Raw genomic sequence first — 120,763 nt, 5'->3', positions numbered from 1 at the left:
ACATCGACAGGAGGGTGTGTTCTAGTTGTGACTGTAGGATGTGTGTGAAGGATGTGAAGCATCTCTGGCGGCTACCGCTCCTGCTGAAGTGCCCTTGAGCAAGACACTCAACCCCAAAATGCACTAAGGGGCACTGATCCTGCTCTCTGATGTCTCTGAAGAAATGCATCAGTGTAGGGGGGCTGTGTGTGTGTGTGTGTGTGTGTGTGTGTGTGTGTGTGGAGAGTGCATGTGCGTGTATCTATGAGAGATATACGATAAGTACACATTGGTTAATAAAGTAATTTTAACCTCCAGACGATGAATAACAGTGTGGTAACGAACCACCATATTGTCATTGTTAGGTGAAAACCTAGTAACTCCAATTTAGGTGATTTTCAAGTTTTATCTTAAATTGAAAGATGACATGGTTCCTCTGTGGGTTTGAGGGTTAGGGTAGGCTGATAGGCTCTCTGTAGGGGATGCAATGCTGATATTATAAAAAAGACAAAACTAGAATGTAGCTTTAACATAATTATTCTATCAGGTGTCTTTGGTATCTTGACACAGGCTCCAAGCAAGGCTGGCTCCAAAGACAAATCCAAAGACAAAAAGAAGAAGTGTGTGACAGACCTGGTGCAGGACGCCCCCGTCAGGAGAACCCTCGGCTCCGTCCACGTCCCGCTGCACAGCCTCCTCACAGGGAGTCAGAGGGGTCGACGTCCTGTGCGACCTGGGTGTCCTGCTCACAGAGCCTGGCATGGCGGCCGTGGGAACACTCGAAAAGGTGAGTTTACATGTCAAACGGGAGTTTAATTTACACTGCAATGAACTCTTTTCTACAAAATGGTATATGGTTATGAATTCAAAGGTTGTACCCCTTGGTATTTGCATGTGGTATTCTGTTAAAATACCACATGCAGCCAGAGAACATACTGTATGTGGATGAAATAACACCTGTGAATCTTGATTTGGAGACTGAATTCACATTGTATATACGCTTTTTACTTCTCTTTAGGATCCAGCGAAGAAAATTAAAGAGGACAAGAAGAAGGAGGAGAAGAAACTGAAGTCAAGGGGAGACAGTGCAGCTGGACAGAGGAACACAGCAGCTTCAAAAGGTGAGCAGAAACCCCCAAGGAGGTCTGGCCTCCATGCAGACATTTACTGTTACCATCAGCAGGTGGCGGCTGCTGCTGAGACGCACCGTCACGCAACACTGAAACACTGAAACACTGAAACACTGAAACACTGACTGCTGTTACAGACCCTGAAAGGTCAGCCATCTGTCCTTGGAAAATTTTATATTCATAAATGTAAATGGTCTAGAGAAATCCCCAGATTTTTAGCATTCAAAGTATAATTACATTATTATGTAATTCTATTATTATTATGTAATTATTATGTTATATTTTACGTTACTGCAAAATATCAGAAATGGAAAAGCAGGAAAAACTCTAAATGTTTGTGAAGCATTGTTTGTTTTTTGGTTTTTCTTTTATTTTTTATTATTCATTGATTATACTGTAAATATATATAATGTTTGAGTTCCATAAAAAAAGAAAAAAGCATGATGCTGAACCCCTGCTCACTTAGGCTATACTTGCTCTGGATTAAGTGTGTCAACTAAATTACTACAACTGACTAAAGAGAAATATAAAAATGGGTTTCACATCAATAGACATTGCAAAATGTCCAGACACCACATCATCAGAAATGCTTGTGGAAAGGGCCGGGAAGATAGAATGATGTCATTCCAAGAGACTGCCATCGTTAAGCATCTGGTTTATGTTTAGTATTGATAAATAACGGTGGGATGATAAAAGGGAGAAGCAATAACTAAACCCCAAAACCCAAATCTGTGTAAAGCCTGTCATCTAATGGTAAAACGCATGCTACTGAAATTTGCCATCTGCTACTGGCTGATCTTTGGTGCCAGATGATGTCACCTGCTATAGGGTACAACAGGTGGTGACATCACCTCTGTGACCACCCTGCGCTCTGTCTGTCAGTGCTTGTGTGCTGTCTGTCATTATTTACTTTTTACCATTAGATGCCAGGCTTTACACAGATTTGGGTTTGGGGGTTTAGTTGCTCTTTAAAGGAATGTTGTCATCCCAAAGCAAAGGAAGAGTAAAAGGAGATACACCTGTACCTGGATTTATCATTCATCACACCCTGTGTTCTGCTCAGTCTGCTTAACCCGCTGAAATCTGCTGTCTCACGCCGTCCTGCACAGGCAAAGGAAAAGGACGGAAGGAAAGCGAGGTGGACGCCCACACAGACGACACCGCCTCCATCCAGCTGGAACCCATGACTGTAGAGTTCAGCGTGCAGCTGGAGAAATGGCAGTCTGCATCTGAAGCCCGCCCGCTTCTGCTCCCTCATTAATGAAGCCTCCCGAAGTATAAGTATCTATGACTGTGTTCAATAAAGACTGGTGGTTAAATTACATGTTTTCAAAAGGATGGCTGGGTGAAAGGATTAAAGAGTGGATGAATATTCTGGGTTCACAGTATTCAGTAACTTGTTAATGACTTGTGTGATAATGGCAAAAAATGACAGCTGGAACAGTAACATCTATTTTTATGTAAAAAGAAAATGAGGTAAGAAAGTGAGGAGACTTCAATTCTTCAACTCTGTATTCCAATCCCAAACTATCTATCCTACTTCCTAAGACTCCCAAGCTGAACTCCAAAATGTGTTCGCTCCTGCTCCTTTGCTCTCCACCTCCACTCCTCCTTTCTTTTATGTGGAAGGAAACTGAAGGAGAAAAGAGGAGGAGGAAGGGAAGAGAGGAGACAACTGCAGCAGCATTTCAGCATCATAGGCAGAAGTCAAGTCTGTTCCAAGTCTTCACACTTCTAGTCTAACACTTCCAAGTGCATTGAAATTTTACATAAAAACACGTGAGATTTTCAATTTATACATAAACTTGATTTATTTTATACAGATATTCAAAACATTAGGTAAAGAAATGCCTAAGTATATCATTTATTTTAATTTTTTCTTCTTACAGAAATGATCATTTCATTGCAAAGTAACTTTTGTGGTAAAGGCCATTTAACTGGAACTGAGGACTTGGGTGTGAAGTGCTTTAGGTTTAACTGCTTTCTTCTTTCCAATCATCCAATTAGTCCCATCATGAAGCCTAAAAAAAAGCTCCTATTAAAGCCAAATAGTTCTGGGTTTTGCCGCTCCACTCCCATCAAGAGCTAGCAAAACTCTGTCTCATGTCTCATGTCTTCCCCCTTCACAAAATCATCACACATACTGACAAACCTTTAAAGAGTACATAGTATTTCCAGGCGTAAAAAAATAAACTATAGCTCACCAATTTTTGCGCAAAAACCAACTTCTTTCGATCAAGTAATTTACAGTTTCAAATAAACACCTTTTATTAGCTTTGTAACCCCCTGACAAGGTGTGCAAACAATGTCAGGGTATTGATAAGTTAATCGATCGGAGGGAGAGCGTTCTCTCTCTCTCCCGGGACCGTTCTCTCTCTCTCCCGGGACCGTAGGTTCACCTACAGTATATTCTCTCTCTCACACAAACCCAGCAAAGCAAACAATTTTCCCCCATAAGTCATTTACAATTTCAAACACAAACCTTTAATTACTGTGTATGCGCTTTAATTCTCTGATGCATGATGTCATAAATTTTTGGGTAGTGATTTTGAGGAGACCGTTCCCCCCCGTATAAGAACGCTTAAGGGCTGGCGTGGACAACGAAGACGCTTGGCCAAAACAAGCACACAAGACGCACACGTATAAACCGAAACCCCATAAGCACCGCATAACCTAACATAATGTGCAAATATATTGATTGTGCGAACAACGGTGGAGGAAAGGCTTTCAGAAGGTCTGGTCGTCGTTACAGGAATCGGTCCAGTGGCCGAAGACCTCACAGATGTCGCAGTAGGGCCGCTCGTCGTCCTTGCTGCCGTGGTAGGCGGTGTGCGGCGGGGAGTCCGGCATCTGCATCTGCGTGGGACAGTCCTCGGTGTCGTGGAGGTCGAAGCAGTCGCAGATGTCGCAGAACAGCCTCGGCGGGGGCTTCTTCTTCACGGGTTCCTTGTTAAAACTGGGAAAAACAAAAAAGGTTTTGGGTGTAAAGTGCTGTGAATTTAAATGATTTTCTACCCACTTTGACTCTGTACTGATACATCTTTGAGGTTATTTTAGGATGCCTCGTTTAGTCCGTTTGAATGGAACCCCGGAGCGTTTACCCCCTTGGTTTGGATCGTTTGGGGTGGTGCGAACACCCTGATCAAAGCCTGGTGCGGACCAATCAACCGCTCTCCGGTCCGCCTCGAAGAGCTTCCAAGTGAACTCTGGAGCGGTTAATTTCGGAAGAGAACACCATTCAAACCAATCGCAGGAAGCGTACCATTTACGCTGCATTTTTACTGGTTAAAAACAACATCTTCACATCCTGTTTTGGTGACCGGCGTATTATTCAATTATTTAGTACGTGTATTTCAATTCATAGAGTGAATCTGTGGAATGGTTTAGATGTAGAAACCAAACAAAGTACAAATATAAGAAGAAGTACAATTTCTTTTTTGAGATGTACAAAATAGTATGTGTTAATATGGGTATATTGATGATGTGATTAATTAGAGAAAGAGGGTAGGACAAAATAAGTTTTTACTTCTTCCTACTCCTTTTCGAACATGTAATATTGACTACTTTTTTTTTGTCAAGAATTTACTGTATGTTTTCAGTTTTGTTTTCGTTTCATTTTTGCGTATTTGATGGATTTTTTTTTCTTGTTACATATTTGAAATAAATACTCATACTCATTTAAAACCCGCATTCTTGACATACTTTCATATGCGCGGTCCTGTAGAGTCTGCTGATATGCGCTCCAAATCAAGACCAACACGAACCTGACGGCGCTCCATGATGTAAGATATAGTACAGGCAGAAATTGCAAGTTTTTTTTTTGTATTTTTACCCGCCAACTGTCTGACCAATAATCACATGACATTTCCAGCCACATGGCTTTGTTTACAAGTTCTGGACCATTTGATTTTTGCCTTTGTGAAAGCAAACCGGACCAGTTAAAACAACGTATCATTCTCACATTAGGTCTGAACCAAGGAAGCAGACTATCAGGTGTGAAACCACCTTCAGAGAAAGTGTGAGATAGTCTGCTCTCTGTGGGACTCTAAACTCACCCGTCATAGTTATCCAGCTCGCTCGCATTGTTCCCATTGAGAGCAGCCTCTGCCATTTTCTCTAATTTTCCCTTGAGTTCCTCGTTCTTCTTCTGGAGATCGACGATGACCGAATTCAGGAACTCAATCTGCAAACCAGACGTAGTACATTTAGTATCCCTGCTGTTGCTGGACAATGATCCTCTGTTATGCATCAGCAAATTTACTTTTACAAAATGTACTTTTAAAAATTTAGATACAGGCTGTCCAATAGTTTATGTGCCATGATTTTACATGGAAAATTACTCTTAACCCTATGACAAGGAGAACAGAAAACCACAACCATGCCATTTCATAAAATATTAAATTAACCTGAACTTCAAAGGCGAAATTGAACGTCACCAGCGCGAGTCATCAACCAAAGAGAAATCATAGCTAGGAATGAGTCACTAAACTGCCCACTTACGATGAGCACCTTTGTCTATGAGTAAAGTCTATCCTAACAGTAAAATCAATCAATGATAAACATCATGTCTCTAAAATAATTTTCAATTTTGAAAAGGTTATCGAGTTCTATAAGGTCTGCAGCGATCAAGCTTGATTCATCTTTGGAAGACAGCTAGTAGTTTTGACACCAGATGTAATGAGTTGTGTGCAGGACAGCATGTAACGAGAGCCACAGTGATATATACGAATCAACATGCACAAGTGAAGCTGATGAAAAAACATTAACAAACCGCTGCCTGATTGTGGAGTAGCATTGCCAACATCAGAGACAGCGAAGAGGAGAGGAATAGGGATTTGAGGAAAAGGAGGAGGAGAGGGAGAAGACAAAATTGAGATTCAAATTAGAAGGACCCGCCTACTGCCAGACAACATACTCAAGCCATCACTGACACAGTATATACAGTTTAACATTTTAGAACAAGCCAAAGAGAAGCTAGAGGCGTTACAGGGCTTCCAGACCAGAAGCACAAATGCGCATTGCATTTTTTTTTTTATGAATTGGGCTTCTTCTGTATAATTTCTTCTTCGTGCATTTGCGCTTCTGTTCTGAAAGCCCCATCAGAGAAGTCACTGAAGAACCTGAGACATGCTAGTATCCCACTGTGGGAGAAATGCTTGAAGACATCAGAGTCAAAATCAATGTAGACTCATTTTACCTCTGTAAAACAATATACTGTAACAGCTACACAATTTTTTACAGTTCAACAGTGAATTCAAATGTCATTTGGCAGTACTTGGCAGCAAACAGTTTTTGTTAATAAATGTCTAGTGCATAAATAGCACTGTCATTTCACAAACAGTATGACATTCAGTAAAAGACTGTTTCCATACCGCTGACAGAAATATGATTAGAATATTAATATTATTGATATTGCGTTAATATCAAACAGAAAACTCAATGAGCCAGGGATGGGAAGCATCTTTTGTCTGAATGTCCACATGGCAAAAAAAACCAAAAACAAAACACTCCAAGACTTCATCAACTGTGGCCTTTGTTTTTACTATTGGGATAATTCTGGTTTAAAGAGCAAAGACATGTATACCTGACTCTCTGCAGTCTCCTTATCCTCTCTCAATTGGTCCACAACCGCATCACCTGGGAAAAAACATAGAATACATTAAAGCCTCAATTAATATTTGTTCTATTAGCACAGCGAGACAGTAGACACCCTTGCTTTCTTTATTAGGCCACCCACAACTATTAATTGTAGGCATGAAGCCAGGCGTCACCTGAGGTTTTGTTGACGGTGTCGGGTCCTGCAGCCAGGCCCTTCTCCAGGCTCTGTACACACTCCTGGAGACGAGTCTTGTCCTTCTCCAAGACCTGGATCGTACCCTGCAGCGTCTTAACCGTGACACTTTCCCCATGCAACACAGCCAGCTGTGGAGGGAAGAAAAGCCACACCGTTCAATGCTGGAAAATGTTTCGATTTTCATTTTAAAAACGTAATTCTAGGACTTATTAAGGCAGCAAAAAGACATATACTGAAGTCTTATGGTGAATAAGAGTGTCAACATGCATTCGCTTCTCACCTCACTCTTCAGGTTCTGCAGCTCCTTGTCCTTCTCTGAGATTAAGGCACTGTTTTTATGGACAGACTGTTGGAGGGTGGCCTTCTCCTTGTCCAACTCCTTCTTCAAGGTGCTCTCACTATCAAATACAAAGCACCTGACTAAATGGCAGAAGTATACGATCACCTAAAACATGAGCTTCCAGGCTGATAAAAATTGGCCCTAATTTACTAAAATGTTTCTCAGTGGATTTCCAGATTTTGTCCCAAATGTATGGAGACATTCACTAAATAAAACACCAGTTCTCAGCCTGACATCTGCCTCCAAAACACTGACATATTTGCTGAAAGGGTAAGATAGCAAAAGAAAAAAATGAGTCAGAGCACAATGAAATAAAAAAACAACAACGTATAACCGTATCAGTGGTGAAAGCAGGTGTTAAAATGTTGAGCAGGTTGGGTGGGACAGTTGGTGAAATTGCTTTTTGTATAATGACTTGCATTTTGCCTTAGTTTTCATAATCAACTGCAACCTTTCATTTATAATGTCACAATCTACCCACTTGAAATAAGTACATCTGACACGATCTTTGATATGAGACTAAAGAACAATGGTGTTGACATGATTAATAAATCAGTAGTATTGAATGTTAACATCCATTACAATGAATGACATGATATAACATTTAAGGCGTGGAATACCTGAAGGCATTGTTTGGCAGGCTTTGAAGGAAAAAACAGCATTAACATGCCATACACTTATAACTGCATATTAGCAAGAGTCACACAGGTGAAAGCATTCATGGTTTACAGGATTCTATGAGCTCTTTATTTGGACAACAGACTTACAACACTGATGGATCTGCAGAGTGAGAAACTGCCAAGACCTGCATCACAAAACGAACACACATCCCCTTACCTTTGCTTCAACTCTTCCAACTGTTTTTTGAGCTTTGAGTGCTCATCCTTGATCTAGGGGGGGAAAAAAGGTAAAAAGTCAAACATGTTTACCTACAGTAATTCAATAGTTAAATACAAAACTCTCTGATGCTTATATAGTAATTTCATGTTAGTATTTTTTCTGAATGTTCTGGAAGGAAACAGCCAGATAAAGCGCTGTACCTTCACCAGGCCGCTCTTGTCCTTGCGGTTGCCGTCGAGCTCCTGACTCAGCCTGCTGTTCTCCTCCTGCAGGACTTGCAGGGATTGCGACTTCACAGACATTGCTTCTTTGAGCTCCTCACTGAACACACACAAATATTAACATCATCTGAAGAACAAAGGCAACTCACGGAAAAGACGCTTGTTGATGGCTTGGCGGTAGAAGTAACGCATGTGAAACAAAACTAAGAGCAATAAAACATGTCTCAACAGTTAACCCACTCAACACGATACACAATGCAAATTGTGTCTGACAGCTTTCAGTTTTACTTAAAGCCAAAATGAAGGATACACTCACGTTTCCTGGCACAGACTCTTGATCCTCTTAGCTTCTGAGCCAAGCTGCTTTTTGGATACATTCAGATCTTCTTGGTACTTTGTATTCTCTTTCTTCAGCGATTCCAGCTAAACCAGTGACAGCAGAAACATATTTTCAACTACAAGACACACATCCCGAAGATGTGGCTCCACCCCATTTCTCTTACATACAGTATATTGCACAACGTGAAGAGCCAATTAACCATTGATCGCTTACAATAGCTGTTTCTTAGTCAAACCACTCCACAGAATCACTTCAAAACCTTTCTTTCTCTTCAAAAACCTTCACTTGCTTACAATTCAGCCTTGCTCTTACCTGAGTCTCCATCTCCTGCTTGGAGCTCTGGAGCTCCTCCAGCAAAGCCTGGACTTCGTTCTTCTGCTGCAGCAGACCGACTTTCTCTTTTGTCAGTTGCTCTAGGGCCTCGGCGGTCTTGCCAGAAGCCTCTGCAGCCTGGACAGTACATGAGGAAGTATGTTTGATATGAGAAATCATTTCAATTTAGGTTGTCTGAAGAATAGGGATTGGTTGAGGTCAACACTTACTGTATCCAGATTAAGAGATTTAAAGCTCATTTGATGAAGCCAATTATAATGCCTCTTTTAACCTCAACCAATTGAAGGTGCATCTCATGTTTTCATACTGTGAAAAAAATTTAATTGCATGCTTTGCATGTTAGCCATACTAGTCACTGCAGTAGACTGCACCACTATAGGATTAGTTATCCCAATGTCAGTTCATTGCAATTCTCAGTGCTCGTTCCAATTCAGAATTAACAGCCTAAATATTAAACCATAAAAGGAAAATAATCAATACTGAAAAATAATTGAAAACCTGTGGCCTCAGAACGGATATTGATTATGACTATGCATTCATTTAAGTAACAACTCAGATGAGAGGAAAACTGGTTTTTAGGGATAATGTTCTGTCAATCTGTGTAGAATTTTCTCAAATCATATCACTGCTGAATCGATAGTGATTAAAAAAAAACCCCATCTGTGCTCCCTTCTATAGCCCCTGTGAGCTGCTTTGTATTGACATATTTCATTAATCCCACTATGTTTGATGTATAAATTATCAGTCTACTCAGAAGGATTTTGCCGGGATTCAAGCCCAACTTTGGGCTAAATGACACCGTAAAGCAGTTTATTGGAACTATAGTTTCTAACACCAAGTGATGTTTTTTTCTTTCCTAGCATTAGAATGCGTAATCAAAACTAATTTTACAGAAATATGTTGAGAAACTAGATCTAGCACTTTTTGGTAAGGCTGTGAAAATCAATTAAGGAATCAAATGAAATATGAAACATTAAAACACTCAGACCTACGTAATCATGTAACCCTGAAGAATGGATCCTACTGTTAGATCACGTTATAAGCCCACAGGAAAGAACATATTAAGGCTGGGAGCTAGAGGTAATAAACAGCAGTTAGTAAAATGGAAGATGAAAGTTACACATGAAAAAAGAAAGTGGGAATAAAAGACAAACCAGCAGGCATGCAGTGAGGATGCAACATAGCCCCAGCCATTCTAATGTGTGTGTGAGTGTTACTAGGTGCGATTGTTACTACGGGAATACCTCAAGCTGCTTAGAAAGAGCATTTTTGAGCTGGGACTCGAGCTGTGTGACTTGCTGGGTGGCTTCATCCCTCTCCACTTGCAGGGCATCCCTCTGAGCTTTTACGCTTGTAATGTTGGAGGAAATTTCTTCCTTCACCTTGGCAGAAGCCGACGCCTCCTCAATGGCAGTCTTGTACCGTTTTTCTATAAGTTCTTTATCAGATTGTAGGGCCTTGGCATCAACCTCAAGTTGTTTCTGGGTAGCTTGCAACTTCTCCAACTCTCCGAGGAGCTTTGAACGTTCCCCAAGACTATTCTCTTGGCTACTGCGGAGAGAGGAAATGTCTTGCTCCAGCCTACTCTGTACAGCTAAAAGGTCCTCCTTCTCTGTGGTCAGGAGGGTAATCTGTTTGCCCGTCTCCTCAAGTTTAGATGACAGCTGTTCTTTATCTTCTGCCAACTGTCTTTTTTCTCCCTCTCTCTGCTTCAATTGTGTGCTCAAGTCCTCCACATCCACTGTAAAAGACTTCTTTTCCTCGTCAGCATTCTTAAGGCTAGTAGAAATCTCTGCATTTTCCTGTGTCAGTGTGAACAACTTTTTCTGTAGCTCTTCAATCTCTTTGGAGAGACCATCCTTGATAGAAGTCACTTTGTTCCGCTCAACAGTTTCAGCCTGAAGCTGGGTCTCAAGAAGCCTTTTGGCCTCTGACACTGATTCTGTCTGACACTTTAACTCCTGGATCTGCTGAAGCAGACCCTGGGCCTCTTTCTGCAAGGACAGTTTATTTTTGTCAGCCTCAGTCTGCTGCGATTGCAGGAGGTGATGATCTTTGGTAAGGTTATCAAGTTCTAAACGAACTTGCTCAAAATCCATTTTTAGTTTATTATGCTCTTGAGAAAGTTCAGTTTTGCCCTTTTCAAGACTTTTAATGTCAGCGTAATGTTTCTGCAGTTGCTTTTGTAAGTCTGCCTTGTCTCGTTTCAAAGAGGTCCTCTCGACTTCAACCTCATCTTTTTTCTGTTTGAACTCCTCCAGCATTGCTGTTAAGTTGGACTTCTCCTGAATAATGTCAGCATTAGCTTTGGAGGAATTATCTAACTGGTCCTTCATTGTACGGATATCACTAGCTAGCTTATCTCGCTCATGAGAAAGAAGAGTTTTCTCAGATATTGCTTTTGTGTGCTTCTCTTCTATTTCTCCCTTCTCCTGTACCAAACACTCATAATCCATCTTTTGCTGCTCTAATGCCAATTCTACGGTCATCTTCTCTTTCCGTACAGCATGTAGAGCCATCTCATTTTCAGCATTCTGGAGGCGAAATGCCTGCTTCTCTTGCTCAAATGATGACAATACTTCTTGAACTTTCTCCTTGGATTGAGATAATTGTTCTGTTGAGACCTGAAGTTTCTCCTTAAATTCTTCACTTTCCTTCAGGAGCTCCTCCTTCTCAGCACAGACCTTTCTTTGGAAAGCAAGCAAGTCCTCCTTTTCCTGCATAAGGTGAAGCCTTTCAGAATCAGTAACCTGACTGCTTGTCTTGAACTCTTCCAGCATCTTGGCCAAGCTCGCTTTTGAGGCTTTAAGCTCTTCACAATCCCGGACAGAACTCTCAAGATCCTTCTTGGTGACATTAAACTGATTCTGGAGCTCTACATTGACCACCTCAAGGCTCTTTTTGTCCAAAATGGCAGCATTGATTTGAGTGGACATCTCAACCTTCTCTTTTGTAAGTGTTTCTGTGAGGGATTGCAGCTGGGTATTCTTCATTGTGAGATCTTCTTTTTCCAAGTTCAAGGACTTAAGTTTTGCCTGCAACTCAGTATTCTTGGCATCAAGAGATTTTGTTGCATTTCTGGCAGCATCTCTCTCCAAAACTAGATCGTCCCTCTCAGATGTCAATTTCAACCTGCTTTCACTGAGCTCCTCCTCAAGTCTGTTCCTCTCTTTGCAGGCATTTTCGTAATCCTCAACAAGCTGCTTCTTCTTAACCTCAAGCTGCTGAATGTCTTGCTGATGCTTCAAGAGCGCGTGATTCTTTTCTACGTTTTCTCTTTGAAGCTCCTCAATTTGGGCTTGGTGTTCACCTTCAGCATGCGTCAGATTTTTGTTTTCATTCTGCACTTCCTGAAGAAAATCTTTGAGCTTCTCCAATTCCTTGTTTAATGAAATTCTTTCTCCATCTAAATGCTTGTTGTTTGTGAGTAGTTCCTCCTGACTTTTTGAAAGCTTGTCTCTTGTCATCAGCAGTTCTTCGTTCTTGAGTGAAAGCTCCTGGTGACTAACCTCAAGGGCAGAGAGCTTGGTCTGTACATCTGAAAGTTGCTTCTCCAGTTTGCCTTTCTCAGCCTTAACATCCTCACTTTCTTTACACGCGTGCTCCAGATCTAGTATCTGCTTTTCCATATTTTTGGACAAACGTTCAACATCATGCTTGTAGGAGTCAAGCTCAGCAGAAAGACACTGGGAAAATAAAGTTGAAAGAAAAAAAGGGAGGGGAATATATATATAGGAAAAAAAGTAAGATGAATCCAAAAATAAACCAAGGAGATATGGACAAAAGTAATATGCAAATGGAGAGGTTAAGCTGCAGAAGCATTAAAAATGGCAAAAGATGACACCACAGCTTACACCACCTTGATGTTCAAAATGTAAGGCTGAACATTTTCACTTCAACACTCAAGTACTTTCTTAACAAATATATGAACTACAGCAATGCCAACAAATTCAGATTGTCATATCAAGGTATGGGAATGACATGTAAACAAACTGACAACTGGCTACAACAGCTGGAATTATGTTACGACCAGTTATAGCCCCTTACACAGGGTTATTTCAATTATTGTTGGGATCCATATCACAAACGTTTTTTCTGTGTGTTGATGTATAGTTTTTGGATTTTGTTTTCAAAATGAGTGAAAGTGAATGGAAAAATCACAATCACTGAATGCCAATGTTAACTATGGATCCCTGGGACGGCTGATGTCAGCGGTTGGCTGTTAAGGGAACATTTATGGGGAAATGTGTGCTCCAAAGTGAAAATGTTCTACCGAAATGAAATATCACTCTGAAAAAACAATGCTTACAGGAGTACACAGCTAAAGCCCTTATCACTCAATGCAATTTGAAAGTGAATTTAAATGAATGGCTGATAAACACAATGTTTGTTGAGTGGTCACTGAACTGTTACTATGCTGACCTGATCCAAATTTCTTTATTAATTTTTTTAATTGTCTGTTTATCAGCCAGAACATAACTTGTTAAGGTGAATATAACAAAACTGGTTATTAGCCTTAATGTTAAGTGATGTGAGGAACTCAGAGACAATCTGCAAGATAGCAATTAAGATTGAGAAAACAAAACTTGATAACGTGGAGTAACTACTGATTGTTATTTGTTACGTGGAGACAAAAAACAATAATCTTAAGTTTCTGTATTGTGCCTTGTCCCAATTCCAGTCTCACCATGCTATTACTTGTCCCGAACGGCAAAACAACACAATTTAATATAAAAAATCACAGCTACAGGAAATTGAATGTCCATTTGTTTTTGTTTTTTTGAGTCATTACTTGTTCATCAAGAACCAACATTGGTAAAATTAGTAACATACTAACACTAGTAACCACACACTTATTATGTCCATAAGATAATATTTTCACATCAAAACAGTCAATTCCAGAAATTTTAAAACACAGTGATTCAAATGACCAGTCTCCAACTCTGTGGGTTGGTGCTCACCTGGACCTGTTCCTTGTATGGCTGCAGCTCAGACACCAGCTTCTCCAGCTCCTGGGTTTTATCCCTGGAGGAGCCGAGCTCCTGCTTCAACTTGTCAGCCCGACCCTGCAGCTCCTCGAGCTCCTTCACATGGAGCTCAGAAGCCTGAGAGAGGGCCTTCTCCTGTGAAGCCTTCAGCTCCTTCACCAAGGTCTCACCTTGTTGCACATTCTTCTCCTAGACAACAGGAAATTAACAAGACAATAACACACACAGCAATCATCTACTTGTTTAGAGGTAGGCAGCGACTGAAGAATACATTTAATGCTTGAAATATATTGAAATGAAACGCATGGAAAATATTCCAATGCATGGTAGACCATTAGTTTTATAGTTTTACAGATTATAAAACTATTCATCAGTCTTGACACTTATCTGACTAATCCTTTAGACAAATGATTCTCATACACACATTTATTTGTGATTGCCCTACATTATGTCAGAGAGACCTATCACAAGTAAAATACATCAGCAATGTTTCCCAGCTGCATGCAAACAGTCCTTTTCACTGCTCCACTGTGTATCCTGCCCACCTTGGCTTGTCACCATCACAAATAACCTAACAACATGTGGGAAAGACCAATACACACCTCACCTAGTTGCCAACTTACCATGTTAACAATCTTCTCCTGAAGGCCGCTTGTTTGAGACTGATGTGCATCTCTCGTCTCTTTCAGCTCCTGGTCTTTGCGGGACAGTTCCTGTTGAAGCTGTTCATTTAAGTGTGCTCCCCTTTCCTTCTCTTCTGCCAGTTGATTCTGTAACTCTTCAAGCCTCCTGAACGATAGGACAGACAAGATGGGTTTTTTTAAACAAACGTGCCACTGCAGAGAATAAGCAAAAACTAAAGGTAGAATATGAGAATTTAAACGAGATCTGTGTATTGACTATTATAGTTCAGAGAGAAATTAGAATGCATTCCTGACATCTCTGACATGCATAATTTGAAGTGAGCGACAGAAATTCACTTGCACGGAACAGATAAACTTCCAACCTTTACATGACCACAAATACAATCTTAGAGAGTAGACAGTAAAAAAAAAAATCATGTTACCTTTCTTTCTGTGTGAGGTCTTCATTCATTTTGGTCAGCTGTACTGAACTATCACCAGATGACTTCATCATGTCTGAAATATTGCTTTCCAGCTTGCTCTTGTCCTTTGTAAGCTGCTCAAGCTTTTCATCTCCAGCCTTCAGCTTCCTCTCTAGTCCTGAGTAAAGATGAGACAATTTTGTTATGATCATCAAGTTTTTATCAAGTCATAAAGAAAAAAACATGCCAAAATGTTAAATTATCTTTTGCTTTGTGATTGTAGTTATCACAACACTTACTTTTACATACATATTTAAGATACTACAGCACTTAACCTTATGACAAACATAAACATTTAACATACAAATGATTGCAGTGCTAATGTTCTCACCTGCAAGTTGACTTCTAAGAGACTCTGTTTCGGTAGTAAGGGATGTGCACTGCTCTTCCTTCTTACCGAGCTTCTCCAGCATTTCTGCCAAAAGAAAATTGTTGTCAATTTTGAGATCTCCGAAACCTCCATCAACAGAAAACGGCCAAAAGCATCACTGTGGACTAGGAGGGAATAATAACATCATCATAAGACTTAACAGTTGGCTGGCAGAACAAGTGCAGATTCCATTTACCTTGCATAGTTTGCGCTGATTTAGTCTGCCCCTCTGTGCTTTCAGACAACTTTTGTTTCTGTGAAAAAAAAAAACTGTAGCATCACCTTTATGTACGTTAGGTTCTTCTGCACCAGATACAATTTACAAGAGTGCACATCAAAAGAAATACAGGGCTCAATTTTAGGCCCCATCCTCCTCTCTCTATGCAGTACATGCTTTCACGTGTCATTACATCTACCCATAAAGCCCAGCGGTCCGAACAGCCTAACCACCCTTACATATATCAAACGCTGATATCGCAAAACCTTTTACTCCAGTTCAATTTACAATAGTCAGGATTGTCTGTCTGCTAATGGAAAGCCAAAGGCCACTAAGTGAGAAGATATTTTGATGACAATCTTTATTCTGATGAGCATGTCAAGAGGGTTGTTCAGCATTTCTTTTTAAAGGTTTGTTCAGCATTTCAACAGTTGCGTTTAGAATTCATTTGGTTATGTTTTTCACCAGACACCAGTCTCTTTAAGCAAAAACAGGTGTGATACTATAAGAGACAGCGCTCTGCATTTACTGTAATTCACCTATAGGCTTACAGCCAAAGCAAAGCTTGAAAAAGACCAGTGACTGCATTCCTAAACCAAAGGAGGCACCCACTTCAAAAAATTAAGCCATAAGCCTCACCAGGCCTCCGAGCTCCTGCTCCAAGGAGTCCTTCTCCTGCTGTATGGTGGACAGACTCTGCTGTAAGGAGAGGAGTTCCTGCTGTCGGCCCTCCAACAGTGAGCTCAACTCACTGACCTACAGCACGCATCACATGAAAATACCGTGAACAGGGAGGGAATAGCAAAAAATTAAAAACAAACAGCATAGAGATATAGGTAAGCAAAACCACCCTGATTGTCTGAGATAAGCCATACTACATTCACTTTGTAAGAAACAGAAGGAATAGGGACCTTTGCTAAAACAGGAAAAAACACTAAAATTAAGTATTACAATGGACAGGAAGGGAATAAGGACCCACCTTGCCGTCCTGTGAGTTCATCTGGCTCTGGACCTCCTCTAGATGAGTCTTCAGGGTCTCCAGCTCTTGGTCACCTTCAGCTTCCTTGGAGCGCAGAGCCTGCACTGCTGCCATCTGCTCTTTGGTTTCTCTGTCCTTGTCCTGGGCCTGTTGAACTAACGTTGCCTCTTTCTCCTCAAGCTCCTTCACCCTTAGTTCAGCAGCATGCAGCTTTCCCAGCACGTCCTCCATCTCCACGAGGTGCTGCTCCTCGGCTCTTTCAACGCTGGTCCGTAGGGACTCCTCCAGTCGCTCCTTCTCTTCAGTCAGAGACAACAGCTGTGCCTTCAGTGCCCCTGTCTCCTTAGTCCAAGCTGTGGTGTTGGCATCATGTCTGGCTCCAGCCTCCTCCAGAGCCAACTTGTGCTCCACCTTCAGCCTCTCCAGGGTGCTCTTGGTCTCCACTAGCTCTGTCGTCTGGGCACCGGCGCCTTTGCTGAAGGACAGCTTCAGCTCCTCCATGGCTTGCTGGTGAGAGGCAATGGCAGATTCTAGCTTGGAACGCCACAGTTCAATAACGTCTGCGTTCTCCTTCTCGGCCTGGCTCAGGCGTATCTGCAACTGCTCATTGTCACCAGAGAGCCTAATGGATGTAGCCTGAAGCTGGGCAGCAGCCTCACTGTGGGTCTTTTCTTGAGCTTCCAGCTTCTCCTTGTACTTCACCAGCTCCTCCTGCTGCTTTGCTTCCTGAGAGGCCAGCTGATCCCTCAGAGAGTTTATCTCTTCCAGAAGGGGAGAGAGAGTGGAGTCTGGGCCCTCAGAGCCTTGCTGGGACTCGAGACGCAGCCGCAGGTCAGCCACCTCTCTGGTTCGCAGAGAGAGGTCCCTCTCCAGGTCCATAATGCGGGATCTTTCTGAGACAGTAGCAACCTTAAAAAGCAGAAATCTTATGTTCAAACATGTCTCAATCCGACACACTGATTCAGTGCGTGCTTCCAAACCAGCGTAATAAGAGCCTTTAATAAAGGTTGACCATAAATGAACAATTTGAGATTTGATAGGTAAATTTAATGATGGAATAATGATGGAACTAATGGCCAAACTCCATTAATGCCTCCAGTATGAAAATAAATTCTGATGTTTTTGCATGTTTTAGCCCATTTACTACACTGCACACATACCTTACATTACTCCCGACTATTTTTCAAAGCATACCATACTTTTTTCCAATTTTTGAATATTTACTTAATTTTTCTTTTTTTTTTTTTTATTTGTTCAGGTGATAAAGCTACCTTAAAACTCGCTGCTGCTCCAGCTAACATTTGTGCCCGGGTTTAGAAGTCACGGACGTTTGAATTTACAATCTTTTCTTCAGGGACTATTTTCAATATTCTGTTTGGCTGCCGACTTTGAAGTCCAAGATGTCGGAGCTACCCACTAGCATGTGAACACACCAGAAGATGTGTAGACTTTTCAAATCATCATCAAATTATCATGCAATGATAAAGCAACTTTGACAAAAATAAAACCAGGTGGGATGTTCACTGTGATGAATTACCTATCTCAAGCAAATTTCAAGTCTCTGCAACTTGATTACCATTCTGAAATGAATGGAAACAAATGGCTGCCTGGAAGGTAGGAAAAACGCATTCAGACATCTGAAAAAGTATGGTATGCTTTGGAAAATGGTCGGTAGTAATGTAAAGTATACGTGAATTGTAGTAAATGGGCTAAAACATGCAAAAACACCGGTATGGTCATTTAAAATTTATGGAGGAGGGCAGGCATACTGTTGATCCCAATACAAAGTATTATACTGACCTCTTGTGGATATATAGGGTATGGTCAAAATAATGGAAATGCACAGTGAAAGCATCTATGGGCGTTTTTGGAACGGTGTGCGGGACCAAAACTGTCATTACAATTGTAACTCAATCATTGCATTTAGGAGAGGTGTGGACTAAGAAGACTGCATGAATAGAATCCCACGGAACCGTCATCACTGAGGGAAGCATTTACACTGGTGCTTCCATTATTTTCATCATACTCTAGCTATATACCTATCTGACTGTTAACTCTAATGTACTGAACTTAAGTTCCCAAGGGCTGGAGAATCTTTTGCTTTTCTTTCCTTGCCTAATATTTATTGGCTTGGTTTAGACATGGGAAACAACTGTCAAAACAAAACCTGTAGAAACTATGGACCTGAACCTCATAAAATTATAGAATTAGAGTTGTATTTCTATTGATACCCCTTTATGGCTGTGATACCCTGGGGGAACACAATGAAGCACAGTCCGGGAGGTGGAGCAGGATTAAGACTAGCAAGAGGCAGGGATCCCATATAAGCAGGACAATTGGAAGCTGGGAAGGCTGAGGGAAGTAGAACAAAGGATAACCAAGAAAATGATTAGCTGGGGACAAGGGAGAAGTTTGTCTGTCTGGTTAGGCAGAGATACCAGCACAGCCAGAGTGAGTTCAGGGCGGGCAACTTGTGGGAACAGGTGGGGTGTGAGAACTGTCACTCAGACAGCCGAAAGATATACGTGGTTTATTTTGTCTTCTTGACATTTAGCACGGAAATCAATATTTCATGATGTAAAAGGACTTTGAGTGGCATCTACCACACTGAATGTGAGGGGAGTTAATATTGCTAAAGGAGTAATATGGTTAGAGAATCAATCTGTGGATGATACTGCAAATTATGAAGCTAAGCTGCAAACCAAATTTTTTGCATGATTTGCACATTCAAATGCAACTAGTATTTGTTATTCGTTTCATTTTAATTTGTCTGTTTACTACAAGAGCAAGAACATTATTTTTTCGCCTATGAAGCGTACAAATGCATTTGTGTGTGTTCCCCACAAGCCTGTAGAAAGCAAAGCTCCAGTTACTCCTTGCCACCTCTGTGAACCCCTGGCCAAATTTACATCTGCCACTATCCCCCGTCCCCACCCCTCTTTTCCAAACGCAGCACATCGCAGAGCGGAATCCATTACCCTAGTGTCTTCTAACTCTCTTTGGAGTTTCTCAGCTTTGGTCTTTTCAAAGAGCAGGCTCTGTTCAAGCTCCTTAATGTGGGCATGCTCCAGTCTGGTCTGCGTCTGTTAGTAAACAAGGGGGAGAGGAAGAGACACACCGGTGCCACCATCACATGCCAGCCCAATGCAGACAGAGAGGGAGGGAGAGAGGACAGAGGGGTTGTGGTGATGATGAAGATGATGATGATGATGATGGTGTGTGTGTGTGTGTGTGTGTGTGCGTGTGTTTGTGGGGTGGGGAGGAGTGAGGGTGAGGGGAAGTAAGTGATGTGGGGGTGGGAAGATACCCCCAATGCAGAACGTTCAGGCTGTGCCATGAACAGCTGTACATAGGGAATACTGTGAAAGAGTGGTGGGAAACACAAGACAAGCAGCAAAAGAAAATGGCATGTGTTATGGATATGCAAGATGCTTATGGATGCAGTTTAGAAGTAACCATGCAAAATTGACACCTGGTGAACAAAGCACAGAATAGATTGTTATGGACACAGAGAAAATTTGAAAATGTGTGTCAAGCCAGCAAGTAAACAAAATAAAACTGACTTCACCGCATACATTAAGAGAAAGCAGTGCTGGTTATTTCCCCTCCCCCCTTTTTCCCTTCTGTCTGTTACATGAGGTCACTACATTACACAGAAGATGACTGATGTACTGACATACTAGCATTGCCATAATTTATTAGTCAATAGGAATTCAATATGAGGATGTCTCTTCAATCTTCCTCATTTTTATTTTCATTTAAACCCCATTGACCCAATTTGCCCTCTGTGGTCAGTAAAGCTCAGTATTCAAATCAATTTAAAATGCTTATCAGGTTATCATAACCAATCTTGCTTTCTCTCTTTATGTGATAAGGCCAATTTCCATACTGTGTAATGTAAGTATAAGTGACTGATTATCAGACCACCGTGTGCAGCACTTGTGAACGACTTAACAGAAATAAATCAGTAACACAGAAGAATATGGGGCTCATAATAATAGAATAAGGGGTCCCAGTTGACGTCCTGACACTGCGTACTGTGAATAAGCATTTATGGATGCAATTTAAGGATGCAATTCCCTGCACAATTTAGCGCCCCTAGTCTTACATGTTACTAAGTGCAGTATGTTTACTTTTAGTTCCACTGAACAAAAAAAGGGGAATACCACAGAGTTTCAAATTTTAAATTTGTTAATCTTATGGCCTAAACATTCACTATTATCTTCCATAACCACAAACCGACACCAGAACTGTTACGTCACACTGATATACAACATCAAAATGAACGAATTAGACAAGATTGAGGTAATTAAGACAGTATGAAAGGATCAATTTCTAGGAATCAGTGTATATTTTCTGGTTCGGGTGCTAGTATTTGGATGTTAAAGTTTAGACACTGTATGCACCCGCAAAAATCTGTCTCCTATTCACTGTCTAAGGAGCAGCAGACTGTAGTGCAGCCTGACATCACAAATTAGAGTGTTAGCTCTTCATTTGCTGAATGGACTATCCTTGGCTATAAAAATACCATCTCAATTCTTAAATTGAGTGCTATTCCCCTTTAACTGCGATGGGGAGCTTGAACTCTGGGCTGTGACTCGACAGTGGGATGGCAGGGGAGCATCTCCAGTGGTTCCATGCTAAGCACTGGACCGACATGAAAGACAAGGGGAGGAGAAGGAAGGAGAAGCAATAACATCACATCACTGAGTAGGGAGGCACTGAGGGTTATAGCACAACATTAGTACACCTTCAACAGCTTGAAATCAACAGAAAGCATTTACTGGGTTGGCCTGTGTCAAGTTGTTTTTTGTTGGTGTATTTCAAGCTGCATGCATGTTTTTAATATACCCATAGCTGTGAGTAAGTAATAAACTGTTAGTATACAATTAAAAAGGAAGATAAAGGGGTATTCTAACCCTGTAGCACTCATTTTAAAGATCTATTTTACGCTTGGATTTCCTCAGGGTAATTGAGACGGTCCCCTGACTGGTGTAGCACTGTGGAATAAATAACAAATCCTTTGATCAGACATGAACACGGATACAAGACCACTTGGTTCCAATACCGTCAAACTTGGGATGAGAACATGACTCATCTGAGACAAAGACCTAATGAATAATTACAGCCTACTGTGAGTATTTATCATAGAATATTTTGTGAAATGTTTCACTGTGCTAACAATAGTCCAATAACCTCTCAAGTGCAATAGTATTAATATGCCTCATAACATGAGAGGTTTTGTGACCGCATGGATATCAGGATATCAGGTGTGGCTTTTTATTTATAGTTTTGGCACAGACTTGCCTTGTCATCAATACCAGAGCCTTTCAGTACCATGGAGTGCAGATGGATAGTCTCAATTTATGCAGAACAAAGATAGAATCAATCCATCCATACAAATCCGTCTAATGAGACTGCGGATAGGGCAGTAGGATCTATTGCTCACAAACTGCAGATAATGCAAAAATACTCGTCCTCAGTGCATACTGAACTGTGGCTCAATGACTAGGACATCAATCTATCTAATGCAGGCTTAAATCACAATGAAACGGCGCCAAAGAAGCCAAACTAATGTATACAAAGCAGCTAAATCACTTTTATGTCAAGGATGAAGAGCAAGGATGTCGTGACTTTGCATTCCTGAAATGCAATCTGATTGGAGCATTTGCTGCTCCCTATGTAAGAATAGCATTTAAAATTTAAATCGGTGGCACAAATGTTGAGCCAAAACTTGCCAAGAAAACGATACATCCTTGCCAAATGTTTGTTTTAAAAACTAAGTACCGTCTGATTTGCAGGCGAAATTATTTTATGGTAGATATTAAAAACATATATTCTTGCCAAATGTTTGTTTTAAAAACTAAGTATTGTCTGATTTGCAGGCAAAATTATTTTATTGTAGATATTAAAAATATATATTTTCTTGCCAAATGTTTGTTTTAAAAACGAAGTACTTTCTGATTTGCAGGCGAGATGATTTTATTAAAATTATTAAAAACATATATTTTCGCGGACCAGGCTTGAGATCCACCATCTTGTTTTTCAAATGAAATGAAATAAAAAAGCACTGGTGTATCTGTGTTGTGCATTTACCTCCAGGTCTCCTTTGGTAATGCAAGCTTCTTCTACACGGAACTGAAGGTCCTCCACTTTCCTATTAAAACAGAAATACTTGAACACAACTGGAAACTGGGAAATCTCTAAACTGCAATGATCAAGGACAGGGTTAATTTTTCCTCCATGACTTTATAATACTGTACCAACACACCACCATTTGTCCTTAACTTAGCTACCATGTTCTGTCTCAACAGTTTGACCCCATGGGATTAAATCAATACATCCTGATAAATCGTCAAGGCCGAGCAACTGTCATTTCCCCTGTTCCTGGTTTGCCATACCTCTGGGAAACCTTACTCTTTTCTTCCTCCAGCTGATTCAGCAGCTCTACTTTGTCTTTGTCTGCAGCCTCCACCAAGGCACGTAACTGATCCATCTTGGCCTCCATCTGCAACAAAAAGATAAGAAAATGGAAAAAAAAATATATATAAATAGTTAATATAGATGCAGAGACAATAAAGACAGAATTTTTAACAAGCTTTTTAACAGGCTTTTAACAATTGTGCTGTAATTACAAATGTAATTGTTTTTTGGTCTGCGTAATAAGGCCAGATGTGGCTAGCTGAATGGAAACACGGCATTGTCGTTCTAATTAACAGTAGGTTAATATGAACAGCAGAGGGAGGGGGTTCATGCAGAGAGTGATAATCAACCAGATGGTATGCCGCTGGGTGAGCTGACCTGCTCCTGATCGTCCCTCAGCAGGGCTAAGTTCTTGCTCCACTTCTCCTACATGGCTGGTGGCCTTAGCAACCTCTGCTCTCTCCATGTCCCTCTCAGCCAGCAGCTGCTCAATATGCTGCTGCTTCTCCTTCAGCGCCTCCTGCAGAGCGGTGGTGCCCGAAATCTTACGATTATACCGCGATGAGGTCTCCGTTAGCTGTGGAGAGACAGAGGAGAGGTATGTTCAGACTGGTGAGTAGGTACAGCATAAAAACACATATTAGAGCAACTTTCCGCTGCTGAACTTAATGTGACATTTGAGTTCATTTCCATAGTTGTGTTGTTGCTGTGTGTGTGTGTGTGCCCGTGCCTCACCAGGCCTGTGCGGCTGGGCTTGGCGCTGACAGATGATGCACGGAGCTCATGGTGCTGATGGAGGAGGCACTGGGGCTGCGCTTCAGGCCTGACGGTGTGGTCACTACTTTTCGAGCCGCTGCCTTTGCTTTGGCTGGCGTGGTGGAAGGGAAGCCAATGCGTGTGACCTTGTGGACTGGAGCAAACAAGCCGTACTTGGGTTGGCACTGAAAATATCTGGGGAGACATGATTGAATACAGTTATACTGACGGAATCCATAATATTCATGCAGTTGACAATCAGCATTTCGCTTCGTTCCTTACAGTCACAGCAGCTTGTGTACCTTGTGCCTGCCACTGCCCCGTCATTCTTTCCTAAGGGCTCATCCAATTCCACACCGCACCACTCGCCTTTGGCAAAATCTGTTTCTCCAAGGAAACGTACCACTCCTGCCTTTGTACCACCAACCTAGGAAGAAAACAAAAAACATTAGCCGGCATTTAATCCCCACAAGAGATCAGAGAGGCCTAGAGAGTAATCAGCTTTGCGTGGTAATAAACCCTGAGTGAGATAATGCCATCAAAGCAACAGACCCATATAACAACGCCAAACTGTCAGCATGTGAAATCGAAGATGTTTTTTCTTTCAGTTATTGAAACACACCGATGTAGGTCTGCCTGATACTAAATTTGGTCTTAGTGAGAATATTTCCTGTGCAACCCATTGAGTATGAGTGACACACTTCCTCTTTGCATAAGAAGCTACCCAGCCTCCTGCTGAGGAAGGGAGAAAAAAAGAGGAATCTGTCAGGAGGAAGGAAGGACTCATCATCAGTTTGAATGAAGGACTTTACACAGACAATGACTGCACTGAATGGTGTAAGTATAGGTATTTCCATTAGCTAGGAAAGTGGATGTGGGTGAAATGAAATGGAAGAGGTCATGTTTCATGTGTACATTCCTGAGAGATTAGTGAGTCGTGTGACTCTGACCAGGCACTAGCCTATATTTATGGTGATATTGCCACCTAAGAGGCAAAGGGTGGATTTATAGCTTTCCATCTCTTCCCTGGAATAGTATGGGGGGGTCTTTAAGAGCAATCTTTGGCCTTATACCAAGAAATTGTCTTTTTTGCAGACCCTTCCAAGGCAAAAACATATATACCTCCACAGACATATATATAATGTACTGTATATATATATATATATTTCATGAGAGGTAACAGAATGCAAGGACAGCCACAGTGGAGTGGCCTTTGCACAGCTAGGGAGTTAATCAGTGCCTTGCTCAAGGGGACCCGTAAATGAACATAAGCACCATATTGGCCAACAGTGATGTAACACCTGTCATTCCCCAGCTCAAATACAGAATACACTTTCACTTCTGTGCCAGAAACCAAAGTGTATAAAGCTTTACAAAAAAAGCGAGAGATAGAGAGATAGATATAATATAAACTTTACCAATACACGGTCACCCATCTTCAGTTCCCTTTCCCCTTTTTTGACTGATCCAGTCTCCGAGAGGTTGGAGATTGATTCACTGTTTGTGCGTGCCAGGTGGAAGCTGGTGTAGCAGGTGTAGCGGCTGTAGCTGGTGTAGCGGGTGTAGCGGGTGTAGCGGGTGTAGTGGGCGAGGCCTTCTTGGCTGCCAAGGTGGCTGCTGTTTTTGTAGAGGGTGTATGTGAGGCAACGCTGCCAACTGATGGAGTGGGCGAAGCGGCGCGGGATGGCGGTGCCGTCTGAGTTCCGTTAGCCTCGCCCTCTGTGCGAGACAACTTGGACGGACGGGTAAATATCCCTCGCAAGGCATCACACTGGAAGTAGCGCACCCCAGCCACCGAACCGTCATTCTTCCCAATGGGCTCATCCAGAACAATCCCTGCCCACTGTCCCGGGGCGAACTGTGTCTCCCCTAAGAACTGATGAAGCCTGGCTTATTCCCGTTAACCCAAACTCGCTCCCCAATCTCGAAGCTCTCCCCGGCATCCTGGGGTTCTCCTCCACTGGCACTTGCTGCAGATTTGTCGGCCGCAGTTACTTTAGATCCAGCTGAAAATGAAAGTACAAGAAAAGGTATGCGGTTTGTTAAACATTCTTGAGGTAACAAGTTTTCTGTTGTAACTGTTCAAATGTTTATCAATATTAAAATTGTTGTTGTAAGGATAATATTGCATGGCAAAAGTTAAATTACTAAGTGGTCATGGACGTTCTCCATGACCTCTATTTGTCAGTGATTTGAAACAAAACTGTGACAATACCACTGCCATGACATGAGAAAACTAGGCTAAATGTTCCCAAAGCTGGCTTAGGCAGCATATATTCCTATACAAATCATCAATTTTGGCAAGATACTGGTGTAAATGCTGTGATGCCTAAATACCATCGCACTTATCAGCATTATGCCTGCACTGCACAAAATACTCAGTCGTCTCAGCAAATCCAGACGAATGAGGCCTGAGCGCCTTACTGGAAACCTAAGCAAACTGCTAAAATCAAAGCCAGAGGTTTTCTCCTACAGTGCAGTGTTTCCCACACTTTCTGCCAGCAACAGCAGCTACCACGGGTCTAAATTGAAAATTCATCATCTGGTTTTATCAAGATGAAGATCAAGATGTAAGTATGATGTAAGTCTACAAAAAAGCAGCATTTTTAAACTGTGACAGGTATTGGAAGAGGAATACTATGAATATGTATACATAGGGACAATCAGGCCCTATGTATACATTTTTCCACTGGCCATTTGGACAGTGGTTTTCAAAGTTAGTGCCAGTGTGTTTTGATGATGTCACTGTAAGATTTCAGATTTTTTTTGAGAAAGCATTTTCCAACAAGATAATCATTCTCTCATATAATTTCATAATCAAACCAACCAAATATTGCATGCACCCCTGGCTCCAGCCAGCGCAGGAGCGAGTGCAACCTACTTTTCTACAATTTAGTACTAGCGTGGTATCTGCCCCGATACCGGTATTGGTACACGCCTTACTATGAATAAAACAAGAATCCATCCTGGGTCCCAGAACCATAATTTCCATCCCCACAACCCACTGCTACAAAAGGGCAAACACTGTAGTACCTCATGGGAATCAGAGGTTGAGGGAGCTGTGGAGGATTCTTACCAGCGCTCGGCACAGTCTTGGGGCTGCTGTCCCTGGTGGCCTGGCTATCTTGCTGGGCATTTGATCCCACTGGTTTGGCTGTGCTCATGTTTCTTCCTGTGATCTGTTAAATCCACAAGGCTCGTGTCCAGCAGTGGGTGCAGACTGACCCCAGACCATCAACACGACTGGGTGCAGCTCTGTGATGGCAAAGTTGTTTCCTCCGCACCAAAATCAATTAAAACAAAAAACTGAAAAAAACAAAAACAAAAAAACAAAAACCAGGAAAAGGGAGGAGGGAGAAAAAAAAATGGTGCTTGAGAAAAAGACCCTGTACAGAGAAAATAAAGAAAATTAGGCTATTTGACTGTGTGCAGGAGAGTTGAACTTGATTTAGGTTTCATGAAAATCTCTTTTACAGTGCACTCAAGTATTACTGATGACATCACAGGATACATATTCGGGCCCGACTAATAAATTGGTGTGATGATATTATCAGTCAATATTACCCTTTCATAAATGCAGTATATATTTATTTCAGCACAATGACTTATGGTTATTTTAAAGGTTTTCACATTTACTGTACACTAGAAATTGAAGAAAGAACAATTCTCAACAAAATCCCAGAATGTGCGTTTGTGTTTAAGAATTTTTGATCTCGAGGGGGTAATAATGTTGAATTAAGTAACAGCAACACCACAAAATAAACCATGATTGGCAGATGTATCACACATTTTTAATTTTCTTTCCCAATTATTGGTACAGGACTCTAGTTATCCATCTAAATAATCTGGTAAAAAATCAAGTTAGGCTAGTCTAGGCAAATGTACCATTTGCTCACTTATTTCTGGCTCAAATTCCAATGTGGGTGGCACTGGCAGCAATACACTAATATTCATTTAGAGTCAACTAATAAATGGCAAGTACAGATATGCCTTTAAGGCATGCTGTCATCACAGAATGACTTTGTTTTTGGTGCTCGGTCAATGGAGGCATTTTGTTTCTGTTATGACAACAAGCCTCTCAGCACTGACCACGTTGCAGTCAGACCTAAAAATACCCTGTCAAAGGCCAGTTGATACGCAGTCTCCATATTTATGTTACTGCCATCATAAACTTCTGAATAGCTCTCATCAATCCTATAAGCTTGATCACAATACAAATATTACCACAGCCATAATCGTATCGTAATCTTAATCTATTCCTCTAGGCTATAAAATCAAGTAGCCAGTTCTGGACAGCTGCCTCTTCTAAAATGAGATTACTGCAGGAGCGCGACCACCACCACCAGATTATCCTGTTTGCCAGATTAACAGAGACTGATTAGCCGAATGCACTGTTTACATGTGGTCTCCCTGTTGTTAGTAGGCTGACAATATGACTGAGTGACCGTGGCGTAATGCTGCAATGTCTTTGTCTTAGGTCAGTGTCCAAAAATGCTCAAAGTTTATGACACTCAATGAGCCTACTGCCTTCAATCAAATTCTATAAGAGCAAAAATGATAAATGTTATGACGAGCCAATCTACAGACAGATCTATAGCATCTGTAGCCAATTTCAGTGGAGGGTTGCAACACAGCAGCAGGAACTCTGTAGAACAGGTGCATAGAAAGGCTAGGACACCACGTCCGATACTAGATCGAGTTTCCACCTTACCACTGGAGGTTGACCACACACAATCTACAGCATGTAGCCTAGTTACTATGAGGGGGCTGGAAAGTCTATATATACAAACATGCTACAAACATGAAAACCGTGTTATAACCTCAAAGCACAGATTAATAAATGGTTAATGTAAGGTTAAAAACAATGGTGTGAATCCTTCTTGGATAACCTAAGAGGGGGCTTCATAAGCAATCAAGAGGACAAGCTTTTGAAAATCTTTAAAATTTTTCTTTAAGGTGAGGTAATGTCAGCAATAACAGGCTATGCAGGCCTATATATTAGCATATCATCCAAACTACCACGTTACGACTTCAGAGTGCTTTTTCTTGAGGTAGCGTTTAATTAGCTCTCTGACCAAGACAGTCAAGAAGCTTGACTCAACACGGGACAGAAATATAACATGGAACTCGTTCAACAGCATCACAGAAACATACTTTCCATTCCTAAGAGGACCTGAGAGCCAGGTTAACCAAAACAACCAAGAACGCAGCCTCTCATGTCTCACACACCCTCGAAGATATTTCTCAGCAGAGAATGAAGGGTGGTCATCGGCAGGCACTGACCTAGTTTGCATCCAGTACTCCAGTTTTCTCCCCGCTGTGCCTTTGAATGATACTGATTGGTGCCCTCGGGTCAAGAGGACCCTACAAGCTCAAGCCCTCTAAAGAAAGCATTCAAATCATTGATGCCTTCATGGTAGAAAATAAAGCCATAATAGAAAGAGAGGTTATGTGTGACCTTCTAAATCTTTAAAATTAAAACTTTTTCTATCAAAAAAAAACAACTGAAGCCTCAAAAATTAAACGTCTTTCTTCAAATTCTTGTCCGACTGACCCCATATGGCTATCTTAAATCCCAGCAAATATTTCTACAAATCATACGCATTATTTGGGCCATTGTTTTTTTACGCCTACTCTAAGAATAACTTTAAGCACCGGAAAGAGGTATTTTCAAAACCACCAAGTCTTACTACAAATGTCTCAAGGGAATGCACAAGAGAACATTTCAGCTCCGATTGGTGAGCTGGTGTAGTCAGTTGAAAATGATCCACTTATGCTGGAGACATTTCCCACAGCAGTCACAGTAATCTTTTGCCGCTGACTCTCACTCTAATCTGTAACTAGGAAGAAGGCCAAATACCAATGTCCTGTCAATGTTTTGCACAGGTTTGGGGAAATTAATTCACTGTTGTATTACAAACCCAAACACTCACACTGTGCTTAACTAGGCTAAACTTATTCAGTACTAGGCTATACCAAATCCCTTATAGTCTGGCTTTATTTTTTTTTCGGATCTAAAAAACCAAATGGACTTTCACCAAAACAGGAAGAGGGCATGTCCTGTAAAACAGGATTGAGATTTAGCCTACTTCTCAAATCACACAGAAATAATCAACTTCCATGTGCAGTGACTAATGACAGAAGTTTATGCGCCCAGTATCTGTCTAAGCCATGCACAAGCAAAGTATGGACACTCTTTGTAAAGATTTTCAGTGCCCTCCATCAGAGGCATAAAAGCATGCTGGACAAATTCACCATACAGAATCAAAGAAAATCAATCTGCACATGAATGCCTAGAGAAACACATGTTTGAGTCAGCTGATTGTCCAGAAGACAGTGCTTAGACCCGCCATATTTTAGTACAAGGCACATCTTGCTGACAAACGTAGTGCAAAACCACTTATGATACAGACGTAAGCTAAATTTACTTGTAACAGCCTAACACTAGAAACCCTCTACAACCTTAATTCACCATCCATTTCATAACTCCAAGTATTTGTTACCTGATGGGGATTGCATCACTGTTCACACAAGCCAGTAGGCTTCAGTTTGTCTTTTCTGACTCAACTCACACACACACAGTCTTGCTTTTGCCATCAGTAGTTAGCACAAGGCCAAAGCATGCTGTGGTCTTCCTTTTAGAGGAAACATCTGCTGGGTGATTTTGTAGCCCACTGCTAGCAGAGGAAGATGTATAAAAGCACTAAAATGGCATTAGCAAGGCAGAAAGACAGAGGCAGGATCCTGCATCCTCTGTGTCTGTGAATACAGATTCACCTGTCTTTAAGTTAACAACCCTCCAGTTCTACACGTGGACATTTTATCTAGATTAAAGCCATCAGTACAGTTCCACATTGCATGGCCCTAACCAGACTCTTTGACTCTTTACAGCTACAGCAGGGGGGAGGTCTGGCTTGCTAGGCCAAGTTCCACAGTCCAGCCACAAATGAGACCCGAAATTGTAAAATATACACCAGGATAATGAAAACCACGCTTAGGCCTAGGTCAAAGGACGTTTCTGCTTTATAAAGTCACACAAACCACCTTAAAAGGTTATGTCATGCCATATCAGGCCAAACAAGCTCAACTGCTTTCTCTTTAGAACAGACAAGATATGAGTAGATGTAATTTAAGACCAATCATAAAAATGATCCCAGGTCACACCTTTAAACCGCAAAACGGTTTGATGTAGAGACGTACGTTAGAGATGGTGTAGAGATGTTTGATGTAGGTTTGATGTATGTAATGTAGCACTGGCTGCTTCACTGACATATTCTGTGCAATTGGTATTTTTTCTGGACACGGACTAGTAAATTGTCTTGGGGTCTGGTCCTCTGGTCCAGTTAACCAGCCCATCCCGTCGTGCGGACGGCACTGAGTCCCGTTAACGGAGTAAGAGCAGTCGATGAGGTGGCACATCTGGTTGCAGCAGAGTGCAGCCAGAGAGAGGAAAACTCCAGCTTCAAGCAATGTTAACTACCTTACTGATTTACATTTCTGGTTAGGCAGCGTCATGTTTTATATAATCCACAAGTTTAGACACCACCGGCCTGACTAGAGACTGACTAGGTAGCAAATTCCACAAGTCCAAAAGTCTCCGCAATGTCACCTAGGCTCCGGTAGGGCACACTGCCGCTACAAGTTGAGAATCGGCATAACAAATTGTACAGATATATCACCTGTAAAGATAACGTGCCATACGGTGTGGTTTCAATAGACAATCCAGTATCAATAATGTCATCTGTCGTGCTTAAATGAATCCCTGTCTATGTCATCACGATAAGAATAGACGTGATTAGTAGCTAACTAACGTTAGCAGCGAGGCCCAGGCAATACGGCGAACCGGTGGTTAGGACCAGGAGAAGGGCTGGCTAGCTAGCTAGCTTAACTAACATTAACCCCCAAGTAACGTCTACGTTATCTTAACAACTTCCACCTAACGTCTAGTCTCTCCTCCGTTATTGACGGCAAAAGACCAAGCAAGTGCAGTGGAAATAGATGAGCTCTGCGTGAGCTAATACTGACCTGATATGTTTCTGTACACCCCACGTCTTCTGGAGAAAAATTATACTGCTAGCAAGCTAAGTCTGTGTATCACCACGACTACTGGGCTCAGACTGAGGGAGGCACAGCCCTGCCGCTGATGAGCTGTCTGTCCAACCGACAGGGACGTCGACGCGAGGTGCGGACCAAAGATGATTTGTTCAGTAAGATGGAACAGTCCTGCCTTCGTAACGAAAGCAAAACAACTTCCATAACAAAGTTTGCTGTCACTGCAGGGATCAACTAGTTACTACATTTCAGTGGACTAAAAAGGAGCATAGCCTACTCTGTGACCAAACGTGAGTCACAGCAATTTAACAGACACTAACGCGCAAAGAATCAGTTATTTGACTGACAAACTTCTTGCTTGTACTGGGGAACATTTTGCATGTTGTGAAACTATACATGATTTATATGCTGGCAACTTTAAATCTAGTTAAAATCATAAATCATTTATCAATCAAGTTTTGTCCAAAGTACTGGTAAAGTATAAACTAAAATATGTTTTGTATATTATGAGGGAAGTCAAACTTGATAAGTGAGTAGTCATAAAACCTTACACACATTTTAAACCCTAAACTAATGTTTGCCAAGTACGTAGAGCAGGCTGCACTGACTGGTCAACAGCTGGGTCAAAACAGAGGGTTTCTCAAAAAAGTAGATGGGCGTAGTTAATGACTGTGATATGCTCTAAAAGCTTTTATTCATTGTGGATTATGTTAGATTTGGTCACACATTTTCAAGGTCAGTTGAATCTTGATGGTTAATGCTTTCAATTACTATTCTAAAGGTTGTACGTTTCTTCTCATTGATGGTGTAATTTGAAAAGCATGGCTCTCTGCATGCCAAATTAAGGAGGTCTCGATGGGAGGAGAGAGGAGAGGAAAACAAAACTGTCCCGGAATGACACCACTGCTCCCTCTCCTCCACCAGGCCGGGAAAAATTAGGGCAGATCCTGTGATCCACTTCAGTGTCATAGGCAAGAAGTTAGTTGGTCTACTGAAGCGATGATGGGCAACAACGGCTGATGAGCAGCATCCAGCCCCTACGGAAGAGGATTAGGGCCACGAGAAAATTAATTTGAGCTCTGAGATCAGAAGGAGCCAAGTAAAAATTCCGAGTTTCTTACTTTATTCTCAGAATTCTGATTTTCGGACTATGACTTTATTCTCTGAAGTCTGAGATTACTCTCAGGACGTTTTCACATGGCCCTAACTCCAATTTACACATGTATGATATCGGTGGAAATATTAAGTTTTATCTTCAATTTGAGTTTAGTTACATCAACATAACGGCTACTGCTGGGGCATCACCTTGTTACTTTATCTACTTCCATTATTTTGTCCTGAACTAAATGGTGTATTTGGGTCTACAGTGACCTGTGGGAATACCACAAAGATCTCTTGCGAAGATTTCTAAAAGCAGGTACCGCAGCTGTGGACACAAGGAGCCAAACACTAGTTAAATAGTTCCACATCAAATAAAAACGGAACATTTCATCATTCATGCTCACTGATCTAGCACAACCAAATTTAATCCACAAAAAAATTAAAAGACCTGCTTCACTTTATTGCTTCTCTGTTATTTCAAAATCCATACTAAATTAGATTTCATTGTTTATGTCTATACACTTTAGACGGTTCAGTCAATATTTGAGAACATAAACAACTCTGTCCCAAAGCTAGAAACCAGAGCCCATATATATAATTAACATTAATTTCAATTAATAATGAACTGAGTGCAGGGTTTTTAGACTCAAAGTACTTACTAGGGGTTTTACATCAAAATGAGCTTTGTCAGTGATTTCCCAACAGTTGTAAACCTGGTACTGTGCCAGTGCAAACTTACCCTGGGTCTACTGTGTCCGAACGTCTATATCTCTATTTATCAATGTGTATGGAGCAGATTCAGCATTATCTTGCCGATCTTTAAGAGGGTCTTGGCCCCATTGTTTCCAGCTTTCAGAGACTTGTTCATTTTCACAAATCTAGACTGAGCTATCCAAGATGATAGGAATACAATGCAACTTCTGTTTTAGAACAGATTTTCCTTTAAGCCCATTTACAAAACTGTCTACTTCCAAAATCAGTATATGAAATGCGATATGTAATATGAATCCCTATCAGCAACAGAGCTGACTGCAGATATGTACAGAAAGGCCAACATGCTCTCTGAAGAACATGCTGCCAGGCTACCCGGCATGTATTTTAAGGTCTGCTGAATAAATCTAAAAATCTACTTTGTATCTCTGTCAGGTTGTCATGCTGTCAACTCTGACATATTTTGCTGCATGTGCTGTCAACATACAGTAAAATGGCAAGACATTATACCTCTGTAATACAAACACTCATAAAGAGACTGGTAGCAACAAAAACCAGTTGGGTGTACCCTGCAAGATGGGTCATGTGCATCCATTACCAGCAACCCGTTTCTACCCCTCAGGTCACCAAACAGCAGTACCGTTCGCCATGGCTGCCAGATTAAATCAAGCATATTGAACAAAATACAAACAGGTTTACTTGTAATGTTTTTAAGAGGAAGCCCAGCTGGGACAAAAATAGAAAATGCCATATAAACACTAGGATCTGATGATTAAAACAGGCGAAGACCATTTTACAAGATCTTTACAATAAAAAAAAAAAATCCCCATGAGTAATAACTAGTGCTACAAAAATCTGTGACTGGTCAAAACCTACAAGTTTTAGCTGTTGAGGAATCCTTGAATGCCCACTGCCTCCTCGTTTCTTTACAGATTACATCAAATTCATACACAGCATAGACATTCAGCTCGGTACAAAAAAAAAAAAAAAGTTAAAAAAACATGTGAGATGGACTGCTCATGAAAATGAAATTCAACTGCCGTATTTATACAGGAATCCCTGGGTTTCAATTCAAGACGTTAAATTTCTTATTTTTTGTTTTTGGCTAGGTTTCGAGGTGAACTTTTTAATAAGTCTCTGATCTTAAGATATGTCCCTGTGGCCTCGGCAACTTCAGTAAATTCTGGTGTATCTTCGAAAGGAACAATGCCGGCTGCAAACTTGCTCCGATGGGGAACTGCTGCTATCTTCTCGACAGACTGTGGTGAGTTGCCACCGCCAGCTGCTTGAGTAGAGGGTTCTGGATCAGGACTCTCAGGGCTGTCCTCTGGTACTTTGATTGGACGAGGGCTTTGAGGACTGTCCTCTGGTACTTTCATTGGACCAGGACTCTGAGGACTGTCCTCTGGGGCTTTGATTGGACCAGGGCTTTGAGGACTGTCCTCTGGTACTTTCATTGGACCAGGACTCTGAGGACTGTCCTCTTGGACTTTGATTGGGCCAGGACTCTGAGGACTATCCTCTTCAACTTCAGGTCTCCCCTGCTTTTCACTATTCTGACAGATGGTTTCTGCAGATCCCTTTGTGTCCATCACTTCCTCAGCCTCACGGTCTTCCATTTCCGTTTCCGTGTCGACATGGGCGGGCGTGGACACACTTGATGAGCTGGGTGCAGGCGTTCCCAAGGCAGGTGTCTCGCAGTCGCTGTTGGTGGCCGTGTCAGCATTTTCAAGAGCTGCCCAGATCAGCCTCTGCTGCTCCTCTAGTTCCTCCAGAGTCAGGACGTCCTCCATCCCCTCCCCGGTCTCCTCGACCGCTCCCCAGGTACGCCCCCGCAGGGCTGGAGAGCCATTAGTAGGTGTGGGAGGAGGTGTACCTTTAGGGAGAGGTGGCGGAGTGGGAGTAGCAGGTGGTGTGCCGTGGGGTAAGGGAGGAGGTGAGCTAAAGGAGGGAGAGCCAGGGGGCAGCGGAGGCTGGAACTGGAAGCCACCTGAGCCATGATAATGACTGGGAGTTCCTTGGTCTGGGGGAAGACACAAATAAAGTCACCTAAAGCTTAAAAAGTGATAGTTTCAGAACAGAAGAGGCAAGTGATTGGAGTATTATTGTGTATCCATCTATATTCAGCTACTTTATATATTGAGACATACAATTAGAAGATCAGTGGACATCAAGCTAAAGATAAAGATTATTATTGATCACTGGAAGTCAACGGTTTAATGCTTCCTAGGGTTCACCATCACCAACACCCTTAACTGGGATGAAAAAATATCTCTTGCTTAACCAGGAGAGCCCAACAAAGGAGGTTCTTCCTGCAGGAAATGAGGAAGGTCAATTTTCAGAACCAGGCCTGGTCCAATTTTAGTGGTCAGTAATATGCATAAAATACACAAAACCACAGCCTTGTTCTCCTCTGCCGCCCACTCCAAGAACAAGCTGCAACGTGTTGTACATGAAGCTGAGTGGGTGAATAACTGTCTGCTGCCCTCCAATGAAGGAGCTGCATGACAGCAGGGTGAAGAAAAGGGAGGGAGGGATTGCCTGCTACCCTGCATTTACAGGAAGCCATTTGTTCAAAAAACGCTTTTATGGAAGACAATATCGGTCCACTGAGACCAAGACCACCTATCATCTCAACAACTTATAACCAGGAGCTGTCGTCTGTGTACCTGGACTATCTCCAGACTCCTCCTCACCTCCATGTGACCATAATCCTATTACTGCACTGTTCAGCCCATCCTATTTAGCACCCAGTGTTGTCTGCACAATCTCACTCCACTCATAACATATGCACACTGCCATTGAAAGCGCAGGGATTATGTTGATGCTTAGAACTTCCTTTTCAAACACCTAAGTGCAACTATCCAGTTGCTGGTCACTCAAAATCCCTGTTTACAGCTGGAACCATACTATGTGTCTTGCTGTCCGAATGCACATGGTGATAGACTGTTGAATGTATAGGTTACAGTCAATGTAGGAAAATGGTAAATGTACAAACTGACTGATCCATGTGTTCTTTTACCAACTCCATGGTGAAGGTGTACATCTACTTGTCAGTGTGGGTGTGAGGCCCACACTGACAGTCTTCATGCTATGTGCCACCTGCACATGCACAGCAGCTGACCATCCTGTTTGCCCACAAAAGCACTTTTATTGTGCAGGTGAAGGTCTTCCGATGAATAACACAGTCAGATAAGGATACCAGCTGTTCAATGTTTGCTGATACAGTAGAGCCTCATTAACAGGTTATTGACTCTATGGTCTTATGCTCGATTCTTTAAAATGATAGGCCCAACTGTGAGAAGAAAGGATTTTTTTTATACATCTTTACACGCATGGATTGCAAGAAGGTGTATGCCTACATGCACCGAAACATGCTTTTTAAATTTGAATTTTAAAAGAACCTATTGCAACTCCAGCAGAGTGGCAATCGCTGCACTCTGACCCCCCTGTGGAGGGAGGCAAGTGAAGAGATTTTCCATTGTGTGAACCTTTTTCCATCCACCTACTGGTTAATGTGCACATTCATCATGTAGTAGGTTAATGTACGTATTGCCCAGTCAGTGTGCATAGTGACCATTTTCCCCACAGACCGTGTTCCTATGGTGTGATAACGTCTTTTGTAATCTATTTGCTACTGTATCCCTTGCACTGACCCCTTTCAGTGAAAGTGGTGTCCTGTTATCCCTGTACCATAGGTGCCTCTATGTCCTTATGTCACTGTGTTAGTTGATATGTCAAGACAAATTCCTGAACTGTTATTGTACTCTGTGAATAAAGTGATTCTGATGAACAGCTACCTGAGTCAATATCCATATCTGAGCTCTTCTCAGGACTTGACCTTCTCCTCTTCTTTTGCTGCGGAGTCGAGTCAGATTCATGTCGTCTCTTGTTGCAGGTGGCACCAGGCTGTGGGCAGGGTATAATAAATAAAATTAGACACATACTAAGTGGACAAACAATACCCTAAATGCTCAAAGACGGTGGTCTCCTGGTTTGAAGTCATTGCCCGACTCACAGAGCAAAGAATTCAGAAGTCAGAATTGCCGAGTATAGGCTGCGTTGGGGGCTGGAGAGGATGACATCTAACTAGGAGTGTGCCACATTTAAGGGCTTTTCCCCTCAACAAAAACAAGTACAATAGGAGTATAACTGCTGAACAGGTATGTTCCACCTGTCCACCTGATTTTATAAAGGAGGAAAATTAGTACGTTGCAGGTATGATAGATTGTCGGATGGAAAGTTGTTGTGATAGAAAGATAGAAGGGAGTTGTGACCTTAGTGGTGGAGAGAAACGTGCATAGATAGTGTTTTGGGGGGAGAAACCCAACCACTGAGGGGTTTCTGATAATTACCACAGGAAAATTGTTGGACAAGTAGGCGGCAAAGTTGTCCTTCATGTGGTTGTACTGCATTGGAATGGAACCATATTGCATGTATTCCTAGAGGTCAGGAAAAATGAGAAAAAAAAAGAAAAAGAGTGAGACGCTTGGATTAACAGATAGATCTCAAGTTGGATGTTGGAAACGGCCCCATATTGTCTGCACTACAGAATGCAGCAGCCACTTTTCCCATTGTAAAGATGCCCTGCCACCGAAAGGCACTGAAATATTTCAGACTTGAAAAATAGTGTATAGTGCTATTATGATCCTGATTCCTGAGTCTCATGACACACAAAATGAGACGGGAAATAATTTTTTGCAAAGAACATGTTGCGACGCACACGTGGCTCAAGAAGACAGGAATCTCACTGGCTTGAAAAAAGTAGACCCTATGCCCACTTTAAGTAAATAGAGCTCCAATTCCGACACCATCATGTGTCCTGATCAGTGACAAATTTTCCATAAAAAAAAAAACAAAAAACGTAACAATAAATAAACAACTGGAATATTGTGTCAGGTTTTTTCCCCATTTTAGAACAAAAATACAAAAAATACATTTTCCCTTTTTAACACAATCCTAAAAAGTAGACCACTGAAGTGAACCGAACAAATCCAGAATATTATATGCCCATTTGTTTTGGGTACAAACGAGTATTGCATCCAGTTGTCCATTTTTGCATTTAAGAGAGAAATAGAAAATAAAGACAGTGAGCAAAACACTGGGACTCACAGGACTAGTGAGTCCAACATTTGAAAATATTATGCCCTCTGCTGTAGACTTACATCCTTCGCTTTGTTTGGTGCAGGTACATTGAAGCCTGGGAAATCTACCAGTTTGGAAACATCATAAGAGACTTTTTGTCCATTGGTATCCTCGGTTATATTTCCATCATTTGAAACTAGAAGAGAGCAAAAACAAAGATGCAGCTCAATCCCTATAAATTTCAAATTAATGACCGTTATGTTTGTCAGTAGTTTGTTCCGGGCAGAACTGTGGCACCACAAAGTTTTCGTCGCACTGAAAACAAACCTGTTCCGTCGTATAGCGTTAAGCCAGAGTTTTCCATCTCTGCATCTTTGAGCCAACCTGGTGGGTAGCCTAGCTGCCTCATGCGGTAAATCAGCGGAGGCAGGGTGTTGACACCAACTCCCAGTGCTGTCAACAGTTCCTCACTGTTCAAAACCACAACACAGTAAGAAACTTGGGAAAACAGTAACTTAACTTGTTACACAACATACTGCAAGTGATTCAACTGTTGTGTGAGCTATTACAAAATAACAATCCTGCCTCATGATTCCAGGTTTATATTTCGCGAACCGCTCCTCGACTTCATCAGCATGGTATCGCTGGCCGCTCTGGATGGTCTGGTTGTTGTTCTGAGAAAACTCCTTTCTTCTCTCATTAATTTGGGCCATGTCTTTTGGCTGGGAAAGCGATCATGTACAAATACAACTCAAGTTCTGACTTTTAAAAAAAAACACCATGCCATACTAATGATTCATTATTCTTACCTTAGGACAGTCTCGCAGCTGATGACCACTTGCGCCACAGTTGAAACACATAGACTTGGGTCTACAATGAACAGATCAGTGACAGACTGTCATTATTTAGAAATATGCCACACAGCTACTTGACAAAGAGAGTCATAGAAATAAGTTGCAAAGTAAATAAATCTTCATTCATACTCGTACCTTTTATCTTTCATTTCTATCTCTTGTCCATCTGTGCCAATGACCTGGCTGAAGACCTGCTGATAGCTTTGCGACAATTCAGGAAGTTATATCGTGTTTGTGTACAACACAGCATCACAATCATTACCTAGTCTACTTCTCCTCAATACAATCCCTGCTCAAGTGCTGCCTGTTATTTTAATAAATCTAAAAGAAAAACATGGAGACCTTTCCTAGAAGACATTATTCTTCTCCCTTGACAAAACCAGTCTGCACTGAGCAATTGACTGAAGGGACTACAGTTACCCATACAGACTAAAATGAGGGAATGTCCTGTTTAACCAGGTGTCAATTTGGCAATCTTAAAGATACGCTGGAACTTCCCATCCTTCTGTCAGCTGGGGGTTTTCATTCAGCAGAGGCTGTCCAAGTTTATCAACGCTGAAAGTAGTGAAATATAAGACACTTCCAACCACCTGCGACAGAAAAACAAGAAAAAGTTTTCATGGAATTACCCAGCAAGCAGGCTATATGAAAAAGTCCTTTTTACATGACCGAGGGTGTCACACACAGCAAGCTGAGAAAGTATAAAATTAAGGTAATTTTATAATGTTTGACAGCAAACCACACAGATATACCATAAAATACTCACAGTGAAAGCCTCCGTCTTTGTTTTTATGCCACTGGAAGACTTCACCTGCTGATCTTCCTCCATAACAACAGCTGAATTCTACAAAAAGCACAGAAAAGTATTCAGCTATATCATAATTTTACTGACATCTCATAATAAATAATATTCTGGATGAATACCTGAGGTTTCATTTGGAAGGAGGAATTGTTCTTTTGATTTCCCTGGTGCTTCTGAATCACACTGCAGATACAATCTTCAATTTCTTGACGACACTGCCTGGGGGGGGGGGGGGGGGGATATTTATTATTACAATATTTGCAATAGTAATCTCCTACGCAGATCACAATTGGACAAATAAGTCAGTGGTGAGAACAATTACTTACTTTGATATGATATTGTTTGTATAAAGGATCTGAAGAAGAGGCCCGTCGATGTTGACATCTTCAACATTGATATTGCTGTAAAGTTGGGTGAAAATTACTAGGTGATCATTTTTCAACAATATATAGTACGCATTGCTAAGTGGCATCGGTTAATTTACCTTGGCCTTGTCAAGATGTTCAATTTTCTTTTCAAGCCCTTATGTGGTCTGTAAGTTAAGGAAATAGACAGAAAGACTACCAAGATAACTATCATTATACAACAGTTAGTTCCAGTGGAGTCATTTGATTGAACAGGAGGCATTCCATAAGTGCTTATACAGTGTGACAGCACTGGGACGTTTTGGTATCACAGGTGTTCTAATGTAAACAGTTTCTGTGTTGCTTGGCAACACTTGGTAGTGGGATCCTGAGGAAACTGTTGTTGTTGGCGGAGACGAATAAGACAAAATACATTATCTGTTGTCTCAAATTACTTGATAAATATCTTTGTTTATAGAACTGTTGCATAAAAGCAGTATGAGACTGGAGGTCGTTTTGTTATACTGTATATCAGCACGGCTGTGATCATCTACCACCGAATCACAGCCGTGCTGATATACAATATAACTGCACTCCCTCTCGTGTGATATTACTTAAGCATACATTTGTATTAACGCTATATCTCCTGGTCTACATGAAGCGTTGGCAGATGGCTAACGGCGCTAGCTAACGTTAGCCACAGCTAACACATAGCGCAAAGGATATTCTCCTCTATCAGTCCCTGAATGTTGTCCTCGCACTCCTCCAACCTCCCCCGGGGGAGGCCGGGCTCTTCCAGGCCTTCCTCTTCATCCGTGAAGCGAATGTGTGTTGGGACAGGAGCGGTGTCATCCAGTTGTTCAAACAGTTCACTGTCGCCGAAATCAACCTCAGCCATCTTTGACCAGCTCTGCGCCTACGGCAGGACGTGGGTTCAGAGGTCAAAACAGCTACTCACGTAATTCATTGGTCCTCGTCATGTGACGTTCATAACCAGGATGTAGCTGGAGTGCCAAGGAACTGAAAGGGTGTTAAGCAAGCCCACGCCGCTGTCTTACAGGCTTCATGGGTCCCATATCGTGTAAAACTGGATTTCCGTTGCCTCTTTGATTATAAAGGAGTTGGATGTGCTATCTAAACATCGTGAATGTATAGTAGCCAACTAAATCCACACAATCCATATTAGAAAACTGTGCCTCTAAACGAGCTGAACTTTGTGGCACCACATTATCATTTTTGTAAGAAATAATAGGCTAACAAAGTGTTTTGTTTTTTTTTCAAAGTGGTTGAGCGGTTGTTATTGTTTATTACCGGAGAGTTTTCCCTACCTGTCTGCTGCCTGCTCTGTGTCTGTGGTATGTTATGTTTCACTCTTGAAATGGTTAGCCAATCAGAACACAGGGGTCATTAATATTAATGAGCCTTAAAAACATAGCAACAGAAACAGCCTGTTCTTGGTAAGGCTCAGAGAGATGCTGGAAAATGAACGTGTAAAAATGGATTGAGTGTTTTTGATACATACATACGTACACAGAAACAGCTTTGAATGGTAGTCTAGTCGTGTAGTGTAGGTAGTGTAGAATATGGGACCTTTAACTACTCCCCCGAAACACAAGGAGGAGCCGGTCAGGCCAACATATCCCTAGGTAACACTTGGCCACTGTTTAAACTCCTCCCAGACAATATAAAATCTAAAAAAAATCAGGTTGCCACCTGTCTGTCTTTCTAAGCAGCGTTGGGTATAGTGCTATGTGCTGGCTGTGCAGGTTTTCATACCAACTGACTACACCAGGGGATTTCACTGATTAGTTCCTCCTCTCTGGATGAAGGTGTGTTAAGTGAAACTTGGTTGGAATGAAAACCTGCAAACTCTCTTGCCCTCCATGGAAACCTCAAGATGGCAACTGCGCGCTCAGTCATTGTTGCATTCCTTCTCTTTACTGTTACTTTACGATCAACCGATACTATACTAGCTTCCTCTGAATGACTCGGAGGAGTAATTTTAAGTTTAAACTGATATTGTAAATTGTATTATAGCCTAGCAACAAGCCATGTTTGTTGCTGCACTGACGCATTTCTGTGCTTTTTTACTGTCAGTTCAAACAGACATGAGTTCACATATTTCCTACTCAGAATTACCACGTGATTGACGTAAACGTCGTGTTTCGGGGGAGGAGCAATATGGCGCCGCCCTTAGACAGCGCTGAGGGCTTAAACACCCTCTGGGCAAACTGAAAGGGTCCTGTCTGTTTTACTGTTGCGTAGTCAGGCTGTTTCCCTTTGTTGCTATTTGTTTATTTTTTTTATATTTAGGTGAAATATCCCAGTCATCCTAGAGGACTGTTCCCAACAATGTCAAGTTGCCCAACTGTCCACTTAACGTTACCACGGTGCGACGGAGGCACACGGAAATTTCGCTTTATTTACTTGGTAAATCTAACCTCGTTCAGGCTAACAGAATGTCCTAACAAGGTGAGTGTTAAGTGCCACTCCAAACCCAAAGATAATTGTTTTTCCTAATCAACGAAGGTTCGTTGGATCTAATCTTATCCGCATGGCCCCATAACCCTTGCGGTCCGCTAGAGGGAGCTATTGACCATCATCATTATTACACACCCCTACCCAGGCAGGACCAAACACCCATTCATAATTTGTCAGTTTTACACAACCTCTTATTATTGTATTTGAAAATGAAGCCAAATACTATATATTTAAAGAATAACAGTTTGACCAACGATAACAGAAATGCTGTGAAAACAATAAATTGTGTCGTTTTTTATGACTTTATACCACCTCTGACATATGTCATGATGTAGCCTACCTACTTCCTCAAATGTGTAACATTGTCCCCCAAATATATTATGATGTTGCCAACACATTCTACAGATAATCTAGTGGATGAGCAAGGGATTGTGCATTTAACATAAAATCTGCAAATGTTCAATTTATTTCAAGGTAGGACCTCAAGGAGGAAGTGGCATCATATTTATCATCTCTAGTCTGTTTCTATTTCAGGGTCCAGTTGTTCCTCTCTATTTAGGAGCTGATCTCTTCTCTAATACTGACATTCGTACAGAGAACCACCCCAGATACCATGCCAAGTTTGCCAAGAAAGGATTGGCCACAAAAATACAGTTTTCCTCAGGTAGTAGAACCATAAATACACTAGTATGTCTTAACAAAGCTGCACATACACAGACAACAAAGTGTTTACAGTTTTGTTTTCCCCACCGGTTTGTTGCAGCATTCAGGTTCCATGGGTTGAAGGTACCTACTGCAAGTAACAGCCTCTGGTTCTACAGCATTCAGGGACTGTTTCGAGTTGCCTTTGAAATGTACAGTAAACAAGAACAGCTTGCCGTGCTGGAGAACTTTCAGGTACAACTCACACTATGTATGTTTCTGCATGCAGCTTTTCGTAAAAATCAATCCCAAGATGTTTGATGTGCGGTTGTGTATTCCCTCTCTAGGGCGTTTGGAAATCCCAGATAAACGACAGCCCTCTGAAAATGAGCTACAACCTCAGTGTGCAGCTTGACTCTGCAGCATCCAGCAGCATCACTGAGATGTCTGGTGAAGAGTTAAAGGTTACACTGATGTCACACCCACACCACTGCCAAGTTCCTGGGGAATTGGTGGATGTAAGTGGGATTGACACCGGTCCCTGCGGTGACACCTCAGCAGATCACGATTACTGTTCTTTCCCCAGGGAGAGCTTGCCAACAGAGCCTGTCCAAGTAATTTTATCCACCCTGAGACAAAAACTGCACAGCCTGGAGGAAAAACTCTGCTCTGAGAGTCAAGGCTGCACAGACCAGCTGGAGACCACCTTGCTGCTTCTGGAGAACACTGATCGGTATCTGAAAGGGAATCTGGAGGAAAAGGATGTGGCAGAAACTGTGCTGGCGCTGCTGGAAGCCAAGAATTGGGGTTCGGTGTATTCAAGCCCCCTGCTGAACTCTGTAGGACGTTGGCTCGGCCGGCGGTTTCACGCAGCCAACAGTAGCATCAGCCAGAAGGTGGAGGGCTTTAAAGTTCAGCATATTGAGCGAATCAGCGACCTGCCGCCTGCGGAGGAACTGGCCACAGAGCTGTTTCCGGAAGCCATGCAGACTCTGCTGCTGCACTGGATGGGCCTGAGCGACGCGTCCAGCCTGGAAAAGAGGCGCAGCGAGTATCCCATCCTGCTGCTCATCCTCGAGTTCGCAAACCACAACCTCATCACCGGCGTGGCTCATGTGCTGTACTCAAGTCTTATATGCAAATAGGAGTGGGTTTTTCATAAAGGCTTCAACATAATTAGACGCAATCTCAACAGAATGACTTTTGACCATTGTTTAATAAATGTATGCATATGTGTGTGTGTGTGTAGAGATATATATATGTATATATATATATATATATGTATGTGAGGTTGTGCTTTCTTCCTTTGGATAATAACATGTTTTGTGATGCACACTTCTTTCTCAACTCATGCAGTTACTGTTACTTTAGTTAAAAATTAATTGAGACATAAGAAAAACCTTATTCAACACAAAACTAATTTATTTAAAGAACATTTGAAAATTTTGATTATTCCTTCCACAAGTCCATCTTTATCCTTGGCGACTCTGAAGACAACTTATCAGTATTACAATCCACCGTTTTATTGTTTTTCCATTCAAACTGAGGGATTCTAACAATGCTACATTGACTTCAGATGAAGCTGTAAAGCCTCTTGGTAAATGAATGTAAACAATTATTCACTTGACCTACATCATGTTCCATTTCAAACAATCACATAATATATTTTAGTTAAAAAAAGGAAAAAAAAAAAAACTATCACATTTTTCAAACAAATATTGAATTTTAACCAGCATCAACCAGTCATTAAACTGCATCATTTTGTAAAGATGTACAGATTAATAAACACTGAGACAAACTCAGCCTCGAGCTATTTACATTACAATGTTCCAACATGTGAGATCTTTGTTTCTAAATAAATTACAGATCCAAAGCAACATCCATGCAAGCTTGAGGGCTAGCGGTGAGCTGGTAGACCTATATGATTAGTTGATAGAGGCCAAGACAGCGCAAGGTTTGGCACTAGATGGTGTCCATTCCGCGTGAGAATGAGGACGAGAAGCCGAGGCCCATTCCCCTCTGGGTGTGTGTCTGGGACCTGGCCATCTCATACTGAACATCGAGGTTCCTAAACATCTCCTCTTGCTGTTGAAGAGTCTTCAAACCTTCATCATTGAGTGGTTTAGCAGCTTCAGTCTCATCATCTGCCTGTGAAGACAGACAACTTTATAAACTTGGGAAAGTTCCAGGTTGGAAAATTCAAAAGTATTTCAACTAAATAGTCAACAAAGTTGTCAAACATACTGAAGTAAGTAAAAAGACTCAGTTATACTTACTTTAATACCCATTAGTTTGCGAAATTTAACGTTTTGGTCCTTGTTTCCAAAGTTTAGCTTCTCCCACAACTCCGCTGTCTGGGACTTGTCCTTAAAAAATATAAGAGATCAATGAGCATTATGTAAGAATGGAAGAAGCACACATATATGGAAACATCCTGTTCTGGTGTCAGTATTTTTAAAAAACCTGTTCAGACAGGAAGAATTGAGCATGCATAGAATTGTGTGATAAATGAGGACCAAATAATTAAAATCTTACCCCTTCCTTCTTTCCCTGCCATAGCATCTTCCTCTTTTTCTCCTGCTCTGCAAACTTCATGGGGTTTACAGCGGAGGGGTTGTAGTAGCTGGGCACCGCGATACCAGTCTCTGCCAAGGTTTTGGCTTGAAGGGCTGCCATCTGTGCTGCCATGGCTATCTGGGGGGTGACCTGCGTCCCAGAGGCCAGCAGGGCCGCCACGTTGAGGACAGGGTTGGTGGCGGCAGCTGCTGCAGCAGCAGCAGCAGCAACTGTATCGCACAGCAGAGGAGCAGCCACTGTAAAGAAAATACAGAGACCAGCACAGGTGACAGTGAGTGGTTGCGTCTTGACTGAAATGATGAAGTCTTCACAAAACTGAGCACAACTGATAATAATAGTCCTTCTCACCTGCAGCTATCTCCTGCTGCTGCTGCTGCTGTTTCTCCAACATCTCCTTTTCCTTCTGCTCCTGCAGTTTCTTGGCTCTCTCCAATCTGGAAAGAAACAGAACGAGGGGCTCATCTTAGTCATTCAACTTTGGAAGCACAGTGTGCTCACTGCAGTATACCTAAAAGAGATAAATGGGGATTAGCGCTTGAGTCTCATTTCCTATAGAGGTGAGCGACCAGGACACTCTGCCGATGTGTGGACGGTCAACAAGCTTGCCGGCCGAGAACTGCTGGCCATGGCATAACTTTTCATGGTCAGCAGCCATCAAGCCAATCAGATTTGCATGCTTCCTTGTTTCCCTACTAATATGATTTCATTTTATCAACAATAGCTCTGCCTGGCAAGTGCAAAATGGGCAAGAAGTTGATTACAACCATTCAAAGCTTCCCAGTTCTCTACACTTTTATTAGAATGACATCAGGAATAAACGTCTCAAAAACAATGCTTGGAGAACGGTGATCGTTGGGGTCCATGTTTAATGTCAATTAATGCTACCTAATAAGCACTTGCCAGCTAGCTATGTTAACTTGTTAAAATGATATAATGTTATGAATTTCAATACCAGAGAGCAAAAATGCGTAATTTGCCTGTTTAACGTAGCTGTACTAGGACGCTAGATAGAACCAATCAGAGCCTCTCACACCGCCCACAGTTGGTCAGAATAGAGCGACCCATCAACCAGGCAGCAGTGTGAACGCCCTGTGCGTCACTGCCGTACCTTCTGGCCAGGGCCTCTTGTGCATCCATAGCTGTGTTTCTGCCCCGGAAGGCGGGTGGACTAACGGACCTGCTTCGACTCTTTCTGCGCACTTTCTCACTCCTCTTCTTTCGCTCCCTAGAGAAACACCCCAAAACAACTTAATAGACATATTGCGGCTGACTGAATGGCATGCATGCAGGACAAGTGAAGAGAAAACAATTTAGACCCACAAGACATGGAGGAATGTTAATCAAGCCCACCTGCTTTTACTGCGGCTTCTGCTACGGTGCCGATGTTTGGTCCTTGAACCTGAGCGAGACTTTGCCTTCCTCTTCCTGTCCCGGCTGCGTGATCGTGATCGCCGTTTGTCCCTACTTTTGCTGTGATGCCGCCTGAAAGCCAGGAAATCCATAACATAACTCAGGGAATTTGGTAACATGAATCAAAGTGCCACCAGTTAAGCCCTGTTAAAATGATCAGAACAGATGGCCTGTATCAACGATGTTAAGTGGTATGTGAGAGAGACTACTACCACTAATAATGATAACATTTATATTTGTGTCGCACTTCTCTTAACTATGCTGCAGAATCAAAGGAACAAAACAATCAGCTGTAATAAACAGACTTTTAGCAGTTACATTAAATGTAACTGCAGACTCCATTAGCCTATAGCGTCAACAAGGCCAAATCTGCAAAAGTCAGAAACTATGACTTTTCTTTTGTGTCTTAAGAGAAGTTACAGGGCCTACTACACCGATTGCCTCAGGCAGGTTAATTAGCAGACTCACTTCTCCCGTGAGTGTGACCTGGAGTGGCTCCGCGCCCTGGAGGGCTTCCTGTCTTTGCGTCGGGATCGCTCCTCTCCATTCTCTGCTGAAAGCCGCTCCTTGCCCCTCTCGCTCTGCTCATACTGCTCGTCCAGTTTTTTGTGAGATTTTGACGGCTTCTCAGAGTCCCTCTTTCGTGCCTGTTTTAAGAAGAAGTTGTCTCTTTCAGGAAAATAGTGCAACAAAAAGAGTTAGTACCATGGCTTTCAGCAGAAGATACGTAATAAATTTGACAAGCTGAAAAAAAAAACTTGTCATTTAAGATCCATTTCCATAACATGTACAGAAAGACATTTTCAGAACATGTAAGTTGGCATTTCTGTGTTCGGCCTGCTACGACTGCACTAACTGCAGTATTAATACGGGAATTAAATGGAGCCAGCCAATTATTAATTCATTTTGTCATTGATTGATGTTAAAAGGCAAAAGTATCATAGAATTATCCTACTGAATGTGTAAAAGAAATCCTTACTTCAAACGCTTCAAAAATATTTCTAGTAATGTTTTAAAAAGGGCCACTTAAAAGTGTCACATCTCTTGCAGCCTACCTGAATGATTTTGGTCACAGAGCTACATAAAACAAGAGCTACCTTAATACAAGCCATTCCAAGCATTTCCATTACTCAAGTAATACTTAAACATGTCTTAAGACAACCCATTTGACAATTCCATCATTCTCAAAGTCTTCTTTAAAATCCCCCACTGTAGCGGCCCTTTGAAAACGTGCATGCAAACTTCAAGATTTAATTCTCAGGCGTAAAAGTGTAAAAGCGAAAGGTGTAAATAGGGATGGGCATCCAACTTAATTTTAACAGTGATTAATTACTGAACCAAATCAAATAATCAAATTAAGAAGTCCATTTTTAGAAAGTCTACATCATACAACACACACTTATAAAACGAAAATGAAACGCACTAATTTACTGCCTAAAACACAATGAAAAAGGCCTATAATTTCAGTGCTTTTTTTTTGTTGCTAATTCTACCTGCCACTTATTATGTTCAGCCTCTCTGTATAACAGAGTTGCACCATGTTTTTCTCATGAGAGCATTTAGTTTGCAACTGCTATTCATTACTATGACCTGGCACGACACAGAAAAGGGGGTCACACCTCTTAAATATGGACAAATTAGTTAGCCTTGCGCCAAATATAGTGAGGTGGCAAAAAAAGATCAGAATTAGGGACAAATGTGACAGGTGTAATTACTCATAAAAAAAAAACATAAAAAAAAAATCAAAAAAATCCATGAGATTCAAGCTGAGCTAAATGTCTGTTTGGGTTAAATGAAAGATTTATTATGCCCATCCCTAGCTGTAAAAGATGCAAGAGTTAATTCCAATTTGTCTACTTAATTATGTAAGGCAAATAGGAGTTTGAATGGCAGATAGTTACCTGTCCCAGTAGTAGGCATATTATTTTGCTATGTCAGCAGGGTCTTCTGTTCAGTCTCTTCGTGCATTAGCACGCTGAGTATGATTTATTGTAGAAATGTTATCATGTGATCTACACACAGGATTTAACAAAAAAATAAAGAAAAAAAATCTACTCTTCACCATATAATATGGTTACAATTAGTGACAGATATCCAAGGATGAAAGGTTCCTTTGAGACATGTCAACATAGGGAGGACAAAAAAAGGGCCCTTTCCATGTGAGTAAGCCCATGAGCATCTGGGAACCTATAGTTTTTAGCTTTGAATTAGATTACACATTTGACCTGATTAAACATACTTACCCCAGCCTAAAACTAACTATAGGCATTCAAAATGACATCAATGTGCTTTAGATCAGAGAAATGAAATCGTTAATTACCTCTTTGCTCCTGCTGCGACTTCGCCTGTGCTTCCTGTCACCTGTAAAACACCAGATTTGCAGTACGGCTTACAGAACAGCAGAAAAGATTTTTAAAAGCACAAATTAGAAGGCACTCGGTAGAGCACAAACCTCCACAAACAAACGCTGAACAATTCTCCAACTTACAAAGCTGCAGCCTCTCTAACAGCCCATATTTGTCTTAATATTTGTCTTCAAGGTTTGATTTTCCAACAAACTAGCACATGAATGCAATACTGTTTGGCAGCCAACTTGGAAGTCCCAAATGGCGTACTTTTCCCATCAGCACATGAACACAACAGTTACGACTAAAAAACGAAAATCATCTAATGGCAGAAATCCCAGATCATCACCAAAATCTAATCAACTGATCCATGGGCCAATCTGTCCACCAAATTTCAGCCAAATCTGTTTTGTAATTTTTTGAGGTTTCTTTCTAACAAACAGACAGGGATGAAAACATTAACTCCTTCCAACTTCATTGGTAGAGGTAAAAATGTATTCCTAAGATCAGGTAAAGTGATCACACCTGCCTTTCCTTTGACAAATAAACAAATATAAACAAATGTAAACAAATAAACTGTCATAATGAATGGGTGACTGTCTGTGCTCTTCCCTTACATTCAACTGATAAAAAACTAGGGCTGAAAGATGTATTGTACTTTTATTGTTACTGGAAGAGAGCGTAATACTGTTGCTGTAACTTAATAAAGTGACAACAACTAAATCTAATTTAATAAAATTTAATATTACTTGCTGTTACAGCAACAGTATTACACAGTACGACTGAACGGCAGTCGGCTGGCAGTGTTTTGACCGGAACAACTGGCAAAGCAAAGCATTATGGGAAGGGCTAAAATCCTTCTTACAGCTTTTTTGATTTTAGAGACAAGGAGAAGATGGTGGGTTGGATGACAAAGCATCTTTTGTGCTTTAGGTTTTCGCCTTAAGATAAGAATAAAGTTTGCACTAATGCTGGAAATTTAGTTCATTACACAGCAAACAATATTCATTGTTGGGGTCAATACTTTCAGCACATTGAAATAGTATGCCTTAATCTTTGTATTTATCGCATTTCATATCCGATCGCCATCGCAATATCCAACAAGTTTATCGCACATCGCATACCTTCTCCATATCGTGCAGCCCTATAAAAAACACAAGCAAATCTCACTCCACTGCCCTAGTTCTTCCTGAATTTTCTGTATGTGCGAGTACTGATGCTGAACACTAACGTTTTCGGTCCCTGGAGCGTGACCTCGACCGTGAGTGGTGGTGTTTGGAGCTTCTGGGAGATTTGGACGACTCCATGCTGTGTTTTTTTCTGTGATGAGCCGGGGAGCCGGTTCTGAAGTCAACGGAGTCGTCGTCGCTTGCCTGAAACAAACGGACACGAGACAACACATCAGCAAGTCAGTGTTGTTCAGTACAGTAGTAGTGTCCTACTTGTATACACTCCAAAAGGCACACAAGTGTTACATTTACTGCACTATTTCTGTTCTTGATATTAACCCATAGGAAAAACTTAGATTAAAACTGGCACTTATGATGTTGTTGGCTTAAGTACCAACACATAAGGAATTTATAACATTACAGTGTATCTTGTAGCAGAGTATAATATAGTACATGCAGCAGTATAATACACTACATGTCTAAAACACAGTGGTTGACAGAAAGTTTTGGTGTACAAAAAATAGTTCTTATATAGTGTGAAGATATTGTGGAATATTGCGCTCACAAATTTAAAATGAGGAAACAGTTTGACTAAGTTTTCCTACAGTTCTTTGAGCTTGCAGTTATTTTGGACAGTATGTTTCTAAGGACAGTTCTTCAATGCTGTGAAAACATCACACAAACATCCATGCTGAACAGCAATTAATTGTGGATTAAGCAACAGTCTTTAGTAACGGGCCTTAATGAAAACCTTGCCTTAAGGTCTGTAGCCACTAAGCAGCAGTGATAATAACAGTTAAAATGCATGCATTATTGCAGGCCTGTTTCTGTATCTTGACTCACTCACTCATCTCATTGTAAGTGGCCACACATACGCTGCAAATTGTCACAAAATGCAACCTTTGTGGATCTGCATAGTGTCAAATAAATAATGATTTGATCGTGTTACTGTCCTGAGTGGAAATGGGAGTTTTTAAAATACAAAATAATTATCATCGAAAATACAGCGATATGAAATGTATGCCAAATATTTCCCACTTCTAATTCTTGTGCCGCTGTTCAATCAACTGAGTCCAGTAGAGACTGTTGTGATAATGCAAAACACAAAATGTGCGTTACATTGCCTCAACAGTCTGCAGAGACTACTAAAATTATTGTAGTGTTCCTGCCTGGGCTAGCGGCTGCTATCCGTACAAACTTTCCAAACTTGATAATCCGCGTTGTCCTGTAATCACAACATTTAGAATTAGCTACTTATCACAGAGATTATCTTAATATGATCTGCTGACATCAATATGTGGCCATCGTTGAGTAATTAATTCGTAATACGCCATCCGGTGGATAAAAGTCGCTGTAATGGTCATGCTTTGTCGATGTAAATGTATCACCAGATACGGAACCACTGGTCAAACAAATAAACGAGGAAGCTAGTTAGCCAAATCATCCTCTGCTCCATCATCCCTGGTTAGCCATGTTAGCATTAGCTAGGCCGCTAAGCTAACGTTAACCTTTTACTCGCACTTAAGACGAGTATATAGACGCCATCTTTGTGAAAATAGACATTTGAACAGAATCATGAATTTACATTAACGCTATTTAGATGCTGTTATGTTCGTGTACATTTCGATTATTTTCTCTGCAACGTTACTTACCGACATAATCTGGATGCAGACGCAATGCAAAACGACTGCTTTTGTTTGTTGGGCAAACGTACACGGAAAGGTAGCTAGCTAGCCGCTGTGTCTTGGTCTTGGTTGCCAGATCTTACCCCTAGCATCCCCCACATTCAGGAAAACTCCAAATAGAGTTGTTTAACAGGACAGCACAACAAATTTAAATCTGAGCCAGTTTAATTCCAATTGAATATTTTTTGAGATACTCCTGAGTACTCTTGAGTATGGTAATGATTTTACTGCATCTGGATTTCTAAAGGGCTAGCTCCTATACACAGCCAGCAAATAATTTGCTAAGCTTTAACAATGGGAAGAGTACGGGTAAATTGTATTTTTCTGATACATGTTCTTTAGAATCATAATGTATTTAAATTGCCGTTGATTCAATATGATGAATACATGCAAAATGCATCTCTAATCTCTAAACTACTTACGGAATCAAAAGTAACCACATAGGGCGGGAAAATATCAGATCTGGCAACACCACCACAAGCATCTCCGACTTCCGCTTTCCCTCGCCCCGCCCTGCAGAGCTTGGACTGGGACAGCCACAAGTTCCATAACCCGCCAAATTCCAAAGCTAGACTGAGTGTGATTATGTTTAGACATCGTTGTTGAATGTGATATGTTGGTCCTGTCTGATGTAGGCTCTGAATAATTGACTTTTATCGTTAGACCGGTGAGTAACGATGGCGTCTGTAAACTAACTCGCCAGTGTCCAGAGATATTAGCGTTTCATCTGTCGTTTTTGTGTTGGTTTTACAACTCAGCAGCTGATTTACCAGCAAGCGTTAGCATAGCGCATTGACGTTAGCTAAACGATTAAACTGTCGCAGTCCAAATAACACACCTGTTAACTTTGCCAAGCATTGCAGCCGAAAATATTGATCATATTTCTTTCATCTTAGCTGTACTGAATGACGATGTGGAACGACGTTGAACTTCTAACCAACGAGGACACAAACACTGTTCGTTTTGGCAATGTTTCAAGGGAGGAAAACGGTAGTGGCTTGTATCAAGTGGACGCATTGGTCAAAATATCCGCTGCTCATAAGGTAATAATGTTAGCCATGACTCCTCCCCACTGAGCAAGTTTACGTTGATTAGCCGTTTAAATTGTTATAGACGTCTAGGGGTAAAATTAGGCTACACAGGGTTTAAGTGAAAGTTTACCAGACGTCTAATTACGTCTTCTGGGGTAAATGACAAAATAACTCGTACTTCTCTGGTGTATATTTTTGCTATTTACAGCTGTTTATGCATTGTTTAAATATGTAATTATGTATTTAAATGCTTGGTGTAAAAGTGGGCTATACATTCCCAAAAAGATCCTGGGATATATGAGAGCTAAAGCATAGACTTAAGGTTGAAATGACATCCAGTGCTCAGTGGGTCTATTCCAGTCACCGAATCGGAAACATTAATGGGACAGACAGTCAAAAAAATCTTGTATTGATGTCATTCACTACACACTCATCACAACTCTTGAGCAGAGATTTAATGGACATGTTGGTGTTTGCAGGTGCAGGCAGATCCCCATCTCTTCTCCTCCAGTGGTTCAAACTGGAGCATCGTTGTTGCTGACAGAACAGTTATCCTATTTGACCAGAGCTATCAGACCATCCTGCTGCATCTCGACTTCGGTAAACACATCTTTGATGTTCCTTGTTTCACCTTCCGACATATTACCTGTCAGATGTCGGTTTATGTCCTCTAAAACGGCTTCTATCGCTGCGTCCAGAAATCATTGTGTGTAGAGAAGGGTACAGCTTTCATTACGCTTATCCAGTCCAACGCAATTTGATCCGTCACAGCAAGTATATCTAATTACTAATGGCGAGATTCATTTTTCAGAAACCAATGTGGACGCCATAGATGTGTGTCTGGAAGGACAGTTTCTGGTGGTCTGTGAAAGAAATGGAAACCTCCATTTGATCTATGTTCCACAGAAGAGGATCCTTCTCACCAAGGTATGTGTGGGGCTTTTTGTTCAACCTGCAGCGTCTCACGCCTCGTGGGATTGGAATATATATGATAACACTGCCTCTACCCATGCGTTGTTATACAGCACCTGTCTGAATTCACCCTCAACATTTAAAGTATAATACCCCACATAGAAAGAAAAAACAGAGAAATACCCTACTGTTCCCCTCATTTCTACTACCTAACTCTCAATCTCACCTGTGTTCCTTTGTGTATTTTTCTGATGTGAGTTGGAGCTGCATGACCCTACATTTATGCAGAGTAACATGTTAAGTAATATGCTCGGTCTTGCAGGCCTTGGTAGAGAAACCCTCCAATGGAAATAAGAAAACATATCGCCATCTCATCATAGAAGAGGATAAGGCATCCTTAGGTAAGCTCTCCTAGATGGATATGAGAAGCATCTGTTATGAGAGTGGAAGATATAAACTCTACTGGAAACACGAAGGAATCTAGGTTTGTACAGAAGGTTTTAATTTTTAGGTCAAATGATGGTATGTTGTCGTCACAAAGCTGTGGTGAAAGGTTGAATTTATTTTCCTTGTTGGCAGGGAGGTACCATGTGTTCCTTCTCATAAAGGATGGGTTCTTCCACATCACAAACCTCGCTTTGGTAAAGATCCAGACAGGTATGAAGATATTATTTTGCAAAAGACTTCAACTTTTGTTGGAACGGCTTTGTTGTCAAAGTTAAAACGTCCTTTTTCTTTCTTCTTCATAGCCATCGACAAAATGGATGGGGGGGCTTTGAAAGAGGTAAGTGAAAGCCAAAGTAATTTCTCTATATACGTGCTTTTATCAGAATCAGAATCAGAATCAGAAATACTTTATTGATCCCCGAGGGGAAATTGGGTTACATTGCAGCTGCTCACATTGTAGAAGTGAATATATACAAGCGTAGAGAAATTATAAGAAATTATAAGAAAAATAGAAATACGAAAGTAAGAAATATGTAAAATATGTGCATTATACTACAATATATAACAATGAGAATAAAATAATAATAATAATATAGAAATAAGAGAAATAAGAATTCTGTACAATATGCATCATACTCCAATATATACATACACCAGTGTAAATAATTAAATAATTAATAAGTATTGCACAGTTGAATTATTGCAGTTGAATTATTGCACACAAAAAAAATGGAATTGCACAGTTAGATATAAGTTATAAGTTATGGGTAATAACTGCTGACAGGATGAAATAAGTTCAAGAGCCAGTCTACTGACTCAGAGTGTCTGACACTCTGAGGGAGGAGTTGTAAAGTTTGATGGCCACAGGCAGGAATGAGTTCCTGTGGCGCTCTGTGGTGCATCTCGGTGGAATGAGTCTTGCACTGAATGTGCTCCTGTGCTTGACCAGCAAGTCATGGAGCGGGTGGGAGACATTGTCCAAGATGCCATGTAACTTGGACAGCATCCTCCTCTGTGACACTGCCACCAGAGAGTCCAGCTCCACCCCCACAACGTCACTGGCCTTGCGGATCAGTTTGTTGAGTCTGTTGGCGTCTGCTGCCCTCAACCTGCTGCCCCAGCACACCACAGCAAACAGGAGAGCACTGGCCACCACAGACTCATAAAACATCCTCAGCATTGTCCGGCAGATGTTGAAGGACCTCAGCCTCCTCAGAAAGTAGAGACGGCTCTGGCCCTTCTTGTAGAGAGCTTCAGTGTTCTTAGCCCAGTTCAGTTTATTGTCAATACTTTTTTACTTGCTTTTATTGATTTTATTTTGTTTCTTTAACTTTTATAAAGTTATTATAACTTTCTTTGGAAGCAACAACACATTTATTTTATGAAGTACAGAAACTTGATCACATATTGTCTCTTTTCAGCTCCAGTCTATCAAGATAGACTTCTGCTCCACCAGTGATTTCCATGAGGAAGGTTGCACTACAGCAGTGACGTTCAGTCTGAGCAATGAAATCCACTTAATGATTGGGGTATGTGTCCCTTTTTGCTTGCCGCCAGTAGTTAGTGGTATGATATTGTTGTTCTTGTGAATGAATGCACATTTAAAGGGCAAAACAAATGGACCTTGGTAATTCAGTTATTGCACATACCACAGTATTTCATTCCCGGCTCAAGCTATGCTGTCGTCTCATTTTACTTTATTCAGTCACAAAGCATAATCCATGGATTTATGTATATAGATTCTTGAAGGGTAGAACTTGCTGATGAAATCCATCTTTTCACAACTCACTGTTCTCATTTTAACAGGGGGATGAAGAAAAGGTTCTCACCCACTGGACGATGGACCCCTCTCAGGCCACTATGTGCCTCGCTCACTGTCTCGACTCCAGCTTAATCCCCGGTGAGCTCTTGCTTCATGTATCCTTCATATGTCATGTAGTAATACAAGACAGTTAAACTAGTAAAAAGATAAAGTTCCTATATGAGCACATTCTGCTTGTGTTAAAACGTAAACATTCCTTGTACTTCTACTTGACAGGTGTGAGGAAGATCTTGGTGGTGGAAAATCTTATGTATATTCTAGACACTGAGGTGAGTTAAAAAGTGTCAGTATTGGTTCTTTGATATGTGTGTGTGTGTGTGTGGTGTTTGATTTATAAAGTATTTGAAGGCTAAATGTGGATTATTTTGTATTTTTCTTTTGTCTCAGGATGTTCTGAGTCTGTGGGATCTGCATTTCCTCGTCATGATTTACTGCTGGCCCGATCTCGCCATTCACGACTTTCAACTCACCGCAGAATGTGGCCCTGCCTCCATGGCAGCGTATGTATTAACGTTTTGTGATGTAGCTGTAAATATATTGTATGATATATGACTGATTTAAACAGTGTTTTTAAATGTAACAGAAACAATTTGTATTACAGCCAAGAAAATGGCAGCATGAAGATGATTACACTGACCAAGCAAGACAACAGCCAGGTAGCCTGAGTATTTCTTTTGATATAAATATTATAATAGATTTTTCAGGTCCTATTCTGAACTCAATATGCTGATTTTTATTTGTTCAGATCAGCACACTCCAAGTGCGTTTTCTGCCCTCGATGACTGTTTGCTACTCTCTGGACGTGTCCTCAACCTCCTGCCTTGTCCAGACAAGAATAAGCATGGTATAATAAGCATAATCAATAATTTAACTATTATAATATGAATTCTGTTTTGCTGTCTGTAGCTGTTAACGTTTCTGTATGTTTAAAGGAATAGTTCACCCAAAAATGAAAATTCTGTCATCATCTACTCACCCTCATGCCAGTTGAAACACAGGTGAAGTTTGTCCATATAACACACAGGGAGGTTGCCAGCACAACTCCATAGCAGCCTTCTCCAAAACAACTAAAGTCAGTGGGGACCAGTTCTTCAGAGTTCCAAAAAGACCTACAGTATATTTACACCATCATTTAGTGCAAATCTTAACTACAGCTGATTGATTTGCAACAAATAATGGTGTATAGGTCTTTCTATTCACAGTGTGATTGTTTGGCTGTTTTTGTTTTGGAGCTCTAAAGAACAGGTCCCCATTGACTTCAGTTGTTTTGGAGAAGACTGCTACCAAGTGGTGCTGGCAACCTCCCTGTGTGTTATATGGACTAACAAATTCATTTTTGGGTGAACTATTCCTTTAAGTCCACTGTTATTTTCCCTGATTTCAGGATACCATCTATTTAGTTGAGGGGATTTCTGAGAACCCAGACAGGTAGGACGTCTTCTGTCAGATCATCATAACATTGAGTTATAATTGAGTGACATGTTGAATATTTTGAAATTTTACCTAAGTGGTGGACTTTTTTTTTTTTTCTTCAAGCAGCCAAAGAGAGCCTATATCCTCTCTTGTTGTGAGATGCTTCACAGAGGCTTTGCCAGAGAACAGGTAACTCATTTTAATAGGATACACTCCGGCACTAATTGCAGTACATGCAGTTATAGCGTATGTGATGTAAATATCAGGTGGCTAATTGCACTGTTTACTATTCCCAGACTCAGCAGACTTCTCCACAAACACATGTTTGAAGAGGCTGAAAAGTTTGCCATAACATTTGAGCTGGATTTAGAGGTCAGTGTCTGTCTGTCTTGTAAGAGAAATTATAATTCATGTGACAAACTTTTCTTTTCCATTGGCAACAGTGGGGGATGGATTCCAATGTTCACATGCTACTTTTAGGACCTCTGAATAATCCTCGTTCACCTGCCAAAGTGGCTGGTAGATGGGACAAACTTATCAGATAGTCAACAATTACCAGCAATTGGCTAGTGGTAATTTACCACACTGTCCGGGTTTATACACGGCTAACAATCCTACTTTTTTTTTCAGCTTGTTTACAAGGTGAAGCTTGACTTTGTGCTGGAGCAGCTGGCCTCTGCATCAGTGGGTGGCTACGGACAGGATGTGTGGTCTGAACTTGTTGAGGAGGCCAAGACCAACCTGATGAAGATCATGGTGAGTGTAACGATACTGTTTTAAAGACGCAGCATGAAAGGACCAAGTGAAGAGAGGTTTGGATAATTTAGATGAGCCCAGGTATTTAGGGTTGGCTCACAAACCAGGTAATACATATGGCGAAGTTCAGCATGCAGGATAACAATAATGATATTTGTTTTGTGCAGTATGTAATCTAATCTAAATTTACTGTTTTTAAATAAGAACTTAGAACTCATTTAGTAAAACGCACATCTTCTTAGGTACTGGGTTGAAAAGAAGTCTGCATAAATGAAGCGTAGAACCCGCACACTGCTCCAGAATAACTTTCATTTATTAAAAGACTTTATTGAAATGTTGTCAAAATCACTTTTCATTAATAAAAGTGATTTTGGAGCATAGCGTGGGAGATCTACACTTCCTATTTGTTAAAGGATAAGGCTGGTGTTTTTTAATGCATTGCTTACCGTCAACAAATCCTATGAAAATAACAAAATCAGCAATGATTTTGTTTTGCCAACAAGTCTCGTTCATGTAGCTGGTGCCCAATGCAGCCATAGAACTCCATTGTATTGAAAAAAATGATTAAAAACACGTCACAGAGCCATGCCGTTTCTCTGGGCAGCATATTTCATCGTGATGCACCGGGCCAGCCGATTTTTTTTCCTCAAACAACTTAATAAGCCGGCTGTAAAGACATCTGCGATATCAGGAAAGTAGTTCCGTAGCACTGACAATAGTCCCCGGCGTAATGAAGAATTTGTTCCCATTCGAATTTGATTTGGTAATAACTACAACAGCCTGACTTTTCATGGTAACAGCGATTTTTAAAATTGAAACTATGTCTTTGTGAGCTGTATTTCAAGGTTTTTAGCTTACAATTGGAGCCGATGACTTCCGGGTTAAAAACGGTACGTGGGAAATCGGAAAGTAACGGGAGTAGAGCAAAGGCATTGTTGATTTTGTTATTTTCATAGGATTTGTTGACGGTAAGCAATGCATTAAAAAACATCAGCCTTATCCTTTAAATGTTGGGTGAACCACCTTTTTTCTTTTTTAGTTGAGCCGCAACTGAAATGAAAATCACTATCAAGTTTCCTCTTTACTGATGGAGGAGTACATTTTGTTTGTTTCCTAGGATGAGCAGTATGTGGTGGAGTACTGCCTGAAGGCTCCCTGGCCAACCTTTGAGACGGCGGAGAAGATGCTGAACCACGCTGCCACACGATACTCCTCCTTACAAATCCAGGAGGCCTTGGCCCGGCTGGCGACGTTCTGCAGCCTTCACGGCCTGGAAAATTTCAAGTAAATTCAAAGGCTCAATCTTCAATACGCCATTTTTGTGTGCTCTGTATGTTACAGTAAATTTGCATCTTGCTGTTAGTTCATAATGTACCCTACTGTATGATTTAGTATTTTGTCCTGTCACCCTCAGTGGAATTGCCTGGATTGAGTTTCTGAACAGCACAGACAATGTAGGAGACATCCTGAACCACCTGAGAGAAGGAGACTTGAAGGGTGCACAGCTCCTTTGGCTCAGACACGAGGTAACACAAAAACATTTAATCAGAATCACTTCCATTCGCCCAGCAGAATAAATGTACATGAATTTGTCATGGTCGCATTGGTGCATATTAGTGATGCGCGGGTCAGGTTTTATCCGACACGTAAATATATCCGAACCTGCCCGACCCATTTTCATACACGTAAAACAACGACCCGGAACCAATCTGCCAACCTGAAAGGAAAAACAACGATTCAGGGAGCCATGTAATTTTCTAAAGCCTCTTGTGTCTTGTAAAATTTATTGAGACATTGGCAAACTTCAAACAGAAATAACAGTGCTGTTAAAATTGAATAATGTTTGGATGGTGGGATAAACCAGCTGGAGATTGGAGAAGTTTATTCTGTTAATTACATTTAAATGTCATTGAAATTTAGTCTATAATTGCATTGTATGTGTGTACTAGCCTATTTGACCCAAACCCACCCGACCCGTTCTCCATAGCCCCCCACTGGTTTCGGATTGACCCGCGCATCACTATCCAATAACTTGTATAGTAACACAGGACATGCGGCATTAGTGAAAATTACCAAACATATCAAAGTTCTGTGAGAAATATCATGGTGTCATTTGTAGTGCCTGTTCACTGATGTCTCTCTTGGGTTTTGTGACAGGGACAGATAGCAGGGGAGTTCGATGAGGCCGGGCTTGAAGCTCTGCTCAGCGCCGTCCCAGACGACCTGCCGTCCCAAGACCTCTGCCCTTGGTTCAGGACCATCATTGTTCCTTTTGTGAGGAGAGCGCTGCCCAGAGGACAGGTGAGACGCTCACCGTCTCAGACATAAAATGTTGTCACGTTATCTTCATTTTGTGGTACTGTGTTGTCAGTGGTGAAACTGCTGTCTCATTGTGAACCCACAGAAAATCTTGGCGCGATGGCTTGAGCAGAGGGCAAGGAATCTGGAGCTAACAGAAAAGGTAAAAAACATCATCTTCCATGTCTTGACCTAAAATGCTATACTCAAATAAAATCAGGATTTTGTGATCATGCACTACAAGGCAGTATAGATTGGTGCTGAGCAATTAGTGATTTTGACTTTGGATTGGTTTTGACTGAGTTTAGAGAAATTTTGCAAGCTCAAATTACAATAATTCATAGTCCCAATGAGGAAAATGACTGCCTATCACTTGCTTACATATATGTATATACACACTATATTACACACATTTTTAATGATTTCATTTCAAGGCTACTGCTGCTCAGGCAGTCTGTCGCTCTGTCAACAAAATATTTATGCTTCATACATGAGTGAATGTCAGTCAGTTAGTTGCATAACACACTGATGCATAACTGAAAGTGCTGTAATTGAGCTAATCATTATGAACATAATATTCTTCCAGGGTGCTTGGCCCCAAAATGGATTAGACTTGGCAGAGCTTGGACTTCCAACTTTATGGACGTGGATGAAATCTGTAAGTTAGCCACTCTATTGTTTGCATTCACTGTGTGTGAGTGTGTGTGTGTGTGTGTGTGTGTGTGTGTGTGTGTTCTGATGATGACATCATCGTGTGCTTTTTGTTCCAGGATGATGATTATGGTGCAGAGGAAGTGGAAAACCTCAAGTCCCTGGTCTCCAATCTCCGCCAGCTGCTGGATCTCCACAGGAAATACAACTGTCGACTTTCCCTTTCAGTCTTTGAGAAGGTGCGTCTCTGACCAGTGATGTATTTTAATTACACTTCAGCGAAAAGTACAGCTTCAAGCAAACTTCATATATCTCCTGCAGAAAACAAATATTTTATTAAAGTATCTCAACATTATAGATTAACACATACTGTCCAGACACTTACAGGGTACAGTTAGCTGTCTAGGGTTGTTTTTTTTGTGGAAAACGGGTCGAAATGCTGAGAATCATGGAGAAAATCATCTAATGCTTATTGATGCCGCTAGATGTCACTATAGGAAATCTAAGCTTTTATCCTGTTGTCTTTCCTGTGAAATGCCACCATCAGAGCCCCTGAATCACAGTTAGGGACATTTTTATAGCATAAAGAGTGCAGTTTTGCAGCTGACATAAATGTTATTTATGGTGTGTTTTATGGTGCATACAATTTTAAAGTAGTTTATGGTAATTAATTAATTAATTAATTAATTATAATTCTATAAATTAATTAATTAATTTATGGAGTTGCTTTATAACATATTTGACTGAGGGTTGGGCAGTTGGGGTATGAGGGTTGCCATTCTTGATCTAGGTGGCCTGCAGATTATGTTTTATGTTTTTGGGGGTTTTTACATGGAAAGCTGCAGAAACTAAAATAGTACTTAAGTTATTTTTTTCCTTGTATCAGATTGTCTCCATGGTTGTCAAAGTCACTACAGCAAAAGTGCTTTGAATAGCTTCAAATATTCAGATCCAAGAATTATTTAAAGAAAAATACTTATTATAGCTGTTGCTCTATCTTTATTTACGCTATATTTTCATTGAACCTTGCATTGTTGTATTATATATAATACTATATTAATAATTTGTTTATTCGGCTTCCTGTGAATCTGAAAGGGAAGTGTACGGAGCATAGCGTTCTTCATGCTGGATAAGGTCCTGGCTCCAGAGCTGATCTCTGCTACAGTGGAGAGCAGAATCCTGCCATATGCTGCAGAGCACCAGATTCCTGTTGATGAGCTGCTTCTGCAGTACATCAAGGTAAAAATCCACCACAGCCAAACCCACTGGAAACTTTACATTCCACCATGCAAACATGTGATGATTGGTGCTTCTCCTCTCTGTCCCTCTCTCAATCTGATCTTTACTAGGATCTGCTGGAGCGCTGCAGTTCTCAAAAAGCTACACTTTTCACAGAGTGGGAAGCCAAAGCAGTGGCTGTACTAGGCTGCATGACTGACACTGATGTAAGTTTCTGTAACACAAAGGCCCCCAGGGGTTATCCACACTAATGAAGAGAGTTCAATGGCACAAATCTGCAGGTGTAAACAATTCAGACGGACAATTCAACACAGTGGATAAGATGTTTAATCACAGAACAAAAAGCATTGTTAGAACTGTAAGTTGTCACCTCTTAAAATGCATTCAGACAGTCTTTTATGTAGTTGGCTTGTACCTGTTTTATTACTATTTATTTTTCGTTAACCCTGTTGTTAGTTCATGTCTGACATTTTCTGACAGATTAACTTCACTGGCAACAAGACGTGAACAAAATAAAATACATTGTGGTTTTGCGGGTTGTGGAATGTCAGAAATAATGAACATGGTGTGTGCTTTGAATACATCAGGAGAAAACCTCTTCATGACAGGTTTGTGGAGGCAGGATGTCTAATCTGCCCTACAAAGGCAAATAGTATTAGCTACTTTTTACATTATTACATTACATTATGTCATTTAGAAGATGCTTTTGTCCAAAGCAACTTACAATAAGTACACCTTGTCAGCAGTAGACAGAATATAAGTCAGAAGAATAATCGAATCGAGAGGTGTTTTTGTTTTTTTTGTTTTTTTTTAAAGGGAAGAAGATGCTTACATGATAGATAGGCCAATGCAATGTTTTTCTGTGTTTTATAGGAATTTTATAGAAAATTTCCCTCTTTCTATACATTGATGATTGTATTGTAAGTTGTAAAATCTCCCATTGTTGTGTTTTGACCAGTTGAAGGTGGATGCTGTGCTGGAGATCATGCAGAAGGCCGTGGTTCCCTGGAGTGATGTGGTGGAGAAGCTGGTTCAGCAGTACCTGGAGATGGAGGGACCAAAGTATGTTTACATGGGTCCCCACCCTGAACATGTATTTCATCCTAGTAAGAATCGGATGTCATTAGCAGTGTTTTTCCTTACGATTGTCTTCTTCCCCGTATCTTCCCCAAACTATCCCCAGACAACAGCTTTTAAAGGAGAGCTACCACATGATGGAGATCAGGAAGCTGCTCAGAGGCTACGGCATCCGCAGCTTCACCCTCTCCAACAGCACTGAAATTATGGTTAGATTTTGGCAATTATGTGACATACGACGACTTGTGTTACTCATGCCTATAAGATGTCTGAGTCATATATATCTTCCCTAGACACTGATCAGATACATTCTGAAGCAAGACCTACCGCTGTCTCTAGAGGACTCCCTGACGTTAGCTGAAACCTACAAACAGCCAACCTCCCAGATAAATTACTTGTATCTCATCCAGCTGATAGGCCAAGGCAAGGTATGTTAATCTGCACAGGAATATGGAATCATTGAATTTACCGTTATTTACCATTATTATTTTTTGTTGTTTTTTGTTCTGCACTGCCTATGCAACTTGATCTTTATTCTGTTTTTATGCATTTTAATTCTTTATTTATTCTCTCTTTTTATACACTTTCTACACTTCTTATACACTTTTATTTGTTTTTCATATATCTTATCTAATGTCCTATATACCTTGTGTAAAGCACTTGGAATTGCCTCTGTGTACAAAATGCTATATAAATAAACTCACCTTGCCAGAATTTAGGACATGCTGATAGAGAGTCTTTTGTGTTGCTGGCAGACTGAGGCATGCATGACCGTCCTGAAGAAGCTTTCCTCTGCAGAGGCAGAGTGTGTGATTGAGCGTCTCACAACCTGGGCTCGACTGCAGCTGGAGGACAAAGACCACATATCCGATGAGGTAAAGAGATGGGAGATGATAAGAAATAAGTTAATTTGCATTTTAGATACTTAGGTTTCCAACTTAGGTTTCCGTTTATTAGAAAAGGCATGGAAAATTAAACGGTTGGGTTTTCATCTGTAGTAATCAGCCAGCTAGCCAAAAACATCTGGATCTGAACATAATAAGTAGGAATTCAGCATAATGGTGTACAGACTCCTCATCCTGGCATACTGTACAACTCAACTGTCTCATGGCCGTCCCATGTGTTTAATAGCACAAGAAGCACCAGATGGTCGTAGCCCAGGTGATGGTAGAGGCACTGAAATTCCTACACATAATCCAAAGACGTAAGTATTTTACCAGGATCAGTGAAGTATCACATAAATGGAAGCTCTAAAATGCTATTCCTCCTTCTATTACTATAATTTTCCAGGGAGTAAGAGTTTAGCGTCTCCATAAATATAAAATTTCTCATGCACCAGAACTTACAGGCAAAGGAAATCATTTCTCTTAACTTTGACATCTTATAAAAGCTCTACTGTATGTCCACAGCTGATTCTAAGTTTTCTATTCTCTGCAGATGATGCTCTTAAAAGTATGGAGTGTGAGAACAGTCTCATCATGTTCAAGGCGATCGCCCACCTACAGGTCAGCTCAACTTGGGGGAATGTTTTCAATGTTCTTTCATCTATTTTATACTTTGACCCGTTGTAACCGAAAGCCTCCGTTTTCTATTCCTTCAGGAGGACTTTGACATTTTCTTCACCCCTTCCAACTACGAGGATCCGAAAGTCCGAAAGCAGATCCAGGAGCATCACATCACGGCCTACGAGAACACGCGTGGCCGTCGTCCACCCAAGGGGAAGGTCGCAGACACTCCCATGGTGGCCAACGATCCCGACGGCAAGACCAAGACCATCTCCACTGAGGCGGGCTTACGCCGCCTGGGGAGGCAGCTGCAGCGCACGGAGCAGGAGCTTTGGTCTGACCTGGCCCTGCGCGCTCTGGGGGTGGGCAAGGTGGACAAGGCCCTCAAGATCCTCAGGTGAGCATGTGTGGATGCTGTGGTGTTTGTGGGTGTCGAGGGGCAGGAATCTAAGGTGCTGACAAGGCTTGCTAGGGTAATGTTGAACAAAGGACTGTTGAAATTGTGTTGTTTTTTTATGTGTTTTTATTGAAATGAACCACAGATAAGTTCACAACATCTCAAAAGATTGGCTTTTCTCTAGTTCTCATATCCTAATTGTTTTTAATTCACTTTGTAGACTTTTGCTACTCAAGATTTTGTTTTCACTCAAGTCTGCAACGGCTAGTATGATATTGCCTTTTGTGTAGATAAATGGTGTGAGCATATTCATCTACTAATGCCAAGAAATGCCATAATGACAAAGTATATCGCAAATCGATCAATTTGACATAATTGTTGTCATTGGTAAATTGCACAGATGTTTGGCAAATGCAGAGCTGGAAGTTCAAAGAGCTGAACTAAACCCAGTCTAAGGGTTAAACAGATTTTTATGAGCCAAAGCCTTACCAAAGCTATTGATGAACTGTTCATAGTAAATGTATTTTTCAACAATATTTTTGAATCCAGACTGATCTAATCCAAGCCCATTGGGTCCAGTCAGGTGTAAATGTCAAGCTCAAATGTGGACAACAGCCTCATATTTTCTCTTTGTTCTCATCCCCTCTTGTCGCCCCTCGTCTGCACAGTGAGCTGTATGAACACCACTGTAACCCCAGCACAGGGAAGGTGCTGTTCACTGCTGCCCAGACGTTGTGCCAGATGCTGGAGGCGGACGTGCCCATGGTACTTCCTGATGACATGGACTTGCCAGCTGTCATCCACAGCCTGGCCTGCCAGGCCGTCACTCTGTGCCACTCAGGTAAATCACACATGTAACATCAACAATGTGCACAACGTGTTAAGTCACTGAAAGTAGCCAGTAACTGAATTAGGGATGGAAATATAAATCATTGATGTCTAGATTTCATGTCGGATGGAGTTGAAGGATCACTAGCCTAGCTGGTTTTCAAGTCAAGTCAAGTTTAACTTTATCATCCATTTATGAAATTCATCTGGTCCCTGGTGCACAAACATACTTTCACAGTAACAATAAAATATCAGCAACAGTTCTAAAAATACAGATCGAAAGTAGTTATAGTCTAAAGTGGTTTTCCCTATTATTTGGGCGCAGCCTGGCTAGTCCATTGCTCCAAATACTTTGCAAGATGAACAATCCCTGAAAACAGTATTTGAAAATTGTTACAGACCTGCTGCTGGACTGTTTGGAGCTGTGCAAGAGCACACGGACAGCCATGGATGTCTATCATCAGTGTCAGTTATCGGACAACTATGGTTTCATAGCCAAGGTCAGTAACTTGTATTTTTCCTTAGCATGTCACTTTATTGACCATACAAACAGGCAATTTAATCTGCGATTTTAATTGCTATGTACTTGCAATTAACTAGCAAAAAAATAGTGTCAGAAAGCTTCTATAGTTTATCCCACTGATTATGTACATTCAACAGCATGTAATATAACCAAATTTTGCCACTACTTAATGTTATCACTGCCTTAGAGTTGTAAATTTCCACAACTTTTTCTAGAGGGAATTTAGTTAATATAAAATTATGAAAAAATGACTGTTTCATTTTTTTTTAATTGTGTAATGTTGATAGGATTTGACCTCAGAAGCAGAAAAAGATCCATACTCTCAGTGGAGATTCCAGGATGGTTTTAATGAAGATTGCATTGTTCTGGACCCAGTGTCTGTGCTACCAGTCCAATATGAGATTACCAACAGTTTGCTGCCTATATCCCAGGGTAAGAAAAATCCTACAAATTACATCATCAATATGTATTTAGGATTGTACTACCTAGCTGTGTGTAGCTAACTGGTTTCCCTGTTCTCTATTTTGCAGATACCAAGCTGTACCCATTGGACTGCTCCTGTCTGTCACACTGCTCTTTTGAAGATGGTAGGTACTTAAGTTGCTATTTCCCTTTTTTTTTCTCTTAAAGTTGTGATTTTGAAACTTAATGCTGCGTCACACCTGGCCCACATGCAGGTTCAAACTACCTGAAGCCCCTCCTGGGTCCGCTGGCCAACATGTTGCAGATGCTACAGGAGTGCAGTCAGTTGGAGCTGGCCCTCAGAGTGCTGGTCAACTCGTATGGCAGCTGCCTGCAGCATGTCACATCCAACATTATGGACCTCAAGCTCAGCACACAGGTACGGCTACAACACATCCAGTGGTGCTATCGTCATTGTCATATGGGTTATAGTTTTGGAGACCAGACACAGTATTTTTTTAATGTTTAACAGTTGGCACTGAAATTATTTTTTGCTAACTCTTAACCCTTCTTTCAGCTCTATGATAAACAAGGCCTCATGCAGTACAACATATGCATGAATGAGATCCGAAAGACAACTAAATCCTCTCTCAATAATGTTGCTGTGGCCCTCTTGAACAAGGTGAGTCTGCTTCTGATCACATTAAAGGGTAATTAGTAGCATTGCTTACGGTGTAACATGGTTTTAAAATAACTGTATCTCCATTTCCTGTGGGTTAAAGGTCTTCAACTGGAGAGTGGTGGATTGTGATTTGGCTATTGGACTCTGCACGCTCCTCTCAAAAGCGGAAGTCTTCAAAATACTGTGGAAGGTTATTGACAACACCTGGCAAAACTATGACAAAATCTTGGTAGGAAATATCACCATTCTTCATTTACTTTGTTCAATTTCTGTATTATAAACAATGTAAGGTTTGCAAAACAAGAACAATCAGCTGAAAGTAGTAGATACTGACAATGGAAACAGCCTGCAAGCTGTAATTCTGGGTTTCAAGCTCTTGTGAGAGATAATTTACAATAATTGCAGATTTCAAAGTGACACTGACATCAGTCCATAGAAATTAAAAAGGCATGTTTTTATTAGCATCACCTGATTAGCTGAGCACTCAAGGGACCCCCACCTGGGCTCCCTCAAATGGATTTGCAAGGGTTTTGTAGGCATGTAAAAAAAAAAAGGTTTTGGCTTGTATACCAAGATGTAGTGATTATGGAATCCCACTTGGAATTATAAACCATTATAAGATCGGCCATGACCAAATAATAATAACAACAACAATAATAATAATAACCTTTATTTGTATAGCACCTTTCATACACAACATGCAGCTCAAAGTGCTTTACATCAATAGAAGGCAGATAAAAGACAGATAAAAAGATAAAATTCATATAAAAGAACAAGCAAAATGCATTGCATCAAAAGAATCAGATCAAGTAAAATAGAAAGATAAAAGAACACAACAAATACTCCCACTGTAAGATGCACATTGTGAGTGAACCCATATGTTTTTCTTTGATTTTCTTTTCCCCTGTCCTTCCTGATTCTGCTCTTGATCTGATATTTACGTCAGATCTCACTGCCTAAGGCAGACGATAATCATAGATTCTCCTCTTGGTCAAAAACCTCACCATCCACAGATGGATGAGAATCATACTGGGTAAAGCTCTGTCCCCCCCCACATATAGTGTTCACTAGGGCTGCAACTAACGATTATTTTCATTGTCGATTATTTTCTCGATTGATCGATTAGTTGTTTGGTCTATAAAATGTCAGAAAATGGTGAAAAATGTCGATCGGTGTTTCCCAAAGCCCAAGATGACGTCGTCAAATGTCTTGTTTTGTCCACAACCCAAAGATATTCAGTTTACTGTCATAGAGGAGTAAAGAAACCAGAAAATATTCACATTTAAGAAGCTGGAATCAGAGAATTTTGACTTATTTTTCTTAAAAAATTACTCAAACCGATTAATCGATTATCAAAATAGTTGGCGATTAATTTAATAGTTGATTGATTTATCGATTAATCGTTGCAGCTCTAGTGTTCACTCATGCAAGTAAGCATTACCCGGACAAGACCAACGTGTCAGCTCTGTTGGGATCCTGAACAGAAACAGTTAAAATGAAGGCTATTTAAAAGCTAGGTTTTTAGCAGTCGTTTGAAAATGCTTACAGAGCCCGCCTCTCTATGCTTGTTTTATCTTCTATTTATTAAAGATTATAATCAGCCACTTTCTCTTAATCATTTCAGGCTGTGGCCAAGATCGGCGCCCATCTATGCTGCTTGTACAAAGAGGAAGAGGAACAAGAGAAGTTTCACTCCGTCATTACTGATGCAGAGTGGGGCATCAAACTCGGCAAATTAGGGGTTTGTAGATGAAACCCACCGCTAATTCTACACTTAATTCAGATGGCCAGCGACTTCTTGGTCTGAAGAAATATGTTAACACAGAGTGAATGTCATTGCGCTCTGTATTTCATAAGCTGCTATCTCTCTCTCTCTCTCTCCCGCAACTCAACATTTATCTTCTCCTGCTCTGCCCTTTAGATATCCATCCAGTCTGTGTTCCGTCAGCGGGCCGAGATGAAGAGTAATCTGATCCCTGTTCTGGTGAAGAACGGGAGTATCACCCCTGACATTATCCTCCAGTATTGCAGGTCAGCTGAACAACAGCCTTCTGGCTTTCCTTAACAACTGGATCCAGTGTCAGTGTTATTTCCATCTATATCAATATTCAAGAACCAAAAAAAAAGAGGAAATCCGCACTCTCAAAAAGATATTTTGAATGATTTATTTTACATGCTTCAAATAAAAAATATACAGCTTGGAAAACTGAAAAGACAATGTTTCGCCCGTAGCTGTATATTTTTTATTTGAAACATGTAAAATAAATCATTCAAGATATCTTTTTGAGAGTGCCGATTTCCCCTTTTTTTGGTTCTTGAATGAAGCCTATTTGAAACCACTGCACCAGAGAAGCCTTATCTTATGTCCATTTTCTCACCCAGCATATGGACTTTCTTAGTCATCTATATCAATATGAAAATATGAACTACTTCTGTGGTGAGATGCAGCATTCGTTCACTGCTTGACTGTGTTGACACATGCTCTGTGCTTCCACCGACAGCACCTTTGGTCTAGACAGAGACAGTGTGATCAACCAGTACATCACCACCCTGCTGCTGCTGCAGGAGGACGAGGAAGGCGCCGGTGAAGCGAGTGATCCCGGGGCGGGCCAGGAAGAGGCGCAGTCTCTGGGCCATGCAGATGCTCTGGAGCGAGTGCTGCAGATCATCCCCATGTTACAAAGCACCAGCAACCTCACTGACAGTCTCAGCGCCGCCATACTCAAGGTCTGAACATGGGAAATTAGTAGTGGGCACTTTGTAGAGCAGTTTCCCATTAACTGATCCAGTGACATTTAAGTCTGATTAATATAATTGATTAATATTAATATAACGCATGATCTCTCTGTATCTGTAAACTTCTGATGGAACAAGTACTCAGAATGAGCTGTCAGCTTCATTGTGCTGTGGTTAGTATCATTACATAATGAAGCTGACAGCAAATGTTGAATTGTGTGAAAGATATGGCAGCTGTGTTTTTTTTTTTTTTTTTAAAAGAGCAAATATGAGGAAGCAGAGGCGTTGTTTACTCCCTAATGTTTTACTTGCTGAGCTTCAATAAAATAAAGAACTAGAAGGGCACTCGGAGAGTGCAGACCTCCGCCAAGGTTCGTGCTATTATTGCTTGTTCGTGAGTCGGATCCGGATCCGCTCCAAAATTTGATGGGTTCTTCCTTGGCCCATGCTACACCCTTCCACAAAGTTTCATGAAAATCGGGCCAGTAGTTTTTCCGTAATCCTGCTAACAGACAAACAAACAAATAAATGGCACCGAAAACATAACCTCCTTGGCGGAGGTAAAAATTGGTCTGCAGCAGTGTGCGGTGAACCTATTTTATATATAGCTGTCTTTAAAAGTTAACTATAATAATGCAAGTAAATTACTTTTTCTGATGCAGTGTTTCAAAATGTCTTGTCAAGGATTTTTGCATGCTAAATATCTGTGTCAGTATTGAAAACCAACTGACTTTTGGTGTGAAAATGCCTTCCCCATGCAGCTCAGCCCCTACAACTACGAGAGGATCGAAGTTGTGCTAAAGATCATACAGACCGCTGATGAAAACGTCACCGCCTTCTCAGTTAGTCAGGTAATAGATTTTTTGTAACATTTGTGCGTTTAACATTTAATCATCTCTTGTCTTCCGAATATGTTCTGCCGATAAGCAGCCAGTGTCTTCCCATCCACAGGCGATGGGCCTCCTTCAGCACCTGAAGTCCTACCAGCGAATCTCTCCTCCCTCAGACGTGGAGAACACCTATCTTTTGGACAACGGCCTGCAGCCCACCCTGTTGTCCAACAGCAGGCTGCCCTTCCACCTGCTTATGCAGACCAACCACTACTGGAAGATTATCTGTGAGTTAGCTAATTGCTTATTTTCATGTTTAAATAATTGCTGAAGACTAAATGCACGTAACAGGATCATATTACTCCTATTTTGGCTTACACTAGTTGCCTGTTAGTATGCCAGTTGCATAAAGATAGACTAGGAAATCGCTCCACTACTTCATGATTGTTGTCGATCTCTAATGGTTTGTTTCTGTCTCTAAAGACTTGTTCTCTTCTTATAGCTCTTTCCAAAAAACAAAGATTTGCCATCTTGTATGAAATAACTACAGTATTTAAATGTCTCTCTCTGACAGTTAGGCTGACTCGTTGCCATAGCAACAAAGTTAACTCAAGCTTAGCCAGGAGGGAGGGTGGCTAACTTTCCTACATCAAAATAAGTCAGTCTTAATATTTATGCAACAGACAGTTTAACCTGAAAAAAGAGTAGTTAAGGCTTAGACTAGTCTTAAACTAAGTTCATGCAACTGGATTGAACTGTTAAAATGGTATTACTTTTAACTCTCGGTCTGACCCCCAGCTACATCTCATATATTTTAATCCTCTATGAGCCAGACCGCAGTCTGAGTTCCTCTACTGAAAAATTTATGTCATCTTTGGTCTTTTGTCTAGACTTTTCTTTTGGGTCTTTGCCATCCAGTGCCCCTAGGATGTGGAACAGCTTGTCTGAGGAGCTTAGACTTGCAAAATCTGTCTCATTTTTTAAATCACTTCATACTGCTGTCATTAGGATTCATTAATGAGCTGTGGAAAGAATGAGGAGACTAAAATATTTTCCTGTGTTTAGCTCCTGAGCTCAGTGAGGAGACCTTCCCTACACTTCTTCTGATTAGCAAGCTGATGAAGGTACAGCACACTGATCTACATAGTAGCCTCCTTCTGACTTGCATAATAATCATAATAAAAATACCTTAATTGTGTTTTTATCTATTGAGTTATCAAGTCTGTTCAGGGTATTCAACCTTCCTGTCTCCTTCCAGGTGAGCCTTGACAAGTTATACATGTCAGCTGCGAACCACGTGTTCGAGAAGAGTATGAAGCCTCTACTGTTTGAGCAGAGCAAGAAGGGTCAGAGGCATTTGTCCAATAAGGAGACCTTCAAGGTGGCGAGGACAATGATGGGGTACATCCACTGCATCCAGAGCCCAGAGTGGGCAGCTGCCACCGCACACAAGATCGCTCAGGAGCTGCCCGCAGGTCTGACCTGTAGATCTACATCAGACACCGCAATCGCACTGCTTGGTGTTTTTGTATGATGTTTTTTTTCTCATGTACTGTTCTCTATAGGCATTGAGAAGATGCAGTCGCTGAGGTTCTGTTTAGCTCTTGGAGATGCTTGGCTGAAGGACCCAAATCTTGAGGTCAGTATTCACATTTGTCAGTTCTAGGGATGGCATGATATCAAAATTCAGTATATCGCAATACAAAACTGTGACGATATGTATCGCAAATGAGATGGACGTGCTCATCACAATTTCACAAGGTCTCCATCCAAATTATATTATTTGCACTTTGTAATGACATTTTTACATTGTTGTTTACATTCTAGCAAGCCAATAACATTGCTAGAAAGATTTTTGGCTCAGAAATAAAGATAATTCTGCACATAACTTTTATTTATTACACTGTATCGTGGTTGTATCGAATCGTGAACCCAATATCGCGCATGAAATCGTAGCGTGAGATGAGCAGATCCCATCCCTGGTCAACTGTGGAAATGCATTAAACTGAGCATCTCTTGCGTCTGTCTTGTTCGTTTTTCATACATTGAATCTACTCCGCTGTGATCCTGAGCAGGAGGCGGCGCGGTCCAGAGGGGAGACCTTCCTGTCCAAGCTGAAGCTGCAGTTCCAGCGTTCGGCCACTGAGAACACCTTGATGGCGAGCCAGCTGAACAGCCCCGAGCATCTGAAGCTGACCGGGCTGCCTGCCAGGCTCATAGTGGCCCTGTATGAACACAGCAGTGTGGAACAGCGCTACAGGGACTCAGGAGGTCAAGTCTATCCCGGTGAGTACAAGCCGACTGTGACACTATGGCATTACATTCTGCCCCAGAAACTCAAGTAAATGAGCTTTTCCACTGTAAGACCTACTTTATTTCTTATGAGCTCCCAGGTCAAGATAAGTAGGCTTGATATGCTTAATACGATTACCGGATAAAGGCACTCTGTACTTTGTAGCAGATTTGAAAAGCACATTATGTAGTCCATTGTGTTTTATAGAACAGTGTATGACATACAGTCATAAATTATTTCCTAATGTGATGAATACTTAGTAACACTGTACTGCCCCACAAATTGTTCTGCCCCACGACTGATATGCTTAATGGGACTGTTGGATAAAAGTACTGGAACCATGGTGAGCTACACTAAATGCTAGATAGAAGCAAGTCACTGACAATTATAACTGTGTTTTTAATTTGATGATTTCTCTCTGAGCAGACATAGATGCTGTATGTAAAGAAATAGCCACCATCAACAGTGTGGATCTTCTGAAGATCCGCAACATGCTGTTGGAGAAATGGATCTGCAAAACCGGCCCTGCTGTAGCCAAGGTTCGTCAGTCTATGTCGCACTTATTTTGATGAACTAGCCACAGTGGCCATTCATCTCCTTTTTATTCTGCTGATGTTGTGTGGTTCAATAAAATCTGGAACATTTTGAGTCCGCTGATGTTGTGTAGTTCAATAAAATCTGGAACATTTTGAGTCCATGTTGTGTAATATAAAATGTATTTTTCTTTTCTTTTTCTTATGAAGGACATCAACAATCAGGATTGTGTTAGCAACATTGAGGAGGACCCAGACTTAATGAGGTAGAGACATTTTCATCTGACGTTAATTTTTGTAGCATTTTACCCTTTCAATTATGTGTTTGTGAAATAAAGAAAATTAAAGCAAGAAAATGACTGCACTCTGTTACATCCTCCTTAAATCTGTGCTTAAAATTGGTGTTTCCATCATCGTAAGAATTTCTTTTGAAAATTGTCACTTGGCCATGTACAAAATCTTAAGATATATGCCTGTATGCTTCTATTGGTAGAATACAACTTTTTAGTAATATTTTAGTATAAAAATGTTTGTAATTTTCAATTGCTTATCAATTATGAATCACCTCAAAGGGGCTTCCTGTAATTAACCTAATAGTCACAGTATTATTTGACATCCAAAATGATCGGGCGGAGAGCTGTAACACTAAAAGTGTTGCTGGTGCTCACTGTATGTATCATGTGATGCTCCCTCAGGGTCGTGTACTTACTGCAGAGTTGCCCCATGGATGTCGCTGCCCGCCTGCTGAGCCCGATCCTCTCTGTTGAAACCTGGGTGAGTAATAAAACGGGGCGAGTCAAATGTGGACAAAGTGCCCAGAAGTAGTTGATTGGTTTATAGTAACGGTTGAATTCCCCCTACAGCCCCTCAGCAGTTCTGGGCCACGTCTGACCTTCTGCCACCGGAGTCGAGCCTTGCTCTGCCTCATCCGTCTTGCTGACGCCGCCACGCTGGAGGCCGAGATAAAAATCCCCAAGACCAAAATCAAGTAAGAGATCCTCTGGTCAGCCAGAAAATCTATGTATCCATACCGAAAATGAATTTCAGCATTGTGAATGATACATTGCCTCCGTATTTGATATCCCCGTGCAGGTATTACCTGAAGTGCTACATCTACATCTCTCAGCTGGAGGCTTTGAACATCCCCTACACAGTAGAGTCTTTCCTCAATAGTCCCAAAGAGGGCATGGTGAAGGGACTGTGGAAGAACCACAGCCACGAGCCACAGGTACTACATTACTTAAAATATAAGAAGCTGTTTGCACAAGTTAAAGAAATATTCCACTTAGTTTTAACATGCGGGTTATTTGGCACTTGACCTTTTTTTCCCTACAGGCCGTGTGCTTGGTGGCAGACCTTTGCCTGGAGTACCAGGTGTACGATCCTCAACTGTGGAACGGATTGCTTCAGAAGCTGCTGAGCTTCAACATGGTGAGGAGAGTTAAACAACGACTCACTTTTAATCTATTCAACAATAATTACCCAAGTGATCTCCTGAAATATGAACATTTAATACAATGTGTCTCGTGCCTGTTATTGACATTTTATAGATTCTGCAAGATTAAGAGTGCAGCTAAAAGAGATGGAGTTGTGATTTAGACCTCCGCCTCTGAAACTGCACATCAGATCTCACCAGAAATCTTATGAAACTCTCCTACATGATGTCCCTCTTAGTTTTCCGACAGTCTCACTAAAAATGATAAGGGGAATGTCTTTTGGAATTAAATTTAATTGTGTGTTTTCCCCATCCTCAGATCAGCCATCTCCAGAAGGTGCTAGAGGCGATAGGCGCTGTGCCCTCTCTGTGGCAGGTACTGTTTTGTTTTATCACATCTATTTAAAGAGAGGCATATACTATATACATATACTGTATAATAGCTGCGTTTCCTTTGTTGATTCAGCATTGATTCCTCACCACAGCAAGGAAATGCCACCGCTGCTAGAGAAAATGTGACATTTACATAATAGCAGAATTTAGCTAAATTGCCTCTAAATCAAAAATGTGTAGTCCCAATGGATATAATTATTGTCTTTATTATGACAAAGTATCACAAGAAAAACTATTAGAAATCCAATCTGCACCAGAGCCAGCGCTCAGACCAAAAATAAGGACGTTTTCTCTCATTTTCTCTCCAGATCTCCAGTTTTTCCAGGACCTGGAGGAGTATGATACTGGCTCCTTTTGTCTCAGGTACTACATTATAATCATCAAATTCACTTCTGTCACATTTATCTGTTTTTGATAAGTGTCAAGAAAACATATGGATGGATCTGTCTTGGCGCTGGCTAATGTTTATTGTACCATATTCTGGGAGAATAATTGATTTTGATTGGCTGGAAGAGTGTTGATTAAAGTCATTTTATGCACAGTATAACCAGACAGCTTTGATGTAATTGTTTCATTAACATTCAAATTCAATGCGCCAGCTGGATTTGAGCAGTTCAGTCAACCAGAAACTAGCATTAGCATATAATCAATAACTTGAATAAATGTCAAAATGACAATTAGAGACTATGTTAGCAATACAGGCTTATGAAAACAGTAGTTTCAAAAATAGCATTCTTTAATATGCTTCTGTGATTTTACTGTTGTTAAGTATCTTCCTGTCCTCAGACTGGCATGCAGCAATTAAACAAGGAGAAACAAAGTGTGCTGAGAAGTCGCTTTGTTTGGGCCTTGCATACAAGCACATTAAATCACAGGATATTAAACTTAAGCTAGCAACAAGAAACTTTACTGTAGTAAATCACCGAAGCCTGCTATTTTTGATGCATCATGTGTGAACTGTGAAGTGTGCCTCTTGTATGTTCCTGACTGTGTTATCTGCTTGCTTGGTCACAGCATCTCTTCCTCTGAGTCCCGATCAACAGGCAACACTCTACAGGACTTTTGTTCTCCTCCTGAAGTAAGCTCTACTTAATGCTTAAAATGATGTCTCATTCTCTGCCACATCCTTTTTCTGTTTCCTTCTTGACATTGCAGACTGGTATGATTCACTGAGTCACGTGTAATGTTCCCTTTATGTTTATTCCAACCCTCCAACCCTTGGCCTTTTGTTACCGAAGGTGCCCTTTCCTGTTGAATCTGGACCTGATCGGCATCGCCAACCGCTTCGCACAGTTCAGTCTGCCAGCCTTTGCGTTGGGAACTCTCCTCCTCATCCCCTGTGCCGATAAAAAGGCGCAGCAGATCCGGGTGAATATATTCTGCATCTGCAAGGATGTAACCGTTTGGAAAATCATCTACTTAAAATCAAACGTTGTCTTGACGGTGAATGTCTTTTTGCTGTTTGCAGGGTTTCTTGTCCGTCTGTAACCCAGTCACCATCCTTGAGCAGGTGGAAGAACTTATGAACACGGGGGAGTTGGCTGGAATCCCCTCACAGGTTAGATGCCATCACTCTTATTTTTTCTTGTAAGATTTTCTCTCACCCCAATTTAAAAATCAACATATGTGATTTGTATATCACATATCCTGTATGTAAATATGTGTTGCCTATTTAACAAATAATAAATAAGGCCAGCAGAAATATTATTGCAAACATGGATGGTTTAAGTATAAATCCCAGTATTAGCAGAACTATCACACCTATTATTTAGATTTACAGCGTTGTGCTCTTTAAACCCTCAACCATAAGAATTCAGACAAATGGGTGTCTGGGTGGCACCACAGCACGCACTAAGACTCATACCAGTGAACTTTCTTAATAACTGAGAACTTGTTATGGTTAAGGTTTACTTTTATTGTCTCCCTTGGGAGAAATTTGCCTTATATTTAAGGCTGGGCGATAATTCAATATTATAGTTTATCATCTTTCAGTGGAATCATATCGTGATGACATGGTGATTTTGGGATATCATGACACACAATCCTACTGTCTAAATTGATGATAACAAACAAATTTTATTTAAACTGACAAAATGAGGTATGGTAGGAATGCTATTTGAAAATATCAGCACGCTTAATATTACCATTCGGTTCAATGGGATGAACATTAATTTGTTTATTTAACATGTGATTTTACATACGTGAGCCGTATTGTGATATATATCAATATAGAAAAACATCCTTATGATTATTGTGATATTGATTTCAACCATATCCCTACTTATATTTGCATTGTTGTAAGATTTATTTTTTTTATACCTCCTCAGATTAGGGAGACGGTATTAATTTTCATCAGCCAAAATGGGCAGCACCAGAAACTGCTGAAGACCAAACACTTCAAGCATCTAAAGCAGCTCATAGTGTCGAGTGGCCAGCCGAAGCAGGTGAAAGACTTGATGGATTACCTGACCAGCCAGAACTGGTACGTTTTCTAAATGCCACAGATCACCGGCAAGCAATATTATTAATTCTATGTATAGAATAGGAGTCAATAACATTGATCAGGTGTAAAACTCTGAGAGCATACAAGTTTATGTAGACATTCATTAGCTAGGAATTGGAATTTGAAAGCAAAAGTTCCAAGTAATTTATGTATGTGTAATGTATGTATTTATGTATTTTCAGTGTTATTCAGTGTTTCATCTGACATTTTGTATGCAGCAAACGTGTGTTTCAGTTTTTGGTTCCACATCTGTCCCTGTTTTGCACCCAGGTTGCAGCGCTGAAATTATTTCCTTTAGCATTCTTAATAATAAGGAAAACATTAAATCTATGTATCGGGACTACACGTGTACAATTTCTCAAACATTGTGATTCATGTATTTGGCATGGTTACCACTATTGAATGACACATTGCCATACTTGAATGCATGGACTCTTTTTTGAGGGGGGGGGGGGGGGGGGGGGGGCTATTCATGGCTTGAAATTCAATGTTCTGAAAGGAAAACGATTGATATCATTTAATTCTAAATATTGACGATCTGCTAGTGTATCAGCATTTTTGCAAAGTCCTTTTGATAGGTAAAGAATCAAACTAGGAAACAGCCATCATTATGCACTTACCCCCATTCATTGTATGAGCTTTGTGGTTTGAGGTCTTTGTGTCAATCTGTTTTAACCTGCTGTTCAGTGAGGACGATGCCGACTCCCTCGCTCGTGAGTACATGAAACGCAGAGAGCTTCCCAGAGGGAAAACGCTGTCAGTCGGCTCAGCTTCAGCTCACTCCCTGAAGGTAACTGAAGCCGATATCCTGGACCCGGTGTAGTTTGGGATATAGTGGAGAGGAAACTCACCTGCCTTTTTAAAGCTAATACAAACTGTAATGATACAACTACACAGTATACAGAATGAGTATAATGTGGACAATTAACCTTGTGTTTGATACATTGTACTTGGTCTTATCAAGTAAATGAAACGTAATTTGTTTTTTAATACTCATTTTTTTGTTCTTATTGGTAGTTCTTTGCTGTATCTTGATCATTAGTTCAGTATGCCTACCTTTTTGTTTCACCACTACATCACTTTTGTTATTGATCTGTGATAGAAAAACAACAGATTTGTAATTCCACTTTAATTTGTTTGTTTTGCAGGAGTTTCTCAAAGTAGAAAATGGGGTTTCGGGATGAACTGACACTGTTCCTGCAGCTGTATTTATGTTATTTTACTAGGTCTGTCTTGGGCTAGAGACGCAATATTTGCACTTAACATTAATCTTTGTATTGTACATGTAATTCGTGAATAAATGCTTTTCAATATTACAAATTGTGTTGAGAAAACCTTTGTTTAGAAGCCACAGGTATCCAAACAATGAGACAATTCTATGAGTGAAATTACTCCTTTATTATTATTTTCTTATTTTAGCACACTTATGAACCACAACTGTTAGCTGTCATCTACCTCCAGGCTTGCTTACAATTATGCCAATATTGCTAACTTCTCTGCTAAAAGTACAGTTTTTTTTAGCATGGAATGGAATGCAAACTCGGGTGGCAATTTGAAAGTGCAATTGAAATAAATAAAATTAAAAAAAAGAAATAAAATCAGTATTAAGCCTGTAAGACTTTAAGTAAAATTAATTAATTCATGTCAGTGTGATAAGTTTAATGTTGCAAATAAAAACTAATTCGTCTATCTGAATTTGTTAATCAGCACATTTACATATCATTTTGCTATAGTTCAGAGGTTCAGGGCGGTTTCCAGTTCAGTTTTGCTCTTCTGTAAATGACTATTTTTTACTGTTAGTGACTGGAACTGAAACCGCTGAGTGAGACATCGAGGGCCGGTACATTTGTTGACCACCTTGTTTCATGACTTTTTTGCTCTTTCTCGCGTCAAGCTTCAAGACCTGCTTGCAAATCCTCTTGAATGAAGGGCTAAAGAAACAGTAGACTATGGGATCCAGCATGCTGTTGAGATAGGTCAGGCTGATGGTGATGTAGAAGGTGGTGTCCAGGGCCTTTTGGATATCACAGTCTCTCTTACTAGCGATCGAAGCGTCCCCATTGTTCCTCAGCCATATAAGGACCAATGTGAAGTTGCTAGGAAGGAAGCAGATAATGAACATAACTGTAACCAATCTGAGGCACCTCTGAACTCGACAGATTCTGACCTCCTTGACCAATCCTCTGACCTGCAGCTGGCTTGAAATTCGCTTGGTACAGAAGAGTATTATCCCAAGAGACAGGAGGAACTCTAGGAGAAACACGGTGCTGTGCAGCCTGTCCTTCTGGGTGAAACTCTCACATTTGATGGAGTTCCCAGCTCTGAAGTGGTGAGAGTTGGTCAGTAAGTGCACATTCAAAGATATAGTGAGCACCCACAGTCCAGCAGCACAGCACACAGCTTTAAAACGGCTGATGGAGTTGATGGGATGGTGGGGGTGCACCACACGCATGTACCTGTCCACAGCGATGGCCATCAAGAAGAAGACGCTTCCCCCGCGATTCATAGCCAGAGAGAAGAGCGAAATGTTGCAGAAAGCGTCTCCGAAAGTCCAGTTGATCCCAGAGAAGTAGTAGCTAGCACGGAAAGGCAGGGCCACGTTGAGCAGGAAGTCAGCCAGCGCCAGGTTGAAGAGGAAGACCGTGCTGCTCTTCCAGGGCTTCAGGTGGAAGCAGAAGATCCAGAGAGCCAAACCATTACCAAGGACACCCAGAACAAACTCTGTCAACAGCAGTGGAGGCAGGAGTTGAGAAAGTAGGTCCCCATCAACAACACAAGTGTCCATCATTGCTACAGATGAGTTTTCTCTACCTTTCCGGTGGATGTTAATGTATCATACAGAGATCTGACATTTGACACCTTATTTGGAGTAAAAAAATAAAAATAATACGATTGTTGCATCAGGAGCTCCAAGCTTGTGAGGCCTCAGTTTCACTTGACAGGACTTTCTGGTGATGATTAATAAAGCTGTTTTTTTTATATTTTTTCCACAGGCAAGGTGTCGTTGAAGGTTGCTAAAGTACTAAGTAAAGACAGCAATATATAGTTTGTGTCACTGTCTGTGTCATGCCCAATTTCCCCTTGTGTACAGAGTAAATGAAGAGCATCTGCCTAGGGGTGTGATTCACATGATGGTGTCTCCATAGATGTGGACAGATAACAGGGCTGGACCTTCAGAGATGTCAAACCAATGAATGGTAGCACTTTACATTACGGTACACAAAATACAGGGTAGTAACTGTAATTACAGAGAAATTATCAGTAGCTGGTAATTAATGGTAATAACAAGTAGCTATTTGTAATGTGTAATTTCTGGTAATTTTGCTGGTAATTTCTGGTGATAACGAGTAATTATTAGCATTAACAGTGCTACATTAATGTAGGACGATGTAGTTACTAATACCTATTATGAAAGTATTAGATAACACCATGGGAACTGTACTGCCAAGTAACGTCGTCAAGCTTGATAGTACTTTCATAATAGGTATTGGTAACTACCTCATCACCCTATTGAACCAAGGAAAAGGGTAACTACAGAGTAATCATCTCTCATCATCTCATAATCAGTGTAATATTGAGTAATCAAGCCTGACTTTACTTGGCAGTACAGTACTTTCATAATAGGTATTGGGTAACAATACTGTAACAACCTTATCAGTCTTCTGAACTAGAATATGGAAGTCCCATTTAAGAGAGAAGGAAAGGACCAGTAAGCCAATGTTTCCAAAGTATTACGGAATAATTATTCAGTAATGATTGTAAAACTTACTACATTAATGTAGGACTCTTATGCTAATAATTGCTTGTTCTCACCAGAAATTACCAGCATTTAACTGAGAATTTATTCTGTTATAATTACAAAATAGTTGCTCGTTATTACCAGAAATTAACAATTTCGTTCTGATAATTTCTCTGTATTTACAGTTACTACCCTGTAATTTGTGTACCATAACATAAAGTACTATAATGAATTTCTGTTAATGCATGCCAGTGGGTTTTCTATGTGCAATGCAGCCAATTGTGGAGAAAAGCTTTCAAGTTTAGCACAAGTTTTAAATATTTATTTCCATCTTTGTTGGATGTTTGTTCTTTTCATTATATTGCTTTACTGTGCTAAAGCATTGCTGATCAGTGATAGGAGAATGTAAGTATTTTAATACGAATCCATCTTTTGCCTGGGGGCATGGCACTCAATTTATGGACTTGGTCAACTTGAGTGCAAAGTATACACGCAATCAATATCAAAACTATCAAAGAAAACATTTGTCTTTATGATCAACATGCACATTTTTATTCCTTGTACCATCACACACCAACAGAACAATGTGTATATTTGTGTGATTAGGGAGTTGAGAAAATATTAGCAATTTAACTGCATATTGGCACCTTTAGAATGGTATAGGTTTTGCAAAAGCAATTAACATTAATAAAGAACAGTCAATATATACTGAACAATTGGGCTATAATTTAAAGTTTTGCCTGCTGCAGGTTGTAGTTCTTGCATGACATCTTTGAAGAAAACATGAAAAATAAACATATAATATATATATATATATATTTTAATATAATTTTTTTGGGCATTTCTGCATTACTAGACAGTCACAGCAAAGAGAGACAGGGCAGAGAGAGGGGATGACATGCCTCAACATGACATGACACACCTTAATGGTACGCCAAATTAATATATACATTTTAATCAGAATCTTAGCTATAATACTTGGTTTCAATCTTGACTTCTTTATGCAATGTTCTCCTTGTTGAGTGCGGCTCGGCTATCACAGTTGGCTGATGGACTGGGAGCCTGTTTCTCGAGTTTTCTTATCACTACTGTCCCCAGTGACCTCGGCGTGTCTCAGATGAACAGCTCTCCTGCAGATGTTCTTGAAGGTAGGACTGGAGAAGTAGTAGACGACAGGATCCAACATGCTGTTGAGATACGTCAGGCTGATGGTGATGTAAAATGCCGTGGTCAGGTCCTCCAGCTCGGCACAGATTTGAGGTTCAGGAAGAGTGTTTGTGACCTTTTTTGTCCTGACCCAGATCAGAAGCTGTGTGATGTTGCTCGGCAGGAAACAAATGATGAAGACCACCACCACTACAGTGATGAAGTACAGAGCTTTCTTGATCTTTGCCTGCTGGGCCAGCTGCCTCCTTCTCAAATAGCCAATAATATTGGCCGTGCAGTAGAGAATCACAGCCAGAGGCACGTAGAAGGACAAGACAAACATGGATTTATGCCAAGTCATATTAAGACTGGGCTTGGTCTGAATCATGAAACTTTCACAGTAGGTTGTGTTCCTCCACGGTACATTGAGGAGATGAGCCGTCATTGAAATTGTGAGCAACCACAGTACAACTGCACCACATGCTGCTTTGGAGACACTCAAAGAGTTAATGGGGTGATGGGGATGCACCACACGCATGTACCTGTCCACAGCAATGGCCATTAGGAAAAAGATACTTCCACTACGGTTCAATGCCAACATGAAGAGAGAAATGTTGCAGAAAGCGTGTCCAAAATTCCAGTTGATGCCAGACAAGTAGTAGCTAGCACGGAAGGGCAGAGCCACGTTGAGCAGGAAGTCAGCCAGCGCCAGGTTGAAGAGTAAGACGGTGCTGCTCTTCCAGGGCTTCAGGTGGAAGCAGAAGATCCAGAGAGCCAAACCATTACCAAGGACACCCAGAAGAAACTCAGTCAACAGCAGTGGAGGCAGCACAGTGATTAGTAGAGTTCCATTGAAATTGCATTGCATTTTGAGTCCTACTTTGTTTGATGCAGGTCAAAGAAACAGCCCTGTGAAGAGTATCTGCAAGCTTTTAAGACAAAACTCTTGCAACACACACTTGCAACATGCAGTGAAGTGTTTGTGGTTTTGAGCGTGATAAATATACAAGTTGTTATCTTTATCTGATATCTGACGGAAGCCAGAGTTTTTCACACATCAAATGTTAACCACTGCTGACTTCCTTGAAATGCACATGACAATGTGTAAAAGACTTCATTTTAAGTGTCTAAAATTATCCAGCAGATACTGCACATCATCAGCTCGTAATATCACAGCATGTGAAAACCTATGTAGGCTTGTACAAAGAACACTGTTGAGAGCTGTGCTGTTTACCCTGTCGTGATTCTGCAATGCAAAGATGATCAAAATACAAGTGAATCTAAACAATCAGACTTTTTTCTGTTTGTATTAAAGACTTTTGCATGTATGTTGTTGATACTGTGCACATGCACTTGTGCATATGTACAGATAGCATTTAGGCTCATGTGAATGTACTGCACAAATATCATGGGTATATTCTGTATCTTCTGTCCCCAGGCTGGCTGCCCTAGGAGGCATTGGACGCTCGGCCTGCTGTGTGTCCTGGGCCGCTCTGAGTTTAATGTTCAATAAACTCTGTAGCGGATGCAATTTAAAATGTAGCTAGGTAAAATACTTCAGTCAAAACATACTAAAGTGAAAGCAAAATTACTGACTTTAAAAGACATTAAAAAAAAAAACACAAAAAAGCTACTAAATCATAGAAGGCAGAAAAAACAGATAAAAAGATAAAATGTATATACACTGAACAAAAATATAACACATACACAAATATACAACACTTTTGTTTTTGCTCCTATTTTTCATGAGTTGAAATAAAATACTTTTTCTATGCACACAAAAGGCTTATTTCTCTCAAATTTTGTTCACGAATTTGTTTAAATCTGTGTTAGTGAGCACTTCTCCTTTGCCAAGATAATCCATCCACCTGACAGTTGTGGCATATCAAGATGCTGATTAAACAGCATGATTATTGCACAGGTGTGCCTTGGGCTGGTCACAATAAAAGGCCACTCTAAAATGTGCAGTTTTATCTTGGAAAAAAAACATTTATTAGGCACTGAACTATGGATCTCACATGACTAGGGCTACAGATATGCATTTTTTGAAAACCAGTCAGTATCTGGTGTGACCACCATTTGCCTCATGCAATGCGACACATCTCCTTCACATAAGAGTTGATCAGGTTGTTGACTGTGGCCTGTGGAGTGTTGGTCCACTCCTCTTCAATGGCTGTGCCAAGTTGCTGGATATCGGCAGGAAGTGGAGCACGCTGTCGTACACGCCGATCCAGAGCATCCCAAACATGCTCAATGGGTGACATGTCTGGTGAGTATGCAGGCCGTGCAAGAACTGGGATGTTTTCAGCTTCCAGGAATTGTGTACAGATCCTTGCAACATGGGGCCGTGCATTATCATGCTGCAACATGAGGTGATGGCGGTGGATGAATGGAACGACAATCGGCCTCAGGAGCTCGTCACGGTATCTCTGTGCATTCAAACTGCCATCAATAAAATGCACCTGTGTTCGTTGTCCGTAGCTTATGCCTGCCCATACCATAACCCCACCGCCACCATGGGGCACTCTGTTCACAACGTTGACATCAAGACCCTGGTGAGGACGACGAGCACGCAGATGAGCTTCCCTGAGACAGTTTCAGACAGTTTGTGCAATAATTCTTTGGTTTTGCAAACCAACTGTTGCATCAGCTGTCTGGGTGGCTGGTCTCAGACGATCTTGCAGGTGAAGAAGCCGGATGTGGAGGTCCTGGGCTGGCGTGGTTACACGTGGTCTGTGGTTGTGAGGCCGGTTGGATGTACTGCCAAATTCTCAGAAACGACGGCTTACGGTAGTGAAATGAACATTCAATTCACGGGCAACAGCTCTGGTGGACACTCCTGCAGTCAGCATGCCAATTGCACGCTCCCTCAAAACTTGCGACATCTGTGGCATTGTGTTGTGTGATAAAACTTCACATTTTAGAGTGGCCTTTTATTGTGACCAGCCCAAGGCACACCTGTGCAATAATCATGCTGTTTAATCAGCATCTTGATATGCCACACCTGTCAGGTGGATGGATTATCTTGGCAAAGGAGAAGTGCTCACTAACACAGATTTAAACATTTTGTGAACAAAATTTGAGAGAAATAAGCCTTTTGTGTGCATAGAAAAAGTCTTAGATCTTTTATTTCAACGCATAAAAAAAGGGAGCAAAAACAAAAGTGTTGTGTTTATATTTTTGTTCAACTAAAAGAATCAAAGTAAAATAGAAAGGTAAAACACAATTAATTTAAACAGTTAAAATGAAGGCTAATTAAAAGATAAGCTGAAAAGATACGTTTTTAGCAGTCGCTTGAAAATGCTTACAGAGCCTGCCTCTAATATTCTTTGGCAGGGTGTTCCACAGTTTAGGAGCATAGTTTTGTTTGTTTGTTTTAAAAAAAGGTTGCATCACCAATCTTCTTTTGAGTGTGGTTTTGTATTTCTAGACCTGAGGGCTCTTGGAAAAAATATAGAACAGCAGGGATTCTGTAATGTAGGCCAGTCCTAAGCCATTAAGAGCTTTGTATACAAGTAAAAGAACTTTAAAATCAATTCTAAAGGACACTGGGAGCCAGTGCAATGTAGCCTAGTTAAAACCGGAGTGATATGCTCTCGCTTCCTTGTTTTTATTAAAAGTCTAGCTGCAGAGTTCTGGATAAGCTGAAGCCTCTCAATAGACTTTTTAGAGACGGTAAAAGGACATTGCAGTAGTCCAGTCTACTTGTAACAAACAAGTTTATTTATATAGCCCTTTATCACAAGCATGCCTCAGAGGACTTTACAGAGAATGTGTCTAGCTAGGTCTAACTAAACACAATCAATGGTGAACAAAATTATGTAGGACAAGCATGGCAAAAAACACAGGTAGGCAAGAGCAGATTTAGCAAGACAAACAATCTGCCTATTCTACAGCCTAACCTACCTGGCACCCCAGCCTTAGACCCTAAATGCACACAAGGAAAAACTCCCAAGAAAAACCTTAGTAGGAAAACTTGGAAGAAACCTTGATCCCCCCCCCTCCCCCCCCCAGAACAGAAAGACAAAAAGGAGAAGCGGCATGTGGCGATGAGGGGGCTGAGGCCAGCGCTAAAAATTCAGTGAGACGAGGGAAGAGCAAGGCCAGCACTGACGACGAAGAGCCAGGGCAGCACCCATCACTGCCAGGTAGAACACTGCACTGGAGTCAGAGAAGAGGAGAGAGGAAGCCACGTACACACACACACGGGAAGGGGAGACAACAGCTGCACACAGAACACAGGGTCAGAAACACGATAGGTGGGAGCAGCATCAGGGATGGGACCGAGGCCGCCGCACTGTGACGATGTGACTGCTCAGTCATCGCACAGGTTTTTTCTCTTTCTCTTGTTTGGATCCTTAGACACAGTTATGTGCATGCTATGGTAAAATATTTAAGTCTGAACATTTGCTGTGTATACATATTTCCCTAGTCATGTGCACATTTCCTTAGCCAGATTATATATGTTTTAGGTTAATCATTTCCATCTGAGCAGTCTTGACAACAGCAAACATTTGGAGTACCCTATGCTAGCTAGGTTTATGCAAATTGTTTGTTACCAATTTCACCACCTTGATACTGCAAAATTGAATTAACCACTTTAATGTCACAAACAGACACATAGAATACTAATCCAGCACTAAACATTTATTAAATACACCACAGAATAATTACACAGACCATACATACCTTCTCTTGGTTTTCCCCCACCTGAAAGAGTGCTGCTGGGTGTTGGCACAGTATTTATGCGTGACTGATGTCATTAGGCGCTACCATTATGTGGGACGGTTTCTATTTTTGAGCGTGTGCTTATTCTTTGTTGTTATTGTTAATAAAATATAATGATGATTAGAAACCTACATATAGTGGTGTCAATTGTATGGGTAACATGTGATATTTTGATTTCTGTCTAAAAGTTTACCTGTGTTTGAGGTGAAACTTCATACCACCCTGGACTAGGAAAGTGGTATGGTCCTGGGAGTGGCGGCTTGATTGAGGCCTGTATTTAACCAGTCTGTGCTCAGACATGGCAGAGAGAGGTTGTGGGCACAATGCGGGATGCTCTGTCTCAACCATCAGTTTGTTGTTTTGAGCAAACCTATAGCTGTCTGATTGTTATATCGAGCTTGACAAAGTCTGATTAGATTTAGTTTTTCTTTTTGTATTGAATTATTCATTTTTGTACGCCATCTTTGCATTTTCCATTTTTTGATTTTCAACCAAAATAAACCGGTAAAGACTGATCCTTCTGGTTTGTCATCGTTCCTGGTGCCTAGGCCCTCATCAAAGCTACCCATTTACACGCACCATGGCAATATTTCTAAGATGAAACAATGCTGTTCTGGTCACCTTGTTTATATGGGGATTAAAACTTAGATCAGAATCTAAGATAACACCCAGGCAGTAATGTGAGTAAATGTAATTAGTTACTTCCTCCTTTAGGTATATACATACAGGCCACATGCAAGAAGAAAGCGTCTTGAGGTGGGAACAGAAAACTCAACACATTCTTACCGCCTCACTTATTTTTAGCACTTTAGCATTCTTATTTTTAACACTTGTTAGAAGGCCTGTTTTACAGAACTAACACCCTTTCTATAGTATCTACCATACTTCCTCTTTCAATTATTTTTAAGATTAACTTTCTTGACAAAAAGAAATTTTTGGATGGAGGAGGTGTTAAATTTTGAGCTGGTGAAGTTGTAAAATAGGCCTTAAATGGATGCTCACACAGGGCAATGCACGCTATGAAAGAACTAGTCTTCCTGAAAGTATGGGCTGAATCAAAGTATGAATATTTTACTGAAAACGATGTCCTATATGACCTGCCCAAGAAGAAAAGATCAATGTGTGCCCAACTTAGATCAGGTATCAATATCAGGTTTCCCCTCCATATTGAAACAGTCCGGTGTGTCGGCACTGCAGGCAGATGTCATCTTAATGAAACTGAAAATGCCCTTATAGTAAACAATGGGACAAAATAATTAAAGGGGTCATTTAATATATGTCGGATCTTAGAAATTTTAAGTTGGTAGTTTGAACATGAGATATTGAGGGCTTGGAGCCAAAGGGGCGTAAGTGCGTTATAGTAGATTTTACAGGAGAGCCAAAACAAATTTTGATCAAACTTGGATCAGCTGCCGTTACCACATACTAAGCACAATATTTTAACTTTTTGTGTTATCAGATTGAGCATTACCATAAAAACAATACTGCTACAGTTTAAGTTGAATTATATTTGTTAACTTTTTTAAAAATGGCAAAAGAGTGAAATACGCCTTTTTTGGCACAAACATTGTCCCAATACAGCCATGCAGAATATGGGCGTATGTAAGTAAACAATTGTAAAACACATTAATTTTAATACAAATCTAGCAATTACACTTCGATCAACACTGAAATATAAAACAAGATCAGAATGAATATCTTTATCTTGAAGTAATGCTCAGAAACTTTCACCAAGGCCTTTAAAATTGTAGGCTACATGGAACATATCAAATTGATTGATACATTTTTTCTGTTAAAAACTTTTAATAAACCTTTTTAATAAACCTCTATAGACATAAGAAACTACTTTTGATTCTAAACTACTACTTTTTTTTCTCTTTTGCTAGTGTAATAGATCTTTGTATGTGTCCCAGGACACATCACTTGAAGTGTCCTGGGACACATTCAAAGACCTGTAAAACTCCTCATAACACTGAGGCAGAACTTCAGCTACCAGCACTCTTACTATCAGAGCTCATCTTGACCAGTTCACACTCCTAACATTATGAAATAACATTTTGAATCTATTAGGCCTAAGTATTTCATGGGAATATTAACATATTTACATTCATCTATTATTGACCTAGAATATTAATTAGGATATGAATAGGAAAAATGATGTGATCATGCTGCCATGCTAGCATTACTCACATCAGCATGCATTTTGAGTTGACCTAAGCGCTGTTAGAATCCTCTACCCACAATACTTGTTTAGTGTCAAAAGTGGGGTTTTGCTTGGTGTCAAAATGGCATAAGTGCAGTAACACCCTTTTGGCAGCAAACAAAACCCTACTTTTACTGTTACGGCTTTCAGTTTTTGTTTAATTAAAACGTATGGGTCATGATTTCAGTTGTGTCCTTTTGGCACTGAAAAGATCTCACTGAGACCTTTCAACTGATATATAATACTCATATTCACCCAAAATCACACTTACACCCCTTTGGCTCCAAGCCCTCAAGGAAAGGGGAATTGTATGAACAAAATGAGTAATGTTTGCCAGAGGTGGGGACTCGAGTCACATGACTTGGACTTTAGAGCCAGACTCGAGTCACAATTTTAATTGATGGAGACTTGTTTTGATGCATGAAGAGACTTGAATTGGGTTCTGGTGACTTAGGACTTGACTTTGACTTGTACTTTGATGACTTGAAAAGGTTTCTAAAGTCTTGACAAAAGATCTTGTGTTTGTGTAAATGACTTAAGAATTTAAATTCTGTTTACTGAATTTGTATGGAATCATTGAATTTATTGAAGTTGAAACTGATTATAAAATTCAAACTCATGATGCTCTTACCAAGTTTTTATCCTATTAAAACCATATTGCATTGAAAAGTCCTAGTCCTCACTTATTTTTAGCTGTAAACACTTGTTAGAAGGTCTGTTTTACAGAACTAACACCCTTTCTATGGTATCTACCATACTTCCTATTTCAAACATTTTAATTTTTGGATGGAGGAGGTGTTCAATTTTGAACTATTATAACGCTATTCATATCCCTCCACTCGCTATTCATATCCCTCCACTGGCTCCCAGTTGCTGCCCGCATCAAGTTCAAGTCCTTGATGCTCGCCTACAAAACAATAACCAAAATGGCTCCGACCTACCTGAACTCCCTCATTCAGGTCTACGCTCCCTCCCGCTCACTACGCTCTGCCATGGAGCGGCGCCTGGTGCTGCCACCTCAGCAAGGCCCTAAGTCTCTAGCCAGACTCTTCTCTTCTGTGGTTCCCCGGTGGTGGAACGAGTTGCCAAACTCCATTCGATCCGCAGAATCCCTCTCTATCCTTAAGAAAAGGCTAAAGACCCAGCTCTTTAGCGAATACCTCCTTTCATAAAAAAAAAAAAAAAAAAAAAAAATTTGATGCACTCTACGCATTACCTCATAGCACTACCTTGTAGCACTCCCTCGTAGCACCTATGTCCTGTTGGACCAGAACTTAGCTTGTTGCACTGTCTCGTAGCACCTTTGTCCTGTTGGACCAGAACTTAGTTCTATAGCACTTACTCTCGTTGTTCTCTCCTATCTAGAAACTTGCTTGTGTTGTATGCAAATCTCATGTGTAAGTCGCTTTGGATAAAAGCGTCTGCCAAATGTGAAATTATTGTTGTAATTGTTATTGTTGAACTGGCAAAGTTGTAAAATAGCTCAACCTTCATGTTTAGGCCTTAAATGGATGCTCACACAGGGCAATGCACGCTATGAAAGAACTAGTCTTCCTGAAAGTATGGGCTGAATCAAAATATGAATATTTTACTGAAACTGATGTCCTATATGACCTGCCCAAGAAGAAAAGATCAATGTGTGCCCAACTTAGATCAGGTATCAATATCAGGTTTCCCCTCCATATTGAAACAGTCTGGTGTGTCGGCACTGCAGGCAGATGTCATCTTAATGAAACTGAAAATGCCCTTATAGTAAACAATGGGACAAGATAATTAGAGGGGTCATTTAATATATGTCGGATCTTAGAAATTTTAAGTTGGTAGTTTGAACACGAGATATTGAGGGCTTGGAGCCAAAGGGGCATAAGTGCGTTATAGTAGATTTTACAGGAGAGCCAAAACAAATTTTGATCAAACTTGGATCAGCTGCCATTACCACATACTAAGCACAATATTTTAACTTTTTGTGTTATCAGATTGAGGATTACCATAAAAACAATACTGCTACAGTTTAAGTTGAATTATATTTGTTAACTTTTTGGGAAATGACTTGATATTTAGTTTTCTTTAAATTGATACTGGACTTTTGATTTGTTCTGACTTGACTTGGTGTTCTACATTTGGACTTGAGACTTGACATTAATGACATGGACTTCGCACGGATTTGACTTGGTAATCTACATTTAGACTTGGGACTTGACGTCAGACTTGTGCCTCAAGACTTGAGACTGACTTGGGACTCGAGCAAAGTTGACTTGGTCACACCTCTGATGTTTGCTGTTCTCCTATGAATTATATACTTTTATGTCTATGTGTATACATGTATGATTATATGTAGATATGTGTATGTTTATGTGTATAAGTATAGGGGTGTGTTTGTATTGGACTTGGTCTTGCATGGACTGAATTTTCGTGTAACTGGATGTTTTTGTGTTAATTTTTGTGTTAACGGTGTCACACTTGTAATCACATTTGTTCGTTCATGCACACTATGTAATCAGGGACTGCACAAGGGTAAGAAGGATAAACAAGGAAGTGTAAACTGAGAGTATGTAAACCTCTACTGCTGTCTAGTGAGTAACCTTTGAAAGTGCTGCTTTTGCTATGATTTGAACATTTTTTATACGATTTTTTTGTACTGATACACAAAACATGTTTCCCTCAGAATCAGTTTTAAATGGTCGCATCTCTGGAATTGATTAAAAGGGTAATTGTATTAGATAATGTCAATTTTCATGGGAATTATGTTTTTTTGGTTTTGTTTTGGGATTTGTTTTTTTAGAAGAGAGAAGAACAAAAGTGTGAATGTTCATAATGGTGTCCAGCATAGAATATTGTATACAACTGTTAAGTAAGCTTGTTTTTGCTTATTTATCATCTTGTAAAAGGTTATGTGACTCCAGCCATTCATGAAGCGAGTCTTATATTCATATGCTTGCAAATCGGAGGGTGAGCGGAGGGAAAGAAAGTGAGATTGTGGGAGTGACCATCTGCTTCCCCCCTGAGCATTTAACGAACAGCTTGCCTTTTCATTCTCAAGATGAATTTCCATCCATCTCTGCTGTTTTCTCACATGACATATTGTGCTATAACGTCATTACGTCCGTCTTGTCTTTTACTTTTAAAGAGCTGACATGTCACAGGTGCCAATTCTGTCTTTTTTTTTTTTTTTTCCATGGAAGTGAATCGGACCCCAGCAGCAGAAGTTCACAGATTTCTTGAGAATGTGCGGTCAGTGTTCGCCAGGCTAAGTGGAAGAATGTGAAAGAGCCAGTTCAGCCTGCGGGGCGAAGGCATCCCTTTGTCTCTGCTCTCCTGTTGTCCCATCAGCCCTTGTGTTTCCTTCACCTGCATACCTGGGAACAAAACATCGAGGAGGCTGCTCCACCCGGCGCAGCGAACATGAAATTCCAGTCTTGCAACCTTGAAGATGACTCAACATGACATGACTGCCCTAAAATGTAAATGGGGAAAAAAACAACTAAAGCATTATTATTTTGACTCCTATTTACTTTAAACCCATCACTAGGAGATGCATAGGAGGAAATAGAGAAGCTATGAATCGAGAAACATCAGCGATAGTTTATCCTAACAGATTCAGCATGGTCTCTGTCGACATATAAACATCGTTCCAGTGCAAATGCGGTCTAACAAAAAGCAATTACATTTTTCACGTCCAACATGTGACTCAATGTGCACAGCTTGCCATGACAGTGTGCTTTGTTGCTGAAAGTTTTGGCCAAAGCTGCATGTGACATGATAGGGATGGAGGAAGCAACGATTCAGACATTCAAATCTGGTTTTTCCACATACCTGAGGTCACAGTTTGTGCCAAATCATGAGACACAATGTTCCGTGGCAGATAGCAAAGAGTTGGGGTAGAATAAAGTTTTAAATGTCCCATCGTATACACTGAATGTACAACTCTTTTCTCAAAGTGTATTGTTTTGATTTTCCCTCATTAAATTTAGACCAATCACAAAAGGGGAGATGTAGATGAAGAGAAGCAGACGAGTTAGTAAATGATTTTTTAAGCTTTGAGGCAATTGAGATGTAATTGGCTGCAACTCAATACCTGGAAGACATCCCTAATGTTTTGTACATTCAGTTTATATCCCATATATGTACTGGGAGCATTTTGTTTTGCAGTAAATGGAAAAAATACACCAATGGACCAACTTATGAAACTCTCTTATCAACCACATTCTCGTCATTTACCGTGACTGATCTGGCTGGCTGATTCTAGGCTATTTTTGCTTTAGCATTCCAGTTTGTAAAGTGACATACTCAAGAGTGACTATGGCATTTTGTCCTTCAGCTCCCTTAAAACAGTCTGTCAGCATCGTCAGCGTTCCTCGTGGAAACCTTAGGGGCGCAACTATAGCTGCAAGCATGTCCCAGATACTGTTCACAGGCCCAGGATGTCCCAGAGCCTCCTTTTACTCTTACAAAGCTATAATAGAGGTCGCTGCTGAATATGTATATGTATTATTTTATGTTTTACAGCCTGGCCATTTCCCTGTGCCAGTCTCTGACAATGTAGGCCTATTATCCAAATGCAGGCACATATCCTCTTGATATTAATCTGAGGAACATTTCCTGATTCATCCCCGGCTCTGCTTTAACTATTATTCTAAAAGCAGATGTGGTCTCCGGATTACAAGTGAATCAGAAAAAAAAAAAGTCTGGAATAATCCTCATGGGTTTTAATTTCACTGAAATTACGACGGTGCAGTTAAGTGTTTGCCCCGTGTGTGGGGATATAGATCAAAGAGATGCCACGGGGGGGGAGAGAGAGCTCAGTGGGACAAAAAAATAACGATTTGTGAAACCTTCCCTAATTAAACCGCGTGAAGGCAGGCTGTGCTCTCATCCGTGCGCAATACGGGAAATGAAGTTTGATGAAAATGAGTCAGAGGACGACAGCAGAAGACATTTCCTCCACCTTGGGGGAGGATCCGTCCACGTAACGCAACCACGCCAGACTCGCATTTCTCGCATTTCGCTTTTCCTCCTTCGGCCGCGATGCATCATCTATAATGAATCCCGCTGCCTCTGCTCGGAAATGTCACTGGCAGATACAGAAAGCCTGGAGTCTTTCGGCAGCGTCTTGCTCCTGCTAGGAAGACGAAGAAACCTCTGATATTTTTTGGCTGAATATAGGCTATACGTCTGGATTTTTTGGAGGGGGGGTGAAGAGAAATTTTGTCGCTAAAAACCCGTCGCCTACCTTGTCATATCCAAACTAGAGGATGAATAGCATAAGACAGGTGCCTTCAAAGGTGAAGAGCAGAAGGACCGAGACCAATTTAGGTGCGGAGAGGGAGCATTTTGACAAGCAGCAGGTAAACAGCACCGGGGTTTGGGGGTTAAAGCTTACAGTAGATGGTGGTACTGCTGATGTTTTGGCACGGTGGAAACACAAAGAAACTATTAGACACCTGCCGCTTACATTTAGGCCCTACTGGAGGGCTGAATGTGTGTGTGTGTGTTTGTGTTCTGGTGCTTACACAGTCTACAGCATAGGCCACATTTATTTAATTTACCAATTAACTGGGAATTGCACTTAGAGGAAAATGATCTCTTTTAGCTTAGAAGCACGAACTACAATTTGTCTAATTGATGAAAAATTCAATTAGAGCAAACTAAGACATTTCATTTACTCTGTGCATTTGAGATGTGTATTTGAACTAGGTGTAGGAGTTATTTGAGAGTATCTTTCAGGTGAAGCTTCCTATACTGTAGGTCAGTATGCTATATAGAGCCTTTGGGCACTATTGACTATTCCCAAATTACTCTTGGGCTATGTGACATAAAGTATTATCATTCCTAGTCATTTGGTTCCAGTATAAATCATCATTAACCATGCAGCCAGCAACGTGAAGCCTGTATGTTGTAGGAGAGCTCTAATTTTGTGAAGGTATGCCACTTGCAGTTCATAGTTAATGACATCAAATATTTCTTTTTAGCCAAACTTCATGAATACATTACTGCAGCAAGGACTTCAACTGAGACTATTATTATCATTATGAATAACACTCAGAATTATGACTCATTTTATTTCTTCACCAAAAACTAGCCTACACCATTATACTCACTCACTCACATACAAACATCATCTATTTTAGAGGCAGGCGTTCTCTAGGAGCGTAGCAGTGTTTTATATGCAGATGCACATCATGAGGTGATTCAAAGTCGACCACTTTCCAGCAGTAAAAGACAGTGCGGTGTAAACCTACACCATTCACCTGTCACTGAGGCCGGTCCATCAGTACCATGCTGATCAAGTCCGTCCTGTTTGGCCACCTTTCCTCCCTTACAGACATTTCTTTTGTGAACCTTTCCATGTAAAATGTGGCACTCAGGACACAAGACAGAGAGCCACAACTGAACTGTGAAATAGGCTACTGCACTTGTGAAATAGAAATCAGGTTGTGTGGTTTGTTGTGTGTGTGTGTGTGTGTGTGTGTGTGTCCACTGTGGGAATGAGGTTTGTCTCATTCTTCACACAACAGGGGCTCTGTGATTTCCAAGGCTGCTGGCCAACTTCACTTCAGTCAGACTAACGTTACGTACGCAGCCAGAATGAAGCGGGAAGGAGAAACACATTTCCTTTTTGCTGTTGTAGATGAGCAAGATAGAGTAATGCAGACAGTGGGACCACCACAGCATTGCAGACTAAATGTTTTAGCCTGTTTAAGACGGGCCATCAGGTCGTATTGGAGCCTGCTGTTGGAGGTTGTAGCACACACCCAATTCAGTGAGATGGAAACGTGAGATTCAAATGAGGTTGAGTAACTAAAGAAACCACACAGCTGCCTTGGTGTTCAGTCTTACATTACTTTGAGTGTTATGCCTTTATCTAGAAGGGAGTGAGCTTTTCCTGAGCTGGGTGTTCATTCACCTGTCAAAGTTTTTATTTGCCTTTTACTTAGGACTGTCAGATCTTGATAATGCATCGTAGGTTATATAACAGCATGATTCTATACAATGTTGGAGCTGCTGTTCCTGTAGACAGAAAACAATGGTTGAAATAAGCTTCTGGGCAGTCTGGAGAGACCAACTAGAAACAGCTTCTTTCCATAGATGGTGCTGCTGAGTTGCTAAGTGATGCTGGTGCATAATGTCTCTTTCTGCATATTAAACTTTCTTTTGTTCATTGAGGTAAACTCAGGTTCCTGGTTCTCTGTCAGGTCAACAGTGAGAGAGGTGGGCACAAAATGAACTGATTTTATTCTGTTGCTACTAGGGCTGCAACTAACAATTATTTTCATTATTGATTAATCTAGCGATTATTTTTTCAATTAATCATCTTGTCTATAAAATGTCAAAAATAATGACTAATGCCCATCACAAGTTACCAGATCCCAAAGTGATTATTCAAATTGCTTACTGAGTCTGACCAGCAGCGAAAAAACCCCCAAAGTATTCATTATATAGTGACATGAACTGAGAACTGAGAAAAGTAAGCAAATCTTTGCATTTGTCAAGCTGTAACAAGCAAATCTTCTGGTATTCTTACTTGATAAATGAATAAAACGATTAATTCTGAGAATTATAATCGATTTAATTTTCTGTCGATCGACTAATCGATTAATCGACTAATTGTTTCAGCTCTAGTTGCTACATTGAAGCGTTCATTCCCCTCAAATGCCATCTTTAGTATTCTCAATTGAGTCATTAATGGGCTAAATGAGTCGATGCATGTACCTTGGAATGAGCACAGGTGGACCTTGAGTTTTTTCAAATGGAATAAAATGAAGGTCACACAAAAACACATCAACTAAGAACAAAATTTAACCAAAATGTCTAGGCATCATTAATTTTCTGTAGTTTAATGCATTGTGCGGCTTGTCAAGCATCTTGCATTATTCTACCCCTCCTGTATGTTCATATAATGCTTTCTGTGACCTTTAATGCAGTGAATCACCTGCTGTTCCACACATTTTTGCAAATGAAAGGGATGCAATAAGGCTATTTCAGGTTAGTAAAAAGGATGTTGCGTGTAGGAGGGAGCCCATATATTTTTCCATTAGATTAATATTGCACTTGTCATTGAGCTACATAATACTGCTGATTCACTCAGTGTGCTGAAACTCTTCTGCTACACTTCTCTCTCGCACTCTCTCCCTCTTCTCTCCCTCCTCTTTTTGTTGACCTCAGTACCAAGGTGAAATATCCCACACTGTGCCTTGTGTGTGTGGTGCGTGTGTGTGTGTGTGTGTGGTATGTGTGCGTATGTGTGAGTGGTGTGTTTGCTTTCCCTCACTCCCAGTTGCCTGAGTGAGCACCCATGAGAGAAGGAAGGAAGGGGGATGGGAGAGCTGGAGGGTAAACACAGCTACTGAGTAGAGGAGTAGGAACACAGTTTAAGGACTTGGATCATGATCATTTTCTCAATTAAAATCACCCTTAAAGCATTGTTGTTTTCTTATTAGTGTTTATGTATTACAAATTATGTTAGTGTTTGTTAAAAAAAAACGAACAAAGAAGGGGAAATTGAAACGATCACCTCAAACGCTAGACCTTCAGCCAGTTGTATCAAGTGTTTCAACACAAAGCTTTGACAGCTGCAGTCTTGTAGTTTTGCTGACTGTAGCCTACTGAAAACACTCACCACTACGGCTAGACTGCTTAAGATTCAGACCTTCTTTCAAAGAGCCTAATTCATACTCTTAGCATTAGCGCTCTTCCTGCGAGGGTGATCTGAGTCTAGAGTGCAATGGCTATTACCAGCAGTACGGCAGAGTAGGCCGCATGTATTCAGTTTTTGTTTACGATACGCACAAATCACCGTCACACATTATTTACAAAACACGTTCTTATGAGGTCCCTAATTCCTCTAGTGTTTCCATGGGAAAATAAACCGGTGAAAGAGTCATAATTCCAGCATAAACATAATACTGTGTGCTGTGGTAAGTATGTTGCGTGGTCTGGCTTACATTGTTTTGGCCATACACAGTCATGTGAGTGAATCATGCCAGTTTGATTAATTTTGTGATTTGGCTGGAGTTTGCTCTGGAAATTAGCCTACATGTTGTCTGTGATTTATCTGATGTTCAGTATGCTAATTGATGTGGTTAAACATCGTTTACAACGTCGTTTACTGCTGCCTTCCATCATTAAGAAGACGTACTGTAACCTCTGCCTGTGCAGCCAGTCACGAGTCCTTTTGATTCATTCGCTCTTTCTTCTTCGCAGCGCTCAAGTTCAGTCATCCATGCTGTCTTTACTGATATATTCCCATTTAATACTTATGGAAGAGAGTGCAAGGGAAGATACTGTAGCTTCTTCTGTATCTGATGTACCCAAGTGAACAGGTTTTCATAAAGTATGTAGCTTACTTGGCATGAGTGTGTAGTGTAGTGTAGTGTAGTGTATGTAGTTTAGTTGGTCTTGTTGTTGCCAGTCTTCCCTCGGGTCTTGATGGTAACCAAGCATTTAGGTGTGACCCTTAATCTAATGAATTTGGTGATGGATATGATCTGAGAACGATATGCGCAATTGCGCTAAAATACACTGTGAAACATTTCTGGGGTAATGGGCAGTAACACATTAAGCACTGACATTCATGGCTGATTTTACTAATGAGAGTTAATGTATTGGAAGTTGGAGAGAGTGGGATGATCTAGCTGTTTGTAGGGGTTAAGACAAGAAATACTCAGACGTTACAAACTCCCAGAACATCAGATGTATGGTTTTTGGTAAATAAGTTTTGTCCTCCATTGATTTTAGAGGGTTCATGTCCATGTTCTAGTACCAGAGGCCATGATCTATCTCTCTTCATGAGCCGTTGAAATATTCTGAAAAAAAAAAAAAGAAATTGAAAAACATGAACACTTTTTAAAAGATATTTCTTTAGAGAAGCGTTGGCATCTGGTGTTCAAAGTGTTGTCAAGGATATTCAAACAAACACTTTTTGCTTTTGCCACTGCCAATGTTTCATTGATGAATACATTAGAGTGAATTAGTTAAAAGTAAAATTCCAAACCGAGGTAACCAGATGGAAAATTAATTACCAGTGAGAATCAGCCATGCTAAAGTCTGTGTTTGACCTTGTCGGCCGGAGCCGTAGCACCAGTCTGTTGAATTAAGCTGATAAGGAGCTGCAATAAGTGCTCTTGCTGCAGGGCATTATGTCCAGTGTGAATCAGTGCAGGTGTAGCGGTGCTGCTTTGACTTCGCTAGCTGCACACACACCGTCTCCCAGCAGGGATGTCCAAGCACATGGACACACTGCTGAAAGGCAGAGAGGACAAGGTAAGCAAAGAGGTCTCGGGGTATTAAGGCAGTGTGGAGTGTGTGTGTGTGTGTGTGTGTACGTGTGTGTGATGTTTGTGGACTGTGTAGTGGGTGTATGGGTACAGTAATGCTAGCTGGCAACAGACCTTATGGCGGACCTCAGGGATTAGGACAGGCTTTCCCTCCCTCTCTCTCTGTCAGGGGATTTAGACCAGATGCAGTGTTAACTTGTTGGTCGGCCACACAGTCAACACTGTCACCCTGTCTGGAGCGCTGTTAGTAAAAGGTTTGGATTTCATCTGTCTGACTTACCTTTGGCCTTGGAGTTAAGGTTATGATATCTGTGTGTGTGTATGTGTGTGTGAGCTGTGTGTAGGTTGATAGGAGGCTTGATAGAGCCAGTCTGCACTGTGCTGTGCGCTCCAGCAGAGCTTCAGAAACTAGGTTTGTAATTTGTTGGAGTGACAGCAAAGTCCCTTTACTGTTCTTTGTAAGCCTTATAGATGTAGATATGGTAAATGGTAAATGGACTGCATTTATATAGCGCTTTTCTAGTCTACCGACCACTCAAAGCACTTTACAACAATGTCTACATTCACCCATTTACACACACATTCATATACCGATGGCGGCAAGCTACCACGCAGGGTGCTGGCGCAACTATCGGGAGCAATTTGGGGTTCAGTATCTTGCCCAAGGACACTTCGACATGCGGACTGGAGGAGCCGGGGATCGAACCACCGACCTTCTCATTAGTGGACGACCCACTCTACCTCCTGAGCCCTGGCAGGATAGTGCTTGTATGTGCTGGCATGCTGGTTAGGGAAGCTGCCTGGTAACTGAAGGGTCGTTGGTTTGATGTTCATGCTGGCACTTCCCAAAACTGCCTCAGTGACCCTGAGCAAGGGCACTTCACCCCCTGTGTGTGTGTGTGTGTGTGTGTGTACCAGATTGTGCCAAAGATGGACGATGGAAATGGGCAAACATTTTCAAACAAGACAAAGAGTCTAACATTGAATTTTGAGGATGCATTCCTGCCGGGAATCAAACTTGGGTCTCCCAATTGAGAGTCTGCAATCTAACTCCCTTCAGAACACTTTCACCCATGTGACCAAAAGCATCCGACCGACTGACATTGCGATCCAAAGAGGCATCGGCTTGCTAGAATGAAAGTAATGTAGCTGTATGTAGCATGTAGTCATCCTCTACCCCCTGTCTTGCATTCGATGTCCCCCCTCACCCCTTTCTCTATACCATCTCCCTTTCAGCGCTCCCTCGCTACACTCTGACAGGCATCCTGAATGTACTATAAGAGTCTCCCTGCAGCCATGCTGTTCAATGGCCATCTGTTGAGGCCTCTGTGCCAGGCTCTGTGTGCCAGAGCACGGCCCCCATCCAACCCAATCTTCTACCCCAGCTGTCGGCCTTCCTCCCCCAACAAACCCCTCATTGTCACGCGCCCCTCCATCCCAGTCCATTGCACTTGCCCTGTGTAAACCAGGGGCTAGCAGTTCATTTGCGTCAGAAGGAGGGGGAGTCTCCTATTAACCAGGACACCCTTCTCTCTCTGAACGCCAGTTTTCGCCCACAGTAGCCCCTCTGTGCTTTGTTTTGTGGCCATGTGTGTTTTGGTGGTGTTGGGAGGCGGGGGGCGGGGGGGCGGTTGTCAACTTGTGGACTGTGGTGACTCCCGGGTTTCCCATGTATAAATGAGGCTTTTATAGGTTTTTGTGGGATTAAGTGCCTCTGCCACTGATATCTGATTATGTATTACACAAAGATGCAACATGAATTTATAAGCCTTTGTTTGAGATGAGATGAGAACGATCAGCCAGGGTTTGTGGGAATTATGTTGTCATTTAAATGAGCAAACTACAAAGGTTGCATATGGTTACACATTTTCACTGATGTACATCCAAAAGAGAGCCTTTTATACAGAGAGGTTATTTTGGAGAAACGGGGGTGAAAAAGAGGCTGAGATAGCAGCATAAATGTTTAAGCTGTTTGGCTCACTCATGTCTGTATGCTGGATTACTCTCTTATGTAATAGTGTAAAATTAAATGGTGCAGCTTGCTTGCTGGCAGTGATTGCACAGAGAATATGGACTGCAGTACAGATGTGTTGAAGTAACAGGACATGTTGAAAAATTACACAGCATGTGCAAAAGATGTGATAATGGCAGACCTCAGTCAACAGTATTTGCAAATACTATGATATAGTAAAAGTATGATATTCTTGGTTGGTTTTCCCTGCTCAGGTGCTAGATGCACTGGGCTTGACTATGATAATACATTGATAGCCAAAATATTTAGATAATCACAGGAAAGCATTTTGGAATTATTTAAAAAATATTACATATTTTTCTGAATTGTCCTCATTCAGTAAACTTAAACCCATTTGTGGCTCCCTGTAGGTTTTAACAAAGGCCACGATTTATTTGCAGATGCTATTTGGGCCAGGTGCTTAAGGACTATAGAGTGAGGTTATATTCTGGCCTGAGGCCTCAGTCAGCCTTGGACATTATTCATAACAGAAATAGATGAATTGGAGATTAATTATTTATGATTATCACGTGTTTTCAGCTCATGTTATTTCCAATAATAGTAATAATAATAGTAACTTTTTATTGTATTTTCGATTTTTCCACTCACAATTATCATTTACTGGTGCAATACGGCACAAAATACATTGTCTTCAATTTGGGCAATGTTGGTAAATATGTCAACAGAAAAAATATGTCTCCATTCAGTACATACAGTATCTATACCTGAGTTACATTATGCTGTACCAGCATCATCTGGTCCCGACAAGACAAAACAATCAGACTTAAGAAAAGAGGAACATCACATCATCAATCAACCATCCCACCCTACCCACCTACCCATATATACACACACACACACACACACACACACACACACACACACACACACACACACACACACACACACACACACACACACACACACACACACACACACACACACACACACACACACACACAAAATAATGGGTTACCAGTGCCCCTCATCCCCTATGGCTCCTTCAGGGTATAATATAAATGTTTTTTCTTTGTTTTTTCATAAGCTATTATAATTTGTTTAATTAAAAAAGGTTAGCTTTTATACTAGAGAGTTGGCTGCCGTTAAGACAACCTTCTGGACCACAGTCATGTTTGGACCGGCCTCCTTCATTCCAGCAGAAGAGAGTTGTATTACAGAAGTGTCTATGAGGAGCTCCTTCCTTTTCTGAATGGAGAGACCGTGCGGTGGCTGCCATCTGTGAGTCCAGCTAGTAATCGCTGCACTATTTTATATGAGTCTTTTTTTATTTTCAGTAGTGATTATATAATTTTGTATGGTGTTAATAGCCCAGGGATAATAATAATAATAATATATTGGTCTTGTATAGCGCTTTTCTAGGTACCCAAAGACGCTTCACATACGGGGTAAAATCATTTAATAGGTAAATTTATAATAAGAAGAAAACAAAAGACAAGAATAAAAGTAGGTAGTTAAAACTAGAGGAATGACCATGATGACAGGATTGCAGTGTAACATGACCAGACCAAGCAGATATTGTATCAGAGATTGCTTTGGGCCTGTGATGTACCTATAGTGTACATGTTGTCATATTCAACAGAGGCTGTAAATATCCGTGTGCTATGGTGGACACAGTTTTGAGATCCAGCCTGTTTGTTTTCCTCTCCCTTCATCCTCCTTTTCAGCTGCACTTGTTTTACCTGCTGGACCAGGTTGCAGATGGGCCAGCAGTGTTGTGTGTCTTGTGTTACTGGTGACAGTGAGTCTCTCTGAGTCTCATTATCAGCTGGGTAATGGAAGATGGAATCCGCTGATTCCCAGTTACCCCTGTTTGACCTGAGCTCTCATAGATGCCACCACTGACAACTCCAAATACCAAAAACGTTCATTTGGTTTGTTTGTTTTTGTATTTCATGACACGAACGGTAGATTTCCAACGCCAGTTACAACAGTCCGATGCGTTTCTTAATCAAGGTGTTGATGCTATTTTAGGAGCAAGGAAGCATAAGGAATGATCTTGACACGTTTTGTAATTGCTTTGCACCTTTTTTTTTCGCTGCGGTCACCATCACCGCTATGCAAGACTAAGCTTGGAATGCAGTAAACATTCCTCATCTCTGCAAAGTGAGGATCACACCCAACCAAATAAACAAGAATCTAGCAGCTCCATTGTTCACAGACTGTTGGTGGTCAGTTAAAATCAGGCTAACCATAAGGTGAGAGCTGAGTGTCCATCAGTACAACACTGTGTCTGCACACAGTGAACAGTCATTGTTTCTGTGACTCACTCCTTTCTTTACAGTGCAGCCTATTATTATGAGTTGTTTGACTCCCGGTCTTTGTTTAACTTTGTCATGACCTATGAGTGTGTTTTACTCCGACTCCGTCTTGTACTGCTGCTGGTTGCAAAGGTAAAACCAAACTCGGGTTGTACTGTACCTTGTCTATTTTAAGCACTACAACTGATAGCGCAAGGGTGGAGACTAACTTGTTGCTTGTTTTAGTGAACACCCAATCCCTCCCACTCTTCAGGGTCATCTGACAAAATGTACACAAGCTATAGTGTATACAACAGGGGCCTATGAGGCATTTCCTTCTTCACGTCATAAACAATAATAATTAAACTGTACACTTGGTACAGGTTTGAACTGAAACATTAAAATAGGCTGATGAACCACTTCCTTCCTCTGGAGTGCTTTGTTCTACTGGTTAAAAAAAAAAGCAGCATGCATCTGGGCCTAAAAACTTGTTTGTGAGTTTTCTCCCTTTCTTTGATTAACCCTCCTTTCCTCTCTTCTCCTCTCCTCTCCTCTCCTCTCCTCTCCTCTCCTCTCCCTCACAGCTTAGCAGCATCAGCAAAGCCATCAATTCCGCTGAGACGCCTGTGAAGGAGAAGCATGCACGCCGTATCCTTTTGAGGAAAGAACAACTCCAAACTAACATCAGTATAGCTATTTTTTTTTCAGGCTTCAGGCTTGCAGTAGACTTGCTTTAAATTGTTCTTTGTCTTAGTTGCGGTTATATTAATGTGTGTATAGTAATGTGTGTGTGGTAGTCATAAATTATTAATTTCTTCTGTGTCAAAGCCAGGTTTGGGGTAAATTTTTGAATTAATTCATCAATTCCAATTCAACTGAGGAATTGGAAAAAAAAGCCTACAGGAAACAGAATTGGAATTTCAGGAAGTTAATTTGGTGAAATTCCATGTTTTTTTTGTTTTTTCTCACCACATTTCTGAGATTATACGTAGTGTTATGTATTATCAATACTGTATACCATAAAATGTTAAAGGTTCCTTTCAGCTGGTATTTGATGACATAACATGTAATCGTAATACATTATGATTGAATGTATTTGTTTTGTTTAACTGTGTTTTATTTGATTCATAATGTTTGATTTTAGCAAGTCAAGAGAAACTCTCTTAGAAGTGGAATTTCATGTAATTTTTCATGTAATTTAATGGAATTTAATTCCTTAGTTTTCTGTCATTTCAATTCCAATTCTGTTTCCTTAGAGCTGGGTTCAACTCCAATTCCAGTTGCAGCTGTAGGAATTTAATTCACCATGCATTCTCAATTCAATTAATGAATGCCCCCAACGTCAGTCAAAGCTGATATTTTGTCATTCTTACACATTCACAGACTAATCTGTGTCAGCAAAGTTAATCGCACGCTTATGGAGTGATGCATTTAGTGTTTGCAAGGGAAAATGAAAGGCGGCAGGTGTTGCGTGAATAGTCAGCATTCCTCTGTGAGCTTGTGTTTCCTTAACCACGACAACAGGAATCATCCTGGGGACTCACAGGGAGAAGGGAGCCTACACCTTCTGGTCCTACGCCTTGGGCCTCCCTCTGGCCAGCAGCTCCATCCTCAGCTGGAAGTTCTGCCATGTGCTGCACAAAGTCCTGCGGGACGGTCACCAAAATGTAAGCCTCGAGTCCTTTTCTATCCCGATTATTTCAGTCAAATATGTTATGTCACGGCGGCGTCTAAGTGGCTCGATGGGCTAAAGCCATACCGTGACCTCGCAGCACCATGAGTTCAGATATTTCCGACATAAACGGATCGTGGTAGAAGGGAGTATGATGGGTATTTTATGTTTAAAACGGCTGTCCAAGCAGTAATAGGAAGTTTTATGGCTGAGTGTTATTGGGTTATTCATTCAAACTGACAATACCTTGCTGTCACCCTCACAGAGTCTACAAGACTGCATGAGACATCACAGCACTCTAGTGGAAATTGGAGCACTATGGGTAAGTCCATGGTTCTGAATTTTTGCACTTTGTAGAATGGAGGAATTGCAATTGCTGTGTAAAGTGCTTTGTAGACTTTTTTATTGCATCTTTTGAAAACCACGTAAAAGAAACCCAGCCTATAAGTTTGGCCATTTTGGCCCCCATATATAATTTGTCTCTTACATACTGTACATGTAGTACTTGGACCTGCAGAGAATATTGACTCCTGAGTCAATGCTGTCGGTTGAAATGGTGAGCTCCATTGCTAGGCCTCTTGCTGCTAACAATGTGCCCAAACAAAAAATCTGAAAAAAAAAAGCCATTTGAAGGCTCCACAGGGGAGGTGAGAGTGAACATGAACTTTCACTAATCAGACTGCTGTGGAGTGAAAGTGTGTTACTGGTGGTGTGATCTAGTTTTACGGCCAGTCAGGTCAGATTGTAAACAATTGCACATGGAGATTGGTTTGGTAGAAGACTATCCACTGAGTGGAAATGGTGTTGGTCGCCATATCGTTTTCACAGACTGGCTTTTTTGGAGATATTATGACAAACCTCATTTGGCTGTTAGCAGCAAGAGGCCTAGCAACAGGAGTTCACCGTTTCAACCGACAGCTGGCTGAGTCTATATTCTCTGCAGGTCCAAGTACTACATGTACTGTCTGAGACAAATTGTACGTATATAGCCATATCGCCAAACTTATCCTTTAATGTCACTGTATTTCTAACTGGGCCTCCTGCGCAGCCTGAGATAATCTCAGTCTGCTTAGAGATAAGAGAGGTTTGAGGAGACTTGGTGGAGAGACAGATGAGAGATTTTTTTTCCGTGCTGTTGAGATAAAGCTCGACTTAATGCTCGCTCATTCACTCTTGTGGTTTCCAGGGCAACCTCCACGACAAATACGGACAGCTGGTGGCTCTATATACTAAGCTGCTCTGTACAAAGATGGAGTTTCATATAAAGGTAAGAGCACGCTCTGCGGTGTGAGCCTGACTGCATGGTGTGTTACCAACAGGCATGTAACACATGATATAGCAAAAGTTAGGAATTCATATGAATGGCCACTGGTACTAAGATACCAAAAATGTATCTCAATACAGCATTCAGAAATCCGATCTAACTTGGAGGCCACAGACGAAGTCCTGGAGCGCGCTGCAGGAACAGACATCAATAATGTGTGAGTCGCTCTCTCTGTACTAGATTATATGCTTTTGATCAATAGATTCTGATTTTTGTTCTTTTTTCCAAGAAAGCCGTTATATCTGCCATTCAGACAGGATTGGGAAAGCTGTCTGTTACTGGTTTCTGCTCACCTGCTTTATAATATAATCCAGTGGATTGTTCAAATCCAACTATGTAATCTGATTAATTTCAGTTACTGTTGCCAGTTACAAATCATGTAGAATCTTAAATTAATATGATAGTTTATTGCAGTTTACTGACATTAATACATCATCTCTACACCCATTGTCAACTATTATTTCAAGATGTGTCCATAACTCCTCAAAGGGTTTATTCTGGTTGATCTTTCCAAACAACTAACCGTGTCTGTTTTTAGGCTTTTTAACTGCAGCAGATCTTAAGCACTACTGGTTCCTTCCAACCCCGTTGATAAAATAAACAGTCAAGACTACAAGCCCTGCTGCTCTTTTCATTTCACAGGAACCCATTACCATTGTCTCTGAATGGGGCCCTTTCCTTTCTGACAAAGGTATCAACTTTCTCTCCTGCAGGTTCCAGCTCACAGTGGAGGTGTTTGATTACATGGACACAGAGCTGAGGGTGGCGGAGACAGGTGAAAAACCCCCCACTCCTACCTTACCTCCGCCCTACCCATCCAAGGAAGGGAAACCCGAGCTACATTAGAGGGCTGTGGCCTGCTGACATTATCTATTTATGTACCGAGGCCAAGAGACAGTCAAAGAAAGCTTTATTGTGAGCGATTGCTTGCCCCTGCCAAGAGAATGTTTCCACATGCACTGTAGTCTGTTTTCTTAAAAAAAAAAAAAAAAACAGTTCAGTTGTCCAACTTGATTTTAACTAATGTTCTCCTGTTTTGGCCTAAATCTGTTGTCACCAAAAAGGAAATGCCTTCAATTAGAGGACATTAAGTTGATTTCCTATTGGCGGTAATGGCAGGCTCCTCCCTAGCCTGAAGGGTGTAGGCACCGAATCCCATCTGAACACCATAAACAGACCTCACAACTGTACTGTAAACAAAGTCTGCCAGTCCTACTCCCTGACTGGCCATCTTGTACTCTGGCGGTGTACATGCCTGCATTCACACTTAATACACACCCTTGTGTTTTCTAACCATTTAAGAGTGGATTATTCATGCACTGTTGCCTCAGTGCTACATTTTAGGGCCAGTGACTCACCATGGCACAAACAAAAGCCTTGCCAGTGTTCAGCATGTGTTTGTGTATTTACTGTGGGCAGAGGTGTGACCAAGTCAACTTTGCTCAAGTCCCAAGTCAGTCTCAAGTCTTGAGGAACAAGTCTCAAGTCTAAATGTAGAACACAAGTCAAGTCAGAACAAAGTCCAGTATCAATTTAATATCTTAATCCTCGATGAAATATAGATTTGATAGTATAAAAACTTGGTAAGTGCATCATGAGCATGATTTCTATAATTCAGTTTCAACTTCAATAAATTCAGTCATTCCATAGAAATTCAGAAAATAGAATTTAAATTCAGTCGTCTCATGTTTCATCTAAGTAATTTACATAAACACAAGATCTCTTGTCAAGACTTTAGAAACCTTTTAAAGTCATCAAAGTACAAGTCAAGTCTCAAGTCACCAAAACCAAAGTCAAGTCTCAAGTATTCTCTTCATGAATCAAGTCTCAAGCAACTAAAATTGCGACTCGCGTCTAAATCATGTGACTCGAGTCCCCACCTCTGACTCCGGGGATACTTACATGTACGCTTATGTCTCTGATCTGTCTTTCCCAGTGATCCGGCAGCTGAACACGTCCATCGCCATCTCCACTCTCACGTCAGGCCAGTGTCGCCTGGCGCCGCTCATCCAGGTTATCCAGGACTGCAGCCACCTCTACCACTTCACTGTCAAGCTGCTCTTCAAGCTGCATGCCTGTAAGAACAATCATTACTTAAAAAAAGAAAATGCCGTTCAGCGTAACATCCAAGCACCTAGAAAATGTCTTAAATGTCCTACGCTGCCTGTCAAAAGTTTGGGGACACCTTGCCTTTTCTAAATTAAAGTACTATTTGATTTTATCTGTTATTTTTCAATGAAGAAGTAAAGGGAAAAAATGCCTGCAATGCTTTTCTCAACATAAAATAGCTATTTTCTAATACTTTGGATATATTTATTCAACACTCAGCTTCATGTTCATCTTCTTTGGCATGAAGAGAAAGTTTTTCATGGCAGAGCGTCTCTGAGGAACGCCTGGAAAAAACTGACTGTTGGCATGAAGAAAGTGTGTGCAGCACAAATATTTGCACGCATGATTTCTTTTCTGTCAAACTAAACCTAGTTAGTCTTTAATGGGGTTAAGTTGTTGCAAACCGACAAAGAAAACATGCTTATTTATTAAACATTTTCAAAAGCTAGGTGTCCCTAAACATTTGATGGGCAGTGTATATCTTAAAGTTAAATGCAAGTAATGGTGGTATTATTCAAGATATAGCCTCATATACACTTGGATAAGAGTGTCTCAAAGTATTGTCTAATGATAAAAATTTAGTGCTGTGTTGTGGATTTCAGGTCTCCCTGCCGACACTTTGCAAGGACACCGTGATCGTTTCCATGACCAGTTCCACAGGTACGTTATCCGAGGCCTCGGGCGACGACTGAATGAGGGCGAGAGCGGCGAAGGGGAGAGACTCATTATAGCACAGGAGCATCAGCCTGCCTCGCCCTGTCACTACACCGCTCTAACCTGATGCAAATATGCTCATTACCACTTCCCATCCCCCACCCATTTGTGGGTGTGGTGTGTCATTGTGTGTCACTGTCACGGTCACATTTATTTCTTTACCGATGAGCGCAGAGCAGAGGCGGCAGGGTGTGGGGGAGCTGGTGACGTTTTCCATTAGAGTCACATGTCTAGCCACAGAAGCTGTAGTGTTCAGCTGTCTTACCTCATGTTTCTGCTATCTCACATAGTGTTCCTGCAAACTGTTATGAAGCTATGAAAAATATGATAAGTCTGGAAAATATTGCATGAAATTCTCTGGAAGAATGGACTAATTCCAGATTATATTTTCAAATATAAGTGTGAAATACAGTATGTCAATATTAACATATGCTGTTTGAATGTAAGGTGTGTATTTAAATGGTAAATTCTTTCTTCATTGTCCCACAGCCTTAAGACCTTCTTCAACAAAGCCAGAGACATGCTGTACTTCAAGAGACTGATCCAGATCCCCAAGCTGCCTGATGTAAGAGCACAGAGGGATGGGGAGAGGTGGGGTGTTGGATGACCAAGACCACGCCATAAACCTTATATCACTTATACTCATATCTTGTATCTGCAAATTGGGGGAAAAAACAGCCTGATTTTTTTTAGACTGACAGCCACTCATTGTTGTAATTTGACACTGAGTTTTGAAAGGTTCTTGTACTTTTTTGAGTACTTTTTAAAGTCAGTAATTTTACTTTTACTTAAGTAAATTTTTACTGAAGTATTGTACTTGGCTACATTTTAAATCACATACATTACAGTGTACAGATTTTGTGGCAAATTGGAAATTTTGAAATGTTTTTTCCAATTAAAATAATCTAGTTTGAACTCTGTCCTCTCGTCCTTTTACAGTTGCAGAGAAAGATCACATGTAACACTGTTCTCTTTTCTAAAAACGTAACTTGGTAACTTTTACTCGGAGTACATTTTAAATTAACTACTTTTTACTTTTAAGTACATTTTTACACCAGCACTTTCACTTCTACTTAAGTAAAATATCAGCAAAGTAACAATACTTCTACTTGAGTAGGACATTCTAGTACTTTTTCCACTACTGATTTTAACCTAGAAGCACTTTGCGTCCGTCTTCCGTTCCAGTCCCCTCCTAACTTCCTGCACGCCGCCTCGCTGGCCAAGCATGTGAAGCCGGTGGTGGTCATTCCTGACGAGGACGAACCTGAGCAGCAAGACGACGACGACGACGACCCCGAGCCTCTGATCGAGGTCAGCGACGTCCCGACAGCCAGCATGCAGCCGCAACCCCAGGTATGTCGCATAGGTCACAGATACACCTATGTACACACACACACACACACACACACACACACACACACACACAGTAGTAGCATGAAGTAATGCATGGTTTATTTTCATTTTCTTTTAGCAATTTGACATATTTGATCAGACGTTTGGACCTCCCAACGGAGGCTTTGATGACAGGTGAGCCAGTTGGTTTTTCCTTTGTGTGTTTTTCCATTGTGTATTGTGACTATTAAATATCGTATTTTGGTTGAGGAATACACCAGACCACTGTGCCTAACTGTGCGTTATCTGGTCCGGCAGGGATCTCCAGATTGAGAGCCTTAAACGAGACTTGGAGCTGTTGAGAGCGGAGCTGGAGAGAGTCAAAGCAGAGGTAAGGAGCCTGATTAGATTTGACTGTGAATCGCCCCATGAAGTCGGTTGCTTAGTTTTCAGACTTGTGTTTTTTGTATATAAGAGAGGGTCGAGTAGTAGAGGACATTATTGATGTGTAAAGGAATCTGGGTCATGTGTTGGGCGGATGCAAATACTGGCCTTGACATGCGGAATGTAGCAAGTAGCCTCAAAATGGGAGGTGACGAGAGTCTCCAGTTGTGATTTTGACGTGGATTCGATTCCAGCTCGAAACTTTGGTTGCCCGTCATCCCTTCTCTCTCTCTCTCCCTATGTTTCCTGTCTTTTTCTACTGAATACTGTCAAAGCAGATATAAAGATAAAGATTGGAAGTGACATCTGGCCTGTAGTGAGAGGAGACTGAATGCATCTGGTGGAATGAAAATTGTGTGATTCTTATTGAGGAATTCAGCGTAACATTGAGGAAACCCACTCCAGTTTTCTTTTCCCTAGAGTTGACATCAGTGCTTACAATGATGATAAGTTGTATTCATTGCTGTTGGTCAGTCTTCCCAGTAGGTGTTCCCTGTACTGTGGTGTTGATCTCTCTCTTCGCCTCCCTCAGGCTCAGCGCTACATCACGCAGCTCAAGTCCCAGATCAACAGTTTGGAGGCGGAGCTAGAAGAGCAGCGGGCGCAGAAGCAGCGCGCCCTGGTGGAGAATGAGCAGCTGCGCATGGAGCTGGAGGCCACGCGCCGCCGAAACGCAGAGCATGAGGGCTTACAGGCCACGTTCAGTGAGGCAGAGAGTAAGACACCCACTTGAGACTCTCTCTCTCACACACACACACATGAACGCAGACTAGAGCTGAACAATTCATTGAAAACAAAATCTAAATCTAAAGAGAGGCGTCCAAACTGGATTTCTAAACAAGGTGGTTTAGTGCTGCAGGTAATCTTTGGTCCATGAATCAAGTATAATATTGGTGAAAACCTTTCATCATTCTCAAACTCCTGCACACCGACATCTATTTTTTTTAACAGAATGACTTTTCTTTAAACAGTTTTAAAGTTTGAAATTAAATGATGACAAGAAAAATTTGAAACTTGAAAACGTGATTATAAATTCCAGTTTAAATCGGAATTACAATATTCTGTCAAATAATCCCAATTAGATTTATTTTGTCAATGTCTTTAAGCCCTAACGCAGACTGTCCATACACTAACACTGCATTTCGTTCCTGTGCAGAAAGAGCCCAGTCCACTGAGCAGCGATACAACAAGCTGAAGGAGAAGCACACGGAGCTGGTGACCAGCCATGCCGAACTACTCAGGAAGGTGCAGACAGACCACTAACCGGTCCAGACTTTGCGTGTTTTTAAATTGTATGTCAGCGCCTCATGGTGTGAATTGTCTGTGGTAACGCCAAATGTGTTAATGTGCCAACAGAGCGCAGACACCGTGAAGATGCTGTCAGCAACCCAGCAGACCCAGGAGGAAGTAGAGAGGACCAAACAGCAGCTGTCGTTTGAGGTGGATCGGATCAAACAGGAAGCCGATATGAAGGTTGGTGGCGTGTGATTTGTGCTTTGAAAATTGAAGGTGACACTGCAGCATAGATGCAAGTAATTAATGTTTGTTGCGTCCTCCCTATAGCTGGAAGAACAGAAGTTTGAGATGGAGAAGCTGAGGAGAGAGCTAGAGGAGAAGATGGCAGAAGTGTTGCGCATCAAGGCGACTCTGCAGGGCAGCGAGAAGGTGAGTGTGTTGTGAGAATGCAAGAAACACCTAATTTGCCACGATTTAGCAGGTAAAGTTTAGGTTGGTATCATATTGTGTGTTTGGAGGCTCATCTCACACATTTTTGGATGGAATTCCCTCCAGAAACTAACAGCCATCTGCCTCTCCTGGCGTCCTCACTTTGTCTCCTTTCCATCCCGCTCTCATTTCCCAGGCCGGGGAGCAAATGAACAGCTCAATGACATCTCTGCAGGCGGAGAAGGAGCGTCTGATGCGATCTGTGAGCGAGAAGGAGGCAGAGCTGTCGTCTCTGCGCCAGGCTGCGCAGGTGCAGCAGTCGTCACTTCAGCAGGAGCGCGAGAGGAGCAGCAGGGAGCTGGGAGATCTGCAGGGCAAACTGCAGGAGAAGGTCAGTCAGGACAACGGAGCCCAGCAGAGTCCAGATCAGCAGACTTGTCTCCCACTCACTACGCTTAATTGAGTTGTATTCAGCAGTATTTCAGTTCTGTCAACTAAAACTGAAGCAAAGGCCCACCTGCTCTTGGTAGAAGTGTTTTTTTTTATGATCCCAGATATCACTCTCCACTCACCATGCACAAAAATGTATAAATATCTGTAAAAATGCATTTTTTTTTAAAGAATGACTGACTTAAAACTGCCCTTGAGGAGTCCTAGAGTCCTAGAGTGAGATACTTGACCCTGAAACTGCTTCAGTGGAGCTGCCTAGTGGCCAAAAGTAGAAGGCTGGAGTTTTCCTGAGCAGGTGCCAAGAGTGAATGTGCATAATTGTAAGAATGTGAAGCGAGGTAATTGGTGGGAAAAGAGCATGCATGCTCAGCAACCCTTCTAGGTTAAATAATGACAAAACAAAACAAAAAACACCAATAGATTTTCAAAACAAAGTGGAGCGTGGGTGTAAAAGGACAGATACAAATCTTCCAACCGGACCCACATGCACTTCCCTGCTCTCTGTGCTCTACTGCAGTGGTTCTCAATGTGGGGTCCGGCCCAGCAAACTGATGAATTGTTAAACTTCATGATTATTTCATTTACAATACGTTAACAGTTAATTGACTGTTTTGATCACAGTTTCACTGTTTTATCTCTACAGATTAGTCTTGGAATTCTGGACAAAATCATATCTAACAATAAAAATGTTCTCAGATTTGGGTCTGAGAGACAAAATCTCATCAAATGGAGTCTGTGGCTCTAACGTAATTTTTAGTCTAACAGTAACTGCTCTGTTTGTTGGTGAAACTGTCAGATGGGGTATAGTGCGCATACTGTGCAAATGTCAGGATTGGCTATGATTTGTTCTCTTCAAAGGTTGCCATGGAGAGGAGACGGGTTGCATGAGATATTGCGATGCAATTGTGATCTACTAAAAATCTACCTTGCTCTCATGTCATGTAGTACACTGCCCATCAAACGTTTGGGGACACCTAGCTTTTGAAAGTGTTAAATAAAGTGTTAATAAATAAGCATAAGTTTTCTTTGTCGGTTTAGTTTGAGAAAAGAAATCATACATGCAAATATTTGTGGCGATAGCACCAAAACAATTAAACTTTACGTTCATAACAACTCCATTAGCAGCTGTAGCTGATGCACACACGTTCTTCATGCAAACAGTCAGCTTTTCCAGGCGTTCCTCTGAGACGCTCTGCCATGAAAAACCTTCAAATTCAAATTGTACTTGTACTAAATTTAGAAAAGGCAAGGTGTCCCCATACTTTCGATGGACGGTGTATGTCACCATAATTTACTTGTCCTCCTCTTGTCCATTCTCCTCACTTATTGCACTGTGTGATGTGTCATACTTGTTTTTGCTCTGTTTTGTTATTTGCGTGCATGTGTTTGTGCATGTGTATGTATGTAGACAAGTCGGGAGGAGCAGCTGAGGCAGAAGCTTCTGGAAGAACAGTTCGCCCTGCTGCAGGGAACCGTCACCGAGGCGGAGAGCATCATCGAAGATGCCATTGCTAAGCTCGACGATCCCCTCCACATACGCTGCACCAGCTCCCCAGGTCAGACACTTACTCTGTGTTATTATAACACATAACGGCAATAAACTTAATGTGTATGGCACTGTTCAAAACAGAGCTACGAGACAATAAAAAAAACGAAACAAAACCAAATAAGATAAAAAATGAAAATTTCTGTCATGCATTTAAAGCAGGGCAACAGAAGAACAAAAAATGAGATGAGACAATGAGAATGAAATAAGTAAAAAAACAAAAACAAAGTATATGTTTCTAAGCCCGTTCCCAAGCCAGCCAAGGCCCAGTTGTCAGGTGATCTTTAGCCTAGACTTTGAAGCCCAAGAAGACTTAGGACAGACATGCTATATCTATCTATTCATGCAGGAGACGTTACGCTTTACAGGGGTTTTTCTATTTACATTCTTTTACTTTCTTACGTTCCCTGTTGCTGCCTATCTCCCCTCCACACACAGATTACCTCATAAGTCGGGCAGAAGCCACACTGGGCTCCATCGACAAAGTGAAAAAGAGCCATGCAGACTTTCTGGGCAACATGGGGGGTAAGTTGCTCGGTTTCTAGTACCCACACAGACATTATTATGGACAGAGCAACAGTGCATGGCTGTTACGCATTTATGTTCATGAATGTGACGCACTGCCCCCACCCCCCCCCCTTTCTCTCTCTCTCTCTATGTTCTTGTAACCAGATGCTGGAGGGCTGCTGAGGGCTCTGACCCAGTTCTCCCACTTGGCTGCGGATACGATCATTAACGGCAGCGCCACAGCACACATGGCGCCCACTGACCATGCAGACCGTAAGGAAAATCTCAGAATTTTCTACTGCCATAATTCCAGTTATTCTTACATTAATATTAGCATATATTACTCTCCCCACCCGCACACATGCACATACATACACTCGCAGTCAAAAGTTTGGACACACCACATTTTTCTTTCTTTTTACTATTTTCCACATTTGAGAATAATGGTAAAGACATCAAAACAATGAAATAACACAAATGGAATTATGCAGTGACCAACAAAGTGTTAAACAAATCAAAACTATCTTATACTTTAGATTCTTTAAAGTAGCCTTGATGGAAAGGCAAAGGCTTTGGAAAGAAATTCATATACAGCCATCAACTTCGCTATTAATATTTGTCTAAGAAACAAGTTTCAAGCATTTAAGCATAAGTATTTAGATCAAAATGGCTTTAACATAATGAAAAACATAGTACATTCAATCAGGTGTGTCCGAACTTGGTGACTGGTAGTGTATCTCCATTTATGCAAAAATGTTTTCAGTTTTAACAGCACTTAAGTGTCAGTTTACATTGTAATGCAGCAAAGAATTCAGCAATAAAGCTGATGGCTGATCACTGCTCCTTTACACCCTGCAGGACTGACAGAGAATTGCAGAGGTTGTGGCACTCAGAGCCTGCAGTTCTTGAAGGACCTGAAGGCCAAGGCCACCCTGCAGAGGGCAGACCCAGCCTCTATTCGCATAATTGTTCAAAAGATCCTCCACTTGGGCCAGGTGAGAGATCGGGAAATCTAAGGAAGGTGGAGCCAATTAAATACAATAAAATACATGTTTATATTAATTTAAATAATAAAATGTGCTGTAATTCCCGTAATGGCCGTAATGACTTTGAATGCAAAGAACAAATTCCACAAATTTTGCCTGTGGATCTTCTAATGCAGGAAATATATTTGGTCACAAATAGTACCAAAAACAAACCCTGAACTGCTTATCTGCTGTTTATTTAGGCGACACACCAAGGTTCAATGTTCTTTATTGTCATAAGCACAAAAAACAACAGAAGCAGATAATGCTAGACCAAGACCCTACACTTGTCTCTGTCCACTGGATGAGCAGAGCCACGCTTCCCGGCATACGCACTTCAAACTGTTAAACCTCAAAATGTTCCACCCTGGGGGGATTGAATGGTGATGTGTCTACAGCCCAGCACAAAACTCTCTTTGTCACATATTGACTGACAAACAGGTGCAATGCTGTAGGCTGTAGTGGTCCAAGCACTGGAGTTAATGAATTTCAAGGCTGAATGTGACTGAGGCTTGTTTGCCTATTTTCAACACACTGATTCATCGCAGCTTAAGGAACCAAGAAAAACACAAAAACAAAGCAAGTGGGCAAATCAACAACATCAACAAAGTTTACCAGGCCCTGATGTACTTTTGATGCAAATATATATTTCTAAACAATAATAGAATCAACCAGACTTTTCAACATTTGGCTTCAATTTTCACCTGGTCTTTTTTTGAGTCCTTTCCAATATTATTCACTTGTGCTTTTCTTTGTCTTGACGGATCATTTCTCGTCTTCTCTAATTTCTAGGAACTGCGGCCGAAAGGCATGGACGTGCGTCAGGATGAGCTGGGAGATCTGGTCGATAAGGAAATGGCTGCAACATCAGCTGCTATTGAGGAGGCAGTCCGCAGGATTGATGTAAGTAGTATATGAGTAATAAATCTCAGTACAAGATGTGTTAAATTCCTTGTCTGATACTGTGTGTGTAAATTCTAATACTGCACAGTATAACTGATGAGTCCTGTATGGTTCTGTGTATAGGAAATGATGAATCAGGCACGAAAGGACACATCCGGAGTTAAACTGGAGGTCAATGAAAGGTTTGTTCTTTTTGGGACTTTGTATATTTAAACAAGAGAAACACAGTTTGTAATAAGATGCATCCTCCTTCCGAGTTTCATCAAAATGGGTTTGCTGGTGTAGTTATGGCCTTTTAATTTTTTTTATTTTGCCCTTTAATTATAACGCACCTGGCTTGTTGCCTGTGTTGCATGTCATCCTTTCTCTTTCTGCATGTCGTCCTTTCTCTCTGCTGTCTTTCCTGTCATTCTCCACTGTATATTGAAGCAGAATGCCGTCGTTTAAAAAGTACTTTGTCAACTTCTTATCTCTGTTAATCGTTTTATTTCTTTATCATATTTCTCTCTTATAGAATCCTCAACAGCTGCACAGACCTGATGAAGGTAGGTTGCTCTGTTTGAACTAATGTATATTCTGTACTATAATAGTCTACATTATACATATCCTATTTTCTTAGTTAACATATTTAATGAACATGCATTTCTCTGGTGCTCTTCTCTTATTACCATTCACTCCTCCTTAGGCCATCCGCTTGCTGGTCCTGGCATCTACAGACTTGCAGAAGGAGATCGCGGAGAGCGGGAGGGTGAGTCAGCTGAGGCTGAGGCAGCTCAGTCTTCTTACAGTCGGACAGTTCTGTTCATCTTGGATGTACCGCTGAGCTGCTCTGCACCACGCAGAACCACAGCTGACAGGACTGACATTTCTAATCTCTTGCTTGTCAAGGGCGCAGCCACCATTAAGGAGTTCTACGCCAGGAACTCTCGCTGGA

At 41.1% G+C, this 120,763-nt stretch overlaps 8 protein-coding genes across 10 annotated transcripts; 3 read left to right on the top strand and 5 right to left on the bottom strand.

The window, feature by feature from the left end:
- Positions 1-2,887: 2,887 nt before the first annotated feature.
- Positions 2,888-31,973, bottom strand: clip1a (CAP-GLY domain containing linker protein 1a). The gene is given in 32 exon segments (XM_071530566.1): positions 2,888-4,065; positions 5,165-5,292; positions 6,694-6,746; positions 6,881-7,031; positions 7,184-7,301; positions 7,864-7,884; positions 8,081-8,133; positions 8,284-8,404; positions 8,621-8,727; positions 8,957-9,094; positions 10,222-12,663; positions 13,939-14,154; positions 14,589-14,754; positions 15,032-15,188; positions 15,402-15,485; positions 15,637-15,694; positions 16,297-16,413; positions 16,637-17,545; positions 19,615-19,719; positions 22,733-22,793; positions 23,038-23,144; positions 23,438-23,461; positions 23,463-23,636; positions 23,795-23,835; positions 23,838-24,010; positions 24,118-24,242; positions 25,234-25,347; positions 25,350-25,696; positions 25,699-25,830; positions 26,900-26,955; positions 26,957-27,201; positions 31,841-31,973. Coding segments are annotated over 31 exon segments (6,750 nt in total). The 5' UTR covers positions 26,980-27,201; positions 31,841-31,973; the 3' UTR covers positions 2,888-3,836.
- Positions 31,974-34,353: 2,380 nt separating this feature from the next.
- Positions 34,354-41,913, bottom strand: zcchc8 (zinc finger, CCHC domain containing 8). Its single transcript, XM_071530567.1, has 14 exons — positions 41,491-41,913; positions 40,905-40,947; positions 40,747-40,821; positions 40,543-40,639; positions 40,385-40,462; positions 40,105-40,208; positions 39,754-39,819; positions 39,574-39,634; positions 39,350-39,486; positions 39,092-39,234; positions 38,845-38,960; positions 38,035-38,121; positions 37,480-37,588; positions 34,354-35,702 (listed from the first exon to the last, which is right to left on the bottom strand). Exons 1-14 carry the CDS (start codon positions 41,660-41,662, stop codon positions 34,768-34,770), a joined length of 2,223 nt encoding a protein of 740 aa, XP_071386668.1. The 5' UTR covers positions 41,663-41,913; the 3' UTR covers positions 34,354-34,767.
- A 1,121-nt stretch (positions 41,914-43,034) lies between these two features.
- LOC139653653 (uncharacterized) lies at positions 43,035-45,117 on the top strand. The gene is made up of 4 exons (XM_071530565.1): positions 43,035-43,236; positions 43,780-43,909; positions 44,009-44,142; positions 44,235-45,117. The coding sequence occupies exons 1-4, from the start codon at positions 43,117-43,119 to the stop codon at positions 45,030-45,032; spliced, it is 1,182 nt and encodes a 393-aa protein (XP_071386666.1). The 5' UTR covers positions 43,035-43,116; the 3' UTR covers positions 45,033-45,117.
- Positions 45,118-45,319: 202 nt separating this feature from the next.
- Positions 45,320-53,152, bottom strand: rsrc2 (arginine/serine-rich coiled-coil 2). 2 transcript variants are annotated; one of them, XM_071530563.1, is made up of 10 exons: positions 53,041-53,152; positions 51,451-51,592; positions 50,195-50,235; positions 48,343-48,521; positions 47,815-47,946; positions 47,573-47,689; positions 46,813-46,898; positions 46,423-46,700; positions 46,164-46,253; positions 45,320-46,035 (listed from the first exon to the last, which is right to left on the bottom strand). In XM_071530563.1, exons 1-10 carry the CDS (start codon positions 53,044-53,046, stop codon positions 45,850-45,852), a joined length of 1,257 nt encoding a protein of 418 aa, XP_071386664.1. In that variant the 5' UTR covers positions 53,047-53,152; the 3' UTR covers positions 45,320-45,849. The 2 variants fall into 2 exon arrangements, with proteins under 2 accessions (XP_071386664.1, XP_071386665.1); XM_071530564.1 differs by lacking the exon at positions 47,573-47,689 and having other exon boundaries at positions 45,321-46,035.
- A 484-nt stretch (positions 53,153-53,636) lies between these two features.
- On the top strand, positions 53,637-81,078 carry kntc1 (kinetochore associated 1). 2 transcript variants are annotated; one of them, XM_071530561.1, is made up of 62 exons: positions 53,637-53,740; positions 53,970-54,116; positions 54,584-54,704; positions 54,916-55,031; positions 55,339-55,417; positions 55,596-55,673; positions 55,766-55,800; positions 56,885-56,992; positions 57,270-57,363; positions 57,502-57,554; positions 57,673-57,785; positions 57,887-57,941; positions 58,031-58,129; positions 58,670-58,713; positions 58,825-58,887; positions 58,995-59,070; positions 59,329-59,454; positions 60,572-60,738; positions 60,869-60,980; positions 61,612-61,755; positions 61,859-61,915; positions 62,339-62,410; positions 62,523-62,642; positions 63,499-63,642; positions 63,753-63,848; positions 64,601-64,704; positions 64,826-64,928; positions 65,013-65,147; positions 65,475-65,594; positions 65,851-65,923; positions 66,157-66,224; positions 66,320-66,621; positions 67,290-67,462; positions 67,849-67,949; positions 68,260-68,404; positions 68,503-68,559; positions 68,650-68,813; positions 68,952-69,056; positions 69,157-69,285; positions 70,681-70,797; positions 70,978-71,087; positions 71,558-71,783; positions 72,554-72,643; positions 72,744-72,909; positions 73,688-73,746; positions 73,881-74,097; positions 74,188-74,261; positions 74,698-74,908; positions 75,342-75,454; positions 75,659-75,714; positions 76,144-76,222; positions 76,312-76,436; positions 76,541-76,676; positions 76,784-76,879; positions 77,203-77,259; positions 77,585-77,639; positions 78,291-78,354; positions 78,515-78,644; positions 78,745-78,834; positions 79,604-79,758; positions 80,467-80,569; positions 80,928-81,078. In XM_071530561.1, the coding sequence occupies exons 2-62, from the start codon at positions 53,979-53,981 to the stop codon at positions 80,961-80,963; spliced, it is 6,654 nt and encodes a 2,217-aa protein (XP_071386662.1). In that variant the 5' UTR covers positions 53,637-53,740; positions 53,970-53,978; the 3' UTR covers positions 80,964-81,078. The 2 variants fall into 2 exon arrangements, with proteins under 2 accessions (XP_071386662.1, XP_071386663.1); XM_071530562.1 differs by lacking the exons at positions 53,637-53,740; positions 53,970-54,116; positions 54,584-54,704; ... (2 more) ...; positions 55,596-55,673; positions 55,766-55,800 and having other exon boundaries at positions 56,932-56,992; positions 58,822-58,887.
- Positions 81,079-81,562: 484 nt separating this feature from the next.
- LOC139653658 (hydroxycarboxylic acid receptor 3-like) lies at positions 81,563-82,564 on the bottom strand. The gene has a single exon (XM_071530569.1). It carries the CDS (start codon positions 82,562-82,564, stop codon positions 81,563-81,565), a length of 1,002 nt encoding a protein of 333 aa, XP_071386670.1.
- A 1,405-nt stretch (positions 82,565-83,969) lies between these two features.
- On the bottom strand, positions 83,970-85,544 carry LOC139653659 (hydroxycarboxylic acid receptor 2-like). The gene has a single exon (XM_071530570.1). The coding sequence runs from the start codon at positions 85,530-85,532 to the stop codon at positions 84,555-84,557; it is 978 nt and encodes a 325-aa protein (XP_071386671.1). The 5' UTR covers positions 85,533-85,544; the 3' UTR covers positions 83,970-84,554.
- An 11,070-nt stretch (positions 85,545-96,614) lies between these two features.
- On the top strand, positions 96,615-120,757 carry LOC139653657 (huntingtin-interacting protein 1-related protein-like; the record flags this gene model as incomplete). The annotated part of the gene is made up of 27 exons (XM_071530568.1): positions 96,615-96,940; positions 106,723-106,786; positions 107,663-107,805; positions 108,076-108,132; positions 108,997-109,077; positions 109,215-109,291; positions 109,848-109,909; positions 111,071-111,211; positions 111,846-111,903; positions 112,447-112,522; positions 113,143-113,310; positions 113,429-113,484; positions 113,608-113,680; positions 114,266-114,449; positions 114,890-114,978; positions 115,090-115,206; positions 115,297-115,398; positions 115,595-115,789; positions 117,257-117,404; positions 117,833-117,919; positions 118,067-118,174; positions 118,760-118,896; positions 119,719-119,829; positions 119,953-120,011; positions 120,344-120,374; positions 120,515-120,577; positions 120,718-120,757. Coding segments are annotated over exons 1-27 (2,620 nt in total), but the record flags the coding sequence as incomplete, so codon positions are not given.
- Between the last annotated feature and the right edge of the window lie 6 nt (positions 120,758-120,763).

Source organism: Centroberyx affinis, unplaced genomic scaffold (genome assembly GCF_046629955.1).
Source record: "Centroberyx affinis isolate AG114_WGS23_722 - 3 ecotype Tasmania unplaced genomic scaffold, CSIRO-AGI_Caff_v1 ptg001939l_1, whole genome shotgun sequence".
Lineage (NCBI taxonomy): Eukaryota > Metazoa > Chordata > Actinopteri > Beryciformes > Berycidae > Centroberyx > Centroberyx affinis.
This window is presented reverse-complemented; position numbering and strand designations above follow the sequence as displayed.

Excerpts from the sequence above, each read along its gene's own strand:
- LOC139653659 (XM_071530570.1), bottom strand. The coding sequence starts at position 85,532 with ATGCAATGCAATTTCAATGGAACTCTACTAATCACTGTGCTGCCTCCA.
- kntc1 (XM_071530561.1), top strand. The coding sequence starts at position 53,979 with ATGACGATGTGGAACGACGTTGAACTTCTAACCAACGAGGACACAAAC. Across the intron at positions 58,888-58,994 it reads GAGGCTTTGCCAGAGAACAG|ACTCAGCAGACTTCTCCACA; the intron begins GTAACTCATTTT and ends TACTATTCCCAG. Across the intron at positions 65,595-65,850 it reads AAGACCACATATCCGATGAG|CACAAGAAGCACCAGATGGT; the intron begins GTAAAGAGATGG and ends TGTGTTTAATAG.
- LOC139653653 (XM_071530565.1), top strand. The coding sequence starts at position 43,117 with ATGTCAAGTTGCCCAACTGTCCACTTAACGTTACCACGGTGCGACGGA. Across the intron at positions 43,237-43,779 it reads TAACAGAATGTCCTAACAAG|GGTCCAGTTGTTCCTCTCTA; the intron begins GTGAGTGTTAAG and ends TTTCTATTTCAG. Across the intron at positions 43,910-44,008 it reads AAAAATACAGTTTTCCTCAG|CATTCAGGTTCCATGGGTTG; the intron begins GTAGTAGAACCA and ends GGTTTGTTGCAG.
- LOC139653658 (XM_071530569.1), bottom strand. The coding sequence starts at position 82,564 with ATGGACACTTGTGTTGTTGATGGGGACCTACTTTCTCAACTCCTGCCT.
- rsrc2 (XM_071530563.1), bottom strand. Across the intron at positions 48,522-50,194 it reads GTCGCAGCAGGAGCAAAGAG|GCACGAAAGAGGGACTCTGA; the intron begins GTAATTAACGAT and ends TTCTTAAAACAG. Across the intron at positions 47,690-47,814 it reads AGAAGCCGCAGTAAAAGCAG|GGAGCGAAAGAAGAGGAGTG; the intron begins GTGGGCTTGATT and ends GTGTTTCTCTAG.
- zcchc8 (XM_071530567.1), bottom strand. The coding sequence starts at position 41,662 with ATGGCTGAGGTTGATTTCGGCGACAGTGAACTGTTTGAACAACTGGAT. Across the intron at positions 39,635-39,753 it reads ATAGAAATGAAAGATAAAAG|ACCCAAGTCTATGTGTTTCA; the intron begins GTACGAGTATGA and ends TGTTCATTGTAG. Across the intron at positions 38,961-39,091 it reads AACGCTATACGACGGAACAG|TTTCAAATGATGGAAATATA; the intron begins GTTTGTTTTCAG and ends GCTCTCTTCTAG.